Here is a 123,726-nt window from a genome sequence, read left to right on the forward strand (position 1 = left end):
ATCGTCATCGTTGATGTAGACTCATTTTACAGTATGTGATTCATAAAAAATAAATGTAAGCTTATAGTTTGTTATTTTGAACGAAAATTAAGATAGTAGTAGAATATAGAAATGTGTTAGCGCTCGTCGGATGATATAGTGCGTCTTTTGACTAGGTGTTTGGCTGCCCTCCTAAAATTAAGAGGTATTAATTTTATATATAATCAACTTAATATTAATGTCAGAGATATCTGAAGCATGGGGTATAACAGTACTATGCCCCAACAGTACTTTAATAACGTAATGGTGAAGTCGCCCAACCAGTTTAGCTTCGCGTTGTTTTTAATTAATAAGTCATGAGACATTTTAGAAGTTATAGCAAAATATTAAACAGTACACGCTACACAAAATATACTGTGAGTTCAATAAAATTATTCACATTCTCGTTGTCAAAATTGTGGATAAAAAAGGCTCAGAAATTTTGTATGTACTTATATATTTGTAAAGTAATTAACTGTTTTGGTGCCCCTCTTTCATACAAAATATATGCCTCCGTATCTAATGAACCTTTGTAATTTCAAAACTGAGCTCACAATTATGGCAGTTTATCATTCTAGTAAGACATTGTTTATTTATTTGTGTCAAATGGCAGGTACATAAAATTTCATCTTTGACCCTTTTTTGCCAAGTTTGTAGACCATTTTGCCGTCAGAGACGTTGCCCAGGGTGCACCACAAGGAGGTAGGTCTACTATGCACCCATGATGTTCGAAAATTCTCACTTCTCCTAATTTTCAACAATAATCAGCAGCTTTCTTTTTATTGATCGAAGTAACAGAAATTAAAGTCACCGTTTTCGTGTCACATATTAACATTTGTACCTATAAAGAAGTTTTAATTTTGTTATATTTTGGAAGAATTCAAGATTATTATTTAATATTTAGCCTACATTTCGTTTTAAACATATGACGAGAAGGTTTAGGTCAAAAATGTCTGTCTTCTGCCATGATCTTCCTAAAGGTGAAGGCGGTAAACATATCAGAATTGTCGACCTGTTTCGATTAAACTGCGCAACATCCCAGAAGACAGTCATAGTCGCCGCCGAAAGAATCTAAAATCTCACCACGCACCCTGCATCTAGGCAAATAAACACATTTAAATTACCTTCATGCAGAATATTTGATTAGTTCGTCGCCATTAATACCACAGCTCACTATATAATACGATCATGAATCAGTTTCGTCTAGCATACTCACAACCGACTTTCCTATTTATTTATTAATATTTGTGAGAAGTGGTCGTGATCTAATTTAAGTTAAGCCTATCTCGTTTAAAACATAAAACGTTGTATATTTGGTTGTTTGGTTTTGAACTTTGGATTCCTTCAATGGGCCTTCTAGCGAACTGTATGACTAACATAACTAAAATGCGATCTCAAATATAGCACTAAAGTAGGAACTGTGTTGGTAATAAAATCTTATCCTTTTCATAACAATAATGTGTAGTCAGAAACTGAGTATCTCAGTGTTGAAAAATTCCGTTGTAATATTACTCAAACGTACAACGCAAGTTATGTAGGTTAATTCTTCGAATGTTGGTAATCCCTTTTGTGTTTCATACTATTGTCGTGCACAAGTCAGTCCAGTACAGGATTTCGATTTGTGAGGTTCAGTTCTATTGTCTAAGCATTATAATTCATCGTATACTTCGCATTATTTTATAGTTAAGCCACATGTCTAATATAGGCTTATTATCAATCACCAAGGAAGAACTTGCAGTTTTGCTTGATGAAATGTGTAGCCGTCAGTATCTGGTAAGATAATACTGTGTTTAAATATAGACTACTCAAGAAATTCTTCAAGCTTTGTTTATTTTAATGTACTTAGCTAATAATGCTTTTTCCAATGCATATTGAGTCAAATGAGAATGAAAAATAAGCACGAAGCGGATGTGACTATATCGAATTCACCTGAAGAAACAAGGAAGACTACGAAAATTCTAGTCATCGTAGTCGGTGATTCGACCAGATTAAAACTGGGTGCTTCCGCATTCAAATCCAGGATGCTGTCTTTACTGGAATCTGCTCGGTATTTATAAATACGTAAAGTAAAAGAAGGAGACTTCACAGCAATGGAGACGAAGGGGGTGGGCGACAGCCCAGGGTCTCGCGTCTCTGACACCTTTACTGTTAAGTAACGAAATTGCATTTTCTCGTTATATTGCCATAGTTTGCCATGTGTACGTACTTCTATCTGAGACCGACAGCAATGGAGAAGGAATTGAGAAAGTTTTCAATAAAAACGTGTGGAGAGTAAACCACAATTTGTAAATGTCTTCCATAAAATGCCATTGTTGACGGTAGATTGATCACATACTGTGTGTTCACATTACCACTCTTTATCTTAATGGTCCTGAGCATTGTTGGCAACATACTTCTCAGTGTGTAACCGATGACGATAAAGATCTACCTCCAAACAACAATGACACAGGAGCTACTGACAGGATTGGTCATTCTATCAATAAAGATTGATCTAGCTTCAGTGCTGAATTATTAAAAAATATTGGTTTCATTCAATTACAGAAACGTATAGAAATATATTTTTAGAGTAAATAACTATCAATATATTATTTCTCAAAAATAGGTCGTTATAAACGAAACTAGTGCATAAAATACTACACTTCTGCCCGAATTAGTCTACAATTTTATAAAAAAAATACCAGTATGTTTTAATTCACATTTAAATTAAATGAAGGTCATAAATATTTATGTGATCTCTGCCCAGATATGCTCGTGCTATTTTCAGGCGTGTTCAGAGACAATAAAGTACAGAAGATGTGGTGTAGCCTGTGTTATGTCACGCGTCACCTCTCGTTGTTAGGCCTACAAGGAATTCGTGCCATTGTCAGGAGGTTGAGATATCGTTTGTAGTATCTGGGCTGTGACAATTCGTCGTCATCAGGTTTAATGACTACTGATTCGATAGAATTTCCCTACTAACATACCACTGAACCTTTCTTGTAGGAGGCAATGCACCAATCGTGGTTGATTTGTATTAGGCGATTTGTTATTTTTATTAAGTATTTGTTCCAGATTAAATATTTAATTCAGGCGGTTACCAGTTGTCATCATGCAGGATGTTAATGTATATTTATGACACGCGTGCCGCGAAAATACATAGGCTGACCGCATGTCGCCCACGAATTGAAAACCCCTAAGCGGCGTGATTAGCGTCTAACAAGCACGGTTGCCTACGTGTAAGGAATAGCCCTCACCTATTATGTCTATCAGCTAGTTTATTTGCATTCGCCTGGAAGTATTTTGGAAAACCAAAAAGAAATATCATGTCTGCTTTAAAGCACCATTTTGATGTCATTCTCAAACCGCGCTTTTACTTCCAGATGTGCAGAACAGGTTTGTTTAGTTAGGTGTTCGACAGTGTGATATCGTTTGCAAACGCCTGTCTTCAGATGGACGTGATAGGATTGTCGGGTGATGATCACCAGTCAAGTCTCCAAGAAATCGCGGCAGACGCCGTAGGAGATGCCAGCAACGAGTCCCCACCTTCCGCTGATAGCAGCGTCTTTGTAATGCGTCGAGAGGCTTCTACCCGTCTCCAAGCGGCCATCGAGTTCTCTGCGTCCTGCAGCGACGCAAGAAATGGTTATGAGTTTCAGCCTCTGCAAGCAGTCAGAGGCCGAAACGACGGAGCCGAACGAATCATAGTTCCGCAAGAAGTGAGGGCGGTGACGACGGAACGCAACGCATCTCTGGAGAGCCATCTGGTCACCATTCAGACGTTACCCAATACCGCGTGGAGAATGGCTTCTACTCAACTTGAACGAGGTTGTGTTCTTCTCAAATTGGTTTTAACTGGTGGCAAAATGGGATATTTTTCAAAATTGATGGCCAAATCCCTAAGGGGGAGGGGGGGAAATCCGTGATGCACAAGTCACAACATGTCACACAAGTGCAACAAATGCAACGCAGTTAATATCAAAAGTCAGCACACATGCAACTGTTAACATCCCAAGACTGGCTAACGTGAAAGCTTGGAATGTTATGCAGTCCCTCCTTCCCTCAAGTCTAGTGTAGGGCGTCTCTTCCTGCGCAAACATTCGACGAGTTGAAGCCTCAACTACCTGACAAACAATACATTTCATCTTATCGGTTTTGCTGTATTCAAGTGTGTGAAGTATCACGAAAGCAAGACATTATTTTTCGTTTTTCAAAGTGTTTGCTCGATTAACAGGCAGGATTTGAGGTTTTCACAACGGCGAGTACGAAGATGACTGTCTTCTGGTTTGTAGCGTCTGGTAGAAGACCAACAAGGTTAACATGAATATTTCGTCCCCGGCTTTAACGTGATTTACGTTTTGGCGAAGAACTTGATTAACCATGATAATGATAAGCAATTTAGGCGTTCTTTACTTGAAGTAACCAACAAGTTGGTGTAGAGAAACGTTCTGGAAGGTAACCGACTACGATTAAACTATCGGCCGGTTTTTCGGTTACCTGCGTGTTTTTCTTCTTGTATGTCAGTGTTTCTTTCGGCGAATGAGGATTAATAGGTAGATCTACAATAAGGGTGGCTGGTTCCTTCCAAATCCTTAACTCAAGTTATTATAAACTCGTGTAAGATTTGAGGTTTTCACAGCGGTGAGTATGAAGATTCCTGTCTTCTGGGTTGTTGCGTCGTGTAGTCTGGTCGATGTTAACCAACGTTTCAGAGGCCATAATGCCTCCGTCATCAGGGCGATGAGCATGAAGATTTCTGTCTTCTGGGTTGTTGCGCTGTGTAGTCTGGTCGATGTTAACCAACGTTTCAGAGGTCATAATGCCTCCGTCATCAGGGCAGTATGACCTCTGAAACGTTGGCAAACATCGACCAGACTACACAGCGCAACAACCCAGAAGACAGGAATCTTCTTATGATAAACTCGTGTTTATGTCTTCGTATCAAGACTGGTTGCTGGCCCATCCACTTAGCTTCCTATTCTATAGATACCGGGTGCCTCTCCATGGGGGTAAAGGGGCGAGGGAGTGAAGCTAACCAGTCGCCTCTGTCTAGTGACGAGGTCAAAGAAGAGAGGAGTTACACCTCCTATATCCTCTTGGTCTACGTCTTCATTACATAGTGCTTAATATGAATCAGGGGCGACATAATCGACTCATATTGGAAAATCTGTAGAGCTTAAAGTTGAGTTTATATAACCTGGGAGTTAACCAGATTTACGTGTCGCGACATAATGCGTTAGTTAGACATTCTGTGTGCATTTTGAATAAGTAAAATTAATTGCGGGTGCACAATAGGCCTATTTATTTGTTTCGCTTGTTTTGATCCTTGGACCGTTTAGCACATACTGCTCATTTTATGTACCTATAGGAAATACGAAGCAGGAATAGTAAATATGCCACAAATACTTTTGATCATTTTAATATTGTTCTCACATGCCCTAGGTTTTTCCAGTGATTGTATTCCACGAGATTCCAAAGTTTTGTATGTTACGCATTTATTGCATTCCAGTCCTAGTTAATAAGCATTGTAGTTTTATGGCATTTCATTGCAACAAGATTTGATTAATAATTTTCAGGACTTTCGTTATAAAATAAAATATCATAATCATGTTTAGACGTGTGTTGGTATCCGCAGACTACAAGAAATCGGCGTGCGATCGCGAGCGAACGAGAATGCGAGACATGAATCGAGCATTCGACCAACTGAGAGAGAAATTGCCATTATGCAAGCCTCCGGGGAAGAAACTGTCAAAGATCGAATCCCTTAGGTGAGGAAATATTAAATCCAGAAAAGTGGGTGATTGCAAGAACAGCGCAAGTTCACATGAGCAATTCATAATATATTTTACATGCCAACACAACGATTACAATGTTTGTGTTAGAGGGTAACTAGAACTGTGATTAATTATAATCTATTTGAAATAAATGTTATGCATCATCAAGACTTTCAATTTTATTTTAATGACATCTAATCCAGAGGTGTCACTGTCTTATTGCAGGGGGCAAATCTCAATTTTAAACCATCCGTTAATTCGTTGCATTTAAAGTATTTCTGATTTCATCTAAGTATGTTTACGCCTACGATAAATCATAAAACTGCACTAAGCAAGACCACCGCTCCATTGTGGAATTCAATTTTGTTTATCTGCAGACTGGCTATCCGGTACATCCGTCATTTACAGACCCTGCTGGAGATAGGTCCCGACCTGACTGTAGATACATGCAGTACCCGATTCTCCGCCCAACAGCACAGTGTAATCACATGGCCAGATATGACTCGGGACCCGTATTACTACCCTCATCACATCGAGCCTCTACCCTCAACGTACCAGCTGCAGGGCAGTGTCGTGTACCCAGGATCCAGTGATTACAGTATCATGCCCACAACATCTCCGCATCCACAGTACGGCTTGACGGTAGTTGATAATCAACAGGAAGACCTGACAGCTTCAGGGTTCAAGGAAGAACTACCAGCAATGTACTGGCATGCAGACTCTTCGGAAGCAATATATTCTCCTTGCATGACACCAGAGTATTATTTTATTTAGTGTTCTGTCTGACGACAGAGTACCAGCTGCAATATTAATTAACATTGCAGATTTTCGTCGTACGTTAGAATAATTCACAGATGTATTTTCAAATTTAATCTTGTACCAAAGATAACGTGATCACAGTTTGCTTGGTATTGTAAGTGTCCATTGGCATAATTCTGGTAGCTGTCTACCTAACAGGACATTAAAGGCCTAAGCCTCTCCAATCGACGTTAATGTAACGTCATATTGGTATAGTAGTTACATCTTTAATGCCTGTGTAATTATCTTTGAATCACGTTGCAGTAGAGAGATGTTTCGGGCTCCTTTTATCAATAAAGATGACTCAGGAACGTTCTTTCAAACTTAATTGAAATATTTTTTGCATTTAAGCAAGTCCTTTGAAAACCTGCGATGTTAAATATATGGTGATAATGTACGTTCAAAGACCAACAATATAATTGACGGCATGCACATAGTTTAGACTACGTCGTTAAACATTAGATAGATTGCAGAAATGTTTTATCCAAAAGTAGTAGATTTACTCTGTTACTTTATTTGAATAACTCAGATGAATAGTTAGAATAAACATGAAATTTGCCTAAAATGTAAAAAAAAAAGTTTAATAAACCTGCAATCAGTTAAAAACTGCTGCTGTAGTTTTTATTCATGTTTGATATGGACAACGTAAATTATATTAATAGGCCTAATATTAGATTTCATAGATGTGGTCCATTTATAGATCATTAATTTAGCAGAAGTTTACTTTGTGATTAACAATGGATTGCCGTCTCAGTGGCCGCGCGGTCACTGGGACCGTGGGTTTGAATCCCACTCAAGCCATGGATGTTTGTCCGCGTGTCCTGTGTACAGGTAGAGGCCTTGCGACTGGCCGATCCCCCGTCCAAGGAGTCCTACCGAATGTCTATAGATCAAGCCAACGAAAAGTTGGGACCCGCAGTGCTTAGGCACTTGAAGAACGGGTCGTCAAAGTAAGTAAGTAACAATGGATTATGAAAGTAATTTTGCGAAAGATTTAGGGAAGTTTTTCGCCAGTCATTCTTTCTGTTCATGTCAATATAAATGACAGATTTGCATTAAATTAAGCCTGAAACAAAAATTCTTTAGTCAAAAATAGGCGTAAGGTCTATTTTGATTCAGATAACGGCCACTGCGGACCCCTTGTACTGTACCAGTTTCCAGTTATTAATACTGAATTTTTACTCGTCATATCCGGTTAAAGCCTAGCAGCTTGATTCAAGTTACGTCACAAAGCAGCAAGAATAAAATTGAACACCAAATTTCATACCCATGAAAAGTAAATACACTTATAGCGTTGTGCATTGTAATCTTTACTTTTATAGTAAGAGATGGGAAGTACTTGCCATAAACTATTTTCTCTCATTAACTGAAGAATCAAATAGCAGATTTTTGTCAAGTTGCTGTTTCCTTTGCTTAAAATCAGGTAAAATGTTGAATAGATATCTTAATCGCTCCCGGTTAACTATTTGGCACAATAGGCGGTCTACTAGGGCTGCACAATTGGAGATCGGCAAAAACTAAATGAAAAAAAGAAAGAAATGACGTAAATAGAATATAATTAGTGTCTCAAAACATAATTACGTGTGTGTTTGCGTTCACAGCTTTGGAATATGCCTCCAACAGTACTTCGTGTCGTATACAAAAGATTGATGTGTGTGTGCGTATAGTGACGTCTACAATGTGGCCATTCGTGGTGGGGCTGTAGGGAGGTTCGGCAAGACTGGAGATCCCCTTGCGTCCCGATTGTGTGTCTTCTTCAGGGTTGCGCAACCTGTGTGCTACGAGTATGTTCACACGTTATAGACAGGCAAAAGGCTATATCGTATCTTTGGAAACTGGAGTTCGTAATACACCACACACACACACACACTGGTTCATCATAAATACTTTAATTCAGCATGTGATGTTTTTTCATGACTGCACTTTTACAGGCAAGGATTCATATGTTGATGCATATTCAGGACATGTACTTTCATACCCTATCATCATGACGAGAAATTTTGTGCTGTGCCGTCATGTGCCTTTGACAAATTAGGATGCCGCAGATGAGAAAAGGTTGCGGAACGCTGGTAAACTTGAAACAGAGTTTCCTGTTCAGTAGGTTATACAGATTATACCAAGGTTATCTGTGATACCAACATTGGCACGCCATACATGAGATTTTAAGTTATTTGACTAGTGTGAATCAGGCTTTAGGGGTCTTTCGGGTATCGTTCCCACATCAAAAGAGCGCGTTATACAAACCACTTTGGAATATGCTAGTTTTATAATATCCTTCTAGATGGGACTAAAACCACAACACCTTGGTGCTAGTTTCCTTTTGCTTCGTTAAGCATCTTGTTAGGTACAAGAAACAGAATCGTTGTATACCCGATTACCTGCCAGGTAATTTGGTATGATTGGTAACACTGTTATTGTACACACACACACACACACACACACACACAGAGTCAGTCACAGTATTGTACCATTGATAGGAGAATATTACTACGTGACTTGCAAGGCATTTGAGTTTGTTTCCTTCAGTCGTATTTTAGACGGTGTACGAAGTTGACATGTTTGACAAAGTAATGAAAATATTATCATATTGGTATCTCCAATATGAACTAATAACCTGCTTATATATATTTGAACCTTGGGAGAAAAAATTACTTAGTATCCTTTAAAGCACATACAGTTTTGTAACTCATACGTCATACGTACCAAGGGACAAGAGAATTTGAGTGTTTGCGAAGAAGTTTGCCAGTTTTTTGTATATGTTGGAGGTTATGTTACAGATACTGGATCTTTTGCGTATTTACAGAAGTACAGTGACAGCAGTTTTTTTGCCAACTGGTGTAAGGTAACATTAATTTCAGTAATTTGTGATGCAGATAGTTACAGATCTTAACAAATAGAAACCAAGAAACGAATAAGTAGAATATATATGTTAACACTGGGTCAAGTTTTACCAACTGAGGTTTGTTTTCATAACCTTATCATTTATTTAGTTTTATATGAGCAAAATCATGACATATTGGGGGTGAGGGTGATTTGGTTGAAAACTTATTGAGCCTTGGATTATACCAGTGAGTCTGTAGGTTTGAAATCAAGTTTAACAACACAGGTGTGTTATGGGAAGAATTATAAAACCTGGTTGATGTAATATATTTTTAATTGACGTAGGCTTGCAAATATGTGAGAAATGAACACTTAAATATTTTGTTTGGACACTGAATTTTATCACTAAGAAACAAAGTATTCTGCATATAATAAATCATCATAACATGCAAGTATATTGTTCTGTATTATCACACTTTTAAGGAACTGATTGATAATGAATATTAATGGCCCACTCTCTATAACACTAATTAATGTCTATCTCCTTCACTCTGTCTCACCTAAACAATATATTCCAAAAAATAATATAATGGACAAAAATATTTATTTTTAAAGCAAGTAATTTTCAGAAAAATATAAGTATATTGTTGAATTTCGAGTATTAGCTATATTATAATATTTCTTTGACCTTTGTTGAATGGTACAAGACTATCATGAACAGGATACAGATATCATATAAAAATTATTTGAAATATTATTAGCGAAACATAGAGCTTTATAAGAATTGGTTACAACATATATGCAGAGTTAAGACTTGATACCAGAGCAAGCAGGCTGGTCACAGTGGCCGCACGGTCTGAGGTGTGGGCCCTGTGCGCCTGGACACTGGGACCGTTTGTTTGAACTCACTCAAGGCATGTATTTCTGTGTTGTGATGTCCTGTGTACAGGTAGAGGTCTTGTGACAGGCTGATCACTTGTCAGAAGAGTCCTACCAAGTATCTAAATAGATTCAGTAACCTCCAAAAAATGCTGCCAAAATTCATACTGGTTTGTAGAACCACAGACGATGATGATGACCAGTGCAAGCACTGGAATGTAAACCTTTAGAATGAAGGTATTTGAGATGTTCAGAGGACAGACCAGTTATACCTAGAGAGTTAAACAGGTAATTAAGTTGAATCTTACATAGTTCATGGTGATGATATATTTTGAGAGAGATCTATCATATAATTATGTATTATACTGAATTCACTAGCTTTATTTCGTTGCCAGGGACAGGTGAATTTGAAAGCCAACCCATCTGATTTGGTTCAAATCAATTTTTCTAAATATTAGGAACAGATTTTTGCCATCTTCACTAAATATGATACAAAGAAGGTGTGAGAGATTGTATGTTCCTTAACTATTGAACAGATAGTATCATTGTGTTGATTGTTGGTCTTGTTGCATACTCATCATATGTTTACCTGCCTCACTACACTATGTCTCTGTTGACTTATATGAACGTCTTGGATACAGACAGTGTGGTTGTTGATTGTCATTATGCGGACAGTAGAATTTGAACACATTGTGAAACTCCAATTTTTGTTTGTTTGTTTTCTGTTGCACCTTCTACCTTTATTTTTTGTGTCTTGTTGCCTCTTGTAATATTTTATCTGTATCATGAGGTAATAGAGAAAGTGATGTATATATTTATAATCTGTTTGACTAAGTTTAACATAATATGTATTTTGATACTTCTATAGGCATGATAAAAGTCATTATACTTCTGTATGTTGTAGCTTGATAAAAGAAGCATTGTATTCAATAAAACCCTTGGGATGTAATGTTAATTACTTCTGAAACATTATTTCCTTTGACATTAGCATCCCTTTGTTATAAAATACATCACTGTGTAGTACATATTTATGTTAATTCAGATTTCATAGGAAATTTTTCAGTGAATGAAATTTTATTCCAATATGATCTGTGTTGTACTTCTACAATGTTAAGTCTCTGAATTACTGTGGTGACTGAATATGTGTGTAAAAGTAGAATATTTGTGTGTACATATTAAAATGTTACAAAAAATATATATAAATATAAATATATATATATATATATATATATTATAGGTCTTTAAAATAAATCAGGATGTGGATGCTCTCATACTGTATCAGGAGTACTCTGCGTGGTTGTAGTTTACGTCAGTGACACATTGCATTTATAAGTCTCTGTAACAGCCCTCCCAGCCTGTCATGTGACAAAATATTCTACTTCCTGTGTTTCTTAGTGTCCTCATTCAGACCTTTTTGTTCTGTTGGAGTCTTATCTGCTATTCTAGTTTGAATCAAGAATAAATACTTTAGACAGTATCCCTTTCCACTTCAGAATTTGTTGAAACTGGCTACTCCGGATTTCAACAATGACTACTAAAGAATCTAGAGGATGGAGTTCAAACCTGCATTGACTGATGACACCAAAATACAGAAGGCTTTTATGGTGACAGGTGAACTTGTACTGTGCATTTAAAATGCCAATGTGGAGGTATTCAGAGACACAAAGTAAAATAAAGATACATTTTTTTTTCCTTTAAATGATTCTGTTGCTATGAATGTAGGTACTTTCATCTCATAGATTGTTTCAGTGGTGTCATAAAAGACACGTTTCGTGTAATAACTTATCGTTTCAGGAGAATCTTGGAACTTTACTCTCCTCACCTCACCTCCACCCAGAATTGTGTTGATGACTGTAAGTGCATTGCTTCTGGTGTTGAATAATATTTATCCAACTTTAATTTCATTATGCAGTTGTCTGAACTGCAATTTTTTTAGAAAGTCTTACAAGTTATTTATTAATGAAATATTTTAAAATTTCTTGCTGTAGTTGACATTGTTTGAATGTAGTGCATATAATTGTGATTCATTTAATTTCAGATTTAATTACATATATGGTATGGATGTTAATCTGCTTTATCCCCATTGCTAATCATTATGTTAATTTGGTATTTACCTGAGTTGTGAGGGGTTTGCTATGTATTTACTTTCCTTGCCAGTAAAGATATCCATCTGAAGAAATCTAGAAAATGCTTTATAGGATTGTGAGCCACGTTAGAGGGGGAGAAACTGAGAAAGATATGTATTTGTAAGTACACTGCATTTATCATCATTTATGTTAATTGATAGAAGGTATTAGATATAATAAAAAAGTGGACAGAAACATTAACAAAATAAGTAAATGGAACACAGTCATTATTGAGAAGCAAAGTCATTCAGCTACATACAGAAAAATTTAATAATGCAAATGCAGGGAGTATTTATATGATAAATAATTCTCACATACTCCCTAACAAGACAATAACATTAATTTTTATGACATTGGCTATATGGAAAACATATCCCACCTTAAGTTTTGGAGTTGTTGACAAACTTTGGTAATAATAAGGTTGATCCATTCAAACTTGGAAGATACCTCTGGACTGAAGTGTATTCATATGTTTTTTATATATATCAAATAGCATATTTGGCAGTGTGCTGCCAAAAATACACTAGTGTGACTATCAAAGATTAGGGCTCGAAGTGTCAAATTGTAAAGTCTGTTTGTGTAACGTATGGGCACAAAAGTATAAGTATGACCTTAAAGCATAAACCTATATGTTGTGTGTGTTTTCTTTAAATGGCCAATAGCATATTATGTTTTTATCTTTCAAGTAATGTACTTATCTGTTTGAGAAGAATTTTAATCAGAGCCCAGCACCCTTAAAACAAGTATACAGATTTCTATGTGAATTTTTTTGGTCTGTTTGTACTAAACATATTCAAGACTGGTTTGCAAATTTGTATTAGTGAATTGTCTACAGATCATACCCATGAAGTTTAAAGAAATTGGTGTAATGTTGCTGTGGAAAGCATGTAGATGTATGTCATTGTTGGTCTTAGGTTGTTATGCTGTGTTTACTTCTAGGCAGACACCAGTGTTTTGGAGAAACATCTTGTCTCTGAATCTATGAAATGTTTGTATGTACCTACAAGTCTACATGGCATTACAGCCCAGAAGACCAGTGTTAACATTGTCACTGTGGGAATTTCAAATCTCACACATAGAATAATGTCTGCAAATACTGTATCATTATCGGTAAATATTTCCTGTCACTATAGATGTTGGCATGATATAGTTTCCACATCAAGTTTTAGATGTCTTCTTTATCGAACATAGTTGGGTATTTAGAAATAGAGGTGTACAATTCTGGTGAGCTAATGTTGTAGTACTTATGTTTTGGAAATTAATTTTTTGTATCCATTTTGTAACATTGTTTAAAAATAAAAGTTGTGACAAAATGTTTATTTAAAGTATGAAGTCACAAAAAGGTCCTATTTTTGACAAGTGTCAAATGTGATATTGAAAACATTACATACTTATTTAACAAAGAATGTAGACATACATGTGGTATGTTCTTTTATCCCTAGTAATTAAGGTTCAATGTCCATACACTTGTTGGCATCCACATGTGCAAGAAGTTGTTAGGAATATTGTTAGTTATTGGCTATATTTCATACCTGAAGTTTTATGTCTTACATGTCTGATCTGAAATGTGAGTCAAAATTATGAAAGCAGAGTGCTATAGATAAAAGATTATTCATGTTCATGAAAAGCTGATATTCTGAATAAAATTAATAAGTGCATTAAAAACAACAAAGTGTAGTATCAGTGAAATAGTTCTATCCATCTACCATATGGATTAAATGATTCTGCCCAAAGTTCATGGACTTACTGAAATTAATATTTGTGTCCCTCATATAAACACACTGAATTTTAAAGAACATATTTTAAAGTATATGTAATTATGTGCTACAGTTTGTTAATAAAGGCTATGGGCAATAGTAGGCAGTTTATACCTAATAGTTTTATAAAGTTTTACATCTTTAAAAATGGTAGAAGGATAATGGAAAAGAAAGGGGAACAGGAATTGACTTGGGAAAGGAATATAAGACAAAGGAGTGAAGGAGATAGATGAAAGGAAGGAAGTAGGTAAGGGATGAAGATAAATCATTCACTTTTGAATTTCAACATCCTCACCCATCCAGATGGAGCACTGAAGTAAGTGACTAACATTAATTGTTCATTTACTATGTAAGACTTGAGGTTCTCACAGCAGTGAGTATGAAGAATGTTCATTTACTGTTTAAAAGGATTTCAGATGAAAGTATAAATTTTTCAAGGTAAGGAAATTTTGGGAATTACATAAACTTGGCATTAATGGCATCTGCACATTGTAAGATTGTGCTTTCCATCTGTTATAATTTTAATGAGAGTTTGAATAAAGGATGGCAGCAAGTATTTGAATTTCAGCAAAACCACTGTCTTTGCAGTTGTGTTTAAACACTAAACTTCTAGCATAGCAGTCGCCTTTTTACTAAGTTCTGTCAACCACCATAATGTCTATGCTTGTGCTGTACATAATTCTCTTCAGTTTTGTTTAATTTTATCCTGAATCAGTGATATATATTGATGTTTCTTACAGACATTGCTTTTGAACATAATTTACAAAGTTTGAAGGGGGAATGTGCCATGCATCTAATATTTTAAGGGGTGGGCTCATGCATCACTCCATGCCCTTGGGCTCCACCACAATACAGTGAAACAGTCCCTGAGAAGCCAATAGTCACTTGGCTAGTCAAGACATTTCTTTCCATGAAGGTTTACTATGTTGTCAAGAGCCTGTCATAATTGTTCCTGTCTCCAGCTATATAATTCTGATGTACACCCTTGTGCCCTTTTTTTTTTTTGAAGACCTATCTATATGTGTAAATCTTCCAAGTTGGCATTTCTCATTTTCCACATATGCCACTTGATTTGTTAATCGTTATAATATTTGGTGAAGAATGCAAATTATGGATGTTATTTTGCAATTTTCTTAATTAATTTTGGTCAAAATATTCCTCACAGTACCCTTTATAAAAATACTCTGTCTGTGCTTGTCCCATTATGTAAAATGCCAAGATTCACACCCACACAAACAACAGGTAATATTAGTATTGCATATTTTAATTTCAGAGTTTCTAGGTAACTGACCGGAAGAAAAACTACATAGTATCAAGAATTCTCGGAATATAATCTGCCCTTAATATCTTCGTTGGTACAATTTTGATTAAGTATTGGGGTTTTTGACAATAACTATTTCTAAATCTGTTTGTTTGGTTTCTTTTTGTATATTACAGTTACCAAATTCCTGCATCTGAAACCACTCTTGTATTAAGTAGCATAAGGATGCGTGAATAATAACCAAAATCCTTTATGATCTCTTAGCATAGTGCTTATTAGTTCGTGCTTGATTACACAAAGGGATTTTGAACTTATGGGGATAATATGTATAACTGTGAAGATTTATGTCTTCAGGGTTGTTGCGCTGTGTAATCTGGTCGATGTTTACCAACGTTTCAGAGGTCATACTGCCTCCGTCATCAGGGCGCGATGAATTCATCGCCCTGATGACGGAGGCAGTATGACCTCTGAAAATCTACCAGACTACACAGCGCAACAACCCAGAAGACAGAAATCTTCATACTCTCCGCTGTGAAAACCTCAAATCTTACATGTATAACTGTGTATTTACTACTTCAGATTTTCTAGTCATTCTTGACGGGCAATTTAGTAGCTTAATACAATTTTAATGAAACGAATGAGAGCGCCAGCACTATCACAGACAAAAATATCTGTAAGTCTCTGGTATTCGTTCCTTCCCCCAGGCATGGATGCTTTCTGTGATAACTGGCTAGCTTATCCGTGGTCTACAGAGGAGCAGTTACAAAATGGCGGTAAAAGTTATGGGAGTGTGATAGTGTATGTTATTGTTTGGTCTGGTTACGTATTATGGGGACGCAGAAGCCGGTTGAGTGGGTCTCGTGGTTAATTACACGATTCGAAGAGCAGGTACTGTGATGCTTTTGAAAACATGACGTGTGCGTTATTGAGAATAGTTCAGTTTCTGTTACTATAAGGGCTGTAATAAAAAATCAATAATTTGCAGCTTGTTTATGAATGGGCTGGGCCAACCGGTTGTGGAGGGGGAAGAACATGAATGAATGAGATTTGGAACTTGGAATGCCAGGTGTTCTTATAGGTCACACTTTTTGGAAGTATTGTTAAGAGAATTTGCAAAATGTAAGTTAGATTTGTTAGGACTCCAGTGAGTTGGATGGGACAAGGTAATGCTGTACTGGGAGAGAATTATATGTTCTTCTATGGAGATAGGATTATTGATCATCTCTTAGGTACAGGTTTCTTTGTACACAAGGGGATCATATAAGTTGTTGAGAGGGTAGATGCAGAGTTAAAGAGGCCGTTGGTGTGATATTGTTCTGATTGTGTATACACCAACTGAAGATAAATGTAATGTTACATAGCACAGATTTTATGAGGCACAAGAGCATATATTATATCTTTCCTCAAGTATCACATGAACATTTTATTAGATGTCAGTGCAATAGTTAGAAGGGAAGCTATTTTCAAATTGACATTTGGAATGAGAATTGCATGAAACTAGTAAACATGGAGAGAACTAAGTACGTACATACATGTTCTTTGTCTCATCAAGACTACAGGACATAATCAGTGTATAAAGGTAGCTAATAAATCCTTTGAAAATATGGCAGAGTTCACATATTTGAGATTGATGTTAAAAAATAAGAATTGCATTCATGAGAGTATACTAAATTTGAGGAATGCTTGCTACCATGCAGTTCAGAATCTTTTGCTCTCCTGTTTCCTGTGTAAAAATGATTATGGAATATGCAGAATAGAATAGAATTTATTTACATTTCATAGATCCTGCATATGCCTAAGCCAAGGATGTAGAACAGGTCATGGCACAAATACAATACTTGTAACATTTGAGGTTTTCACGTCGGTGAGTATGAAGATTTCTGTCTTCTGGGTTGTTGCGCTGTGTAGTCTGTTCGATGTTAACCAACGTTATATATTCATATTCATCGCCCTGATGATGGAGGCAGTATGACCTCTGAAACGTTGGTTAACATCGACCAGACTACACAGCGCAACAACCCAGAAGACAGAAATCTTCAAATACAATACTTGTTTCTAGTAGCAGAATTGTAATTATATATATTTTTTTTATGAGTGTGAAACCTGGTCTCTCATGTTAAATGGAGACTGACTTTGTTGCAGTTTAAAGCAATTTCACTCATAATCCCTTTATTTTTCTTAAAATTAGGACTGTATGATTAATGTTAAAGGTTTTCAAGATCAGGATGCTTGGGAGAAAAATGAAGAGCTTCATAATTTGTAGTTGTTTATGTTAAGGAAGATGATATTAGTGCATATGAAGATATGAGAAATGCATGCATAATTTTGGTTAGAAAGCGTAAAAGGAAGAGACAACTCAGGAGACATAGATGTGGGTGGGAGGATAGTATTAAGATGTATAGAAGGGAAATCAGGTTTTGCGGGTGTGGCTAGATTCATTTGACTCAGGATAAGGACTGAATGGCAGGCTTTTAGAATGCACTGATGAAACTTAAGGTTCCTTAAAGTGCAGGGAATTTCTTGACTAGCTGACCATAATAAATGCATCAGATTAATGACTCACCTTCTTAAAAAAATCTCTTAGACAAATCAAACCTCAAAGTTTACACCCATACAGTTATGTAACATACAATTAAAATATATACATTGTATTGTGTTTTGATTTCAGCTGCCCTGTCGTGCAGGACCACAGACGACCCATTCTCGTGTAAATGAAGAGCAAAATAAGAAGTGTCTAATTCAAATCAGCCGATATCGTTTTTCACTTGTCATTTCTGGTCTTACAAAAATATTACAGCGTGTCAATGAAATGGTAAGGAATTTAATAAATTTTCTTACCTGAAAGTGAATTTTTGTTAATATTTACACATGAATATGTAGTTCTTTTTTTCTCCTCCCTCCTCCCATTCTTGTTTTTGAAAACTGCAATTAAATCAGAATGGCTGGCTATAATGATTGAGTATGAAGTAGTTTTAAGCTCTAAGACACATGCAAATTTAAAGTCATTTTGATATAAATATGCAATTCTCCTTTCTTTCCATACTTCATGATGTAAATTGTAATCAGATCAACATGTCTGATTTTTAAGAGTGGTCATAAAGTATCTTTGTGACTTTTCAAGACACAGACTTAATATAATATGTGATTAGGTACATTTGACTTTAATATAGATACAAGTACATTAATTTCAGTGGCTACAAGAGCATTTAAATTATTCTGTCATCTGTGATTTTGTAGACATTCTGTCAGTGTTAATTCTTTTCCCATATTTGATGTAAACATATCACAAGTAGTCGGACTATGTGTCTGGGCCAAAATTTTAGTTAGGCAGTAGCAAAGAAATTGTAAGTAGTGACTTTTTTCATATATATAAGCTGAGCACTAAAATAGGTACTGTAAAAATTAGCTAGTGATTACTTATTTGATGTTTCTTAAGATGTCAGTGGAACATAAACATTTTTAACTGATATATTTTCATTTTAATATAAATAAAATCAGCAGAATAATGTTTTATTTAAATTAGTAAATGTTTAAAATTTAAATTATCTCTTGTAATGTCATGATTGTCCAGTTACATACCAGGGATTCATTGTTAGTATAAACTACTGTTCAAACAAACAGTAAGATGTCTTTTTGGTCATGAAAAAAATGAAATGATCGTTGAAGTAAGGAAACAAATTGATTGTTGTTAATTATCTTGCATTGAAACTATGAATGTGTTCCAAAGTGACATTGTCTTTTGTTTCAGTTTCTCTTCGTAGTGTCAGGATCACGACCTCTCGGACCTGATATGGAATACAACTGCTATGAGTCATTGCTCATAGTTTTGGACACTTTAGAGAAATGTCTCAGCAACCAACCCAAAGACACTGCACGATTTGAAGAAGCGATGAATGTTAAACTCTTGTTGCGGGAGATTTGTCAGTTCATTGGTTGGTTATGTTTTATGTGAATGAGAACAAAGGGAATGCAAACTGCGATAGAAGTGTGTGTACACAGTAATGTTCAAGCTGTGTGTTTTGAGTCAAAGCTTTCATTATTAGAACAAGAAAGTGTGTAAAGTTCACGTTGCATTAAATGGAAATTTTGAACATCATAAGAAAGAAAGAATTATGCAGTTCAAGATGGCTGTCTGCTGGGTTGTTGCGCCATGTAGTCTTCACTCTCATTGTTGTGAAAACCTGAAATCTCATAATATAGTTCAATATTGCTCTTTGTTTGAAAGGTGGGTTAGCTCATTCAGTATTGTAAATAGGTATGAATTTTTCTCTTTGCCACCAGATTATTTCCACTCAGTCTTCTCTTACATGTGAGCCGTGGCTTTCCATGAGTGTAAAGCTGTTGGAGCATGAAGACAATTACTTAACAGATGTCTTGAATGTGCAGAGCTTGGCATGATGCTCATGCACAGGGATAAATTTATCTGTAACAGATACAGCTTATTTAAAATGAGCAGGATATCCATAACCCTTTAAAGCCTGGTGGTAACTGTATGTTCCATCTGCTTTAACCATCATCAACTCTTCTGCATTTTTGTGTGATCTAAAGCTTTCATGGCAACTAAGTACAGGGTGCGGCAGAGGAAACGCATGTTTTTCAAATAACAATAACTCAGTTGATTTTCAATTAAAAAAAATTTAATTACACAAAAAGAAAGTTTTTACAATGCAGTTTTTTGTTGAACATTTTTGAATTATTTCCAAAAAATAACGTTTGTCAAGTGATGCTCTTTCTCCTGTACGCACTGATGCAGCTTCTCAAAATTCTGCATTGCTCTTCCCAACATTTCTTCCCCCACAGTAGCGATTTCCTGGTGAATGAAATCTTTCAGTTCCTGGATGTTGCGTGTTTTGTTTCTGTAGAACTTTGATTTGAGGTAACCCCACAAAAAATAGTCACATACGGACAGGTCAGGGGAGTGAGGCGGCCAAGAGATATCACCAAAACGGGAGATGAACGGCAATTATGGATTCACCACTTTTGATATAATTTTCAACGACAAATATCGGGTCCACGGTGCCATGGCTACAGAAACTGCATCATCTAAGCTGTCTACTAGCAAGGGGCGGAAATCCCCCACCCTCCTCCTTGCCGAGTACTAGCCATTCGAAAAACATGCGTTTCCTCTGCCGCACCCAGTATAATGAATTATTCTCGGGCTACCAGCCATGTAAGGTGGTTTAATGAAGAAAACACTGTTTGGAGAACCATATTCATCCTCTTCATTAAACCACCTTATATGGCTGGTAGCCCAAGCAGAATTTATTATATCTTCTGCATTTTGCCCACAGTGTGTATTTATGGGTTTTGTATGATAATCAGAATAAACAGTGATTATTTCATTAAAGTGCATTAATCAGTTGGTCTTTGTGATGAAGATATGATGTATTTTCCTTGAGGCAGCAAGGACCTCTGAAACATTGGTAAACTTTTACCACACTGTGTGGTGCTACAATCTAGAAGACAGCCATCTTCTTACTCACCACCGTGGGAACCTCAGAACCTACAACTGAATTTTTCAAATATTATTTAGACAAGCTTTGACTTCAAAGGGTTAAGTGTGCCTAAGTTTAGGAAATTCCAAGTCATTCAGTTACAGCATTCAACGGAATATGCTGTCCAGAAAGTTGATAGAAAACACATATACAAACTTTATTTTCTGTAAACAGTAATGCTGTGAAATACACTGAATATTTACCGTCACTTTTACACACACCGTTACATTATTTTTCAAGTGTTTGTTTTTTGTTTAATAAGATGGCTGGTGATAATTAGTGGTATGGTTAAGTGTGTAACAGAATAAGTAATGTACACATCCTAATTAGAGACTAGATTTGTAAAATCTTTGCATGGTTCATAGCTCCAGACTGTAGTAACAAACCAAGTGGAATGACTTGGTTATCAGTTTCTAACCCAAAGTGCTGGAGATAAGGTACAAGTTATGCAGAAAATGTACACATGCCTACAGAAATTTGGCGGTGCCAGGGTAAAGGGAAGTAAGTCCTAGAAATTCAGGAAACATAATTGTTTGATCATTCTCAGCAGTCAAGTGTATTGATCTTTTAGAAAATGTATACATATATGATTATTCAGTTAAGACACAGACTTGAGGATGAAGTGGTGATTTTGCTTTTTTTCAGGTAAAGTGATACATGATTCTTAAAACAGCAGTCATATTTGAACTGTAATTTTTGGAAATTTATTTGACCTGGCACCATTCCTTTCCCCAAAAGTGTATATACAGTGTGTCCCACAATGATGTCTACACATATACACTTTTGATGACTACTTGTCAGTCAATTGCTGACTGCTGTCAGCTGTGTGTATGGCCATTTTGAACACCTACACTAGATTTGCTAATTCACTAATTGTCAGTTCTGACATATGCAGTGGTTTAATTTATTAAAAATTCTTTTTCATGTATTGAATTTGTGTGTATATCATTTTGTGCATTCTTTACATATGCATTAATTCAGACGTTGTTTCATGTTAGTTTTTGTTATTTCAATTTGAATTAATTTTCATTTGTCTACACACTATTCATAACACACTCAAAATTTTTGTTTTCCATGTTGCTAAAATGAAACTACTGTATTTAATTTAATTTTACTTTGAGTCCTGTAATGTGCCACTATATCAGCTTGTGTTAATGAATACAACTGTATCTGTTTATTCAGTCAAGTATAATATATATATCTACTCTAAGCCAGCAAAATTGTAGGTGAAGTTAGTGATATCAAGCTTACAAATTCTATCGCTTACTGGTACATTACACAAAAACAGTGATCAGTAGACTGAGCACTAAAGTGAACGTCAGGAAGTGGGCTTCAAAAACATTGGCATACAGCCCTGAAGGTGGAGGTGTTTTGTTCCTCTAAGTCTAAAACCTACAATTTACAACCCATAAGACCAACCCACTCACTTCTTTAAGAAACCTGATTTCCTGTATAATTTATCTAAGTGTTTTGTATGTGGGCTTCAGATGTGAACAAAAAAGTACTGTTCTGATCATTTGCCAAGCTACTATAAATTTATTAATGAAATTAAGTCAAACCCATTGCATCAAAAGTAGATAACACTATTATTTTCAATTAAAATGTGTAATATCCAGTGAAACGTGGTTCTTGCTTATTTTTTATAAATCTGGATTTCTTGTATCATTTACTTCATGCTACTTGCTGAAATTAACTGCCATTATCAGGAAGTTTGGTATAATGTAATATGAAGGTGTTCACTGGTAGAACATCTGCTCATGTTTTCATAGTTTGCATTAATTTAATTTCTAGCTAGATTTGTAGCCAAGGACTTTCAGTGTGATCTATGTTACTGTTCCTTTGCAGATGTTCAAAATGATAATCCAACAGTACTGCAATTAAAAAACTTGGCATGTAAAGTTTTGTTTGCATTAAGCTTGAATTTCTTCAATGCAGTCTTTAATAGAATATCAGCAAGGTGAGTGTCATGTGGTTTGAAAATAAATAGGCAGTAACAATATATTTAATATTTTTTACTAATAAAAGTATTCTGTTCCTCTAGGTTACAAGAGCTGAGCACATGCAATGAAGAAAATCCAGACTACAGTGATATTGAATTGATTCAGTATATTAATGTGGATGTAAACAGACTGACTCGATTACTAAATGGTTAGCACCTCTGCACAAATATTTTTTATCGTATTTTTAAAATATATCTTAATAACTAACTTACTAACTTAATGCAGCGTAATCCTTAAGAAGCTTATAGTTGCTTAGCTAGCCAAGAAATTTCCCACTTCTTATGGAACCTATCCTGAGCCAAATTAATTCAGTTCCCAACCTCCCCTACTTATTTATTTAAGTTACATTTTGATATTGTTACCCATCTATACCTAGGTCTTCCATGTCTTCTCTTTAGGTTTTCTGGCTGAAGCTATATGCATTTCTTATACCTCTCATGTGTGCTACATTCCTCTTTACATCTCATGTCTCAATTTGATTATCCCATTAATATTTTATGAAGAGTACACATTATGAAGTTTGTTATGCAGTTTTCTCCATCTTCTTTTAGTTCCTTTCTCTTAGGTCCTCCCTCTTAATCAGAGAGTATGTTCTTTTTGAGAGGCCATGTTTCTCATTTGTACCAAATAAGTTGTCTGCCAGTCATTGTCTTTTAATGTCATGTCAAAATCTTGGAAAAAGGAATTGATAATTTTGAGGATTATTTTGCATATACCTACTTTTTGTTACTTCCGTTTCATATGTAATTGTACTTTTTGTCTAAAACTGCATAGGAAATTGATTTTTATTTTATTTTCTGTTTTAGAATCTATTCAGAAATTTAGATTATTGAAGAAATCTGCACATTTGGTGCTTATGACTTCATTGGAGAAGGCTGTCTGGAACTGGATGGATACATATCCTCATGAATTTGCAGATCTACAGGTATTTAATAATGGATAGGTATTTCTTGCACAATGTGCACAGTATTCTTAGCATGAAGGTTTATCAAAACGTTAACTGTAGTTCCTAAATTGTAGGTTTATAATGAATACTCAATTTTCTGACAATAGTATTATCTAAAGAATATGATGTGTTTCTGTATGTGGTTTTATTTAATCTATTCTCACTGTTTAATTACAATAGTTTTATTATTTTTTAAAAACCCTTTAGAGGAAGGTGTTCTTTATGGTTGAAGTTGGCAAATTTCCAAGTGAAATCATTACCTCTGTAATAAGTTTATTCAGTGTGCAGAGTTTAGGTCTAGTGGTGCTGTTTTGATATTCTGCAATGTAGAATTTTACTTAAAATTATTTGTGATCTAGTCTTTTTCCATTGTCTTTGTTTAAAAGGAAAACCACAATGTTTTGGAAACTGGCTCTGTTTCTGTCTCTAAGCGAGAGGGAAGGTACCTAAGTATAATCCACTATCATCAGAACCTTTTAGAATTGAATTAGAATTTTATCTGTTGGCCAGTTGACCATCTCATCTCTCTCCGACACTACTGCTTAGTTCAAATACTGTGGAGTTAATTAGAAGTTAAAATGCCTTCATGCAGTATGTTAATTGCATTCTGTCTAACAAACAGTGCTGCTGTTTGAACTAGTTTTATTTGCGAGTGAAGTTCGTTTTTCAGTGTAATTTATAAAGATAAATTAATTTCTCCAGATATGTTTGGGAAGCTAAAAAATGATTTTGTGTTTCATCTTTATTAAAGAAAAAGCATAACGAGGAGTTAGCCAAGTGCTGTGAGGGTCTGTTTGACATCTTGGACAGCTTCGCTGATAACAAGAAGGGCAGAGCTGCAGTGTGGTCACTTCAGATAATGCTGCTTGTTCTCTCACCTGTAAGCATTATCCTTTTTATCTAATTTTATTTTTATCTGTTGACTGGATTTTGGGAAGTTAATTATCAGTGTACATAAACTTATTTGGATATGCAAAAAGAAAATCCTTATGAGAGGAAGTGTGTGAAACAGGTTAGAATAGAGTGCTTGTCAGTGCAGACAAAGGAATAATGTATTTATTTGGAAAACTTCCTTGCTGAGAAAATAGTAACATACATTACTTTGCAGCCATCATTTTCATAAATTAATTTTGCTGTATGGGTAAATTCTTGTACATTTTGTGTTATCTATGCTTGTATAAATGTGTTGTCACCGGTTTTTCCATATTCAATTGCTGGCTAAAACAATTGGAATTTGTGTTAATGGAAGCTGTCTATAGATATATCTAAATTCCATAATTATTAATTTATTGGCCCTTCTATCTTCACCTTATAGACTGAAACATTTGAAGGAATGAGGGTTTTCTAAGTTCTTTCCAGTTGTTTTATGTAATATCTGGAAACCAGTCCACCTAGCTAGATTTCATATACTGCATTTTGAAGGTCTTGATAAATCTGTCTGGGAAGGACAAATTGTGGACCTGTATATGGAAGGATTTCATATAAGAGTGGGTGAAAATAAAAAGAAATGGTGTTTTGAAAATTAAATGATACCTTTTGTATTACATGATTTGTAATGCATTTCCCCTTATGAATCAGAAGCCAGTAATGATGCTCAAAAAGGGAATTTGTTACTGTTTATAATTAATTTATTTCCTAAACTTCATTGACAGATTTTGTTAATATACTATTTTAAACATGGCAGATTAACCATATGTTGTGTATTTATGTTATTCATATAGTGATCTTAAAAAGTACACAATCAGTGTAATCGAAGTTGAGAACAGTACATGAAGTGAAAGGAAAAATTAAGTCCCATAGTTTTCTAATTTTTTCATGAGAAAACGTGTTAATGGTGTTTACTACTTACTGTACGTTACCTTTTGTTCTTTATGGAACATTTTATATTTTATAGCAGTTTCCATTATGTCCTATTCTGTCATACCTTAATTCCCAATTGTAGTTCATTGCAGCACATCTTGCATGATAGAATTCTGTTGCTACCAAAAGAATCTGGGGTAGTTATTTACAAGTTTCCAGAAATACTAGGTAAATTGATTAATCATGCGACAGAATGTAATTCATTGGTATAATCTGAGGCTAATGGTGTACACATTGTCTCTGTAACCTCACCTGTGGTGAGTGGGTGAGCTTATTTCTAGAGTCCTAGTTAGTTATATCGTACTATACATGGTTTAATTTGTTTATATGGTTTTGTGGTTTGTATTTGGTATAGAATGTTTTAGGATGATGGTTGGATATTTATTAATTGTGAATTGATTGAAGGGAATTAGTTGTGGTCTATTTAAGTGACTACTTTCACTTTTGTTAGAAAAAGAGAACATGAAAATTGTCCATTTAATGGTTGTAGGATCTGGTTCTCAGACTTTGAGAATATGAAATGGACACACAATTGTGCCAATATTCCATAATAAATTACTGTATGTTTGATGACTGAGGAGTGACCCAATTGGATATTTTTATTCTTGGTTTATTTGACGGTACTTTTGATTCTGAAGATTAAATAGAGTCAGTGATAATATAACTAGATAATTAATTGAAAAGGATGTAGAAGGAATTGGTTGTGACCTAATTCAAGACACTATCATGCCATTTGTCTGAAGGGACTGATAAAACTACAAAATGTTTCAATCATGATTGGTCTCCAGACCAAGATTAGAATCTTGGATTTTTGAAATGTGAAGCAGAGTTGTTAATGCTTTACCATAACATTCAGTCCAAATTGAATACAAGGGTGAGTCAAATGAAAACCGTAAAACAGATAAAAATTTGAAATATCGCGCCATTGTCCTATAAGTTGGCAGACATGTTACCAATGCTATAAAGAGTATCCTATAGGTGGTAGTATAATGCAGACAAACATATCGCCATCACAGTGCCAATTTGAAAATGGCTGCTCCACTAGTTACGTGCACGAAAGAAGAACAACGTTCTGTAATTCGTTTTTTGATCAGTGAAGAATCTTGAAGAATCATCTTCGACCTGCAGTCAGATCAAAGCGACGTGGACTTTTGACTAGAGGTGTCCTTGACATGACAATGCTCGGCCCCATACTGCCCGTGCAACAGTTGCAACAATCCAAGACTTGCACTTTGAGTGTCTTCCACATCTGCCATACTCACTAGACCTAGCCCCAAGTGATTACCACATGTTTGGGCCACTCAAAGAGGCGATGGGAGGAAAGAAGTTCCGTTCTGACGAAGAGATACAGCAGGCGGTGCATGAGTGGTTGCGCAGACACCCACAAGAATTTTTTTCTAGAGGAATCCATACACTTCGTAAACGCTGGAGGGCCTGTATTGAATGAAATGTAGACTATGTAGAAAAATGATATAGTTGTGTACCGCTTTCACTCAATAAATTAAATTTTAAAAAAAATTTACGGTTTTCATTTGTCTCACCCTCGTATATGGGAGCTGTTTGACATGAGACCATATTATATGCTTTTATTCTTTAAAGTTCTATCTACTCTGGGATTGTATTTTTTATAGGAATTGCATTTTTATTAAATAATTGCAGAAAATTGTATTGGGTTGGTTAACACACAGACACTGAGAAATTCCATGGTCATCTCACCATCTAGTAATGGAGCTTTAGAGTCTTAGTAGCTTTTCTGAGTGGTGAAAACAACAAAAATTGTTCTGGCTAATGGCTATCCTGGACAGTTTATATTATAAGATTTGAATTCCCAGATTCCCTGCTATTATATGTGATGAAGTTTCCTTCTCTCTACCTCTTTAATTTCTGTTAAAAGTAAAGGGCAGCACACAGCTCTATGTTATCTGAAATAGTTAATTTTTAATAAACTAAGTATTTTATTCTTTTGAGAGTAATACAAACATGTCAGATTGCCACCTTTCACTTAAACGTTCGGACGTCCGTAACCAAAGATTTTTTTAAAAAATTAAATTGATACATACAGGTAAATTAATGGCATGTGTCTTGTAGGGAGGTAGTACAGTACTTTTCAAAGTTTGTGTACCAGATTTGGAGCCGAACCTTTGTCGTGTTCTCACACTATCCAACTACTGACGTGTTTCTGGCCGGCTTGATGGTGGCTGTAGAAAGTTCTGGAGGAGATAGTGAATGCAGATTCTGGGGCACCTTGTTCGCCACGTCACTCTAAGAAGAAGCAGTTCATTGACTCCGTAAAACGAGCCATAGGTCAGCATGGAAATAGTAAACAACTGACGGAAGCAGCTGCTGTTACCTGTGTCAAACTGTGTAAAGCTTCTACCTACATCAACATCCTGGATTCCAACAATGTAGCTTTCACCTTGGTACAGAACATTATTAATGAACTGAAGGTAGGTAACTGTTTATTTGCAGCATAAAACTTTGAAACTATGCCAAATCCAGAAAAACAATCAATTGCAATTCTGTTCATGTTAATGATAGTAAAATTCAGTTTTGATTATTTCAGTGGGCATTTTGTTAAATACCATGTATCCTTTATACTGCAGAAATATAAATATTATATAATGTTCAAGAAACAGGACTTTCTAATATAAATCATATTTATGAATGACCATCAAACCACTCTTCTTCCTCATCTATAATTGCTAAGAAATATTTGTATATATTCATTCCAGCATGCATCAGACTTTTAAATTTTACATCTGAAAACTTGGTGAAAGAAAAAATGTAAACTAGGGTATGAAAGTATAAGCCACGTGGTAAGCAAAATTTGTTTTAGTTTGGAAATTTGGGCGTATACATATTACATGTGGCTTAAACATACACTATGAAGTGTAATCGATTTTGTGTGCAATATAACTTGTGAAACTACTAATATGAAAGGAGTCTGTACTATGATTTCTTTGATTCACAGAATCTGCTCTTTAGTCCAAGTAAACCATTTTCCCGTGGACAAAATTACGTTGTACATGACATTGATTTAATGATTGACTGCTTTGTGTCATGTTTCCGCATCAAACCTCATAACAACGAAGCACTCAAAGTGTGTCTCAACCCCAACTCTGCATTTCTATACCATTATGTCCTCATCAGTTCTTTGTACAGGTATGATATTTTTGCTATCTTGTCATACACTTACATAGTTACTTGGAATTATTAGTGTGAGAGCTGCACTACTGTGCACACAGTTATAGATTGGTATTTATTTATAGTAACATTTGTCATATAAATCTGTCAACCTTACCCTGATTTCTGCACAGAGCTGTGTATTTTACAAGCAGATAACCTAACATAGTGAGGACCAAACTGTGCCATTAAGCAAGAATTATCAGGCATTCTGTGGATTCTATTACAATCACCAGCCCACATTTGTTCATAAAGCTATTAGCATGCTATTGCAAACTCATTCATATGTTACTCAGTAATTTTCTTTAAAAGACTCTGGAATATTTGACACTGGTTTTATTTGAGAAGCTTTCAATATTAGGTTTAATGCTTACAGCCATATTCAGGTATTTTAAATCAGGTGTTGCAAGTCTTGTTTGGGAGATAGCTGGAAGAATATTTTTGTTTAAAATGGGCACTGTATGTTTTAACCATCTCCAAAACTGCAAGTTCAAAAGCACTACATTTTACAGATAAGTGTCCATTAATATATTACATAATTATTTATATTTTTGTATTTATTTTTTTAAAGTTTTATCCCAAATATAAGAAACTGTAAGGCATAAGCATTGATTGAATTCATGCACCTTCAGCTGCTTATGTAAAAGTTATTCCTAGTGCTTGAGAGCACTTCCATAGGCATATGGTTGTAAGTTTCAATTTTAAACTGTAAGTGCATAAATACAATTGTAGTTTAAATATCATCTCTATAAGGTTAATTGGTGTTGTGGTTGGCATTCATTCATCTAAGTTTCCATTAGTAAGACATCCTTTTTCATGATTTTATATTCTTTGTTTAGCTGAACAGTTATTCACAGTGACAGGTAGTGATGGCATTAGCAAAGCATATTTTCTCATATCAGGTAACTATTTTTTATCAGAGGAAATTGATTGGATAATTCAGGGTTATTTATATTGTAATGAGATCAATGATTATACTATGGGTTCTTCAGAATGAGAGATAGGTTTATTCTACACACGTATTACAATTTATTATTTCCTTGATTAATTTCTGTCAGTTTATAAATCTCAGTCTTGTTTATAGATGTGCACTTGTACTCAGTCTAACCACTGGTGTATTCAAGTTTACTCTGCACTGCTTCAAACTTTGTCTCTATCCACCAGCTGACAGTAAGCACAAGACTCACCTACTTGCTCAGAACTTGACACTGAACTGAGCCTGTGTTCAACTGTCTTGGTGTTATATATACAGGTAGGCCCCACTTTATGATGCTTCATTTTACGCTGTTTCACATTAACGCCCTTTTAAAATAATAATGAAAAAAAACAAAACAAGAAAAATTTGAAAATGCAACCATAAATGCAGCACAGGAAGTGGGTACCCAGCCGTCGCTAGTGTCGGCGTAGTTGCTTTCTTCTCGTCCGCCAGTACAATACATTATAATTCTTCCTTGATTTACGCTGCTTCAGCTAACAACCCTGAGGAGGTGGAATGTAACCCCAGCGTAAATCGGGGCCTACCTGTATACAGAGACAGTCAGAGAAAGTTGTGCAAGATTCCACTGATTTTCAGACATTTCTCACATGTAAGGTATTCAGGGCTCCTAGTGTGAGAGAACATCTCATCTCATGCATGTGCATTTCATTCAGCAGAAGGGGGAGAGGGCACTGGCTGGGCATGCGTTTTCACAACAAAGATCTGCAACAATATTTTTATACCTTACATCCATCTCATATGTATCTTCAGTATTTTTGTTAGGGAAATTCTAAAATAACACCTTATTTTTGATTTGAACTTGTTACCACATAGCAGTTCTGAAGTAAATGTTATAAATATTCTGTTTGTTATTCCATTTACAGAATTATAACACAACCTCGATTACCATGGTGGCCTCAGATTGATTTGGTTTACAACAAATCCAGTGATCTCAGGTCGATGTTCACTGATACATTAAACAAGGTATCCCAAGGCTGCATTACTCATACTGCACTGCGTATGATTCCGGTAATTGAATTCTTAGTGAATTGCCTGATCCAATATTTATGTTTTATTGCTTATTTTTTTGAAAATTAAATTTAACATGTGCAGTAAGGGAAGAAAATTACCGGTAATATGTAATTTTTTGTATGTATGCTATTTCAGAGCATCAGAGTGATGTTAAAAGGCTCAACTTAGTTAATATCAATTACTGATGCATATTTTAGAAGAAGTAATGTAGTCTGATTTAAAAATGAAACATGTTTCTTTGCTTTCAGTTTTTATATTTACACTGCGTATCCTTTATATGTCTAATAAAGTGTTAAATATTTGCAGTCATTTACATTGAAAGGTAAAGAGTCTGCTTCAAAGCTCAAAGAGAAAGGTGATGAAGTCCCAGTTATTAAAAACCTGTTACTTTTGATGGTTCGTCTCATCCATGCAGACCCAATGTTAATGCTTAATGTAAGTATATGTGATACTCATGTACAATATCAAAATGGAAGTGTCTTTCAAGTCTGTTTGGGTAGAGGAGGGATGTGAAACAGTTCTATGAAGTGACACTTTCTTATTGTGTATGCTTTTGTGGGTTACTCCACATCAGTTTGACATGATTTGGGAGCAAATTTTTGTGACCATCTCTGATTGTAATGAAATTTGACAAGCTTGTTGGTTATGGTAAGTAAGAGATAAATGCCAAACTTGACTTTGGCAATAATCAGGATAGGAAGTCCATTATTTTACTGATGTATGGTCATTTTTTATGTCAATAAAGTAAGTTTGGTGTTAGTATCACATATGAATAATCATGAATTAAATTACTTAAGAATCAAAGGACAAGAAAGTATGAATTAAAAGATTGTTTTTTTTAGATATACCTACTCTAAGTATTGATTTTGTTTTAAGAACCAAGGCAAGGCTGGCCATGAGATTCAGAGCTCCACACTGGAATTGATTAATGGGTTGGTAAGTTTAGTTCATCAACCCACAATGCCTGATGTTGCACAGGAAGCCATGGAAGCTCTTTTAGTGCTTCACAACCCGGAGAAGATTGAAGTTTGGAACCCTGAAGCACCCATCAATACTTTTTGGGATGTTAAGTGAAGTATCTGTTTTAATATTTTATTGAAAGTAATATTATGCTATTTTGTCGGTCACAGTGGCTGTATGGTCTGAGGCGTGGGCCTTGTGTGCTCAGACACTGGGACCGTGGGTTCGAATCCCACTCAAGGCATGTATGTTTGTCTTTTTGTGTAGTGCTGTCCTGTGTACAGATAGAGGCCTTGTTTGTGACAGGCTGATGACTAGAGACAACATACATATGTAATTACAGAGAGATGAATTCTTCAAAAATATTGTTATACTTTCAGTACATCTACTCGGATCTGTTAAAACACATTCTTTGTAACTGCTTGTAGCTTGGGAGTGTTTGCTGTCATAAGATAAGTGGATGATTGATGACACTGAAGTTTAGAGGGTCGGTTGTGTTAATGCCTAGACTTCTTACTGACCTCTCTCAGACATATAATATTAACATCTTCCCTAAAGTACTGTTTTATATATTTAATGTTAAGGAAAAGCATGTACTTCTGTTGTAATGCTTTGTTTATGTGTGTTACAGTTCACAAGTGTTATTCTCCATTTCCCAGAAACTTATTCAACACCAAATAATGAATTATACAGACATCCTGAAGTGGCTTCGTGATATTCTTATGTGCAGAAATGCTTTCCTCCTGCGTCACAAAGACTATGCAAATGTAGGGAGTCAGATTCCTATTTGCAAGCAAGCACATATAAAGCTAGAGGCAAGTAGCTGTTTTTACTTCTGAATGCCTGTTTTTTAAGAAATTAAAGTTTAAATTAATGTATTTGCCATTAATAATGTCTAGGTAATTTCTCACTATGATTTGTAAATTTTCAAAATGTTATTTCTGATATTAATGACACTTAATTTTCATTCTGCATTCACCACCTTTATGTCAGGTTAAAATCATAATATAAAGATAACTATTAAATCATTTGACATTTGGCAAAGTTTGAATATGTGGGTATAATCATTACTAGTCAGAATTGCATTCACGGAGACGTTAGGAACACGAGCAGATTAAAATCATGAAATGGTTCTTACCATGCAGTTAAAAATATTATAATATTAAATTAAGTTAAATTTTTTGCCACCCCTCCCCCAATATGTGTGAAAGTTTAATCCCTGATATTAAGAGAACACAGATTGACGGTGTTTGAGAACAGGAAGCCAAGGAAATTGAATCAAAGAGGGTTTAAGTAACGGGGCTGGAGAAAACTGCATAGTAAGGAGCTTCATAACTTGTACTCTTCACCAAGTACTCTTAAGATGGTTCAATAAGGGAGGACAGAAGTAAACTTCTTGAGTGTAATTTGACAAAGTGCAGTAAGATAAATTTGGGTTTTATGTTATGTATTTAGAAAATTAGATTGTTTTGTTAAAATGTTTTTTGTTTCAGTAGGTTGTCTTCTTCATGTACCTTTGGAGCATAGACATTGAGGCAGTATTGGTAGCCATGTCATGTTTTAGTCTGCTATGTGAGGAAGCAGACATCCGTTGTGGCTCTGATGAAGTAACTGTAACATATTTACTTCCAAACTATCATCTGTACCAAGAACTAGCCCAGGCTTCAACAATTCTTACTACAGGTTAGCAAATTCCTCTTTGAGACAGCATATAATATAGCACAATATATGAGTTATTTAAAATGATATTTGTATTATATTAAAATGATATTATTTTGCCAAACAGCCAGCGAGGAGTCAAGAATTTGTTACCGTGAATATAATCATGGTAAGATATTGGAAAGTTTATTTGTCTTAAATAACTAATTTTCTGTACTAGTTACATGTTGGGAAACTAACCTACCAGATGTCTAAATCACTCAGAAATGAAAATGTGAGTTTCAAGAAACCATTACAAAATTCTATGATGTTGAATAAGCATAAAGGAAGTTCAGAATATTGTTTTAATGCAGTAATTAGCAAAAAATTACATTGGTAATATGAAAAGAAAGGTAGTGATATTCCATAACACATTATCAGTTTTGTGGAAATGTAAGCAAGCCTGGAAAGATTGTTCCATAATAGATTATGCAAAATATCCAACATCATTATTTTTTATATAGTAAACTCTTGGAATAACAAATGACAGATAAACAGAAATATTCCTCATTCTCTACCAAAGTATCATATGCTCTCATGGAAATAATGTTTCACAGGATGAATATTGGTATAATGAAATTTCATTATAACACAGTTAAAACCTGTCTGTTTGAAAACAGTTTGTTCAGTATGATGAAATTTCTTGTGAAGTGTGATTTAGAACATCTTACCCTTCACAGGCAATATCCAATGTACAGTAGGGCCCCGCTTTTCGGCGCTCCGCTTTATGGCGATCCGCTAATACGGCGCTCAACAGCTGAGTCAGAGAAGTGTGTCCGGCGCCATTTTCTCGTCACTGATTTAGTCTGTTTACAGCTTTTGTGCGCTCCTTGTCTCTCTGTATTTCTGGCAATTTTTCAGTTATTACAAACTGTATATTTATATAATATTTTTGTGTTACTACAGTGTAATTACAATGGCGTCTAAGGGTAGTAGCGATAAAAAGAGGAGTCGTAAGCCTCTTATTTTAAATGCCAAGTTAGAGATGATTAAACTTCGTGAACAAGGCATGTCTATGGCTTCCGAACCATCACCAAAACGAATAAGATTCGTTGAAGAGTCAGATGATGAAGATGCGCCATCTCCTTCATCTTTCCTACTATAAGCATATCAATTTTTAAATTTATATTCACCAATCACTATAAACTGAGAACAATGTGTGTATTACTGATATTCATTTTAATTTCATATCGTTTTCTTAGGCCTAGCGCTATTGTGCACTTACTATATGATAGTGTAACATCTTATTAGGCTTTGATATGCATTTGCAAGTGAAATAAGGCAAAGATCCGCTTTTCGGCGATTTTCGCTTTACGGCGGGGGTCTGGTCCCTAACCCGCCGTATAAGCGGTGCCCTACTGTATACACAATCTGGTTCTGTCACTGTTTCGGAATTAAAAAATTACCACTTTTTTTTTCAAATAGTTTGTTGACTGTGCACTAGATGTCACAAGCATATAAATATCTGCATGTACTGTAGTCTAGACATCAGTTTAATGAACTGTAAGATGAAAATACTTTATGGCAATCTGTGCTAGAAACAAAACATCTTAAAAGCCTTTCACCTTTTGCAGTTCCCCTAATGTGCAGTATGGTGTAGAATAAAGCAATTAATGATGACAGTATTGGATTGTGTTGATTGATAGTCATGGTAACATGTGCCATAATGAAGAATCTGGTTGCAAAAATTACATATCAGGCAAGGAACAGTGTGACAGGCAAGTGGCTCCACTATTTAGTTGGTTGTTTGATGTGAACTTGCTATGAAAATTTGACTTTTGGTCATCCTTCACTGGCACGATGTCCATACCAAATTCTTTGAAATACCTTGTGCTTGTGCACTTTTGCAAAGTATATATGATCATTTACATCGTGTAATTGTTAGATAGAGCATTCAGATTGAAATTGTAATAGTGGGATATTATGAACAATTGTTTCATGCTAATTTTACAACAGACAGGTGCTTTCTCACTTATTCTGCGAAAATGCATTGACCTTTATAAACACAGTCTCAAAATTATTAATTTATTTTTAATGCCTTTCATTATAGTGAATATTTATTGAAATTAATATAATTTGTCATTCTACAGATGTTTGTTAATGTTACATGGCTAATAAAGGTTGAGTATGTTGCCTTTGTTCCAGCAGAATTTGATCTTATCTTACTATAAACACATTCACTGTTGTGAATGCCATTTGCCTGTCGAGAGTGTGCTTTCCCAGCTCCAAAAATGGTTTATGACTTCTTAGGTAGTCCGATAATGTACTAAATTATTTCTGCAACATGTCTTCTGCTTCCACTAAACCTTCACAAATATTAGCATAATGATTGAAATACATATTGATTTTTGGCAGATTCTAATGAAAATGCTTGCAGTAATCTGTAACTTGACTACTTGGCCTACAAGTTCATTAGTGGTAATATTATTATGTTCACTTCTGAAACTTAGATTTAAAGAATATGGCCTACAGTAGATAATTTGTCAGGCTTATTTTAAAGTCCTACTTTGGCAGGAAAATGTAATATTTGAGGGAATTGGAATAGCTCAGTCAGTACAGTGTGTAGGTTATGGGCTGGGCATCTGATTCCTTACAGAACAAGATTTTTTTTTCTGCTACAGTGTCTAGATTGGCTCTGGGCCTAACCTAGCCACCTGTTCAGTGGGAACTAAGTGGTCAGGGCATGAAGCTGACCACTCACTTCCATCTAGTGCTGAAGTTATGATTACATAGTGTAATTCATCCACTCTCCCATATATCTTCATGGAGTGGAGCTTAATTAATAATCAGGGAAAGCTTTACTAAACTGTATTTGGGATTTTGAGTATGTAATATGTTGTAAATGAAAACTTTCAAAGTCCATGTTTGAAGTACTATAGTACGAGGCTCGTCCACAAAGTAAGTTTCCCTGGGGCTGTTTACAGAAACAAAACACAATTTCATGGAAATATTTATTGCAACAGATACAGCAAGTGTCCAGCTATTTTTCAACATATTCGCCACCGGAATTGAGACATTTGTCATACCGTGGGACCAACTTTTGAATACCTGTGTCGTAGAAGTCTGCCGCCTGGGATTGGAACCACTGTGTGACAACCATCTCCGCCTCTCTGTCATTCTCAAAACGCTGACGCTGACCGGACAGGAATTTCTTGAGGTGTAGGAAAAGATGGAAATCACTGGGAGCGAGGTCCGGGCTGTAGGGTGAATGATTAAACACCTCCCAGCTGAACTCCTGCAGGAGACTTGCTGTCCGTCGAGCCGTGTGCGGCCTAGCGTTATCACTGACCGCACTTCACAGTCGGCGGGAGCTGGAATAAGAACCTCCATCTTCAACAGCTGCAACGATGCTACTGTGAGAACGCGGGAATTACCGTTAGTGCATGCGCCTTGCTACGTCATTGCTCTATCACGTACGCACAGTCGCTTCGCGCAATATAAGGTTTGCTAGCTGTGGGACGAGTGGGAAACTTACTTTGTGGACGCGCCTCGTATTAGCTATTCTGTTGTAAATTATACTATAGACTTCATTATTATTTCATTGTTAAGAAATACCAACACTCTTTTAAATCATTTTATGGTTGTAACAAGTACTGTTTTGATTTATAAGAGAGTTTGAAGCAGGGTATGTTGGTGATCATTTCTTCCAGGCCGTGCAGCTTTGCAGAAGCGAATAATGGCTTTGTTACGCAAGATTGAGCACTGTGTAAATGGAATTCAGCCAGTGAGTAATGATTTAGTTCTTAAGAAATAGATTACCTGTACGATAAAAAAAGGGTTTTAAAGCAGAAATGTTAGAAGGGGCTATGTAAAATATCTGCACTTGCACTAACAATAATTCAATTCAGTTCAGTAACAGAAGTGGTGGTGGCGGCGATTATGTTATAACAACAACAACATGCTATATAATAATGAATTTGTTTTGAATTCAGTGGAAATCTGGGACTGTAGATTTAAGAACTGTTGTCAGTAATTGTACCTTTAATGAAATGCAGCAGTGCAGTAGAGTCAAAACTTCTGTACTCAAAAGTCTTGTGTATTTTACAGTATTCATTAAGACAAACTTACTTTGGGATACCTATGTGCAATGGCCCAAATGAGGTCAGTGGAAACTGTTATTCCAGCTTTTATTTTGTGCATTATGTTGACTTCTATTGGAAACTAATTCCTACTTAAAATCTTCCTGTTCATTGTATAACGTTTGCAGTAATAAGTGTCAGTAAGTACATAAGAAACAAACAATTTCACAATAAAATAATACTATGAACACTGTTTTTAACTGGCCACATTTACTTTTGTTAACAGTAAATACTAAATTTTATCTGAAAATGTGTAAAGTGCATAAACAACTAAGTGTGTATATGTAACAAATTAATAGTATTAATTGTAATAATATTTGCTGAACAAACACTACATTTTCCTAATTGCAATACTACCAGCATTAATGCAAGTGGATCTAAAACATTTTCTCCTAAAGAAAGTCAGGTAAATGAGTATAAGTTAAAAGTTTCCATCTAAATTAACTGAATAGTGAAACCTTTACAAGTAAATGAATGACTGTGCTGAGAATGATTTGTGGTAACCATAAAATAAACACATGAACATCACAGCAAAATGGTTAAACAGAATACAAGGTGCGATCGGAAAGTTTAAAGACTGTGTCAATAGAGGGCGAACTGGATGTAGTACGAGCTTCTGCCGCTAGGGGATGCGGCCTACATTCATAGTGAATCAGTGTGCCAGCTGGCATCATTGAATTAGCATTTGTTTCTTAGTTACGGGCGTTTTGGTAGTGCATTACACCGACCCTCCTGCGATTTCGGAATGGCGGATTTTCATGAACAAAGAGTGTGCATCAAATTTTGCCAAAGACTCGCCAAAACGGCTACAGAAACCTATGAAATGCTAAAGCAAGCATTTGGGGAGTCCGCAATGGGTCGTGCACAAACGTTTGTGTGGCATTCACGTTTTAAAAATGGCCGAACCTCTGTCGATGATGACGAGCGTTCTGGACGACCATCTTCGAGCACAACGCCCGAAAATGTTACGAAGATTCGGCAGGCCATTCACGAAGATCGACGTCGTACCATCAACGACTTGTGCGACATTGTTGGGATAGGCTATGGGACCTGTCAGCTGATTCTAAAGGAAGAACTCCACATGCAATGCATCGCAGCCAAGTTTGTGCCAAGGCTCCTGTCTGAGGACCAGAAGCAGAATCGACTTCTCGTTTGTCAGGAGCTCAAAGATCTTGCCGGATCGCCGGATTTAGCTCCATGTGACTTCTTCCTCTTCCCAAAGATGAAAATTCAGCTAAAGGGAAGGAGATTTGAGACGATAGAAGAGATTCAGGCAGAATCGCAGATGGTGCTTGACAGGCTGACAAAGAAAGATTTCCAAGGATGCTTCCAGGCTTGGCAGCGGCGCTGGGATCGTTGTGTTCACTCCCAGGGGAACTACTTTGAGGGTGATGGATGAATTTAATACCTGAGATAAGTGTACGGGTTTTTATAGGCGCAGTCTTGAAACTTTCCGATCGCACCTCGTATAGAAAAAAAGTATGTGAGATGAACATTAAAAACTAATTTTATCACTGAGTATGCGTTGCTCAGGACAATATTTTAACCTAGGAGGTAGGAAGTAACAGTAGGGTGAGGAAAATTATGATTTTTATAAATTTTACTCATCAAATACTATTAGGATGAACAAATCAAGGATGATGAGTTGAGTGAGATGCTTGGGAGAAGTAACGTATTAAATTATTGTTGAAAAGCCAGGAGGAAAAGCATAGGTGGTAGGATAACATTAAAATGGATATTAAAGGAACAGCATGTGGACTTAATCATTATGACTCAGGACAGGGTCCAGTGGTGGTCTCTTACACATGGGCTCTGTAAAAGGCTTGGAATTTCTTGATTAGTCATGTGACTATCAGCCTCTCAATTACTTGGCTCATGGAGTGAGAAATTTGACTGAAACGCTAGATACTTTCAAAAAAGTTTTAAGAGGATGACCCATTACTTATTTGGAGGATAATGTGCTTACATACCTTGGGTGACTTCAGTTTTTATCGGTTTATTGGTGTAAATTTTTTTTATAGGCTTGGGAAGAAACATTTCGCAACTGGGAGGCATCTACAAAAATGCTGACATCATATCCCAAAACTAAAATAGAAGATGGTCAAGTGGAATCATTCCATCGTTCTGTAGGCAAACGGCGGGCTTCCCATCAGAACTCAGAACATGAACTTGAGGTGAGCATTGATTAAGCACTGATAATATGCTGAGAGAGGTTGAAATAAAAGAAGTACAGCAGGCAGTGATGCTAGCATAGGAGTATAAATTAAAGCTTCTATTTTAGTGGGACATTTCATTATAAAATTGAATCAGAATGTGCTTTCTGAGAGTGTCATAAATAGTAAATTGTAGATGGGCAGACATTCTCTCACTGTAAGGTATATTGTGCTGTATTATAGGTATGCTCTGTGCAACAAAGTTCAAGCACTTAATGTTTTAAAAGTTCAAAACCAGAAGTGGAATCATTGTATAACTGGTGTCATAATTCCAATCATTCATAATTTTGTACTTGTTTTGTGGTTTTTCTCAGCCATCCATTAATTACATTTATTTATGCTGCTATATGTCTGTTAAGCAAAGACACAAATATGTACGAGGTGCGATCGGAAAGTTTCAAGACTGTGCCTATAAAAACCCGTACACTTATCTCAGGTATTAAATTCATCCATCACCCTCAAAGTAGTTCCCCTGGGAGTGAACACAACGATCCCAGCGCCGCTGCCAAGCCTGGAAGCATCCTTGGAAATCTTTCTTTGTCAGCCTGTCAAGCACCATCTGCGATTCTGCCTGAATCTCTTCTATCGTCTCAAATCTCCTTCCCTTTAGCTGAATTTTCATCTTTGGGAAGAGGAAGAAGTCACATGGAGCTAAATCCGGCGATCCGGCAAGATCTTTGAGCTCCTGACAAACGAGAAGTCGATTCTGCTTCTGGTCCTCAGACAGGAGCCTTGGCACAAACTTGGCTGCGATGCGTTGCATGTGGAGTTCTTCCTTTAGAATCAGCCTATCCCAACAATGTCGCACAAGTCGTTGATGGTACGACGTCGATCTTCGTGAATGGCCTGCCGAATCTTCGTAACATTTTCGGGCGTTGTGCTCGAAGATGGTCGTCCAGAATGCTCGTCATCATCGACAGAGGTTCGGCCATTTTTAAAACGTGAATGCCACACAAAAGTTTGTGCACGACCCATTGCGGACTCCCCAAATGCTTGCTTTAGCATTTCATAGGTTTCTGTAGCCGTTTTGGCGAGTCTTTGGCAAAATTTGATGCACACGCTTTGTTCATGAAAATCCGCCATTCCGAAATCGCAGGAGGGTCGGTGTAATACACTACCAAAACGCCCGTAACTAAGAAACAAATGCTAATTCAATGATGCCAGCTGGCACACTGATTCACTATGAATGTAGGCCGCACCCCCTAGCGGCAGAAGCTCGTACTACATCCGGTTCGCCCTCTATTGACACAGTCTTGAAACTTTCCGATCGCACCTCGTATGATTATTTTGAGGAAAAATATTAATTAATCTTAAATGACTCATCTGAGATGTGACTAATCCCCTCAGCAAAATGGAGGTGAAGACTGTATTTCTCTTTCCATGGTAGAGAAGTCAGTTGGGTATGGGACTAATGTAGTGACCTCCATATATTTGAATAATACAGAGCTGCACAGTTTAATTGAGTATTTGTGCAAATACAATCTCTACATTAAAAAGGAATCATGTATCAGTATCAGGACTCACACTTGCAAATGTGGTCTCTTTTTATCAATGCTATCCCCCTACTGACCAACTTGTCTGTGAGGGAATACAGATGGCCGAGTGAAGTATAATCTTCGTCTCTGTTTAGCTGTGGGGTTTAGTCACACCTCAGAAAAGTTTTCTGTTAATGTATATTTTCCTCCAAATTAGATATATTGCTTATCTGCTTAATAGACATCTAGCATGAATAAATTCCAATTGATGGAAGATAGAGAAAAGTCACATATAGACTAATACAAATACATTATGAATAAATGGAATTATGACACCAACTGATTGTATCATTCCTGGTCTTGGACCTAGAAAATTTTAAGCACTTGATTTTTGTTGCATCGAATGTGCAAGGTGCCTAAATCATTTTGTCCACACAGCAAGTCCATTGCTTGAATGTTGTGCTTAAGTAATGGCTTTTATTGTGTAATGAACATTTTCTTCTTTGTGAGAATTTCTTTGGGCACATATTTTGACAAATACTCTTTATCTTGTTATTATCATTTATTTTTATTATAAATATTCATGCTAAATATGTAAATGTAGTTTCAGATTATTGCATTTTGCCTGAGCGTAAAATTTATTTTTCCTAACATTTACTTTACCATATTACATGTTGAACAAATGTACATATTACAGGATCAGATCAATGAATGGGCCAATATGACTGGTTTTCTGTGTGCACTTGGAGGCGTATGTTTGCAGCGTAAATCTCCATCAAGACCATCTGCAGGTTTGGGCTTACTTCCTGTGCCAAGTCTGGAATCTCGAAAATTGGCCAACTCTAGTCAGGATGTACAGTATTGCCCTGTTACGCAGTAAGTTTATTCATTTGATAAGAGAGTGTCCATTCACTTACAGAAGTAGGTCTTAGAATGCATCAGACTTCTCCATAATTCATGTTGTGTAATGGTATGGTGTATAATTTTAAATTATCTTGGTCCAAAGACATGTTAATGTTTTCACAGTACTATAAATGTTTTATTAACCCGTCGACATGGTGGTTTAAATACCCCGCATATACCGCTGTCGTGCTGTTCCGGCGGTAGTATTTTTTAAATGCCCGTTTAAATTTTGCTGTAAAATACTCTTTTTTTCATAACTTTTGAACTATATGAGATATAATTATGAATTTTTCACTGAAATCCTCTTAAAAGATGGTTTTATAATCTTACCTTATAAGATGAGATGTGTGAGCAGTGGAAGCAAGTCGATTAGAAGTTTAGTTTCAGAAAAAAACGGAGTGTACAGTAGCCGGTTCTTTGAATAGTAAGATCTACGTGTAGGCTTTTGCACAATGCCCATCAACATAAATAGAGCCAATACCACGTAAATTTCGTCCACTGTAACATCTTGCCACTTCCTAATCCTAGAGCGAAATGTGAGAGGATTGGCACTTTTTGATATTTCTTGCTGAGCATATCTGTTGGTTTGATCAGCAATGTGCTGCACAAGTGCTATATCGAAAATATTTTCGAATGAACTCACGACATCTAGTTCAGCAGTGTCGAACTGGGGACCACATACATTACAAAATGCTTCTCGTGAAGCAGGAAATGAGTCTATATTTTCCCACAAAAACTTGTTGGAAACCACACCTGCCTGTACGATGTTGTCCTGTCGACCACCACTACCATTATCACAATCACTATCGCTAAACACGACAGTTCCCGGTGTCACAAACTGTGTATAATCAATGTCAAATACACTATCATCGTCCGAACTATATTCACTTATACTATCATCTTCTAAAACTTCATTTAAAACTTGTATTTCTTCAAGCTCCGTCACAGGACGACTTGTTGAAGGGAGAGCCCTTGTAAACTACCAGGTCAGGCGTTTATTTTTAGACTGTCCCTTGCAGGTCATTGGAATGTACCACTGTTGCCACATGTATACACATAGAGCTTTATTTCCACAACAGGCGAGAACAAACCTCATCGCGCTGGCGTTATTTATTCCATACTTATGGGTGTTTTAAATTAGGCTTTGAGGCTCGCGTGTTTGTACGTAAAACCACAAGAACTTTAATTTAAATGCCCGCTTGTGTACACGTAAAACCACGTCGACGGGTTAAACTGATATGCATACGATTTCAAGATACTGTGAATATTTATTAAAACGGGGGACTGAATTTGAAAGTTTGTTCTTGAATTGAGATTCTAACACTGCTGAGTTGGTTAGCATGTGTGGCTTCTGTATTTAGTGTATTGAAGGTGAATGTGAATTATTACTCTCTTGTGTAGGTTTGTGGGGCATTTACTACGATTACTTGTATGCAACAATGAAAAATTTGGTGCTCAGATCCAGAAACATGTAAAGGAATTAGTGGGCCATGAGATGTCCCCTGCTCTCTATCCGATTCTTTTTGACCAGATAAAAGCCATTGTTGAGAAATTCTTTGATCAACAAGGACAGGTATGTTTATTGCAAATTATGTACCACAATCAAAAACATTTGTTGCAGTATAATAAAATAATAACACAGTTGACATAGAAGGCAACAGACAAGGACTTAATTCCTGTTCAATATGACAAAATTTTTCACTTAAATCATGATCCACATAGTAAGATCTCTGATAAGTTATAATGTTTATGGAAATCACTCCATATTTTGGTGTGCTGTAGATGTTTGGAGTTTCAGTGAACCATAGATAAACGTTCTCCAGAAGGACAATTTGGTGTCATCTCACTGCAGGATATCATGCTTGTTATGCAGTTAAAATTACAAACTAATTTAAAAACAATTGAAATTATGTTGGAATTATTTACATTATAATAGAAATTTTAGATATGCTTTTGAAATGCCTCTATAATATTAATGCATCACAACTTTTCCCTTAGAGTAAGATGTGGAATTGAGTATTTCAATGCCTTTCTTGGTTTCTGCAAATTTCAGACTGCAGGTGTCGGTATTGTTGTCTTTCCCTAAATTTTATCTTAATGACCCATTTTATAGCCTCTAGAATACATTATTTTGTTGGGGGGAGCAAATAGATTTTGTTGAAGTGAGTAAAAATATTTAAACTTGTTGATGTGTGTATTTGATATTTAAAGTCTCACTGCCATATAACAGATGTAACTCCATAAATTTTATAAAAGCAAAATTTCTTTTTGAAATTGTTTCCTGGTGAAGGAATTAGATTCTGTAAGCATCTGGATTTGAACCCTTGAGGGAATGTAAAAACAACCGTCCAGTCTGTCTGAAGGTTTGGAAGTGATCAATCTAAGAGTTGTCTTTCTATAATAATTTTTTAAGATATCGCACTGGAAAGCTTAAGGTGACACATATGTGCACATGTAAGGTACCACTGTTACTAATATGTGTGCACATATATACATGTTATTTGTAGGTGATTGTGTCTGACATCAACACACAGTTTATTGAGCACATTATATTCATCATGAAGAATGTGCTGGACAGTAAAACAGACCAGCCATCAGAACATCTTGGTGTTACCAGTATAGAAGGGATGATGTTGGCTATTGTCAGGTATGTTCATAATTCACACAGTGTTCATTAAGCAGATACTTTGAGTGAACACAACGAAGAACCTTTGGTTTTGTGAAGGGCGGACAATTTCTGAACTAACTGAGCATTAGCTTATCATGAAATGACTGTGCTCTATAACATTAGTAGTTGAAGTTAAAGATTTCCCTGTGTCTAAGCACCACACTACCAAGGCAGATATGTTCTTACACATTTTATCAAATGCAGGGTCTCTAGTTTAGCAAGAGCCACTTTTATGAACTTGGTCACCAGAATGTGATATATCTAAGTCATGCAGACTTCTGAGTCACATGTTGCCTTCAGCAGGCTGAACAAACAAAAGAATAATGTTTTAGTGAATCATTGAAAAAAATCTCTATTCAAATCAGGCAGTTTTGTAATAGTTTTGTTGGTGCCTTACATTTTTCAGTGAAATTGTATCTACTAGTGATCGTCAATTTAAGCGACAGATTTTTAAAGTTGCATTGTTCTTAAGGGATTGAAGGTAAGTTATAAATTTGAAGCCACATTCAGGTGGCAGAGTTTGGAAATGAATTTCAAGATTTAGGTTTTCACATATTTCTAAATTCATATTGTCTTTTATTATGGTATAAATAATTTTTTTAAGTCTGTGGTCCAGTGACATTGAATGTTACAGGTTGTTGACTCATGTTCAGTATTGAACTGAAATGGGTTGTAGTAAGATGTGGCAATTGCTGAGCTGTTATCACTCTGTAAATATTATGCCATCATTGCTTTTAACCCTTCAGCGTGGAGTGCCGAACATCGCTCGTCATGACGTAATCATCCCATGGCGTGGAGTGTGCCGAGCACTGCTCGCATAATGCGCGATAAGATTTCTCCTTCTACGTAGCGACTGACCTTGTGATTTATGTATTCTGGCTCCAGTAGCCGTGTAGAGAAAAAAGCTGGCTGTCGATTGATATATAACATGACTCTGACAGATCGATTTTACCAGTGTTTTTTGACTTTGAAATATAGATCGATTATTGAACTCAACTGCATTCAGTCTCTGCTCTGTGGCTCCCTCTATCGAAGACGAATGAAGTAATATAGTTACGGCTACGACAGCTGTGTAGAACACATTGCAAGCTTTGCAACGGTATATGATGTCAGCAAGCTTGGTATGAACGGACTTCTGTAGCACATATCTGCTGTCAGTCAGCCGTGATTATGGCTTCGAGTACCAGACGTTTTTTGTCTCCTCAAGACATTGATAGAACTGTAGACGACCGAAGCATAGTGTGTTGTGAACATTTTGTTCAAAGTTTCACTTAAATTCATAAATTATTAGGGAAGTTGTGCCCATATAAGTAAAATGATGCACTTTCAAGCTCAAAATTAAATACCCAAGCAGAAAATCCTCCCACAGCACAGTATAGACTTCGGATTTAAATGCTCCCACGCTGAAGGGTTAAGATGGAGCAAAAGATAGGTCTTAAACAGAAACTTGTTCATGAGCCCAGTTTTTTTATGCCAAATCACAAATTCTTGTTGAAACAACAGGACTTGAATGTTACAAATTTATGTTGTTTAAAGGTATGTCCGTTATCTTGATATGACTGTACATGCTATCCATATCAAGACGAAGCTTTGTCAGTTAGTGGAAGCCATGATGAAACGGCGGGATGATCTTGCTTTCCGTCAAGAGATGAAGTTCCGCAACAAGTTGGTGGAGTATTTGACAGACTGGGTGATGGGAACATCACATCAGATAGCACCTCCAGGGTGCGGAGATGTTACTGTCATTACCAGGTATGGTTGATATCTCACAAAGATTGTTGGATAATTTTGCGAATACATTCAGTCATGTTTAATCAACAAGTTATGTGCACATGCCAACAAATTTTAGGGCTCTGAAGGACTAGAATTCTTTTGGTAGTCTGAAAATAGTTGTTCAATTAGTACATTACATAGATTGAAAGATGGCGAAGTAGTTTGACTCAACTGTGCACCACTACTACACATGGTAAAAGAACTATGATCATTGGTATAGTATCTGTTTTGTACAACTCAAGGGAAAGCTGATGATACACACAAACATTAATAGAATGGTCAACGCAATGTGCATCTCCACCACAGCTGCATCACCAACTCCCAGTCTGTGGACAGTAACTATTCCTTCTTTTAACTGTTATTAAACAGTGTGTATCTGTCCATCTGTGAATCCATGTCTTATTTTATCAGTTGGTAGACATTAATTGGCAACTTTTCATGAAAATTTGTACTAACATAGTTAAGTTGAAGACTGGTACTTTGTAACTTCCTATGTGAAAATATGAGTTGGTAACATAACTAGAACCATTTATTATCAGGTTTTGAAGACAAATCATTGAAAGATGTAACAATATCAGCATTGTGACCACAAAAAATACTAGTACTTTGGATTGATGATAACTGAAAAATTATTCTAGCCTGATAAGTGAAATTTGTATAGTGACTTGTTATGACATCTGAAACAAAATTATTTGGAAACCTAAATTCATCAGGTCAGTGGCAGATGGTTTTTAATACTTGTTCTCTTTTTAGTTTTCCCTACCTTGCTTTACGTGGTTCTGATTTTCAGTCAATTTTGTGTGATATCCGGTTAGAAGAATGGAAAGCATTAGCATGAGGCATTTATGTTTTATTATTTGCTTAGTAATGGAACATTCACCTTTGCTAGCACAGGGAGAAGGGGAGTGATATATCTGCAATATTTTCATATGCCCAAGGCCGTGTTACAAAATGTAGTAGTTCTCTCTTGACTATCTTGGTATTTTTGTCTGCCACCATTATAAAGCTTATACTGAAGCACTTCCACTATATTTTATGCTCAGTCACTTTATTTTTGAAATCTTATAAAATTATTCCTGTTCTTATGAAAACTTTATTGTCTTTGTTTTGTGGGGTAGGGTCCACACTGAAGCAACTAGAAACAAGCACCATTTTAAGCAATAGTCAATAGATAACGATATTGCTTGGCTTATTGCATCATCCAGTGAACCATCTTGCGTGCATTGCGCCACAGTAAATAATAATAAGGCCACTGCAGAACATAATAGTAAATTTGTGCAAATTATAGAACATGTATGTATTGATCACATCATTCATTGACATTTTTACAAACTAGCAATTTGATTGCTTTGGTGTTAATATAGGGCTGATGCGATATTGCATATCACAATATCACTTGTTACCTGTTGCTTGTTGCTAGTTGTTTCAGTGTGAATCCTGCGTGTGTGTGGTCCTCTAATTAATGGAATAATTGAAATATTTCAGAGATTTGGACCAGGCATGCATGGAAGCAGTTGCTGCTTTGCTCAGAGGATTACCATTACAGCCCGAAGAGTCTGATCGTGGTGACCTTATGGAAGCAAAGAGCCAACTTTTTCTGAAGTAAGATAAATATTCCCATGCTAAATAAGAGACTTGTAGTTTTAAAACATAGTTAACTATTGCACAAATTTACATTATATAAATATAGAGCACATATAGGGTGCCACGGTGGTCTAGCGGTTAGAACGCTGGCCTTGTAACCCAGGTGTCTCCGGTTCGATTCCCGGCAGTGCCCGAATTTATAACTTGTGTTGGGCAAGGCCGTGGTCTAGGCAACACGGAGTTTTCCTCCGGGGGCTTCCCCGGTTTCTCCGTGGCATCCCAACAATTACTCCATTCACACACAGAAGAAGGCAATGGCAAACCACTTCTGGATGATCTGCCAAGAACGTATATGAACAGGTCCCAGTCCGAGAAAAGGATGGAAGGATCCTGTTCATATGGACCTGTCGTCAGACAGAACACTAATAATAAAAAAAAAGAGCACATATGCACAGAGAAACAAGTTTTAGGAATACTTGTGGAGAGACTGATGGATCAGCTATAAAGCATGGAACCAGAACAGTTCAAAGGACCTGTATCTTCATGTTGATAAAATTGTGTACCCTAAGAGTTAACTTGTGTTGGGCAAACACATTTTGTGGTTGTGTTTTTAAAAGTCACAAGGTTGTGTAAGTTCTTAACATTTTATCTGAAACCTTTTTGTGGTATGATTGGTAATGATGAGATATTCTTGAAAGTAATTTTTGCCTCAAGAATTATGACAGTATTTCACTTAATCTGTATAGAACATGACATTCTTATGATTTTAAACCTGTGAAATGTAGTCTGAATTATTTAATATATATCAGTGTTTAATTAGGTTGGTAGAAGTTTGGTAACACCATCATTATTGATTTTAATGATTCTCTGTGCAGTCAGAATGGAGTTATTTTATGTGTGGTGTGGTGTGGTGGTCCTGAGAAATGAGCTGTTTTGTGTATTTTAATATTCAGTCCATAAAGGATTCTAAGATCACTCTTTGCATATGTCTAGTCTAGCAGTTATTGAGAAATGGGTGAATGATTTTCTGCATACGCTGACTTGTTTGTGACAGAGAATTCAGTGATATATTTTGTTTCTAGGTATTTTACATTGTTCATGAATCTACTAAATGACTGCAGTGATGCACAGGATGTAGAAAAGGAGGTGAGCCGACAGCGTGTGGCTGTAGGAAAATTGAATACTCTTCGCAATGCAACAATACAGGCCATGTCAAATTTGCTATCAGCCAACATTGACAGTGGTCTTATGCATTCTATAGGTAAGGAGTAACATAGACAAGTTGAATATATACACATTCAGTTAAGCTTTGTGTGACTTCTCTGTTAGTTTGAAGGTATGTACAGGAAAATCCTATAGATTTATCAAATATTAATCAGTACCTTTAGTTTTTAGTTCTTAGGGTTGCTTCATCATGAAGTTTCACCTAAAGAGTTGTTTGGTTCATGATTGACTGAATTTAAAGTAAACTATTTAAACATTATAAAAAATAACAAAATAATTGTGTATGAGACTTGAGATTTTATGGTGAAGCATGTTAATTTGGTAATGTTGACGTGGGGAAATGAGTAATGAATACAGTGTCTTTACTAGTTGCTTTATTAATTGAATTGGGGATTCCATGTATTTACTGCTGGAAAAATACATTTGGAGAAGGGCTTATAAACTGTAGTGTCACTGTATTTGTGTTCAATATCTTGCTGCAGATTTGGGCTACAACCGTGATCTGCAGACTCGTGCAGCATTCATGGAGGTGTTGACAAAAATTCTTCAACAAGGAACAGAGTTTGACACACTGGCTGAGACTGTTTTAGCAGATAGGTTCGAACAGCTGGTGCAGTTGGCAACTATGATCAGTGACAAAGGTGAACTACCAATTGCAATGGCCCTTGCCAATGTTGTCACTACATCACAAATGGTAAGTTTAAATAATAAATAGAATCTTTAACATTATTTAATTTTATAACGGTAGTCAGAATGTAAATGTTTAAAATTTTGCACATTTTTTTGCACGTGTATTGACTTATGTAAATTTTATTGTCTTCTCTCCACTCACTTCATAACTCTTTGGTTGCTGTTTAAAATGTTACTTCAACACTAGACTGACTGGTTTGAGGAGTTTATGTATGTGGTTTTAGAGTTTTAGTAATTGTTCAACAGAATACTCCACCATTTTAGAACACATCACAAGCAATCACTAGATGCTTCCATAACTTACTCCATACCTCCGCCATCAGCTGTTGCTTTGCATCGCTGTGTGGGTTGGGGGGGGGGGGGAAGCTTGCTGACAATTCAGACATTGCTAGAAGCTTTCAGCATTATGGGTGACATTACAAGGTTGGTTATACTGCTATAGCAGGGGAGGGGGTTGCAACAAAGTTTACAAAGTGTTGTTTACCTCTACACAATATTTTGCTTTCAGGATGAGTTGGCCAGAGTATTTGTAACGCTGTTTGATGCCAAGCATTTATTGTCTCCACTTCTGTGGAACATGTTCTACAGAGAAGTTGAAGTCTCTGATTGTATGCAGACTCTGTTTCGAGGAAATTCATTAGGCAGCAAAATTATGGCATTTTGTTTCAAGATCTATGGTGCTAGTTACCTACAAAGTTTATTGGAACCCTTGATCAGACCGTTACTTGAAGAGGCCAGTCAGAGCTTTGAAGTTGATCCTGCGAGGTGAGTTAGTTGTTTGTCCTTGGTTTTTCATTACTTTATATATTTATTTCAGTACGTGTGTCGGGTGTCCATTTGTTTTTCAACTCTAAGGTGGTGAGTGTGATACATTTTCCAGATTGAAACTTTACATAATTATCCCATCTGTTCTACTTCCAGTGGCGGCCCGTCCATAAGAGCTGTAGCACCCCCTGTAATTTTTCAAAAACTGATTTTTTTTTTGTGTTTATGTAATTTGTAACACTTTATTTCCCCTGTATCATTATTTTAATATTGCCCCTTACATTGTCATTATCCACTAATCAGCTGAACTGACAATAAGACCACGGGCGAGGAGTGCGAAGCAGAACGGCTGCAAGGATTTCAGCGCGGCTAGCCGGTCAAAAGTAATGAGTGCAGAGGGCGGTGGAGTGCAGGGCAGTTCACTGGTACAGCGTGTATCAGGGCTGCAGTCCCCACAGCCAGCTTATAGTAAACACGCTTGCCCGGTACCACGTGTTTTAGACTGGATTCTATATCACAAATTCTTTCGTGGTTATTGTTAATGAGTGTTCAATAATTCTGTGTGCTGACTATTTGTTGTTCTGATAATGACAATGAGCAAAGGAAGTGTCATATTTACAGCAAATTACTTTTTCTAAATTGTCTTTGAGTGAAAAAAGAAATGATGGTCGCCCTCTTCCGGACTTGCAAATAGTTTAAACATCATCGAACACGTGTGGGTTTTCTCCTGATATAAATTTACTTTTCATTTATTTATATTGTTATGTGTTGAAAAACTATTCTGTTTCCCCCCCTTGCGCAGCACTACTACTGGTCAAACTCATGAGCCGCCACTGTCTTCTACTTTTTATTTATAAGAGGTGTTTCAGCTGTGTTTGAGTTTATTTAGTATTCGGTGATTTAAAGCACCTTCTGTTATTGTCCATTTACATGAAACAAATTAAGAAATGTATCCGTAGCATACTTTGGTATAGTTATCATAATTTGACCTTTGACAGTGGCTGGGAATTTTTTTATTGCATTTTTAAATTGCTATTATTTTCTGGATCCCTCTAGTGGTGATAATATGAAATGCACCTAACTTGAGCTATGTGGCAAGATGGTATTTTTATAGTTTTTGTATAATATATTGGACCTTTTGATGATATTACATCTCTTTGTGTAAATATTCAGTTTTGTTACTTACATATAATTGTGACAGGTTGGATCCGAGTGAAGACATAGAAGAAAACAGAAGGAACTTGGTAGCACTTACGCAGAAGGTGTTCGATGCCATTATATCATCTGCAGATAAGTATGATTCCCTTTTATTTCTCCCCCCCCTCTTATATTCAGTAGTTTAAACAAAGAATTTGCAAATTGTTTCCATTGAGAATAATAAGTACCATATTGATGAATAAGTTTCAAACACTGTTTAACCATTTTAACCACGAAGCCTATTTTCAAAATCCAGTTGAAAACACCCAGGCCAATTTTCACGTATTTACAGCTTAAATAAATATAAAAATTCACCAAGATAAGAATTTTACACACCTACATATGAAAAAAATCAAGCACTAAATACTGTAGATTAGGAAAGAAATTTCATAAATTTTAATGTTATTTTTTGCTTACAAAAAATTTTGAATTATTGAAAAATAATATTTACAAAAAGAATTTCATTTTCAGGAAGTGAAATCATAAATTTTGTTTTGTCTTCCTTCTTCATCACACATCCAGCAAGAAAGAACATTTCTTTCTGCATAATTTGATATGAGTCTGGTGTCTGTACTGTTATCTGTTCCTGAATTACAATGTCATCATCACTTTCAGTACAATCAGACACACTTTCTGGAATAATGTCACTATCACTATCTATAGTATCCAAATAATCCAAAATATCGGTGTCATCCATTCTTGAACTTGGACCAGCCATTGCCGAAGTGAGAAATCTAAAAGAAAAACTAAATCTATATACAATAAACTAAGGAAAATAACAAAAATATATCATAAGCACTATATAAACCTCAACCAAAAACACAATTACAAGGCTAAACACTTATCTTCATAGAAAATACAGCGAAATCCACAAGCAATAATTGTAAGCTCGCCACGAGGTCCACTTCTGAGCTTAACGAATTTCATTTGTTCAAAAAAAATATTTTTTGTTGGCCTAAAAGATCCATCTGTTGAGGAAACATGAACTAAAGTATAAACTATCTGGTGCAGCCTTGTGTTGCCATCTGGGAGCCTTATATGTAATTGAAACATCAGATTTAGTAGGTAACGACGTATCGGCCGAATTCGTTTCTTTGCTACTGCTTCGGCTGACGGATCGGCCGGCTGGTACACAAAGGGTTAACCATTGCCTGAACTTTATCTGTCAGATCTCTGTTCAAATCCAGTGGAAGGATTTGGATGCCAAAGGTTATTGGACCCTAGATAATTGCGAGTGTTCTTTCAGATTCCCCCCACAGTTACGGAGTATGTGCCACTGTCTGTACCAGGTGCTCAGTAAAAGATTTCCACAGTTCCCTCAAAATAATATAGGAGCAGTTGGGACTGTCATCTTTCTCCGATTTATCAATCCAGCAATAGGCAAGTTGAATGGCATTATTTACCTGATCTTCAGTTTGTTTTAAAGCAATTACTGTAGTTTAAAGCCAGCTATAGGTTGATTTGATCATTGCTATTGTTTATTTGTTGAGAAATTTATTATTTTCACAGTTGGTTTGTTTCCTGTTACCCCCTTATCAGTTGCTGCACCTTTTCACAGATTGTTAGTAATGATTTACTCTCTCCTATGGCCATTGTATTTATATAACTTTGTTGCCTTGTCTATAATATAAATATTATTGTTTGTAGTGTCGCCACAGGAGATGGGAATTGTAAGTAAGCAGGTACCTCCTCCTGTAAAACGAGGCCTGATGCTCATGTCCAAGATCTTGCAAAACATTGCAAACCATGTTGAATTCAGCAAAGAACAACATATGCTGCCATTCAATGATTTTCTGCGTGCACATTTTGAGACTGGTAGAAGGTGAGATTTAATTGATAAATTTTATTCTGAGGCACAAATAAAGAGTAACTTGAATTATTGTGCCATATTTGTTGTTGTTGTAATGTGATAATTATGTAAGCAAAGTAGCTTGCGTTCAGTATATTATGTTTTTTTTTTTCAAAATTAACTGATTAATTACATACAAGTCAGTATTTATTTTTTTGGTAAATTGTACTGACTTACTAGTTTTTGTTTATTTTTGTGGCCTTTGAAATTAACAAACACTTGTAGATATGTGTGTAAAATGACTCATTTTTTATTTCTGTGATTTTAATGTGTTCTGCAACCTTCAAATTAAATGTACAGGTATATAATGATCTTTTAAATACATTTTTATGTACAGTACATTTCCCATTTAGTATTTATTTGGTTAAGAACTCCTTTTATTGAACCTTCAGTAATTGTAGTCCCATTTTCTGTATCTGATGCTGAATTGCCTCCATGTAAGATTTTACTCTACTTTGTGTTTAACTCCATTGTTGATGGGAAAACAAACTTCAGGTAGGAAATTTCTTCTGTGTGACCCTTCCTTGGTTTTCATTCTGCACTTTGTTTGCTTCTGTATCATTGTTACAGGTTCTTTATCCAGATAGCTTCTGATTGTGAAACTGTTGATCAGGCTTCACACTCAATGTCATTTATCAGTGACGCTAACATCTTAGCATTGCATCGTTTGCTCTGGAATCACCAAGAGAGAATTGGTGATTACTTATCCAGTAGTCGTGATCATAAAGCTGTAGGACGGCGACCTTTCGATAAGATGGCAACATTGTTGGCATATTTGGGTCCTCCTGAGCACAAACCTGTAGATTCTCAGTAAGTATCAATTCATATTTGCCAATAAGAGAATTATCATGTTGATAGTGGTTATCATCACAGCCACAATCACTACTATCACCAGTCAATATTGTCGTCCTTGTGTAACTTGCGACAGTATTGTTATAGTGTTTCTGCTTTAACTGTGTAGGTATAAATTACCATTTCATGTCAAATTAGTGTAAAGTATGCTTTGCCATACACAGTATTTTACTTTGAAATACTTTTGGAATAGGCCTGTAAAAATGTTGCAAGAAAATGTAATTTTACTTAGAGTAGTGAAATTCCTTTTTGATATATATCTGTAGGACATTTGATATGAACATCAGATACCCAGGCACCATAGAACAAATATTTGAGGCTATAAAAATTGAACAGTTAATGAGAAAAACCTTGAAGCGAGGAATATTTCAGATTCATAATTTTTATTGTATGGAGATAGTGTACTTTATTCACCCAAATAAAGAAGTGTTAAATCTGGAGTCTTTTATGTTTGCAATCATAATAATTATATAAATTTTCTTGTCTAGTACCTTGTGTGTTTTGTGTACTTTCTTCTCATTTTAATCTATTGACTTTATTTCAATTGTTATTACAAATTTATTGATATATTCAGTAGCAAGTTGCCTTCCTGTATAAACGTCCTCTACACTCATGTAATATTTTCATAATCTCTTTGTTATCTTTCTGTATTATTGTATTCATTTTATTTTCCTTTATTTTCCTGTATCTGTAATTGGCCTTCTGGCTGTTGATGCAGCACACTGATAATAAAGAACTGAATTTAATTTGTTCAGTGTACTTATACTGTATTTCCTTGATTTTAATACACTTTTTTCACATTTTAAAATCTTTTAAATTGGAGTGTGTCTTTTATTTGATGGCATCTAAGAACTGATATAGAATCTTTTCCCCTGAATACCTCTTACAATCGGTGACATCTCAAAATCGAGGAAATACAGTATTTTTGTAGCTGTGTAACGAGGCTGAGCCTTTTTGCTTGACCTCCTAGTAATGGTATGCAGTCTGCTGTTTTCATCCTATGCCAGGTGGAGTTCCATAGACATGTCAAGTACCAACTTCGAAGAAATCATGGTAAAACACAACATGCATGAGAAGGAGGAATTTAAGTCAATCAAATCCCTAAACATTTTCTATCAAGCTGGAACCAGCAAGGCTGGGCATCCTGTCTTCTACTACATAGCTCGTCGATATAAGTGAGTTCTTGCATTATGAAATATGTAGAGAGTTTCTCACTAACAATAACTTAGTTTCTGCATTCAGTATTGACTTTTGAATCTTGTCTGTTAGTGATGCAGAACAGGAGTTCTTAACCCTTTCCAGTTCTGAGGCCACATTCACCCTTGCTTAATAACTTACAAGCTGCATGATTATGAATGAGGTCGATCCCATGCATTTCAATATTACATTTTAAAAATAATCCTCGTTTCAAGGGTTCTTAACCTTTTCCAGAACTAGGGCCACATTCACCCCTGCTTATCAACTATCAGTTTATTGAACATGCTACGAACTTAAAGCACTGCTACTAAGAGGTTAACATGTCATTAATTTTATGTAACAAATTCAGTTATTAGTGTGATATTTTATACTGATTTTACTTGAGTAATTTTTCAAAATCAGGTTTAATTTTTGGTTTTTGTGATTTGCATACATCCATCCAAGTGTTTATCAATAATGCATGTCCTAGTTTGACATTTGTCACCAAGCTGAATAGTTTTTATTACAGGAAAAGGTAATGCCAAATACTGATGACAAACAAAACATATTTTCTGATATGAAGGTAACTATTTTTATAATACATACGAAAGTGTGTGATGTACAGCATACATAGAGTGCCACTTGTAGGTCATGGGTTGAGAACCCCTGGTGTAGAATGAGGCAAAATTAATGCCCCGTACTATGCTTAATATACTGAAACATAGTTTTTACCATTTCTGTTAAATGGATTGATAGATTTTGGATATTAGGAATTAAATGATGTAGTAAGGAGTAATTTATTAAATTAATTGGTTTCATAATACAAAGGTGAGCATTCTAAATACTATGTTAAAATGTTTGTTAAAAATGGAACCAGAACTGACCTTTTGTTTACTCAGTTGTGTATAGAGATACACTTTATTCAGGATGGTTGAAGCCAGGTCAGTGATAGCAGTATAAAAAAGTAATCTCTTCTTGCCCTTCATACCAAAAATCTTCTAATATTGGGTTGGAGTTTTTTTATTGCAAGTGTAACACAACATTCACTTCATGGCAGTAAATACTACAGGCTTCTCTGTTAATTTCTGCAGTGGATGTGCAGTGTATCTTTTATACAGATGATTATTTATTTTTGAAAGTTAGAATATTGTTACAAGCAAATTGAGCACACTTAATCTTTAATTGATGGGAGGATGTAACACTATCTCATCTGCATCAGTTGCCTTCACATATTTGTTTTAATTTAATTCCAGTTGTACAACTGTATTATAAAAGATTTGGATTTTGACTTCTGTTCACCTATCATTCAATCATTCATTATGTGAACATGAGTGTGTCTGTGCCTCTTTACTTCTATAGTAAGGAATTTTAGTTTTTCCTGTGACAGAATTGGTGAAACCAATGGAGATCTGTTGATTTACCACGTGATTTTAACTCTCAAGCCATTCTGCCATTCACCATTTGAACTTGTTGTGGACTTTACGCATGCATGTTCGGACAATCGATTCAGGTAAGTCAGAAGAAATTGTTTAGTGTGTTTGTTTCTTGGCTTGTTATAAATAGAATTTAGATGCCATATGTTGAAGTCTAATTAAAAAACTGCGTTTGTCTCTTGTTTGTATGTGTTGTTATTACAGATTCCTTTTTGTGGTAATTGACCTCATGAATAAAAACTTGATCCAAGATTTTGTAAGTATGTTCCAACAGTTTGTCATGATTTCCTTAACCTGTTGAAGCTGCAGTTCATCTAAATAATATTTAAAGATTCAGTTCTTACTGCAGGGGAAACAACATTTCACCATTACAGAGATTAATTGGTTACTGCTGTTTAAGGAAATAATTTGTGGTTATTCTGAGAATTATGAGACATAAATACATTCTGTGGGCAGAATGCAGAGTTATAGTTAGATAAAGCATAGTTACCATTGGGCTTTAAATGGTTAATTCATTATTGCCATTTCTGAAGAATAAATGTCAGATATGCCCATGTGTTTATTCAAATTGGGACAAGTGTCATACAAGTGAATAGCATTTTGTTTGATTTTCTAATATACTGAATTGTGGGTGAAGTAAAATGTTGATAATTTACTATATAGGTGGTGCTATCCAGTGTAATAATTCAGAATGAAATTGAATATAAATGTGCTGCTGTCTTTGAAATAAAATTAGACCTATGATTTAAGGAGTAACTGCTGCTTTCAAACATTACACACTTGTGCATTTAGTAACCAACGTAACTGTGGTTTAACTACTTTGTTTACATGTGCACAGATATTCTGCCCGAATTCAAAGTGAGTTGAAAAAAATATTTCAATACCGTGCTAAGTTAATTTATTTTACACATTGCTTTCCACATGTAAAAAGTGTATGAATGTTAAGAATACATATGGATTTATTTGTTTGTCCTCTTATGTCAGTTGAAATGTATTTAATTTTATATCTGGCTGCAGAGGAAACAATTATTGCCAGTGTAATTTCTACAGGTAATTGTGGACTGTTGTTTCTTTAGATTGTGGATGTGAATTGTGCCACATTATTTTACACCACATTTCATCGTCACCATTTATTAATTCCACAGTAAAGATGTAAGAAAGTTGAGGACTAATGTAGAATATCAAACTAAAGCAACATTTAGGTTTGTTTTGAATCGGACTAGTTAGTTTCAGAACATAATTCAGAATGCTATCTTTACAGTGCTAAGAATTGTTTTGGTTAAATGATTTATTAATAAGTTCTTGTATGAGGTAACGTTTGTTTCAGATGAAATCATATTAAGTTCTGGCATTGTTGTTGATGAATGTAAATTTTTTCTTTTCTCCATTGATCAGGACAGAGTTCTTACAGAAGTGGTTCTATGTCTTGCCTGAAGTAGCATATGAAAACATCCATGCAGCTTACTTATACAACTGTAACAATTGGGTTCGGGAATATACCAAGTTCCATGATCGTTTACTGGCACCAATTAAGGTACTAACTAACTAGATGGCTTACTGAACCTGAAGTTTCAACACCGAATTAACCAAAGCCCTGCACCGGACCCTGTCCTGGGCCAACAAAATCCAGTCTCCATCAACTCCTATCTCCCATAGATCCTGACTGAGATTATCCTCCCATCTATGTCTAGATCTCCCTAGTGGTCTCTTCCCCTCAGGCTTCCTGACCAATACCTCACACCTCTTGCCCCATCCATGCGTACCACATGCCCTGCCCATCTCATTCTTCTTGACTAAATCACCCTGACAATGCTAGGAGAAGAGTACAAATTTTTAAGCTCATCATTATTCAGTTTTCTCCATACCCATCCTCTTCTCTCCTAGCCCCAAATATCCTCCTAAACACCTTATTTTCAAACACCTGCAATCTATCTGTGTTCCTCCCTCAGAGTGAGAGACCATGTTTTGCACCCATACAAAATGACAGACAAAATATTTTGAACTGAGAAGTAGCAAGCATTTCCAGAATTTAGTCTCCTCCTAACTTCCTCATGAATATAATTTTGATTTGTTATTGTTGTTCCCAAATATTTGAATTTTGTAACACTTTCAAAGGATTTATTAGCCACCCTAAGACAATTCTGTCCACCTGTCTTCTGAGTAGATACTAATATGTACTTAGTTTTTTCTAGTGTCTAGCAAAACTTCTGTGTTTATTGTATTTATATTGTTACCCAATAAATTAACATCATTAGCATATGCCAACAGCAGATGTGTCCCATTCAATTGCAAACCCTCCAGCCTATCTTGGACTTTCCTAATAGTGTATTCTATTTATCAACTTAATATTGCTCCTTTACCTCTCTTTCATTTAATTTTTTCAAATCAAATCTTTCTGTGTTGAAATTTTGCTTAGTTTGTCTACTTACTGAAAGCCTCTTCCTCAATTTTGCCACTACCAGTAAATGGTCAGTTGTCACAATCTGCTTTTCTGATTGACCTCACATCATTTATACTTGTCTGCCTTCTATTATCTGCTAAAACAATTAAGGTACAGGATTTATTAATCATACTAGTGTAGCATAAGTACCTTTCATTTTAATAATAAAGAGAACATCTGAAATTTTAATAGAATATTGGACACTAATCTACTATGTTATATTACAGTATGCTTTTGCTTTGATTAGTAAAATAATATAAGGAACATGTTTTTGTTATAGGGAAATCGTAAACTTGTCTTCATTGAAGCTCCAGCACGCCTGAATGATTTCATTGATCTGGATCAGCAGAAGTTACCTGGAGCAACACTGTCTCTTGATGAAGATCTTAAAGTTTTCAATAATGCACTTAAATTATCTCACAAGGACACTAAAGGATCCATTAAGGTAACTCATGAAACTAGGAAGAAAGCTGTAGGAATTGGGTACATTTTGTGAAAAGTATAATTTTAAACTTATGATTGAAAAGCATTGGTTTAGGAATATTATTGACATAAAAGAAAGACATAACTAACTAGATGGCTTACCGAACCTGAAGGTTCATCACCGAACCAACCAAAGCCCTCCACCGGACCCTGTCCTGGGCCAACAAAATCCAGTTTCCTTCAACTCCTATCTCCCATAGATCCCGCCTGAGATTATCCTCCCATCTATGTCTAGGTCTCCCCAGCGGTCTCTTCCCTTCAGGTTTCCCAACCAGTACCCGGTGCACACCTCTTGTCCCATCCATGAGCGCTACATGCCCAGCCCATCTCATTCTTCTCGACTTAATCACCCTGACAATACTGGGGGAGGAGTACAGATTTTTAAGCTCATCATTATGCAGTTTTCTCCACGCCCCATCGTCTTCTCTCTTAGGCCCAAATATCCTCCTCAACCCCCTATTCTCAAACACCTGCAATGTCTGTTCCTCCCTCTGAGTGAGAGACCAGGTTTCCCACCCATACAAAACAACAGGCAAGACTATTGTTTTGTATACTTTAATTTTCAGGTTCTTAGAAATCAGACGGGAAACCAAAATATTTTGCACTGAGAAGTAGCAATCATTTCCAGAATTTAATCTCCTCCTAACTTCCTCATGTGTGTCATTTTGATTTGTTATTGTTGTTCCCAGATATTTGAACTTTGTAACCCTTTCAAAGGACTTATTAGCTACCCTAAGATAATTTTGCTCGCCTGTCTTCTGATTACGAGATACTAACATGTACTTAGTTTTTTCTGAATTTACTTCTAGCCCCACCCATCTACTAGCCTCTAGTAAAACTTCTGCGTTCCTCTTTATTGTATTTATATTGTCCGCCAATAAATTAACATCATCAGCATATGCCAATAGCTGATGTGTCCCATTCAATTGCAAACCCTCCTGCCTATCTTGGACTTTCCTGATGGCATATTCTAGCGCAAAGTTAAAGAGCAGGGGAGACAAACCATCTCCTTGTTTTAGACAGTTCTTGATGAAGAATGTCTCAGATACATATTTACCTACTCGAATTTTGCTACAGATTTCATTTAAGCACATATTTATTACACTCACTAGCTTCTTTGGTATACCAAATTCAATAAGAATATTATATAACACTTCTCTCTTCACAGAGTCATAGGCTTTTTTGAAGTCTATAAATAATTTTTGTACGGTCCCACTGAACTCCCATTTTTTCTCTAGTATCTGACTAATGCAAAAGATCTGATCAATCGTTGATCTGTTTCGTCTGAACCCACACTGATGATCCCCAATAATTTCATTCGCATATGGGGTTAATCTTGCCAAAAGAATGTTTGATAGAATTTTGTATGATAGCAGCGAAATTCCTCTGTAATTACCTCACTGAGTCTTGTCCCCCTTCTTATGAATAGGAATAATTATGGATTCCTTCCATTGTTGTGGCATCTCTTCCTTATCCCAAATTAACTGAATAAGCTTATGGATCCTCATATGCAACCCTTTGCAACCTGCTTTAATTAATTCTGCTGGAATCTGATCAATTCCTGGAGATTTATAACTTTTCAACTTCCCAATGGCTAGTTCTACTTCATCTAAACTAGGTTCTGGCACCAACAGTTCACCTGTATGTATTTTAATCCTTCTAATATCACCAGTCTCATGAACATTTAAGAGCTCGCTAAAAAAATTTTTCCACCTATTCACAATTTTTATTGGATCTGCAAGCAAATTGCCACTATCATCCTTTACCAAATTGGTCTGGGCTTGATATCCTTTCTTAAAGTTATTAATGCCTCTGTACAGGTCTCTGATATTTTTTTCCTTATTATTTGTCTCAAGTTCAGCAATTTTGCCCTTCAGGTATTCCCTTTACTTATTCCTAAAGGTTCTACTAGCCTCACGTTACACAGATTATCTGCATTTGTTTTATTTGGATACTGCAACCATTGAAATTTTGTTTGCTTCCTTCAATCTATTAATTTGGAACATTCTTCATCAAACCACAGTTTATTTTGCTTTCTCCAAAAGAAAGACATAAGAAGAAATAAAATAAAATTATGTTCACAGTGAATTAAGCAAAGTAAATAGAAGAAGAGAACTGTTCTTGTCTTGGCTGCCTTATAAAATACTAGTGATTAAAACTCGCATAAATTGTTTTGTTCATTGTTTTGCAGGACTATGATCTTCTGAGGGCAAAATTCATATTACTTGTATTTGTAAATGGTATAAGGAAAGTGTTTGGACATAATAGAAATTATATTAATTGATAGAAAGAAAAAATTGCATTCATAGAAGCTTATGATTTATATCCTAATATTGTGAAGGTTGTTAAATGAAAGGTATGATAGTCATGTAAGAAGGAAACTAGCATATATATAACATAAAGTGAAAACTAGTGAAAATAGCCACATAGAAGACTGGCTTTACCAATACATTGTTATCATCTCCTCAGAGATGATAACAATAATGGATCTTGTGCATTAGGTTGTTCTGTTTGGAGTTGACTTCAATGTCAGATTATAATACCACTGAATTTGTGTGTTTGTTGTGCTCATATTTTAAGCCTGTTTACTTAATACATCTGGGCAAATGCGAAATTTTTTATAGGTTGGTCCAACTGCCATTCAGATAACTTCATCTGAGAAGACTAAAGTGTTGTCTCATTCAGTTCTTCTGAATGATGTTTATTATGCATCAGAGATTGAGGAAGTTTGCTTGGTAGATGACAACCAGTTTACATTAACAATAGCTAATGAAGCGGGACCATTATCATTTATTCACAATGATTGTGATAACATTGTGCAAGCCATCATACACATCCGGAATCGATGGGAACTTTCACAGCCAGTAAGTTTATTTTTTTAAATGAAAAAGTGACTTGAAACCAATGTTAAATAATTAATAAACATAATCTCCAACAAAATAGAAAATATGTTAAGTATTTGAGCAAGATGAATTATTATTAACATTATTTGGGCCTGTCTGTTCTGTGGAAAAGAGCTTCTTAACTTTTCTTGAACTGCAGATCTTCACTGAAACATTTTTATATACATCTCATATTCAAGTTGCTCACTATGCAGCTACTTTGTATGTTCCTGTTGTATTGACATATACTAGGAATAATATTTGAAAATATGTTCTTTATAATTGTCCTCACTTGCTCCAGGCTGATGAATATATAACATTAAATTAGGCCAAGACCATTTTCTTCCACATTCTTTTTTTGTTCAATTTTTACTACTCAACCTATTTGACTCTATAATTTGAGCTATTGACATTGTCATTAAATAAACTGTAAATGAATAAATACTCTTGGAATTTTGGTTTGTAGCCTCGCTCTGCATGCTGTATGCTGTACACATAACTTCCTAGTTTTTTGTATGAGTAAAACCAAGAACAAATATAATTGTCACACCTAATTGTTTCCTCTGCTGGATTAATTGTGTGACACTTGTATCTATTCTCCAACTTGTGTTCTAGGACTCGGTGACAGTTCACCAGAAGATTCGACCCAAGGATGTCCCAGGAACATTACTCAATATGGCACTATTGAATTTGGGATCTCCAGACCCAAATCTTAGAACAGCAGCCTACAACCAACTCTGTGCTCTTACTGCAACATTTGATTTAAAAATTGAGGGCCAATTACTTGAGACATCAGGTAGGCCTTTGTTAAATGTTTGTATTGGTCACATTATAAGAAATGAACAAGATGTTAAAAGTTAGACATTTCTGTATGCAGTGGAAGGATTTATATTTCATATTCATAGACTTCCTAGTGACATGGATAATTTTTAGTATATTGAACACCCAAAGCTGGCATTTATTTTAAACACTTACCATATTATAATAATTTTTAAACTAGTAAATTAAAAACTTTGCCACTATACTTGTGATTGTACTTGAAAATTCTGTGATTTTACAGTTCAGTCAGTCAGACCAGTGCCATAGGTAGGTGAATAACAGGAAGACCATGCCATTCTGTGCCAGTGGATTAACAGCATAACTTTTTCTTGAAACAGATTGAGTTTTTTTGACATTTGCCTAGTAATTTAGGTGCATTCATAACCCTGCAGAGTGCCTACTAAAATCACAATGTCTGTCCATATGCATGAAACAACTCAAGAATGGAGATAAACAAATTTTGATTAAATTTGACAATGGGGAATTTTGTAAAAATTGTCATACCATTTCAGTTTTAATTTTGGTCTTATATTTTTTCATTGCAAATTTGGTAAGCTTGAATCTCTGAATTATGAAGGAGTGGGGGAATATTCCAATCTCTTTGCATCAGAGAGTCTTTTTCATTGCTTTAAGCTGTATGATTTCTTTGTTTAGTATGACCACTGAACTATCTTGTATGCTTATTATTGTCTTTCAAAGATTTTCATGACATGCAAACATACTCTATATCTATTGGTGCCCTCGCCATAGAAGCAGAATGTTAATTTATACATGTTGAAACTGTTGAACTGCTTCTCTGGAATACTTTGGCTTTGGCAGAAATTCTGGGGATGCTAAAGGAATTTTAGCGTGTTGAACTTATTTCTTTATATTTTAGGTATATGTATTCCATCAAACAACACACTGTTCATCAAATCTGTAAGTGAAAAGCTTGCAACAAATGAACCCCATCTCACTCTTGAGTTTTTAGAAGAGTGCATCCAGGGGTTCAGAGTTTCCAATATTGAGCTCAAACACTTGTGCCTTGAATATATGACACCATGGTTAGCAAACCTAGTCAGGTTGGTATTTTACCACGTGTTTGTGTTTTGTCTAGTGTATCATGTGGATTAGGATTGTTATTGTATATAATTTCATGCTGGCATGTTTTATTGATTGTGTATAGGTTCTGTAAACCTTCAGATGAAAGTAAACGCCAACAGAAAGTGGCACAAATTTTGGAGAAACTTATAATTTTGACCATTGAAGAGGTGGAGATGTATCCATCTATACAGGCTAAGATATGGGGATCCATTGGTCAGGTATGTTATATATTTTGATTGTACATTCTTAATGGGTAATTCTCTTATTTGGCTTTATGTAGCAATGGGTTTCCTTCTTCAACTTTAACATATAAAAACAATAGTAATCTGAAGTCTCTGTAGCTGAAAAACACTCTTCAAGGATGAACACTTTTATCTTTTGAGCTATGAAATAATCTATAGTTTATACTGTGAGTGAATGAGTTGTGCCTGTGGTCTAAAAGAAGTATTTAAATATCTTCTCAGGTTAAGAAATATTTTTCTTTCTTGGGTATTTACGTAAGGTCAAGTAGAATGAAGCTATCCCGCAGGATGTGGTGGTGATGCTGGGGGTTTAGCTCCTCATTCTTGACCATAGCACTAGTTGGGGTTAGTGGTCAGCATCATGCCCCTGCTGTGCTTTACCCATTGGATAAGAGGCTGCATGGGCCCCAGAGCTGGTCTGGATACAGAGACTAGAAAAAATCTTTTATTCCTGCCGTGGATTGAATTCTGATTGTCTGGTCCTTGCTTAGACACTATGTTGACTGAGCTTCCCTGCCTCTGTCTTGGTTAATAGACAGACATAATATATGGACAAGTTATATGGGTGGGTGGGTACATAGATTGATAGATATATAGACAGACAGACAGACATACAGGTGATTAGTGGGTTATGGTTTTATGCATTCCATGAATCCTGTTTAATTAGGATGTGGAACAGTACATAGAAAAAGCACAAGACACATGATACATGTAATTCTTACATAAATGAGAAGTTCCATGTAATTATTCCACTGTGAGTTTTACAATTTCATATGTAATTACTAAATTACTGTTAATTATGCAAGGTTTATAAATTCATCAACAGGGTTAAAGGTGTATAACAAAGAAATTATTTTGATGCTAATTGAAATTGTCTTTGGTTAGTGAATTAACTTTCAGTTGTTACCAGGAACTTGTTATACGGTTTCATTCCTGCATAATGTACCTTTCTGGTGCATTCTAAAATTAAGTTGGTCTGTGAGATCATCTGTTTCTAGTGTGAAGATTATAAATCTTTGAATTTAATTGCATTGTAAACTTTTTAATGCATTTAAAATAAATATTAAAAATTTTAGTAATATCCTTAAATGTCATGGAATGGAAGTGTGTGTCATATTGTATATGCATCAAACTTCCAGATTGTTATTTAATTAAAAATTAATATTATTGTATAGCTTTTGTTAAAGTCATTAATCCTATGGTAAGTAACTTAATGAAGATTATTGACAGGTTTGATTCTCATGAAATGACAAATTGTTACACAGGTACCTGAACTTATTGATATGGTATTGGACAGTTTTATACATCGTTCAGTGACAAGTGGGCTTGGCTCACCCATGGTGGAAATCATGGCAGATACTGCTGTTGCTTTGGCTTCAGCCAATGTTCATCTTGTAGCTAAGAAAGTGATTGGAAGACTGTGTCGGGTAAGATGACGCCATTTATGTTACAGTATCACTTTTATGGATTGACAATTAATTTGTATTTTGCAGCTGTAGTCATACTGAGGTTGTTTATTCATGTTCAGGATATGTATTTAAAGGCTGCATAAACATATAATTTTCTGTTTGAGTACTTTAATTATAGATTTATTGTAGTTGAATCCTTGTTTAATATTTCTTCAAGGTTTCATTTCAGTGATATAACACAGATCCAACATCAGAATTAAATATCAATGATACAGTAATGACAGTATTTATTTTATACTTCTGTGATTTAACTCTAAAGCCCTGCTTTGACATTCAGTAACTGTTAAGTTTGCTCAAAGGGTGTATTTATGGATGCCATATGATTCTCAGAATTAATAGTGATTAATTCAGTATACAACATTAACCAGTTGATCTTTTTTTGCTGTAGGACTGATGGTTTAAATATCACAGTATTTGGATGAGCCACAACTCCAGAGGGTTCATGTGTTAACTGTAAAGTTTTGCTGTTGCAAATGTTAATGAGGAAATGTCTGAGATCCCTTATTTAAGTATGTGTCATTGATCTATGTTTATAATTTTTCAGGTATTTGACAAAACTTGTACCTCTCCTACACCATTGCTAGAACAACATATGATGTGGGATGACATAGCAATACTTGCACGCTACCTCCTAATGTTATCTTTCAACAATTGCTTAGATGTGGCACGCCATCTGCCATATTTATTCCATGCTGTTACCATCCTTGTGTGTTCAGGGTCTTTGAGTATGAGAGCTGCAACTCATGGCCTGGTTATAAACATAATTCACTCTCTGTGTACCTGCACCAAGCCTTCTTTTAGCGGTAATTTAATTTGCTTCAGTTCTATTAAAATCTAATTTCATTGTCTGTGTAAGTTGCAGTTTTGAAGATAACATTATAATAAACTGACCATATATTTGTTTTTCAACAGAGGAAACTCAGAGAGTTTTACGACTTAGTTTAGATGAATTTTCCCTGCCCAAGTTTTATCTGCTTTTTGGAATCAGCAAGGTAAAGTCAGCTGCAGTCACAGCATTTAGATCAAGCTACCGACATCCAAATGAACGCTGGTAAGTTGTACACAATAATTTCTTTGTGCTTATCTTTGCTTTGGAGAGAGAAATATATTAACAGATACAAATGATTAGTTGCCATTACTTGTTCTTTACTTTTTAATAATTTTATATATATTGTTTTCGAGAAGTAAACATAATGGACCTGAGTGATTTACTTTATATTCTTTGATATTGTATAGATCACCGGTAAAGAGTGATATATGGGTAACAAATTGATTAATTGTATAAAATATATTTTAACATTGACCAATCTACACAGCGCAACAACTCAGAAGACTCACCGCTGTGAAAACCTCCAATCTTACAACATTTTAATTGTCAATAACTTCAAGTGTTAGGCCCAAGTATGTTATTTCTCCAAAGCACTATTATAATATTTTAAATTTTCTTTAAAATAAGTTGATTACTTCAGGAAAATTATTATCTTGGCCATTTACTTGTCTTGTTTATGAATAGGTACACATCTTCTAAAAAGGAAGACCAGGACTACATTTTGTCTGGCTTCTACCCTTTGAGTTGGAACTTAACAGTCCCATCTGCATAACTTCCACAGTTATTATAGTACACAAGTGTCTTAACCACAATTAATTTATTTGTCAGCCCTCATTATTTTACTATGAAAGTCATAATAAACAGATAGACTGGTCATACTCAGGCATACTATTCTACAGGGAGTCCCACATAATTCTGAACCCACCTACTAGCATGCAATGGCATGCTGTCATGGTGAATTACACATTAAGTGGGACACCTTGTGCAATGTAAATATATATACCCCCAGCATATGTAGGGATTTTTCTCAGAATGATGTATTAATCTAGAGACCTTTTCTGTATATCCAGTCTGAGGTTGATGAAGTGTGCAGGTTATGTAGTAATAAAGTAGTGTTAAGTACTAGAGTATCATATTTAATATGAACACACCTCTCATATTTGGTTTTTAGAATCACCAAAGTGTGTTTCTGTTGTTTTTTAAATCTAATTTAATTTTTTTATTTATTTTATGTTCAGATGTTACCACATCATCGGATTGTTAAATTAACTTGTGTCAGAAACACTTTGACTTTTAACACGGACCATGGTTGACTGAAGTAATCAAACTATCTTGAAACACACCTGGACATGCAGTAACATGTGAGGACATGTTCATCGTAGCCAGTGCAGTTTATCTAAGTATGAATTAAGTTACTGTACATTATTTAGATCATGTCTTCTATATTTTAGACATATTTAAACTTGATGCAGGTATGGACAAGAACGAAGTTCATCGGGAACAAACAACTCTGAACGCGAGCAGCTGTCGCTCACATCTCTAGAAGTCATCACTGATGCACTGCTAGAAATTATGGAGGTTAGTGACAAACTTGACTGTTTATATTCTTGAAGCTGAATATTACTGCATTGTGTTAGCAAATGTGATATCTACATTGGGATTGCAAATATTTTCTTACAATAAAATTGTTCAGAAACTGGCATGGTTTTGTAGTACTCTAAAAGTGTTATTATTTTGGCTTCTTGGAAGGAAAAAAGTACTGAGAATGTTATTCTGAAAGTTCATAATAGTGAAGTATGAATTGGAATAATTTCAACATTTACACTTTGTTTATGATCATATGACAAATGTGAATAAAGTAATGTTTTTGAAGATGAAGGCAGTAAGGTACTCTATTTCATCCTCTGAAGTTACAGATGTTGCAATATCTTGTGTAGAGGCTTGATTTTGTTACTCCCTTTTTTATTATTTTCATTTTAGTCTACTCGCTTGTCTATAAAATGCCTTGAGTTTCTTGTTTTGTTGTGCTGTATGTTGCATGATGGTTTTTAATCTACTGTACTGTTTTCTAAGCAAATGAGGTGACTGAGCCTTTCTTTCAGGCATGTATGCGAGACATTCCTAATTGTGAGTGGTTACAGACCTGGACAGCTTTGGCAAAGAGTTTTGCATTTTGCTACAATCCTGCACTCCAACCACGGGCTCTTATTGTATTTGGCTGCATCAGTAAGTAATGTAGCAGTACGTTCATTTACCTCATCCCATGAGTTAGGGTAAATAATCATCCCTACTCATTCACCAATATGAGCTGCTGTACACACATTGTGGTAATTTTGTACTATTAATAAAAACATTGGTTTCCTTTTTGAGTATTAATTTCCTTAATCACAGAAGGGTCTGGTTCAGCCTTTTTTATTTATTTATTTCTTTTTATTAACACATGCTTATGTACAAGAAATGGACAAAGGATACATATAAAAATGTTTTCTGTTGTTTTCGTTACATAAAAAAATTGTCTTGTTGTTTTCCCATGGAACAGCAAGCATACATGGAAATCGGTTGGAAAATTCATCACAAGCTGTCATTTGGAGTCACATCCTAGTCAAACTGATGGTAGCTGCAATTTTGGTTTATGAAAACAGTGTGAGGTGTTTCAACAGACAGATTGCTTCATTATGATAAATAGATATTTTAAAATATTTACTTACACATGTGCAAAGTATAAATAAAACATTGCATTTATTAACATTAAATATTATTAATGTGCTTTCTTTTTTGTTACTCTTACAAATAAAGGTTATGTTGAAAAGCAGTTGTACAGTACATTTGCGTAGTTTTTATTTTAAAGTTACATGCTGCTGCTGTTATATCCATTATACGAGGCTCGTCCACAAAGTAAGTTTCCCTGGGGCCGTTTACAGAAACAAAACACAATTTCATGGAAATATTTATTGCAACAGATACAGCAAGTGTCCAGCGATTTTTCAACATATTTGCCACCAGAATTGAGACATTTGTCATACCGTGGGACCAACTTTTGAATACCTGTGTCGTAGAAGTCTGCCGCCTGGGATTGGAACCACTGTGTGTGTTTTGTGTTCTGGTGTCAGTTGCTTCGGCACCCACCTGGCGCACAATTTCCTGAACAACAGGTGCTCCGTGACAATTTTGTGCAACAAGGAGCGGGAAATCTGCGGGAAATGACTGCTGAGTTCCGTAATTGTGAAGCGACGATTATCCATAATGCGTTCCCGCACAAGCTCCACAAGGTCGTCTGTAATGATGGATGGCCTCCCACTGCGCTTCTCATCATGCACACTTTGTCGACCTGCTGAAAATTGTCTGCACCAGCGACGCACCATCTGCTTGCTCATGACGTTAGGCCCATAGACCCGGCACAGCTGACGATGAATTTCGATCGGCGCTATGCTCTGTGCATTCAGAAACTTTATCACTGACCGCACTTCACAGTCGGCGGGAGCTGGAATAAGAACCTCCATCTTCAACAGCTGCAACGATGCTATTGTGAGAACGCGGGAAGTACCGTTAGTGCATGCGCCATGCTACGTCATTGCTCTATCACGTACGCACAGTCGCTTCGCGCAATATAAGGTTTGCTAGCTGTGGGACGAGTGGGAAACTTACTTTGTGGACGCGCCTCGTATCATCCTTCAGGCTAATTAACTTATTTCCCAGATGTTGTGAAATGAAGAGTAAGTGTCATTTGTGTGGCTATTGGGTATCTTAGTTTGTAAAAAAATGATATATGAAACATTAAATTACTTCTCTCCTTTTCTGCCAGGTAAGAGTGTCACAGATCAGGATATAAAGCAAATCCTCAGGATACTTGTTAAAGCATTGGAGAGCTTCAATGACATCATTCTGTTAGAGGCATTGGTTGTGTGCCTCACACGATTGCAGCCTTTGCTGAGACCAGTAAGTCCATATAACACATACCAGACTTATTTATCAATATAGACACTGTTTTTCTTTTGTCTCTTTCACCCTGGTGTCCATGTCCCAGTACTGTAATTTAATACTGATTCAACAAATTTTTGTTTGATTTCAAGTATGACTCCTGGAAATTATTTTACCAGAGTTTCTGTAAACTTATCCATTTATATATATAAATATTTGCCTTTTATTTTTTGTCTCTTGCTGTATGAGTTTATTAGATATCCTATATGTTTAAATGAACTGTTCATTTTGTGAGATTTCATGGCAATGAACATGTAGATTTTGTTGTTGTGTGTTGTGACACCATGTGGACTCATAGGTAGATTCCAACATTTCAGAGGAACATAATTGTTTTCATCTTCAGCACTGAAGATGGAGACACAATGTTTTTACAAAATATTGGTATCTGCCTACAAGTCTACACAATATAACATCCCAGAAAAACATTGTCAACTGTTCTATTTGTTTATTATTTGCCATAGTGTTACTGATTCTTTCTGTTTAGTTATTAGTAAATATAGGTCCAGGCTGTATAAAACTAGATACTCAAAAATAAGTGCTTAAAATGCAGTTAGAAATTACAGATAGTGAAGCATAAGGAACGTGATGTTTGACTGTGGTGAATAGTTGTTAGTGAGCCGTATTGTACAGCTCTGCATATTTGAAGTGTGTGTATGTATGTTATGTGACATGCTCTGAAGTCATTTCCGTAAACCTTTATCAGTCATCTGAGGAAGACTAATAGCTGTACATTCAAACCTGCTAGGCATGTTACTATAACAGAAAGAATTGTAAGGAATAAGGAGGAAGCATGTTATTTCTGAAGGGCAAAGTAACAGGGTGATAGCAGATGATACCTCTTGTTTTTTGAGGAAGACACTATCATATTTGCTTGGAGATGGAGTTATATCCTTTTGAAATTTGTTGTTACTGAAATTCATTTTCCTTACGGCTTGCTTTAGGAATCACCAATACATCATGCTCTGTTTTGGGTTGGGGTCTCAGTTCTCCAGCTTGATGAAATATCACTTTATGCTTCTGGGTTGGCGCTGTTGGAACAAAATCTACATACACTTGATTCTCAAGGGACCTTTGAGGAAAAGGTGAGTTTGGCTTCTGAATAGAATACTGTAATGGAAACTGCAATTAAACTGTTGTGGGCTATTCAAATTGAAAGATGAATTTATTCCACATAATCATTTCTTTGATAATGCTATCAGTTTACAAATCACAATCTTGCTTATGGATGCCCAGACTTCAATGTGGGTATAAGTAGTTTTATTCTTTTGTTTTCCTCCCTTCTCACAGTCAGTAACTGCACACTCCACAATATAACGTACTTCTCACAATACTCACAATTTGCTCACTTTCATACAACTCTCTTAAATTTGACTCTGAACTGAGTCTGTACCCAACTCTCTTGCTGTGTATAAATACACAGAGATTATCAGAGAAGGCACTACAGTATTCCACCAATTTCCAGATAGCTCATCACAGAAATGGGCAATAAATGCTTTGAATAAGAATCAACAAGAAATTTTTGTTTGAACTTGGGAAAAAATCAAACCAAAATCATCACTGGTGTTGAAAATGGTTTTTTTAGTATGACCCTGAAACAAAGCAGCAGAGCACACAGTGGAAATCTTGTCCTGCCCCAAGAAGGCATGGACATCAAAATCAAAAGTCATGACAGTTTTGATTATTTCTTTGACTGCAGGGGGATAGTGCTCTGATAGTTTGTCCCACCTGGCCGGACTTTCAACCACAACTTTTATCCCCAAGTTTTGGAATGTCTAAGACAGTGGTTTATTGTGAGAAGCCAGAATTGTTCGCAGTCAACTGGATTCTTCATGACAATGCACGCGCATACACAGTGATTTCTGCCAAGGAGGTTCTGACAAAAAATTAATTTTGGTCCTGGAACACCCCACTTACTCACCAGATCTCACTCCATGTGACTTTTTACACTTTTCTATCATGAATCATCTCAAGGGATCACATTTTGAAAGTGTGGAAAAATTGCCATTGTAAACAACTTGGTTTGGTTGTTGAGCAAAAAATCCATATAAATTATATGTGAGCACATTCTGTGAAAGATAATCTGTTAACTTTTTGACGTAAATATGTCTACGGAAGGGTCATTCGGCAAAAACAGCATTACGAACAATTGTTATGTCATCTGTTTATTCGGCATTGTTGTGTTTCATTACTGCCGTCAGCAATCCGCTTTTCTTATTGCGGAAAGAGCTGAACTATGAATCGCTTGTAGAAGAAGTGCGTCGTAGAGTAGATAATATTGTGCTGTTAAAAACGTTTTAGAATGTCACAAGTACTTATCTTATATAAGAATTATTAAGAAATCTGTGATACTGCCCTCCACTCTCTCCATTTTAGTTTTGATTAAATTGATCATTGCCGGTGGACATCGTGGTCTCTTACAATTAAACAAAGTTTGAGGTAAGGGATAAAGGCGCATCACACTTCACGCTACTGCTGCTTTGTGTGTTGCATCATACTATGTAGAGATAACAAGAGGGATGACATTGAAGCTAAAAGAGTCTGTAATGCAGAATATATGAGACAGTACAGAAAATGTAAAAAAAATAGAAGTATTAAATAATGAACCTGAAGTTCCCAAAAAAGTTCCAAAAACTAATGCTGAACTTATGAGGGAATATAGATACCGTAAGCTGCAAAGTAATGCACTGTGTATGAGGGATTATATGGCCACAGAAGGTCATAATACAATGCCCATAATATTGGCAGGAGATTTTAACATTGATTTAAAGAAGGAGGATAATCAAAGCTTTGTCACATTTATGGAGGAAACATTTGGCTTAATGTTCATGTCAAATCCTTAGTAAAGTACTACTAGATCAAAATCTTGTATAGATATGGTGTTTGTACGAAATGTTGTTACTCTAAAGTGCACAAATTCTATAACATATTTCAGCTACCACAGACCCAAATTAAGTGCAACTAATTCAGGTTAAATAAACAATGTCTTAATCAAAGTATTTACTCAATTGTAAAGCTTGTATAAAGGGAATATTCAGAATAAAGCTAATATATAAACCTTTCATTGTATTTATTGCCTAAATATAATTTAAATATAAAGACGTATTTACGTCAGATTCTCCGGAACCATGGTTCCACTGTCAATTTTTTTGTTTCAAAATGTGTTATGTTACATTGTCAGACCCTGGGACAAGTGATGATGGCAACTAGAGAACCTTTGGAGTGGCATTTCAAACAACTTGACCATTCTGTAGGACTGAGCTTCAAATGTGAGTAAAGAAATTTCCTTCAGAATTGATAAAATAATATTAATGATAATTATTATTGTTTTTGTTGATATGCAAATGTTATAAAAACTGGAAACTTGTATGTATGTTTCTTGGAGCAATGTGTAGTGGCATGGTGTAACACCTTTTTTGTAGAACACAAATTAGACAGTAGTTAAAAATCTGTTGCAGAGATAATAACAAAGATTAAAATATAGATGACCTTTTTGCTTTAACATAACACATTCACTCAGTATCAGCTTTTAACATTATCGAACAGGCTATAATATTGCGTATGCTGAAAATCCCCAATTTAAGAGGGAAACAGATATTTTTGTAGCCTGTTTAAGAGTTCTGCATCCTGGAGGTACAGAACCATATGACTTCACAGTTTCAAAATCTGCTAAAATTATTGAAATGTTCAAAATACAATTTATTTTTTCATTTGGGTAAAACACCACGAATGGGTTTAAACTTTGGCATTTCTTTACAGTCTGTTTTTAAATGCCAGGCAGTGTTTGTGTCACAAGGGCTGCACCTCGACCCATCTCTCTCTTTCCTTTCTCTCCCTCTATCTCACACATGCCCACGCGCTCCTATTGGTCCCCACCCACACCTCATTTGACACCTGCTCCCATTGGCTAGGGGCAGGCTACTCCGTTCACGGTCCTAGCCCCATCCATCCAATTGTCGCATTCATTGCCCTGATGATGGCAGTATGACCTCTGAAACGTTGGTAAAAATCTACCGTACTACACAGTGCAACCACCCAGAAGACAGAAATCTGAATACAACCCTTGTAATTGCATTGCCTGTTGATTGAATATCCTGTAACTTTTTCCTTTGCAGCAAATTTCCATTTTGCGTTGGTTGGACATTTATTGAAAGGTTTCCGCCATCCAACTCCAACCACTGTTTCCCGTACAACAAGGATTTTAACAATGCTGCTTGGCATCATAGCTAAACCACACAAACGAGATAAATTTGAAGTGACACCAGAGAGTGTGGCATACTTAGCAGGTATGCACACAAAATGGGTATTATTTTTGTATGTAGTGATGTAAATGAATTCAGGCTGTGCTAATGTGTCTTTTATTAATTTAATTTTATTGCTGTTGTTAATTTGTTTTTTCCTTCAATAATTTGTCATTTTTTAAATTCTTGTAATTGACTTGCTGTTGTCAAGTATTTTAATAAGTAAATACAATTTTTAATATGAATTATTATTATAATCATTATTGTCATTGTAATTATATTTGTACATCTTTCAGTAATGTTGAAGCACAAGAAAATTCATCTCTCATAGCTTATTCACTTTTCATTGACATAGATATTTTAAATTTGTATCAGACATTCTTGTTTTAACTGTGCGCTTGCTCTTTTGCTGTTTATTGTTGCACAATAGCAGAATTGGTCTAGATCAGTGCTTATGAACTGAAGTGTCAACTTGTAAACTATAAATTTTTCCATTGTTAGTATGGTTTATCCTTTATTTTACAGTGTGTTGTTTTTGGACCACAGTATTGATGAGAAGTGTGTGAAAGAGCACATAAATGTGATACTATAAAATGTAATTTTTAACATTTGAAGTTTGGTTTCCAGAGTTGTAACATACTATGATTACCTGTTATTTTATATGGGTGTGAAACTTGGTCTCACATAGATTGAGGATGTTTGATCAAAGTCATGGGAAAGTAATCAGAGAATTAACAAAATTACAGAAAAGAAGCTTCAAAATTTATACTCTTCACCAAATGTTACTAAAGTAATTAAATCGATGCAGATGATGAAGGCAGGGCAGCTAACATGCACAAATGAGAAATTCCTCCAGAACTTTAGTTGTAAGACATTGATATGAAGACACCACTTGTAAAACAGAAAGACATGTAAGAATAATATTAAAATTTATGTTAAAGAAATAGGATGTGAAGCTATGGATTGAAAATAACTGCCTCAGGATAGTGTCCAGTGACAGGTTCTTGTGAACTCATTAATGAATCTTTAAGTTCCAAAAAAGGCAGGTAATTTCTTGATCATCTAAGTGACTATCAGCTTCTCATGAAGTGTTATTAACTCTTTTGGGTTAATAACATACTTGCTTGTTTCAGCATTGGTGTCTGTATCAGAGGAAGTGAGAAGTCGTTGTCATGTGAAACATTCATTAGCAAGAATGATACCAGAGTCAAGTTCTGGTGAGAACTTTGCTGTTGACAATCACCTTAGTCTTATGCCACATGTGAGTACTCTTCATAGGATCATTTTACACTAAACAGTTCTTACAAATATTAGCAAATTAAAACAAATAAATATACAGGGTGATTCAAAATGTTAGGGCCAAACTAAAGGAGCGTATAGAGGGACTCGGAGAGAACAACTTTTGAATAGGAATTCATGTCCAAAGTTATCCCGAGTCAGTCGTGGCCATTGAAGGTAGGGAAGTCTGATAACATACCGCTGAAATAATCGTCCTTTGCTATTCTCCTACTAGCTTCATTTTGTTTTTTATTAATGTACAGTAAAACCCCTCTAGTTGGACACCCCTTTATATTGGACACTTTTAATTGGAACTGGCGAATATCCTATAATTTTACATATTCACAATACCCTATATCTTGGACACCCCTTTATCCTGGAACTTGGTCACCCCTTTTTATTGTAAGTTGGACAGGTTCATGCACTTAACTTCGATGCTTTTATGGGAAACAATTACATTTAGTATTTTGTTGTTTTGAATTTCTGACTGATGAATGCCTTCTACCTGAGGATTTGCTTATGGTTGAGGGTGTGAGACATTGAGCACATCACTGGAATGCAGTGAAAGTGTATAGTTTTTCTTTTGTTAAACACCTCACTGGAGTTTAAATTTTGTCAGTACTGTGCTTGCAACTGAGTTAAACAGTGTTAACAGAAATTGGAACGGTATGCTTTCGCTCTTAATCAACCAGGAATGGTTGAAACTTTATTTGGATTGCGGTGAAAATTAGAAAGAGGACGGGCAAATTCCAAGATGAAAGCAAAAAAGCAGTGTCTTGTGATGGGCTTTTTGCAAGAAATAAGTGACATCATATGTTGAGCTAATGCCTTAAGTACAATTAAAAAACATACATTCTGAACATTTAAAATTTCATTGAGGCTGGGGTGTAATGTGCAACCATGAGAGTGGGTTTTAAAAGATTATTATTATTGTCATTAATTCTTAATTCGAGCAAGCCTACAGTAGTTAGATTATGTAAAATAGAAGACATTGTCGGTAAACGTAAAGTATTGGCGCCCTTCCCTTTGAGCTTATCCATGCAAGTTTAATTTATTGAAAACAAAATTTGTAAAAATTTAATTTACCCTTTTGATTTTTCTTATCAGTAATTTCCTTTTTGTGAAGGGCTTCATAATACTTTACAATTACCACATTGTTATTACACGACAATTTGAAAGGATGATTTTCCCCTTTCCCTCTATCTTGGACACCTCTGTAAGTTGGACGCATTATCGTGGAACTGCAAGTGTCCAAGTTAGAGAGGTTTTACTGTACAAGGATTACATTACAAACCAAACTTACAACAGGTGTTCAAAGTGGCGTCCTCCACATTCAATGCAGGCATTGCATCGGCCCTTTCAAATACCCCAGGAGTCTCACGGACCATGTCAGATGCAGCAAGTATTCTGGCCAAAAGTTGTTCTGGGTCATCCCCAGTGTCTCGTAAACGAGGCTCTTGACATGCCCCCAAAAGTAGTAATCGTCCTGACGGAGGCAGTATAACCTCTGAAATGTTGGTAAACATCTACCAGACTACACAGCGCAACAACCCAGAAGACAGAAATCTTCATACTCACCGCTGTGAAAACCTCAAATCTTACATGAAAAAAAGAATGCTACATACATGATCTATGTAAGAACTTAACAGTGAATCCTTTATTCTAAATATGTATTTGTACTTTATATTTGGCATTTGTTTGTTGCAGCCCCCTGCTGCTAGTGTTTCACCTGCTATGCATGCAGTGTCAACATCAAGTCCTTCCCAACGAAGTGAAATTAATAATGGACAGTGTAATCACCAGCTGCAGCAGCACGGAAGTGGTGCAGGTACCCCAACCAATAGGAGACAGAAGTCATGGGATCTTTTGGACCAAACGGCGATAGCACAGGCAAGACAACAAAAGCAGCATGCTCAGCAGCAAACTCAGCATCAGGTGAGCAAAATAGAATGTATGTCCTAAAAATATTGAGAATCATGTAAAGAAAATAGTAATATCACACTGTTTGAACTAAAACCTGATAAAGTACAACATATGAATTGAATAAAATTAGAGCAAATGCCTTCAGAGCATAGGGCAACACACATACAACAAAATGTCTACATAATGACTTGTAGTGAGATATAGTACAATTAAATTATATTGTATAATAGTAACTGTCATATAAGAGCATTTTGGTTCTCTAAATATTTCTCTGCAGGTTTGAACACAGTTTGTTAACACTGTAAGCTTTGAAAAGAAGTATCAGAATCTTCATTTGAAAATGTCATGTTGTGGTTGGAATATGTGGTGTTACTTCATATTGCTGTCTCTCAAGTCTTTCCTCTGGCAAATGCTCCTCCATTACTCAGTTAATTTATAAATATTACATAATTTATATTTAAATGAAAAGAATTGTGGTATTTAGAAACCAAAAATTGGAAAATTGTCAGCCAGGAATCTTCAAGTGATGTAACTCACCTGCCTAGTTTCAGCAGTCCTGCAGATTAAATCCAGATGCCAGCAATCCTGAGCAAAATTATTTTGCAAATTGTCTTAGTCTGTCTCTAGCTGCAATAATTATTTAAATTGTCCTTGAACATTTCCTTATTCACATCCTGTTTAATCTTATCCTAGCACCATGTCATTGTTTAATGTAATTTGATTCTGTTATCTTTTATAAAAGAGAAATGCTTGTTGAGGTAGGTAAATATGATGTGGAAATCAAAAGAAAGAACACATACCAATGTGTATGATATCAAAATAGAAAATAACATTAAATATTGCATGATTATTCCTCACTCACTTGTATATAATATTTATATTTGTTTTTGTGTGTTAGTGTGGCTTGTCACTGTAGTGTAAATAAATCCACAATAATGCACAATCATTGCCGGGAAAGTGATACTTCGTTTGCAGAAGTGTTAGTCTGACGAGCATTAGATGATAGATTTGTTCCTAGGATCTTACTGGCTACTTCTGTGATTTCTTATTGCTGTCTCAGACTTCTCTCTCTGAACCTTTTGTCTGTCCATGACCCTAGTAGAGAGAGGTTCTGAGAATAGCATACCTCCAATTATTAATAAATTATTTGGTAGTGGTTAATCTAAAGCAATCATATTAAGCCTTAATTTTGTCAAAAGAAACAATTTTTATCTGTTCTTGTCAGGTAGCTTAAGTGATAACTAATGTAGTAAAGAAATGTAATTATATGCCTGTTATTTGTTAATATGTATTTATTTCCATATCATCTTGCCGCCTGAAATTATGCAGTTTTAGTCTTTTCATAATTGTTTATTCACCATTCATGAAACATGAATCGAAATTCATCATTCTGAAATGAAAATTAATTCAAGTCAAAGTCATGTCATGTGAATACCATTCACTTAGATGTTTTCAAGGAATGCCTCATATTGAAAATAAAAGTCTCACCTCCTGTGAGACATTTACTGTGCCAGAGTTCTTCATAATTGATCTGTTAGAAATAGTACCTCTTTAAGTTCTTTATTTCTTAGTCAATAACAATAATTATAGTTGCAGAGGCTTATTGTCAGATGAGTATGGTTGAATGATTGTTTGTGAACAGCAAGTTAAATGGAAGAAAGCCTATTGAAAGTGCGATCTTGTATTCAATTGAAGGGACTGGAGGAAATCACAGAAACTCCAATCAGGACATCTCGACTCCCTTCATGGGATTCTAATCTATGTACCTCCAAAATGCAAAGCATGTGCTCTGCTAATGAGACAGCTGTTTCCATTTGAAAGTAGGAAGTGAAGGCTGTTGAACTACAATTAATCCTTTGTAATCTGATAAGTGTTTAATCTAAAGTATTTATCAGTACATAGATATCTATGTTTTACCTAAAGAGAACCGTTTTCCTTCCACTTTTCTAGTCTCCAGGCTAAGATTTTAAATTGGGACCTTCCAAATACAATGCAGAAGTGTTAATCATTCATCCTCAACATTTGGTAATATATTGTGTATTTTACCACATGTTCATATATTGTATAGCCTTATAAACAAGATGTCATTAAGTATTATTAAGGGTTTAAGTTTTAATATGGGTCACATTACAAGACATACATGATATGGCTATTGTTAGGATTAGCTGGCTAAAGACAATATTATCCAAATCATGATGATAAAGTTCAAAATAAAATGGTTTGCAAACACATTTAGGACATATGTCAGCTAACCATAATGCACTCTTTTAATATTGGTTGCTTAACACTGTCCACACCACCTAGGTAATGTCAACAATAACCTGTTAATGCTGACGGCTGAATTTCAGTCTTTAGCCATATACAGTGGACCCTCGAACTTTAAACGGTTTGATGTTCGAACAACTTGAAACTTGAACAAAAATTTGAGGAAAATCCGGTTTTGAAACTCGAACAAAAACTTGAAAGTCGTCACGTGGTCACCTTCTCTCTCTGCTAGGTTGCACGCGCAGTTGCTCGGTCAGTTCTCCCGTGACTGGTTCAGTGAGCATTTCACAAATTCCGTCTGTTTTTTAAGCATTTTATTTATTTCTTTGGGTAATTTTTATATTATCTTTAATAATACCCATTCATAATGGCACCAAAGAAAGTTACTAGAGGTGAAAAGCCTAAGAGAAAAATCGTAATTTCTACGATAGAAAAGAAAAAGGAACTTATCACAAAGTGGGAAAGTGGTACACGTTTATCGGACCTGGCTGCTCAATATGGCATGGCTAAGTCGACCGTATCGACCATACAGAAGAACAAGGAAGCCATTAAAGTGGCTAATGTGGCAAAAGGGGTAAAAACCCTTACCAGTAAAAGATTGCCAGCAGTGGAAGAAGTGGAAAAACTTTTAATGGTTTGGATCAATGAAAAACAGTTGACTGGTGATAGTGTGTCTGAAGCCATTATGTGAGAAGGCTAGACATCTGTATAGTGACATTACAAAGGATACCCCTGGTGCTGAAGAATTTAAGGCTAGTAAGGGGTGGTTTGACAATTTTAAAAAAAGAACAGGCATTCATAGTGTGGTTAGGCATGAGGAGGCTGCCGAAAAATTTGTGAGGGAGTTTAAAGACTTTTTGGATAAGGAGGGTTTTATTCCCGAACAAGTATTCAACTGTGACGAGACAGGCCTCTTCTGGAAGAAAATGCCGAAGGGGACCTACATCACAAAGGAAGAGAAAGCCTTACCAGGACACAAGCCTATGAAAGATAGGTTAACCCTCCTTCTATGCGGTAATGCTAGTGGGGACTTCAAGATAAAACTGCTGCTAGTGTACCACTCAGAAAACCCCAGGGCTTTTAAGAAAAACAATGTGCACAAAAACAGGCTTAGTGTAATGTGGAGGTCAAATCCTAAATCCTGGGTAACTAGGCAGTTCTTCACTGAGTGTTTTGAAGTTTTTGCCCCTAGTTTGAAGAAATATCTGGAGGAGAAAAATTTACCTCTCAAGGCCCTTCTGGTGTTGGGCAATGCACCTGCACGCCCTCCAGGATCGGAAGAAGATATTAGTGCTGAATATGGCTTCATCCGGGTGAAATTCTTGCCCCCCAACACCACTCCTCTCATCCAGCCTATTGTCCAACAAGTCTTCTCTAATTTCAAGAAGCTCTACACAAATGCACTTTTCCAAAGGTGCTTTGAGGTGACTTTGGAGACACAGCTAACCCTCAGGGACTTTTGGAAAGATCATTTCAATATACTCCACTGCCTGAGGATTATAGACAAAGCCTGGGACCAAGTTTCTTACAGGACGATGCAATCTTCCTGGACGAATCTCTGGCCAGCCTCTGTATCAGCCAGAGACTTGGAGGAGCCTGAACAGAATGCTGCAGTGATGGAGGAAATTGTGTCCCTGGGGATGTCCATGGGCCTGGAGGTGGACAGTGAGGATGTTGAGGAGTTAGTGGAAGACCACAATGCTGAGCTGACCACTGAGCAGCAGCAAGAAGTGGCTGAGGAACTGTCTTCAGAGGAGAAAGTAGATAGTAAGGGAAGCATCCCCACTGCAGACATTAAGGAAGTTCGGGTATTGGTCTAAAACACAGAGCCTTGTAGAGAAGTGGCACCCCAATATCACAGTTGTGAACAGGAGTATCAGCCTGTTTAATGACAATGTAATGCAACTTTTCAACAACAACAAAATGACAAAAGCAAATGACATTAGACAGATTTCTCTCCAAAGAAAAATCAAGTGGTTGTAATGTTAATGAACCAAAACTCTCTACTAGTGGATTCCAGATGAAAGAAGGGTAATTCACCTTCCAGTGAACAGTAATATCCCTCCTACTATTATTATTGGTTGATTATTATGCAATATTTTTTATATATGTACTATTATAAATAAAAACATTCAGTTATTGAAATTAAATATACGTGTTTTATCATTATTTACCAATATGATCTTTTGAAATAGGCACTTATAATGTTTTATATTGGGTAAATTTTGGGGGTCTGGAACGGATTACTTCAATTTACATTATTTCTTATGGGGAAATTTAACTCGAAAGTCGAACCGTCTCCTGGAACAGATTGTGTTCAAAGTTCGAGGTTCCACTGTACGCACATGGTTATATGTTATAGTCTGGAGATCACTATTAAATTCTCATACTTGTTATGACAAAGTGATTAGACAATGGATGTGGCAGTGAACATGGTAATGAATTGTTTGGTTTATAAAGGCAGGGAATTTCTTGACTAGCTGAGGGACCTTCAGCTTCTCAAGAGATTTTTGCTCCATGGTGTTCATTAATCTGAGATATTTTGTCTTATTTGGTATATGTGTCTAATGTGTGGAAATACATAATTTGTTCTTAAGATGACCTACTGTAATGAGTCAGTTGGTTAACATTTAGAATTTCTTTATTTCTTTCATGTCACTAGTTAGGGATCCTTGTTCTAGAATTTTATGCTTTTTTACTAGCATGTTTGGTTTCTTATCCTTTTTATTTTCTTGTTCTTTTATTTTTCCTTGTCACATGAAAAACTAATTTTATTTTGCCATACAAAATACTGATTGTTTTCAACCATTGTGTGGTTGTGTTGCCTGCTTTTCAAGTGTCTGTTTGATTGTCACTTGGCTAACATTAATTAAATTGACACATGTTAGTAGTCTCATGGTAATGTGTTCCTGGTTTTCCACACCAGATTGTCTACATAATTTATTTGTAGTATTTCAGAAATTGTGTTCACCATTTTCTGTGATCCATGCTTGTACTTTTCAGGTCTAGACAATGCATTTTCTATCCTTTCATATTTTTTATCATTATTCTAATACAGTGATATTTCTGGCAGAAGTCATCAGGCCTACTTTTCTGTTGCACAGGTTTCTGTCCTTATAAATCTTGTTTTGTTATTCTTAGGTAATGTATGTAAGTTTATAATCCAATGATAAAATGCAGTTTACCTCGTGGATTGGCATGCTTGGTTCATGTGTAGATGATCATAGGGTTGAATCCTTCTGGAGTAAGAATTTTTTATTGCTTTCAGTTGTAAGTGGTTACAAAATGATGGTGGTGGTGGTGGTAGTAGTAGTAGTAGTAGTAGTAGTAGTAGTAGTAGTAGTAGTAGTAGTAGTAGTAGTAGTAGTAGTAGTTGTTGTTGTTGTGGTTGTGGAAGTGGTAGTACTTTGTTTATGGGAATACCTCGTTACTTAAACACACATTCTATCTGCAATAAATTTGTTGGTTATAACATCAAAGATTTCACTTTTGTTATGTTGAAATTTTTGACGTATAAATAATTTTCCATATAAAATTTGTAGGAATGTTTATAATCTCTCATACAAAATGTTTGTGCAGCTGCCATGTTGTTTTAAATCCTAAAAAATGTTAGTTGTTTTAAAGCCTGTTACTGTACTTCAGTTCATGATTCTGTAAGTGATGCTAATTGTCTTTTCCACCTTGCAAGTTTATATAAATTAAATATGAGGGTAAGTGGGAAATTAAAGAAAATCACACAGTAGTTAGACATGTCTTATTTTTCTGTGTAATTGCCCTGCTTTTCATTGCATTTGTTCTAACAGTCCAGAAGTTTCCTGATTCCATCAGAATAAAATGTTTTTGATTGGGATGTGGGCTAATTTAAATAGAATCAAAGAAAGAGGGCTTCATATTTTTCTTTCATTTTGTCTGTAAGTACTGAATACTGCATCTTTCATGTAATTTTCATGTTTGTGACTGTGAGTCCCATTCAGTGATATACACTGCCTGATAAAAGTATCCGGACACCCCTCTGTAAACGTAAACTTGAGCCTAGATATCACTATGACCGTCGCTGCTGTTATAAAAGGAGGCAGAGGGCTCGATGTTGTTCAGTGCTACGCGATACCGACAGAATGGGTGGAGCAAGGTAGCTCAGTGACTTCGAACGTGGTATGGTTATTGGTTGCCACATCAGTAAGCAATCCGTCAGGGCCATTTCCGCCCTTCTCAAGTTGCCAAAGTCGACCGTCGGGGTCGTGATTGTGAAGTGGAAACGGGAAGACACAACCAGAACAAAACCACATCCGGGTAGACCACATGTGTTGACTGACAGGGACCGTCGAGCATTGAAGAAGGTGGTACGGGAAAATCGCATGTCATCATGTGATACCATCACCCGTGAATTCCGCAGTGCCACTAATTGTGCACCTAGCACCATGACTGTGCGCCGGGAGTTACGAGGACGGGTTCAAAGGCCAGGCACCTGCCCATAAACCGCACATTTCGCCTGTGAACGCTAAGTGCTGCTTTCAGTGGTGTAAAGAGCGCCGCCACTGGGCTATGGACGACTGGAGACGCGTGATTTGGAGTGATGAATCACGCCATACCATGTGACAGTCCGATGGGAGGGTTTGGGTGTGGTGAATGCTAGGTGAACGCTACATGCCGGAAATTCGGCGGAGGTGGGGTGACAGTGTGGGGGTGTTTTTCATAGAAGGGACTTGGTCCTCTCGTAATACTACAGAGCACGTTAAAGGCGGAAGGATATAAGGACATTTTGACCAGCTGCGTGTTGTCTACGGTAGAAGACCTGTTCGGAGATGATAACTGTGTGTTTCAACATGACAATGCTCCCTGCCATAAAGCAGGGTCTGTTCGTGAGTGGTTTTTGGACAATAAGGTTCCGGAAATGGACTGGCCAGCCCAGAGCCCCGATCTCAATCCTATTGAACACCTCTGGGATGATCTAGAAAGGCGACTGCGCGCCAGACCCCAACGACCCACATCACTAACTACGCTTGCTACAGCGTTGCAGGAAGAATGGTCGGCCATACCCCCGGTGACGTTCCAACACCTGATAGACAGTCTCCCCCGCAGAGTTAGAACTGTAATAAATGCCAAGGGTGGGCCCACCCCGTATGAATGTCAACTACTGGGCAGTAAATCCGAGGGACACTTAGAGGACAGTTTCGCATAGGTGTCCGGGTACTTTTGATCAGGCAGTGTATATGTATATATTTCCATTTCATTACTCTCATATTTTGCTTCAGATATGTGGTTTTAGGTTGCATGGTAGTTCAAAAGTTAATGTGATGAATATCTGTTTTTCAAAATTGTATATCTTCTGTTTTGTAATATGGTTTTGTTCCCAGAATGTTAACTAGTCTAAAACTCCTACCTCAACCAGGAAATTTATCTTTTTGTGTTCTTCTTATCTGGTTCCATTTTAACCTGCATAGATTCATACATGTTCCCAAGCAACATTAATTAATTGTTGGTACCACTTATTATTTCAAATATTTGGTTTATTTGTGCTTCTTATGAAGGTTTCACTTCTTATTGCTTGTAATTAAATTTAAAATTTTTGTTTGGCCAGTAGTCACACAGTAGTTTTATTCATTTGTTTCTTTTTTACCACAGTGAAGGTAGTGGCTGTTTTGTGTTAATTTATTGTAAATATGTTAAATACTCTTAATTTTAATCTCTTCATAAAGAATCGAGAGGAAAGATATATGAGACATGATCAAAAATGTTGAGACCGAGTTCGTTTCTCAGATGCACGTGGAGGCAGTTCCAGTGAACGTGTCCTGACATCTTATCACATCTCCAGCTGTGTTTGTAGCCCAGTTCATGCTTCAGTCATTCATAGTATTTAAAATCAGTTTGTTTTTGTCACATGTTGCTTTAATATATGAGAGCACAGAACAGTGCATGTGCATACAATTAGCACAGTTGGAAAGATGGCACTTGAAATATATCAGTTTTTGCACTTAACATCTGGAGATGTAACAATGAACTGATCATGAGATTTTAAGTGGTTCCACTATTTTAAAGAGGGGTGGTTGTATGTCAAAAGTGACAAGCTTCCTGAACATTCTTTGACCAGTAGAAATTATTAATTGGTAGCTCAAGTGCATGATTTACTACAAAGTGACAAGATTTACTGTTAGTGAAATGCTGTGGAGGTATAATTTTTTTTTGTCAGATAATTTTGGCTGAAGAGTAGGGGAATTTTAGCTAAACACAGTGTTTCACATGTGAGATAACCTGTCTGCTCACCAGACATGTGACCTTTTTATGTTTTAAAAAATTGATAATGTGAAAGTAACAGAGAACCTGTTCTTCATCCCAACAATTGAGTTTAATAGAAGAAATGGTGGAGCAAGTATGTATATGCTTACTTTGATGGGGATTAACTTCCCATTCGTGTATGTACAATATTTTAGTTTTTACAGATTCAGTCTTGATACTTCTTGATTAGGCCTTGTGCAAATTTAGTTTAAATAAGTTAGTGGTGATTCTGTTTAAGTGTAAATAGTGCATTCTGTGTATGATAAAAAAAAACATTTCGTATGAGTGAGGAATGTAGTGATTGCATTTCAGAAGTTATGTATGAAGTGCATGGAAGTTTAATGGTCTGAAAAATTCTCTGGTGAAAAAGTTCTTTCTCAACAAAGGGAAATGAACAAATTTTGAAAATTAATGGACATAGGTATGACTTGATCAAAATTTTCCTGTATACGACAGTACTCTTGTGGCCATGTGTGGAATCTTGTGAGATTTGGTTTGGCATAAGAAATTTCAGAAATTATTTGTAGGGGGTACACCTCCAAGTTAATTGGTAGCAAATATGTATTGATTCCCTGGCCATGTAAGTATGTTTTATAAACTGACCATGTGTATGTAGGTTCAGTCGGCTGCATGTGGGGGGGAGGCTAGTAAGAGTAAGGGATGGCGCAGCCTGGACCTGGGCCCCCAAGCCCCACCCTCAGCTCCCCCAGGGGGACCTTCAGGTGCAAGACCCTTGTTCCGAACTCAACGATCTTCATCCGTTCCAGCCCCCAAGTCTGGTGTGGAGGCTGGTGCTGCCCCTGTAGGAAAAGTAAGAACTGATCTATCCCATGGTGTATGCTGACCCAAGATTTCTTCACTTGCATTGGAATGACATGATTGCGACTGATGTCTCTCTCTTTTCCAAGGATTGCTGTGCACACGATATCGACTCTAGTTCTTGGAGCCAGCCCCAGTGTTTGGTTATCAAAATTGATACAAAATACTGCTTGTTATTTTACCTCCAAGTTCTTTCATGTATAATGATTTCTGTAACATTTTAAAAACATTTTATTCCACATATATCTCAGTTCTTATTATGCCTGCTTGTTATATTCCTATATTTTTATTAAAATGCTGTCTCCAATATACAAGCATTGTGTCATTAACACAGTTATTGTCACAGTTAAGAATTTCTAAAGATGGGCTAAAAATATGCATTCATTGCCAGTACATATTCTTTGTCAAATTATAACAAGACTTGTAAAGACAAATATTGGTTTCAGCATACTCAAATGAAGTTTGGCTTTTTATTACACTGAAATCTCATTTATTTTTCACCAATTTTGTGACATGCCAAATAGCTTAGACTATTTTTTTTAAAGTATACTGTAAGAAGAATGGCAGTTTGATTGGTATGTTGATTCTTCCATAATATGAAGATGAAGATCAATGTGTGAAGTATCTGCTCATGTTTTTCATTTAAATGTTTTTATGTGGTTATAGTGATTACTTATTATTTGACCATGGCCTGTACTTCATCTGAGTGAAGCAAGAGACCTGCACTTCAGCATTTCCTTAAATAATTTAGTGCAGAATCACTTTTGATTTCCAAACACTAGTGGAATGTATACTTGAAAAGTGAATTAATCTAGTTGTACTGCTGGAGGTAGCAATTATTTTCAAGTACTTCACAAAGTCTGATTTTCAGGTGAAATTGTAGTGGTGATGTTCATGTTTCAGTGGTTTACCACCTAAGAGTCGCAGTACTTACTAATGCAACTTCCAAAATGGTAACAGTGACGACACTGCCGATATCGCCACAGCTTTCTCTGTTTTTCTTGGTCTGTTGGTTGTGTTTTTGCCTGACTTCCGATAATTTTTTACTATCTTTCTCTCTCTTCATCTGTTTCTACCCCTGCTTGTTGCATTTGTGTTGGGTGGAATCCATCCAACTGACTGATCATTCAACCAATCAACGTTGGTACATCTTAGTCGAGTGCACGAGTTCTCTTCCGAACGCAGCGTTCATTCTCCGTTCCAACAACCAAAGAGCCCAAGTCGGGTGATGAGTCAGATGTGAAGGTAGGCAGTAGTGTATGCTGTGATTGTAGAGGAGGCATTGTTCTTATTTGCTGGGTAGGCACTTCTTACTTTGGAAATATTTAATCAGAAAATTACTGTCAGGGAAATTCTATCTACTTTATTGCCTTTTGTAACACAATCATTGACTGTATTTATTTTGTGCCACTAATGTGATTTGCCTGATTCAGTGGTGTTGCATATAAAGTCCATATGTAATATTAAAATTCATTTATACTCTTAGTTCAAGAAGATTTTTTCTCCCCATACGTTATCAAAATAACTGAAAGTTTTTTAAAAAAATTATTATAGGTTATTTGTACAGTGAGGTTTTTTCTAAGCGCTCCAGCATATTGTGGAACAAGTACTGTAAAGCGAGCTTATGCTTTACAGCTTGGTGGAATCCTATGTAAAACCCATGTTTCAGGTTGCATTAATTTTTGTTATTGTACTTGAGCTGTGCAGTAGCATTCACTCTTAGCACTTAGGCGACTCGTTCTTCAGCTTGTGCGCTGACCCCAGTATCTCCTCCATTCCTCTCTGTTGCGTGCTCGGGTTGTCCAATGTATGGTAGTATGGCCACGTATATATCCCTGATGTTGTATTCGACGGCGAGAGAGTCTGCCCAATGAGCAGGGGGCCGACCCAGCAGACGCTTCCTGTCTCGTGGGTACCAAGTCTCAGTGGCGGTGCTCCATCTGCTGTCGTTTCGCCTCACGACGTGACCTGCCCAGCAGTGCTTCTGCTTCGCCACATGCCGTAACGGATCCTTAACGCCTGACATCCGTCTGATGTCAGCAGAGTGGAGATGACAGTCTCTCTGCATCAAAATATCAGTGTGAGATACAACTCAGAATGTGTGCTTATTTATGATACGTATGTGAAAAATGGTTCTACAAGAAAAGTAAGAAGTTTCTAACTCTGATATAAATTCTCCATGTTATATTCAACATCAAAGAACTGTTCATATAAGTGTAAATGAATTAAGACAGGAACATTACTGAACAAAATACTACTAATTGAAAATGCCAAGTTCCTACTGAAGAGACACTGGCCACAGTGGTAGGTACATATGTACTCCTCAGAAATACCTCAGATGCCATACCATGCTACCTCGGTCTAAATCAGTGTGACTTTCCTTGTGTGAAATGTAAGGCAGAAAGTTTACAGATTAAACCATTGCATAATTAAAGAAGTGAAGGGAAGTTGTCTGTATTTCCAAAAAGAACTTTAATGTGTGAAGGTAAACTTTTTATGTAGCCACTAGGAATGCATGAAAAACAGGACTAATGGATGGTCGGATAATTGATGTTGTCGGATGATACAGAAGACTAACAAAAAAGATGAGGGTAAATATCAACTCAGTATATAACTCAGTTTATGATGTTAAAGTATAAAGGAAATACAATGCAGTGTAAAATGAAAAAATCTTACATAATGTAAATTTGTGAATTAGAGAGTTTATTTGTTAAAGGAATTTGTAATGGGTATTTGCTTCTGCGCCTTTTTCCTTCTCTTTGAGGCAAAGTCTTGCCAGTGGTTGAACAGTAGTACGTCTGTAGCAGCTGAGTACGTAAACTTTAGAAGATTTATGGTGAGGGAGTGTGATTCAATTTGCTACATGCTGAGCTGGCTGTTGATAAAATGGAGTGTTCTGACATAGCACATTGGATTAAACAGAATGTCTGATGACCAAAGGATGCATAATCAGGAGATTTCTGCATTTTTAATGTGTTGAGGCTGTAAGGTTTTGGTTTGATTAGCATACTAGCAGCCCAAATCTGTGTGGACCCGTGTTGTGGGAGGAGCATGTAACTGTTCTGCTTGAGAGATTCAGAGATTAGCAGGACGCTAAAAAATAATCTCACTGTATATGTTTAAAAATTAATAATGATGTGTTTAATATGAAAAAAGAAAGACATGGGAGATCAAGTACATATTCAAGGGCCCATAAGACATTTATGGAGAGGACTATACAGCCTGTAAATTAATTCATGTGCTGTTAAGATGTCTCATATCAGGATAACATTGTGTAGTGATCTTGGCCTTTTTTATTTCAATGCTTTTTATGAGGTAGGCATATTTAATTTTATTACATCTCAAAACATTAAGATATTGCTGAATATTTCCAAATGGGGCAGTACTCCCAGATTTTTGTGAATGAATGTAGTCATGTGGTTTGATATCTGCAAGCATATTGTATCTGCATGTATGTAGTGTTGATGAACTTGCTGCATGGTAGCTGTTATGTCAGTTGATTCACAGTTTTTGTATCTAATCACTATATGAACTCATGCATAATCACAAATTATATCCTAGTATAGGGTTATATAAAATTCAGTAAACTAATAGGTGCTTAGTGATTTGTTTTATGGAATAAAACTTTTAAATTGTGATACAGTGTAAATCTTATGATTTTATTAAGGTTCATAGCTTACATTAATGGTGCTTTTTTCTTTGTAAACAATGTTCTGTAATGGCTGTTTGTCATTTACAAGGTAAGTGAATATAATAGAGAAGTAACATTCTCTAATTTTATAATGTAGCATTTCATATGAGGTATCACAATTTATTAAGGTTAGGTTATGTTATAGGAACTCAGTTTTCACTTAGGCAGTTTTTCAAAACAAGTTTATCAGGGACTTAATATTCTATGTCTTAAATGCATTAGAGTAATAAAAGAACATGAGTAATATGAATTAACTCTTTTATTTTCAATTGCTAGTCTTAATTCAAACTCTTTTGAACCTTTCTTAATCCTCCAAAGTGACTGACACAAACAATAGCAGGTAGTGCAGACATACATGCACACACGCACATACACACAGACAAATGGTGTCTGCTTCATGATAGAAGTAACTTAATACTTTATACACATTGCATTAGACATGCAAAAGCATCCAAAACTTGGTTGCCATCATTCATGTCAGTAATTTTACTAGGCACTGTCTTCAGGTTTTATTTACTTTTCCTTGACTAGGTACAAACCATTTATATCTGCTTATCCTTCCAACTCATCAATTCAATACAATTCACCTCTTCACTACGTACTATAATGGAAGCCTCCAAAGTATCTTCACTTGCAGTTTTCTAATAACAATTTTTATGCTTTTTTCCCCTCATCCTGACTGAGCCTTAACTTTTTATGGTTTTCCTGAGTCCCTTCAGGGGAATTCTGATTCCTCCAGAATTACCATTCATATTCATCTTACACTACCTTATTTAATGCTATAACCTACAAATCGAGACAGAGCCATAAAATATCTGAATGAACAAATATAATATTTATTGCTTAGAAAGAAGAGGTCATGTTTGTAAAGAGATATATAAAAATTAATAATCTTTTTATATATTCTGGCTTTTGTCACATAGGATTTGTGGTTTTTGTGGTGGCGAGTCTAAAGATGGCTGTCTCCTGGGTTGTAGTACTATGTAGTCTGGTAGAAGTTTACCAGTGATCCAGAGGTCCTTGCTGCCTCCATTATCAGTGCAATGCACCCTAATATAAGCTAACTTATACGTACCAGATTACATGTTGCTTAATACAGCAGACAGCCATCTTGTTTTGTCACATACTTTTATATGTATGTATGTTAATGGTAAATTATGTGAATGTTCTGTTGTTAATATTTGTGATTGTTACACAGTTATAAAGGCCATTAGGAATGCACAGTAGAAACTGACTAGTCATTCTTTATAAAATCTAATAATTTTAAGCTAACTTCTTAGGCTTCAAACTTCATTATAATTTGAAAAATATTCTTGAGGTACCAAAATAGTTTACACTGCTAGAAATATAGTGACCTGAGATAATACATACACATATAAATAATAGTAAAGGTGGGTAAATATACATATTTGTATGTATTTGTTGATTAAAATGAACAGTACTAATTAATGCAGACATAGAGAATTGAAAATAAAATTAAAAGCAGGTTGAAGTGGCACTTTTTGATGGTGTGTAGTGCTGGAGAAGTATGCATGATTGTGTTTTTGTTTCAATGTGCTTACAGGGGGGCATAAGAGTTTAATCAGACAAACTGGTGTGTCTTGTGAGTCCAACATATTGGCACACTGAAATATAAAAGTGGTATACCACACACTGGCTTTTTGGCCTTTATGAAATTCTCTTGGCTCAGTAGTTTAAACATGCTTTACACACATTGACATTTTTTCCCTCTCTGTCACATAGAGGTGTATTCTGTGCCCATTGCAGTGTCTGCTTCATGGAATTACACTTTCTGAAACATAGACAATCGCCCATAAAATCACATGGTGTCACAACCCACAGCAGTGCTTTGAGAACCTTAGTTCTTTGTCTGAAAACAGTACAGTGTTCTGCATCACAAGATTATGCAAAATGTGTATCAGTAGCTCAGGTCAAACTTACATTGGTCCCAAACAAAACACGACTTAGCAAAATCAAAATCATACAGTTAGGCTAACATCACAGCATGGTCTGTGGTACAGTATTAAATTCTTTTCTTGTTTTTGTGAATCAGGCAATTTAATGCCTGCATGTGCTTAAAAATCCTTTTTCCACCATTTTCCCCCAAAAAAGGTGTTTGGTTGCCTGTTTTTTTTCTTTAAACTTGTAGGTAGATACTGAGTTTGGAGATTTATAGTTAAATTGTTTAGCCTTTAATTTTGAATGTTATGCATTCTGTGTAACTGGTGTAGCTTCTACGTTTCATTGGTCTAACAAGGCTTAGACCTAACCATAGCTACACTTTTTTCCATCAGCATAGCTGTCAGTCTTACTGCTGATGCAGTTCCATTGACCACTCAAAGTTGGTATCCCTTGAGTTGGATATTTGATGCAGGCATCGTGATGGAATCATGTTAGCTGTAGACATTATTAAGCTGCTTATCTGTAAAGTATGACGTTAAATGTTAATAGCATCTGTCTGGATGGAAGCATAAAATTGTAAACATTCTTATTACTTAGTGAGATGGAACAAGTAATGTCAAGGATACAGTTACATTCATGTTACTGAAGGAATGTCCGGTGTTTTGAAAGTCTGCAAGGTTCAGTGAAATGAAAGATTATTCAGAATTGCAGTATGAGGCTGGTACATTTATTTACAAATACTATTTAATAATTAATTATGTAAATCTTATTGCATCATTATGGTGTAGATACTGTGTTTATAATAACATTTAAATATTTTCATGGCCACATCCTTCACCTCAAGATTTAAAAAGTTCTGTTTTATCGCAAATGTTTCAGTCTGTGTGGCAAGGCTAGAAAGAACTGTAAATTAGTATTTGTATAGTAAACATTTAATTAGCCATTTTTGTGTATAATGTTCACTGGTATAGATTCTTAAGTATGGTTATGTTAAATTTGCCTGGTGTGATATTAAAGTTAAAAAATATCTCATGTAATGAGTAGGCAAGTGCATGACATACCTGGCTTCAGTGGGTCATTAAATATAACCATCAAACTGAAAATATTTTTATGGCTGCCATAATGTTATTTTACTTTATACAAAAATAATTACATCAACAAACAGTTGCATATTCTTTTAAAGATTTGTTACCAGAAAGTGTCGAGTCCCACGCCATATCCGCACGGTCTGAGGCATGCTTCGGACCGGCGATACAGAATGCGCGCTGTTTCGAGTCTCGGGGGAGAAGAAATTTTCTCATGAGCTTTTGACCAGTGTATGGGACTGGTGCCAACTCAGCATCGTGAGGAAATTGGGGAGCTACAATGGGTAGCGTAATCCGGCCAGGAAAGCTAGCAATGGCTGGGGGGGTTCGTTGTGCTGACCACACGGATGATAGTTCACCTCTGCTTAGGCATGTGAACGTGAGGCCAGCAGTCAAGCTAGTTGGCTTTGGCTTTCTGGAGCTGTTATGCCACGGATTTAATTTTTTACCAGAAAGTGTCAGAATAATCCTACTCTGGTAGTGGTGATAGTGTTGCTAGACCTCATAATCTTGTCCAGACATTGTGTTGGTAGAAAATCAGAAGCACAAATGTGGGTTGATTTCTACTGGCATGATGATTGTATCACACTTCTTAAAAATCTGGTTTTGTCTAAACGTTATTAGAAGTAGAGGAGAGCAACAGATAGATGTGGTACTAGAAGCCTGTCTTTCCATATAAAATTGGGTGTCTCTGAGCAGACATACAGGTGAGAGGATTGGGGCGACCCATTTTCATTTAACTGGTCATTCTATTTAAATGCATGGTTTAAACATATATCATCTTCTGAAGACTGTTTTATGTTTTTCAGTTATAGTTCTAAAAACTTAAAAATTAACATGAAGTCGCAGTATATACAACTTTTGTTCGTTACATATTTATTTAAGATTAACATTTTCTTTTGTATTGTGAAAGGTAACCATTTGAAATAGTGAATTCGTCTGTTGTTTGTACTTTAGTAAAGTAAGGTATAGTCATTAAAGCCATTTTGATTTTCTGTGTGCAGGATCGTAGTACCCGAGTGTCAGTGTCTAATGAAAATAATGTTCTCCTGGATCCTGATGTGCTGACTGATTTCTCAACACAAGCATTAGTACTTACTGTGCTTGCCACATTGGTAAAATACTCGACTGATGAAAGTGAGACACGTATCCTGTATCAGTATCTGGCAGAAGCGTCTGTTGTGTTCCCTAAGGTGTTTCCTGTGATGTAAGTTTGTGATTTCTAGATTTTATGCACATGTACCATTGGCTATGTCATAGAAGTTGGATGCTGAAAAACTTGCTAAATTTCTGGATGATATGTGGTGTGATGGATATGTGGTGATTAAAAGTGGCACTCAGGCAGGTTTTCTTCTTTCATGAAGACACTTTTACCCTGACCAGCCAGCATATTATCAAAACGTTTGTTCATAAGTTAGGGTTTATGTTTTCCAAGTACAGGTGCGCTGGGGATGTGTTCCTGGACGAACAGGCGTAATCAGAATCGGCATAAATTGGAATGATTTTATAATGTAAATCAATGGGAAGTGAATGACATGCATTCCTAGCACCCGAACATTGACGAGTAATATAATGGCAATACATTTAAAGCACTGAAATAACGTAAATAAAAGAAAGGGAATTTAAAAAATATATTTTATGCACTTACAGTCGGCGATGGCGTGATTAGTTCTCTGACGATGTCCCTGGTTGAGGATCATCATGTTCTTTTAAAGAAGGCATGTAGTGTGGACTGTCGTGATTTCTTCTTTCTTTCAAAATTTCAGGATAAGGCCTCATGGATGCCATAACGCTCCTCTTCGCTGTAGCACAAGAGCAAACTCGCATATGCAAAAGTTTGCATTTCACAAACATCTTTTATCGATTCATCGATCTCATTGGAGCAAATTCGCATTAACGAAACATACATAATTGCAGAGATGACTGTATTTATATTTTTTATTCAAAATCAGCAATGTAAGATTTACAATTTAGTACAAGAAGCAGTACGAGAAACATTGTAAAATGTTATAAATAATAGTAAAATATATTTTTTTCAATTTTTGACTTTCTTGTTTCAAAATCGGTCTTTATTCTGAATTGGCGCAAACTGAGGGCTACCTGTACTATGCTTAGTTTTGCCTTGTTGAGGTGGTATTGTTAGAATAACTTGTAGAACCTGTAAATTAAATGGTGCTAATATCCGAAGCCCTACATTGGGTGGAATACGTCTCTTAAAGTCTCTCCTGCTTTAATGCTACCTCAATTTTGGATGATGCTCACAGAGTCATGACGGTATAAACATATGTAGATGTGGAGATTTGTTTAATTTGTTGACATTTTTGAATAACCAGATTTGTTTGTGGCAGATAAAATGAATTTTACTTGGTGAGTTCAGATCACATTTGAACACTGTGTCTTATACATACTGGAAGTCCCCAAGTTATGATATGATTCTTTGTAACTTAGAACTAAATTTGCCATAGTCTTAATATTATAAATGGCTCTTAGGTTCTCAAGCCAGCCCACAGTAGTCTATTTAAGTCATAACTGAGGTACAGTACATTTGGAATGAGCAAGTGAGTAAGAATAAAAAGTGTTAAAGTTATATTTTGCTCTGTTAAGAATTATCATGTCACAATGTATTTTTCAGTCATAATCTCCTGGATGCCAAGATAAACAGTGTGGTCTCAGGATGCCATGACCCTGTAATCTTGAACGCTGTCCAGGGCATAATACAGAACATGATTGCTAGTGAAGACACAAGCCAGCAACAGCTTCATTACTTGCAGAGCTGTGGATTTGGAGGTCTCTGGAGGTTTGCAGGTCCTTTCACTAAGGTAATTGTTTATACTTCAAAATTTGAACATAACAGCAAAGCAAAATCAGTATTTCAATTTACACTTGTATTAAATCAGTTCTAAAGGATTCTGATGACGGTATATTACAGTTGCTATTACTGGATTTCTGTACCTTCTCCAATGTCTGGTAATCTGAAAAGAACACAGCATTTCAGAAACTGGATTTGTTTCTGTTCCCATTTGAAAAGATGGGGAATGCATACTGTGTTGCGTCAGTTTGGGTCTTTACACTCGGTCACTCTTTTGAAGGGAGCTATTTGAGTAGGTATTTCCAACATTTTCAAACCAGGATCAAAACAGACCTTGTTTCCAAAATGTGTTCTTTTCAGGATACAAGAGTTCAGATTTAGTTTAGTGATGATGAATATTTTTGTATGTGATTGCTATTTCAGGGTTAAAGGTCAATGGTGCATTAAAATACATTTGCATTGCTGCAAAAGGACATTCCTGCCAATCAGCTCGACTATGTGTACCATAATGTGTGGCCAATAAAGGAAGGATAAATACACAACATGCTCATATATAAGAGTAATTGATGTAACATTTGTGTGCTTCAGAGTAACTGCACAGCGGAAAGTGCAGAGCTTTTTGTCAACTGCTTGGAAGCCATGGTGGAAACGTGCTTACCTGTTGAGGATGGGGAACTGGAACTCGCCCCATATCCTTCTATGTTGAGTGTTTTGTCAAGCCACATGAACCTTTGCTCATCAATGTCCAGCCTTACTTTAGGATCTCCTACTGAAAAAGGTCAGTGGATCATTTGCATGCATGCCAGCCATAATCTTAGTAGCCACACTCGTGAAGTCAAAAGCAATCCCATAATTAATAATTTTGAGTAAGTGTGTCCATCATATAAAGTGACCCAACATATCACTACCGGATGCTGTGATTTGTGCAATGAAATAAGTAGATTTTTTTGTACAGATGTATGTATGTATGCATGTGTGTGTATGTATGTAATCCACTTATTAAAGGCTAATATAAATCTGAAAAAATATTTCAAAAGGTACATTTACCACAATTGCTTGTTGTATATATATGTTACTTGCTGCATGTATTTTGGCTTCATGAAGTCATCATCATTGGCTATGTTTTAAACCAAGTACTTACTGATGATGGCTTCAGGAAACCAAAATGTGTTTCACAAGTAAAGTAAATTTTGGTAAAACTCATTGGTTTGTTTAAGTTCTGTACTATACTACAATTTAGTATGAAGGGTTTTAAAAATGAAAATTTTTGTTTGTCACTTGACCACCTTGTGTTGCAGAGCCAGCGCTTGATGTAGGTAGCTGCTCAGATGCCTCAGCATCTTCGTTAGGAAGATCTCCATTCACTAAGCAACGAAGTTTCAAATGTATGGGTAAGACCAGCAGCAAGTCTTCAGGCAGTGGAGCAAAAGGGACAAAGTGAGATGAGGTGAGGTATTTGTAAATTTAGTTGTATTCAATAAGTGTAAAAGTGTATGTTCACTAACTTCCTGATGGTAGAACTGAAAGGTTCAGTGCTACTAATTTGAGAGCTTTGTATCAGACATGACCCTGTGCATTCTTTTTCTTGCCATCTGAAGTACCAGTCCAGTCCAGTCTTATAGCGTTTACTAATATAGTGAAACCTCGATGCATCGTTTTTGGCGGGGGTGGGAAATAAAAACGATGCATACGGGAAAACGATAGTTGCGGGAAAGCATTAAAAAAAACTGAATGTTTCTCTTTCAAAGTTACTTCTTTTTACCAAAAAAGTGTTTAATGGACACCTGGTTTGTCGAAACTTTACGTTTTAGGCCAAACAGAGCCCTTTCCATGTTCAAAATGTTTTCATCGTCACGTTCACTAATATTATGCGCATAAAAGAACGACTTCACTTTTGCCAATGCAGCATGTGCTTCGGCGAAACTCGGCACAGCTTTGGGCTCGCATTCGTCGTCTTCCTCTTCCTCTTCCTCACCGCTCCCACCCCCTTCGCGATCTTCACACAACTCATCAATGGTGTCGACTCCGCATGTGGCAAGCTCGCTGTCTACTGCTGCGTAATCACCAAATTTAATCACGTCTTTCACAGCGCCAAATCGATTCCAGTCTTCGTGAAAGCCATCATGCTCATCCTCCTCTTCATCCACACTGACCTTAGAGTCTGCTTCTGCGCGAAGTTCACACTTCTCCACTTCTTCTATGATTTTTAATCTTTCTTGAAGAGTTCTGACTTGCTTTACTGGGCGAGACATGGTACAGGAATAATAACAAAATAATTAACAGGAATAACAAAATATTTATGGGAACAACAACAAGAATATAGACTGGAACAATAACAGGAAGAATGGAAATACTATTAACTGCCGAACACGAGGAAACGTAGCTGTAGAAGACACTGAACCACTGGAAAAGAGATGAACCAGAAGAATGAAAATTGTCGCCCGCCTTTCCTTTGTACTTATAATAAAAGCATTTGTGAAGAAATTCATACTGCACATGCCATCTGGCATCGCTGGAACGAAATATGAGTGCACGCTAATTAAACTCATAAAATTTCTGACAATGAGCACCACCATTTATTCCAACTATCTGCACCACTGACCCCTCATTCCAAAAGACTCTGTGCTGGTTGGGCGACATAACACGTTACCGCTACTGTGTATTCAAAAAACATTGTGCGTCTTTCGGTATTAATTTATCTCAAAACCCAGCATTTTAAATTCTAAAAACATCTCGTAAATTTCGTTTAAATTTCTCAGAAACGATCATTGCGGAAAAATTGTGGGCCAGGACTAAGATTTTTGAACGATTGATGCGATAAAACGATAGTTCGAGGAACGATAGAAGCCGGAAAATGTAACATTATTTTATACGGGATGTATCAGGGAGCGAACAAAACCGACTATGCATCCGGGAAAACGATAGTTCGGGGAACGATGGATAGAGGTTTCACTGTAGTCCTAGGTGATCTTGTATTAATCAGTGTTTCATTATATGTTATTCTAAGTTGTTGATGTACTCCATTCTGAATTGTTCGCTTCATTCTTCTCAGGTTCATATATTTTTCTAAGCCCTTTGTTTTTATACACGTATGTGTCCATGCTGCCTCCATCATCAGGGCGCCCCGATCATGGAGGCAGCATGGACCTCGGAAACGTTGGTGGACATATACCAGGCTACACAGTGCAACAACCCAGAATACAGCGATCTTCAGACTCACCACTGTGAAAACCTCAAATCCTACATGTTATTATCTCTTAACGTAAGATATCTAATTTTACAACCATACCAAACAACTGTCAAAATTGTTTAGTATATGTTCATCAGATGAAGTGTCACTGCTTGAATGGTACGTTAATATGGCACAGCCATGATCCTACCATGTGCTATATGTGTTGAGACATGATGAACTTTATTACATTATCATGACTCATAAAATACCTCCACAGCTTCATGTTTTATATGCAGCATACTGGAAGTCGTTGCAATCTGTAGTATGTAGTTGGTCATGACTGCTTATGATCAATACGTTAATAGATAATAGAATTTGTCAAGGCCTATACATTAACTGTTCCCAATAACACTTCTGCCGCAAGTTGTTCTTCAAGATCCTCAGAATGTTCCACTTTTGTAACAAAGCTGTACAAAGCATTTGTGTCTGCAGATATACCACTTTTTAAAATAAATAATCCTTAAATATACTTAGACATATTCTCCAGACAAGTCTAAGTGCTATTTAGAAACATTGAACAAAAGTGTAGTATTATGTGGGAAAGAAAATATTTGGGTGTCCAAGTAATACAAGTGGAAAGAAGATTGCGAATGTTGTTATGGAGGTTTTGAAAAACAGTGAAATGCTACCAGAGAAATAGTTTCTTGTGTCATGCTAGGAAATTTCTGCAGGAAATCACGCAAATGTAGCACTGTTTTCTATTAAGTTTTGCAGACTCTGTGGCCAGATGGTGTGAAATTTTACATGTTTTTGCTAGTTGCAGATGCTACACCATACATGAAATGAACAGCAGAAAAACTTAGTGAACTACCCTAAACTGATACATGGTAGGTGTCTAACTGTGTAACACATGCATTGCACAGATTCTAAAATAATTTGTGTGCTTTATCCAAATGTATACAAGTTAGTGGCTAATTTAAAGAAAATCGTTGTGAAATTGCTAGCTATAATAGAGCTCTGCAAAGAGAAAGATCCAGCCACACCACTCCCTCGTATTCGGGCAATTATATGTTGGGGAGTCTGGTTGGATTCTGTTGTGTATTATTCAAAAAACTTTGAAACTCGTATAACAAAGTTGGAAAACTCTACAAACTTATTGTCGGAAACAGTGGAATAAATCAATGACATTCAAGATAAACTGAACAAAATCAATTGCTTGAAAGCTGATGCATTAAAACTAATTCTTTAAGGGTTTAAAGTCATGTTCAGGATTTTAAATCCATTAGAGGGTGGACCTAGTTGATTCTGAAGACCTAGAAATATTTGAGTGTTAGTGACATTGCCTGTTACAAGTTGCAAGACTGGTTGTTGACACATGAGCATACTTCACATATGATGTGGAACATTAATTTTTTTATACATATCACTCTTCTGTGATTACCAATGCAGATTTACGATGCACAAGATGACTTTCATGGTTCACTACAACAGTGCTAAACTTTTAGTTTGAGATAGTGGTGATTTTTCATGTTTACTTCGTGTTAAAAATAAATCAAATAAATAATTTCCTAAATTAATCCTAGACTATATTTTGGAAACGTTTTCTGCTTTTTATTTTGTTATACTTTTAAGGCACGTGAAAAGTAATATTTTTTAAATTTTTAATACCTAAACATCTGTTCCCTATTCATTAACCATGCAGCAAAAGAGGGCTGTTAAACTGAAGCCTGAAATCTTATTTTTTTATAGTTGTCGTGTTTCTGCATGTGGTGATATTTCTGGTTTGTCGCTTATTTCAGGATGCCTTGGATGAGGAAATTTGGCATCAAGAAACACTGCATCAATGGCGACGTAGTAGCAGTGACAGCAAGACTCAGAGGAGGAGGAGTTCATCAGTAATGGGCATACCAACCCATCACTTCCAATGCCTGCACTACTGCTGTCTGGAACCACACTAAATGGATGTGCCTCCCCTCCTGCGTTACACACACTCACACACTGCTCACTATGCTGGTGACTTATACAAGTTACAGTGAAACCTCGATGCATCGTTTTCGGCGGGGGTGGGAAATAAAAACGATGAATGCGGGAAAACGATAGATGCGGGAAAGCATTAAAAATTTTAAAAAAACAATGTTTCTCTTTCAAAGTTACTTCTTTTTACCAAAAAAGTCTTTAGTGGACAACTGGTTTGTCGAAACTTTACGTTTTAGACCAAACAGAGCACTTTCCACGTTCAAAGTGTTTTCCTCGTCACGTTCACTAATATTAAGCGCATAAAAGAACGACTTCACTTTCGCCAATGCAGCGTGTGCTTCGGCAAAACTCGGCAAAGCTTCGGGCTCGCATTCGTCGTCTCCCTCTTCCTTACCACTCCAACCCCCTTTGCGGACAATAACAGGAAGAATGGAAATACTATTACTGCCGAACTCAACGAAACGTAGCTGTAGAAGACCCTGAACCGCTGGAAACGAGATGAACCAGAAGAATGAAAAGTGCCGCCAGCCTTTCCTTTGTACTTGTAATAAAAGCATTTGTGAAGAAATTCACAGTGCACATGCCATCTGGCATCGCTGGAACGAAATATGAGTGCACCCTAATTAAAATCGTAAAATTTCTGACAATGAGCACCGCCATTCACTCCAATATCACCCCTGCACCGCTGACCCTCATTCCAAAAGAATGTGCTGGTTGGGCGACATAACAGGTTACCGCTACTGCGTATTCCAAAAACATTGTGCGTCTTTCGGTATTAATTTATCTCAAAACCCAGCATTTTAATTTCTCAGAAACGATCATTGCGGGAAAATTGTGGGCCGGGACTAAGATTTTTGAACGATCGATGCGATAAAACGATAGTTCGAGGAACGATAGAAGCGGGAAAATGTAACATTATTTTATATGGGATGTATTCGGGACCGAACAAAACGGACGATGCATCCGGGAAAACGATAGTTCCGGGAACGATGGATAGAGGTTTCACTGTATTCATGTCCCATATTTTGTGTTATCAAAATTCTGATATGTCTAGAATAATAGTTCTCAACATTTTTACTATGGTGACTCACCTACAGAGGAAAGATCAGAGAATATCAGGAGAAGACCTATCCTTTATTTATTCTGTAGTTTGTAATACTATTTCATCTTGTAATTCTCTGTCCCACATTTTTGCAAGAAAGAAACTTGTATCCCCATATATTTCATGCATTCCATTCTTACATTTGAAAGACAATATTAGTACAAAAGATTTTGTATCCCAAGTCTGAAATGGACAACAGGAGGTATAAAATCTGAATCCAGCACTGGGTGAAACTGGTGGTAGACATAGTATCCAGCTTTGTCACTGTTGTTGCTGCATGTTACATGATCTGCAGTATGCCCTTATAGCAGGCATGTTAAAATTCAGAACTGGACAAGTGCCACAATTTTGTTTCATCTAACTAATATTACTAACATTTGTCGATAGAATAAGAATAATAATTGATGAAGAGCCTATGTTTAAATTCTGTAATAATTATAGCTTTTGAAATTAGATTTGTAACATTTTTGGTGTTTCAACTTATCAAATATGCAAAATAGAAAGCTAACATTTTTAATTCTGTTACTTCAGCATGTTTAAAAAAAACTTGACCTTTTTTACTTGCACTCATCTTACAGATGATGGGTTTCTGTTCATGGGCTAATGATAGTTTCAATCATTGATGACAAATGCAAGTCTGTTAATGTTGAACCTAAGGAACTTGTCTGTTTTCATGACTGACTTTTCATGTTAAGTTCACAGGTAAATAATAAAACTTGTCATGCTAACCTCAGAATTTTAAGTTATTCACACTCCATTTAAATTATTTTAATTTGTAGACCTTCATCAGCTGTTTTAGCATCTTAATTAAACAGTTCAATGAATGTGGCAAATTTTTACTCCATACAGTTTGAAACCTAACTTCAAATATTCATCTTATCTGTTCAGCATTTGCAACTTCCAGAATGCACCAAAATATCATATTTTCTTTCAATCCACAGTTTGTGTACTGTCTGAAACCCTTCCGTGTAAGATAGGCAGTATCATTTTTGTCTTGAACTGTCGTCACCTCATCTTCCATAGAACATATGTTCTTGAAGCTTTTATTCTTTTCCTTGGATGAGTTGCAGTCCACCAAGTTCACAAAATGACATAGTTTCACATCCTTTACAGATTGCAGTATGAACAACCTGTAGCAGTCATTTAGACTTTATGTAAAAGTATGCTTACGGGTTAAATGAGAAAATGCATAATTTTCATTGCTGTTGGTTCACCTGTTTTATTAACTATGTGAAAATGCTGTTGCTGTTTTAATGTAAATTTTATTTTCCGCAGTTTACCTTACCCCATTTTTCTAGAAACATGTTTCCTTGTGAAATTCATAATGGTGCCTTATGTTATACAATTTAAAAATGCCAAATGTTTGTTTTCAGTTGTAATATTGTCTCTAGCTTTGGACAAAAAATATTGCATCTCCCACTTGTTTTGAAACACATGAAACTCTCTTCTCTTTATATTTGTAACCTGGCTTTGATAGATATTTTTAGAAGCTCAGTTGAACCCTTTGAAAGTCAGTGGTAATTCTGTATACCACCTGCTTTAATATTAAATATCTCTACATTTTGTCCACAGAAAGTGTTATGTTTTATACGATCCTCAGAATAAACAGTAATTATTTCCTTAAACAGCATTAACCAGTTAAAATTTGGGGCAAGCTGTGCTTTTTTAAGATGGTAACTGAATTTTTAATATAATTTACATGAACTTCAGTTGATTAGAACAAACCACAAAACACATCATAATACACTTAATGATGCTGTTTTTGATCAGCAAGGAAACAAACTGGTTCATGAATATAAGCCATTTTAACATTCTCTTTTCAGTCCCTGCGCTAATAATTGTAACCGCCCTTCCGCACACGACTCGTCTTCTTATTTTGGTCACCACAGGATCAAACCCAGTAGCGTGCCCGGTTTGCGTGCGGTTACAACTTGAGATATTAATTTGGTTATGCGGAAGGACATAAAGAGATATTTGGTGCAGGTTTTGTTGGTGAGCAAGAGTCTCTGAATCTCGGGGAATATACGGTGACTGTGATGGTTGGAGTGGCATTTGCGCGAAGGAAGTGAAATCTCTGGGGTTGAGGAACTGAAGACCACACCAAAGTTATCTTGGAGATGTCCACCTTTATTGCGTCTTGAGACACACTGTTGTACAACCAATTACTCTGATCGGAAGGCAGCGCGATGATTCGGCTGTTGTCTTTGTACTTGAAATTTAAAGGTACAAGCAGAACCTGTCTGCTCGACTTGAAGAACCAAAACTTTTGAGAGCCCTCACCAAAGCAATCCTGCTATAAATACCCCCGCAACTTGTAACTCTTCTTAAATTTTGAATTTAATACGGCGATCCGATTCTTCCCCCAAAAGTCACCACATGACGGAAACGCGCTGAAAAGCTACATTCGAATTTCACTGGTTCCAGTCGCAGTGAGGCGACGGTTGTAGGGCAACGGTCATTCCACATCTGGAAGGGTTAAGTTTTCGCCTCGTAAACAACTTTTATGAGTGCGAAAACTTTGTTAAAGTCACGTTCACGCTAGGCGGAATGTTGGGAGGAGAGACGTTCAAGCGACTGAGTGTTGCCACTCTCTTCCAATTTAATACAATTAACAATGCCAAAATTAATAAAATCACTCAAATTTGGATGAAGTAAGGCGTACCAAATATCGTCTAATCATGCCTCCTTTGTTTATATAAACCAGATTAATATGCCAAAGCCTGGTTTTCCCCTCATCTCAAGGATCATCCCGTCTGGGAATCGAACCACGAACCTGGACTGGCACATTATGTCTCAGGCTAAACAGCAGGTGGGGGGTGGGTCAAGATCACATGGCCTTTTGGTATGACTAGCTGATCAGGTTCTGCCAATTTAACACACCTTTCTTACAGTCATGCAGTAGGCGAGATGCTTTGCCACATAATCAAACTGTGTGATTGAAGTAAGAAATACATGAAAGTTTAAATGTACCAGTTAATAATCTCTCTTATATCCTACCCAGCTTTTCAGAGAAAATATTTTGCTTTTACAGACAGGTCAAGTAAACCGATATTTTTATTATTAGACAATTATCATAGATCTTAATGTAACTTGTTCACTGAGAGTTTGATCACAGAGTTTAGGGGAAGAAATTACTAATTATGGGATGAAATATGAAAAGTCCATAGTTTATGATATTTGTATTTTGTGACATTGTGGATACAGCATCAGTCATGAAAGATGGACAGCAGATATTCTTTGATCTGAAAATGCAGACTTACTAATAATGTTAGAGCATGAACATGATATAGTTATTAATATTTTAACTGTGTATATAAGTGGACTTTGAAGTGAACGGAAGAAGGATGTAGGGTCATTTGTATACAGTTCTGTAAAAGAATGGGATTGTTTTCTGGCTTCAGAATGCATGTCCTTAAAACAGTATCTTATGGGGAGGATGTGTGTGTTCACTTAAAAATCACTTGGTCCTTTTTGACGACGTTTTGTACAGGAACTCACACGTTATTCCAGTCATTATTATAACCTTTATTTGCCACTTAAATTTACCTTAAATTTAATTCCTATGGAGTGCATCTAATATTTAATAGTTTTCCTCTGATATAATATTGATTATACTTCCCCATTTTCAAATGCCCATAAGAATTTGATACTGTCAGAGCTATCTCCTTTGACATAAACCACATGAATAAATGCTACATCATATACCATATTGCAGATTTCCAACTTCGGGCTTTTGGTTGAGGTGAAGTTTTTTCAGAAGTTTACAACCATGAGTCTGGGCCAGGAAATAGATATTTAGCTATGACCTACGTGGATCGGTTCAGTAAAAAAAAAGGCCACATAGAACACAAAGCTAAAGTGAGTATATATTATCGTATAAGAACACAAATGCAAAGAACGAAATACACAAAATATACACTGGTGAGACGTCCACTGGATGACCAAGCAATATTATAAGCAAAACACCAAACTTACCGCAGAGGACGTCTCAACCGGTGGACCATCCGCACAGGGCTCAACCACAATCAAAAACAAAATTTAGAAAAAAAGTTGAGATGCAATTTATAAGTGTGTCTGGTGAAATCCTGTACAGAAGTGGTCTTCCAGTTACCAGGTAACACAGTCCCAAGGAGTGGATGGAAAAGGTAAAGGGGTGGGGGAAAGGACAACTGCGCATAGTCAACCAGGCAAGTTCATTCAGATCGTAGTACATCAGCCATAACCTCTTGGTTACGGCTGTCCCTGGCACAAATCTGAACGTATTATTTGATAACCAAGATTTGATGATTATAAGGCTCTGTGTTTAGTATATATAAGTATATTGATTGCTCATTATGACAAGTCTGCATTTACCATTTTCCTATTTATAAGCACATGATTTTATGGTTTTTGGTCCCCATAGGAATAGTGTTGATATATTTCTATTCTGCTGTGGTCTCTTGAAGAACATTACAACATTGATTGAAGATAATGATGTGTTTATTAAATGTTGGTTGTCATATATTTTGTAAAATATACACTAATAAATAAACGCATCATCCATATGTAGAGATCCTGATTACAAGTTGCACAACTTAATGGGACTTGACATGCAACTTATAACATTCTTTCATAGTAGCACGTATATATAAAGCATACAGATTGAATGATACAATTGTTGATATTCTGATGATGTACCTGTAATATCTAGTGCACAGAATAATGTTTTATTTTATAAGTGAAGATCTGATTAGTTCAAACAGTAAAACTAATTTTTTGTTTCCAACCCATCTCATGTGTATAGTAATGCAGTTTATGCTGAAGTAATTGTATGTATATGTATCATATTGAATTACATAATTAGTTTTGCTGAAATGCTTGATTGACTGTTGCTTTGTCTCTTTATGTCTGTTGCACTGTACATGCAAGGACATAAAAAATTACCTTTCTTAATGTACTGGAGGAAAATGTATGTTGAAATCAAATGTGGATTAATTTCTTTCATATTATCATCCTTCCATGTTTCCCTTCTCTATTACCATTTTCTACATTTATCTTCTTTAGGCACACTTCTGTAAGCTGCCTAATAATGGCAGCAGTGTAAAATAGAACATTCCTCCATCTAGTATCATTACTGACAACTTGGTCAGTCATAAATTACACACAATCATAATAACATAATCCTAATATATAGAGTGTTTAAAAAAGGGTATATTTGAAATACAAAAGTCCTTTACATTTTTGATAAAAAAACATTTATTGTGGAGATATGTGGTTGCATGACTGGTCAGGAACCTTTCAGACTTTCTTCAATACATCTCTCCACCCATGCGCCCATCCAATCGGCTAGTTGCCAGCCTTTCAGCCAGTCACCAGCCATCCACCTGACCACAACCACACAGTAAGCCATGAACCCAGACAGCTGCACAGCCATCCAGACATACAGCAACCCGTCCAGTTGGCCATCTATCAGCCCAACGAACTACCATTCCATCCAAAGGATACATCAGAGACCGGTTATGGCAGGAATTGGGTGGGGAGAATATGGAAACAAATTTTAAAAAATTGAAAAATCCTGGAAATTTTCCAAAAAGCACACAAAACTAAAACATTTGAAAAACTTCAACTCAAAAAACTTTCACATATTTCGAAACTTTCTGGTTTTGTACGATTTTTAGACAATTTTCAGCATTTTTATTTTTCGAAAATTTTGAAATATTTGAAAATTGTTTTAAAAATTTTCCCTAGCAGAACCGGTTTCTGCCGGACTCGGCCTGTACCCGACTAGGTCTCTGCCTCACCTGGTCTTTGCAGAGACGGTACCGCAGAGGCCGGTTATGGCAGGGAAGGGGTGGGGAGAATATTGAAAGAAATTTTAAAAAAATTAAAATATGCTGGAAATTGTCAAAAAAGCGCACAAAACTAAAACATTTGAAAAATTTCAACTTAAAAAACATTTTCAAATATTTCGAAACTTTCTGGTTTTGTGCGCGTTTTAGACAAATTTCAGCATTATTTTTTTTAAAATTTTGAAATATTTTCAAATTTGTCCCTAACCGATCCCTACCAAAACGAGTTTCTGTCACACTCGGTCGCAGCCTTAACCCGTTGATGCCTTACTCGGTATTCTCACTGCCTCATTCGGCAGAAACTTTAAAAAAAAAATCGAAAACTTTTGCGCGCTTTTTACACAATTTGCCGCACTTTTTGATTTTTTTAAAATTTTTAAAAAATTCAATTTTTTTCAAAATGTTTCCTACCAGAACTAGTCTCATCCACACTCGGTCTGTGCCTCACCGGGTCTCTGTCTCGTTCAGAGACCAGGTGAGGCACAGACCGAAACTGGCCAACGCCGAGTCTGGCAGAGACCGAATATGACAGACTGGTTCTGTTAGAGATGTAAAAAAATTGGAACAAATTTAAATTTTTCGAAAAATCAAAAAATGCTGGAAATTGCCTAAAAAGAGCACAGAACCACGGTCTATGCAAAACGAACGTCAGTGACCGAGGCATACAAACACGATCGTGCAGAGACCGTGATCTTCAGAGACAACCTAGGGCTGAGACCGGGTGCATCAGAGATTGGTTCTTGCAGGTGTCGGATCAGGAGAATTTTTGAAAAATGTAAAATTTTTGAAAATTTTCAAAAAACCAAAAAATGCTGGAAATTGTACAAAAAGTTCATCCTCAAAATTTTTTCAAAAATTCAGAAAATATTTGGTTTTGTGCCCTTTTTAGACAATTTGCAACATTGTTTGATATCTCAAAATATTTTAAAAATTTAGAAATTTTCAAAAATATTCGACACACCATCCCTACCATATCCAGTCTCTATCGCATTCAACCGTTCCCTGCGGGTCTCGGTCAAGACATCAAACGGACTTTATCACATTCGGTATCTGCCAGGCATGGTCTCCGCCACACTCGATCTTTGCCTCACCCAATTTCTTGCAAGACACGGTTTGCGCCTCCCGTTTTCTACCGGACACACTCTCTGCCTCACAGTATCCCACTTTCTCTGCCGGAAGACGTCTGTGCCCAACCGGTGTCTGCTAGAGTCTGTCTCTGTCAACCGTTCCCTGCCGGTCTCGGTCAAGACATCAAACGGACTCTGCTCGTGTCGGTCTGTGTCTCACCCGGCATGTGTCGGACACGGTCTCTGCCACATCCCTCCTCTCTCGGATTATGCTATGATAAACGTCAGTGACCAAGGCATAAAAAGACACAAACGTGCACAGATAGCGTACTTAACAGACAACCTAAGGCAGAGTCCGGGTCCACCAGAGATTGATTCTGGCAGGTATGGGATCGGGAGAATTTTCAGAAAAATATCAAATTTTTGAAAATGTTCAAAAAATCAGGAAATGATGGAAATTGTACAAAAAGCGCACAAAACAAAACAAAATTGAAAATTTCATCATAAAAATTTTCTTCAAAAATTTCCAAAATGTTTGGTTTTGTGCGCATTTTAAGCAATTTGCAGCATTTTTGATTGTTCGAAATTTTTTAAAAATTTCAATTTTTTTCAAAATGTTTCAAACCAATCCCTACCAGAAGCAGTCTCTTTCACATTCGGTCTCTGCCAGGCACGGTCTCCGCCAGGCTCGGATGGTGCATACCCTGTCTTCGCAAGACACGGTCTTTGTCTTTCGTTCTCTATGAAACGCGCTCAGCCTCAACCTGTCCCTGCCTTACATTTTCTCTGCCGGAAGACGTCTGTGCCCCAATCAGGGTCTCCTAGAGTCTGTCTCTGTCAACCGTTCCCTGCCGGTCTCGGTCAAGACCTCAAACGAACTCTGCTGACGTCGGTCTGTGCCTCACCCGGCGTGTGTCGGACACGGTCTCTGCCTCACCCGTCCACTATCGGACTATGCAATGACGAACGTCAGTGACCGAGGCATAGACACGAACGTGCACAGACAGCGTACTTAACAGATAAACTAAGGCAGAGTCCGGGTCCACCAGATATTGATTCTGGCAGGTATGGGATCGGGAGAATTTTCAGAAAAATATCAAATTTTTGAAAATGTTCAAAAAATCAGGAAATGATGGAAATTGTACAAAAAGCGCACAGAACAAGAGAATTTGAAAAATTTCATCATAATTTTTTCAAAAAAATGTAGTTTTGTGCGCATTTTAGACAATTTGAAGCATTTTTTGATTTTTCGAAGAATTTTAAAAATTTCAAATTTTTCCAAAATGTTTCAAACCAATCCCTACCAGAAGCAATCTTTTGACATTCGGTCTCTGCCAGGCACGGTCTCCGCCAGACTCGGTTGGTGCCTACCCTGTCTCCGCAAGAAACGGTCTCTGTCTCTCGTTCTCTACCGTACACATGCTCTGCCTCAACCTGTCTCAGCCTCACACTTTCTCTGCCGGACGACGTCTGTGCCCCAACCGGTGTCTCCTAGAGAATGTGTCTGTCAACCGTTCCCTACCGGTCTCGATCATGGCCTCGAACGGACTCTGCTCATGTCGGTCTGTGCTACACCCGGCGTGTGTCGGACACGGTCTCTGCCTTACCCGTCCTCTCTCTGACTCGGTCTCTGCCTAACCTCTTCTATGCGATGACGATCGTCATTGAGCGAGGCATACAAATACACGATCGTGTAGAGACCGTGTTCTTAAGAGACAACCTAAGCCTGAGCCCGGTTCCCACTAGAGATTGGTTGTGGCAGGTGTCGGATCGGGAAGATTTTGAAATAAGTCAAGTTTATGAAAATTTTCAAAAAATAAAAAATAAAAGAAATTGTACAAAAAGCGAACAGAACAAAAAAATTTCAAAATTTTAATCTTCAAAATTTTTTCATAAATATCGAAAATCTTAGGTTTTGTGCTCATTTTAGAAAATTTGCAGCATATTTTAATTTTTCTAAAATTTTGAAAAATTTGAATATTTTATTTAAACTCTCAACAAAGAGATGCCTGCCAAAATCGGTGAATTTCTCACTCTATCTCTGCCGGACTCGGCCTCTATCTCCCCTGGTTTCTGCCTGCCTCGGTGTCTGCACCAACCGGCCTCTGCCGGTGAGGATCTCTGCCTTACGTGTTGTCTGCCGCACCTGGGCACGACAGAGACATGTCCTACAGAGACCGGCCCGTTGAGAGCCCGATATCAGGCACAGACCGCATTCGTCAGAGGCACAGTACAAAAGAAACAGTCCGAGAGAGACCTGTTCTGCAAGGCATCAGGTGGTGGAATTTAAAAATAAATTAAAAATTTTGAAAAAATAAAAAATACTGGAAATAGTCCCGAAAGCGCACAAAACCAAAAAAAATTGAAAAATTTCACCTTCAAATGCTTTTTTAAATTTTCAAAAAAGTTGGTTTTGTGCGCTTTTTAGACAATTTCCAGCATTCTTTGATTTTCGAAAATATTGAAAATTTTCAAATTGTTTCCAAAGGTCTCAAGAGATGCATGCCATTCTCCGTGAATACCACATCCTATCTCTACAGGACGAGGCCTCTATCTCTAAAAGTTGCTACCTGACACGGTGTCTGCATCAACCGACCTCTGGTCACTGCAGATCCGTGTCTGCCTCACGTGTTGTCTGCCGCGCCTGCGTTTCTCAGAGACGCACATCAGATACAGAAACCGGTCTGTGCAGAGCCCGAGACAGACACAGACGGCATTCGTCAGAGACAAAGTACATCAGAAACAGTCGGAGAGGGAACGGTTCTGCAAGGCATCAGGTGGTGGAATTATGAAAACTTTTAAAATCTTCAAAAAATAAAAAAATGCTGAAAATTGTTCAAAAAGCGCACAAAACCAAATAATTTTAAAAAATTCCACCTTCAAAATTTTCCAAGTTATTTTGGTTTTGTGCGCTTTCCAGACATTTTCCAGCATTTTTTGATTTTTCGGAAATTTTTGAAATTTTCAAATTTTTTTCAAAGGTCTCAAGAGATGCATGTCATTTTCCGTGAATGCCACATCCTGTCTCTACCGGACTCGGCCTCTATCTCACCCAGTTGCTGCCTGACTCGATGCCTGCACCAACCGGCCTCTGCAGGACTCTGGTCACTGCAGGTCAGTGTCTGCCTACCATGTTGACTGCCGCACCTGGGCTTCTCAGAGACACAGATCACAGCCTTGTCATACAGAGACCGGTCTGTGCAGAGCTCGAGTCAAGCACAGACGGCATTCGTCAGAGACCAAGTACATCAGGAACAGTCCGAGAGGGACCGCTTCTGCAAGGCATCAGGTGATAAAATTTTGAAAATTTTCAAAAAATAAAAAAATGCTGGAAATAGTCCAAAAAGCACACAAAACCAAAAAAAATTGAATACTTTCACAAACAATTTTTTTCCAAAATATTCAAACATTTTTGGTTTTGTGCGCTTTTCAGACAATTTCCAGCATTTTTTTATTTTTCGAAATTTTTTAAAATCTTCAAATTTTTTACAAAGATCACAAGAGATGCATGCCAATCTTGGTGAATACCACATCATGTCTCTGTCGGACGAGGCCTCTATCTCACGCAGTTCCTGCCAGACTCGCTGATTGCACCTACCGGCCTCTGGTCACTGCAGGTCCGTGTCTGCCTCACGTGTTTTTTGCCGCACCTGAACTTCTCATAGATGATACGTCAGAGCCCTGTCATAAAGAGACCGGTCTGTGCAGAGCAAGAGACAGGCAAAGACAGCATTCGTCAGAGACACAGTACTTCAGAAACAGTCCGAGAGGGATCGGTTCTGCAAGGCATCAGGCGGTGGAATTTTGAAAAATGTATTCAATTTTTGGTTTTGTGGGCCTTTTGGACAATTTCCAGGACTTTTTTATTTTTTGAAAATTTTCAAATTTTTCAAAATTCCACCACTTGATGCCTTGCGGAAGCGGTCCCCATCGGACTGTTTCTGATGTACTGTGTTTCTGACGAATGCGGTCTGTGCCTGACTCCGCCTCTGCACGGACCGGTTTCTGTAAGACATGGCTCTGACGTGCCGACTCTGAAGAGCACAGGTGCGGAAGATAACACGTAGGAAGACATGAGTCTGTCGAGATCAGAGTGCTGCAGAGGTCGGTTGGTGCATACAACGAGGAAGGCAGCAAATGGGTGAGATGAAGGCCGAATCCGACAGAGACAGGGTGTGGCATTCACCGGGACATGCATGCATCTCTTGATGAGATGTTTGAAAAAAAATGAATTTTTAAAAATTTTCGAAAAATCAAAAAATGCTGGAAATTGTCTGAAAATCGCACAAAACCAAGAATTTTAGAAAATTTTGAAAAAATTTTGAATGTGAAGATTTTCAAATTTTTTTGATTTCGTGCGCCTTTTGGACAATTTCCAGCATTTCTTTTTATTTTTTTAAAATTTTGAAGTTTTTCAACATCCACCACTTGAAGCCTTTCGGAAGCAGTCCCTCTCGGACTGTTTCTGATGTACTGTGTCTCTGACAAATGGGGTCTTTACGTGACTCGGTCTCTGCACGGGCCTGTCTCTGCAAGACACGGCTCTATCTTGCCGTCTCTGAGAAGCCAAGGTGCGAAAGTCAACACGTGAGGCAGACTGGGACCAGCATAGACCAGAGTAACGCTGAGGCTGGTTGGTGCATACAACGAGGAAGGCAGCAACTGAGTGAGATGGTGGCCGAGTCCGGCAGGGACAGGATGTGGCAATCACCGAGACTGGCATGCATCTCTTGAAGGGATCTTTGAATAAAATGTGAAAATTTTCAAAATTTTCGAAAAATCAAACATTGCTGGAAATTGTCTGAAAATCGCAAAAAAACATTTTTTTTTTGAAAATTTTGAAAAAATTTTGAATGTGAAATTTTTCCATTTTTTTGGTTTCGTGCGCTTTTTGGACATTTTCCAGCATTTTTTGATTTTTTGAAAATTTTGCAATTTTTCAAAATTCCACCACCTGACGCCTTGCGGAAGCGGTCCCCATCGGACTGTTTCTGATGTACTGTGTCTCTGACGAATGCGGTCTCTACGTGACTCGGTCTCTGCACGGGCCTGCCTCTGTAAGACACGGCTCTGACTTGCTGTCTCTCAGAAGCCCAGGTGCGGAAATCAACAGGTGAGGCAGACGTGGACCACCATAGACAAGAGTGATGCTGAGGCTGGTTGGTGCATACAACGAGGAAGGCAGCAACTGAGTGAGATGAAGGCCGAGTCCGGCAGAGACAGGATGTGGCAATCAATGAGACTGGCATGCATCTCTTAAAGGGATTATAGAATAAAATGTGAAAATTTTCAAAATTTTCGAAAAATCAAGAAATGCTGGAAATTGTATGAAAAGCGCACAAACCCAAATTTTTTTGAAAAAATTGAAAAATTTTCAATGTGAAATTTTTCAAATATTTTTGGTTTTGTGCGCTTTTTGGACATTTTCCAGCATTTTTTGATTTTTTGAAAATTTTGAAAATTCTCAAAATTCCACCGCCTGATGCCTAGCGGAAGCGGTCCCCATCGGATTCTTTCTGATGTACTGTGTCTTTGACGAATGCGGTCTGTACGTGACTCGGTCTGCACGGGCCTGTTTCTGTAAGACACGGCTCTGACTTGCCGTCTCTGAGAAGCCCAGGTGCGGAAGTCAACACGTGAGGCAGACGTGGACCACCATAGACCAGAGTGATGCTGAAGTGGGTTGGTGCAGACAACGAGGAACGCAGCAACTGAGTGAGATGAAGGACGAGTCCGGCAGAGACAGGATGTGGCAATCACCGAGACTGGCATGCATCTCTTAAAGGGATCTTTGAATAAAATGTGAAAATTTTCAAAATTCTCCAAAAATCAAAAAATGCTGGAAATTGTATGAAAAGCGCACAAAACCAAATTTTTTTTGAAAATTTTAAAAAAAATTTGAATGTGAAATTTTTCAAAAAATTTTGGTTTTGTGCGCTTCTTGGACATTTTTAAGCAATTTTTGATTTTTTGAAAATTTTGAAATTTTTCAAAATTCCACCACCTGATGCCTTGCGGAAGCGGTCCCGATCGGATTCTTTCTGATGTACTGTGTCTTTGACGAATGCGGTCTGTACGTGACTCGGTCTGCACGGGCCTGTTTCTGTAAGACACGGCTCTGACTTGCCGTCTCTGAGAAGCCCAGGTGCGGAAGTCAACACGTGAGGCAGACGTGGACCACCATAGACCAGAGTGATGCTGAGGCTGGTTGGTGCAGACAACGAGGAACGCAGCAACTGAGTGAGATGAAGGCCGAGTCCGGCAGAAACAGGATGTGGCAAACACCGAGACTGGCATGCATCTCTTAAAGGGATCTTTGAATAAAATGTGAAAATTTTCAAAATTCTCCAAAAATCAACAAATGCTGGAAATTGTATGAAAAGCGCACAAAACCATTTTTTTTTTGAAAATTTTGAAAAAAATTTGAATGTGAAATTTTTCAAAAAATTTTGGTTTTGTGCGCTTTTTGGACATTTTTAAGCATTTTTTGATTTTTTGAAAATTTTGAAATTTTTCAAAATTCCACCACCTGATGCCTTGCGGAAGCGGTCCCCATCGGATTGTTTCTGATGTACTGTGTCTTTGACGAATGCGGTCTGTACGTGACTCGGTCTGTGCACGGGCCTCCCTCTGTAAGAGGCCTTGTTTCTGTAAGACACGGCTCTGACTTGCCGTCTCTGAGAAGCCCAGGTGCGGAAGTCAACACGTGAGGCAGACGTGGACCACCATAGACCAGAGTGATGCTGAGGCTGGTTGGTGCAGACGAGGAACGCAGCAACTGAGTGAGATGAAGGCCGTGCTCGGCAGAGACAGGAAGTGGCAATCACAGAGACTGGCATGCACATCTTAAAGGGAACTTTGAATAAATTGTGAAAATTTTCGAAAAATCAAAAAATGCTGGAAATTGCCTGAAAAGCGCACAAACCAAATTTTTTTTGAAAATTTTGGAAAAATTTTGAATGTGAAATTTTTCAAATTTTTTTGGTTTTGTGCGCTTTTCATACATTTTCCAGCATTTTTTGATTTTTTGAAAATTTCGAAATTTTTCAAAATTCCACCACCTGATGCCTTGCGGAAGCGGTCCCCATCGGATTGTTTCTGATGTACTGTGTCTTTGACGAATGCGGTCTGTACGTGACTCGGTCTCTGCACGGGCCTCCCTCTGTAAGACACGGCTCTGACTTGCCGTCTCTGAGAAGCCCAGGTGCGGAAGTCAACACGTGAGGCAGACGTGGACCACCATAGACCAGAGTGATGCTGAGGCTGGTTGGTTCAGACGAGGAACGCAGCAACTGATTGAATGAAGGCCGAGTCCGGCAGAGACAGGATGTGGCAATCATCGAGACTGGCATGCATCTCTTAAAGGGATTATAGAATAAAATGTGAAAATTTTCAAAATTTTCGAAAAATCAAAAAATGCTGGAAATTGTATGAAAAGCGCACAAAACTAAATTTTTTTGGAAAATTTTGAAAAAATTTTGAATGTGAAATTTTTCAAAAAATTTTGGTTTTGTGCGCTTTTTGGACATTTTCCAGCATTTTTTGATTTTTTGAAAATTTCGAAATTTTTCAAAATTCCACCACCTGATGCCTTGCGGAAGCGGTCCCCATCGGACTGTTTCTGATGTAGTGTGTCTTTGACGAATGCGGTCTGTACGTGACTCGGTCTGTGCACGGGCCTCCCTCTGTAAGACACGGCTCTGACTTGCTATCTCTGAGAAGCCCAGGTGCGGAAGTCAACACGTGAAGCAGACGTGGACCACCATAGACCAGAGTGATGCTGAGGCTGGTTGGTGCAGACGAGGAACGCAGCAACTGAGTGAGATGAAGGCCGTGTTCGGCAGAGACAGGAAGTGGCAATCACAGAGACTGGCATGAACATCTTAAAGGGATCTTTGAATAAATTGTGAAAATTTTCGAAAAATCAAAAAATGCTGGAAATTGCCTGAAAAGCGCACAAACCAAATTTTTTTTTGAAAATTTTTGAAAAATTTTGAATGCGAAATTTTTCAAATTTTTTTGGACTTGTGCGCTTTTTGGACATTTTCCAGCATTTTTTGATTTTTTGAAAATTTCGAAATTTTTCAAAATTCCACCACCTGATGCCTTGCGGAAGCGGTCCCCATCGGATTGTTTCTGATGTACTGTGTCTTTTACGAATGCGGTCTGTACGTGACTCGGTCTCTGCACGGGCCTCCCTCTGTAAGATACGGCTCTGACTTGCTTTCTCTGAGAAGCCCAGGTGCGGAAGTCAACACGTGAGGCAGACGTGGACCACCATAGACCAGAGTGATGCTGAGGCTGGTTGGTGCAGACAACGAGGAACGCAGCAACTGAGTGAGATGAAGGCCGTGTTCGGCAGAGACAGGAAGTGGCAATCACAGAGACTGGCATGCACATCTTAAAGGGATCTTTGAATAAATTGTGAAAATTTTCGAAAAATCAAAAAATGCTGGAAATTGTATGAAAAGCGCACAAAACCAATTTTTTTCTTTGAAAATTTTGAAAAAAATTTGAATGTGAAATTTTTCAAAAATTTTTGGTTTTGTGCGCTTTTTGGACATTTTCCAGCATTTTTTGATTTTTTGAAAATTTTGAAATTTTTCAAAATTCCACCACCTGATGCCTTGCGGAAGCGGTCCCCATCGGACTCTTTTTGATGTAGTGTGTCTTTGACGAATGCGGTCTGTACGTGACTCGATCTGCACGGGCCTGTCTCTGTAAGACACGGCTCTGACTTGCCGTCTCTGAGAAGCCCAGGTGCGGAAGTCAACACGTGAGGCAGACGTGGACCACCATAGACCAGAGTGATGCTGAGGCTGGTTGGTTCAGACGAGGAACGCAGCAACTGATTGAATGAAGGCCGAGTCCGGCAGAGACAGGATGTGGCAATCACCGAGACTGGCATGCATCTCTTAAAGAGATTATAGAATAAAATGTGAAAATTTTCAAAATTTTCGAAAAATCAAAAAATGCTGGAAATTGTATGAAGAGCGCACAAAACTAAATTTTTTTTGAAAATTTTGAAAAAATTTTGAATGTGAAATTTTTCAAAAAATTTCGGTTTTGTGCGCTTTTTGGACATTTTCCAGCATTTTTTGATTTTTTGAAAATTTTGAAATTTTTCAAAATTCCACCACCTGATGCCTTGCGGAAGCGGTCCCCATCGGACTGTTTCTGATGTAGTGTGTCTTTGACGAATGCGGTCTGTACGTGACTCGGTCTCTGCACGGGCCTGTCTCTGTAAGACAGGGCTCTGACTTGCCGTCTCTGAGAAGCCCAGGTGCGGAAGTCAACACGTGAGGCAGACGTGGACCACCATAGACCAGAGTGATGCTGAGGCTGGTTGGTGCAGACAACGAGGAACGCAGCAACTGAGTGAGATGAAGGCCGAGTCCGGCAGAAACAGGATGTGGCAATCACCGAGACTGGCATGCATCTCTTAAAGGGATCTTTGAATAAAATGTGGAAATTTTCAAAATTCTCCAAAAATCAAAATATGCTGGAAATTGTATGAAAAGCGCACAAAACCAAATTTTTTTTGAAAATTTTGAAAAAAATTTGAATGTGAAATTTTTCAAAACTTTTTGGTTTTGTGCGCTTTTTGGACATTTTTAAGCAATTTTTGATTTTTTGAAAATTTTGAAATTTTTCAAAATTCCACCACCTGATGCCTTGCGGAAGCGGTCCCCATCGGATTCTTTGTGATGTACTGTGTGTTTGACGAATGCGGTCTGTACGTGACTCGGTCTGCACGGGCCTGTTTCTGTAAAGACACGGCTCTGACTTGCCGTCTCTGAGAAGCCCAGGTGCGGAAGTCAACACGTGAGGCAGACGTGGACCACCATGGACCAGAGTGATGCTGAGGCTGGTTGGTGCAGACAACGAGGAACGCAGTAACTGAGTGAGATGAAGGCCGTGTTCGGCAGAGACAGTAAGTGGCAATCACAGAGACTGGCATGCACATCTTAAAGGGATCTTTGAATAAAATGTGAAAATTTTCAAAATTCTCCAAAAATCAAAAAATGCTGGAAATTGTATGAAAAGCGCACAAAACCAAATTTTTTTTGAAAATTTTGAAAAAAATTTGAATGTGAAATTTTTCAAAAAATTTTGGTTTTGTGCGCTTTTTGGACATTTTTAAGCAATTTTTGATTTTTTGAAAATTTTGAAATTTTTCAAAATTCCACCACCTGATGCCTTGCGGAAGCGGTCCCCTTTGAACTATTTCTGATGTACTGTCTCTGACGAATGCGGTCTGTACGTGACTCGGTCTCTGCATGGGCCTGTCTGTGTAAGACAAGGCTCTGACTTGCCGTCTCTGAGAAGCCCAGGTGCGGAAGACAACACGTGAGGAAGACACGAACCTGTCGAGACCAGAGTGCTGCAGAGGTCGGTTGGTGCATACGAGGAAGGCAGCAACTGGGTGAGATGAAGGCCGAATCCGACAGAGACAGGGTGTGGCATTCACCGGGACTTGCATGCATCTCTTGCTGATATGTTTGAAAAAAATTGAATTTTTCAAAATTTTCGAAAAATCAAAAAATGCTGGAAATTTTCTGAAAATTGCACAAAACCAAGAATTCTTGAAAAATTTGAAAAAATTTTGAATGTGAAATTTTTCAAATTTTTTTGTTTTATGCGCCTTTTGTACAATTTCCAGCATTTTTTGAATTTTCAAAAATTTTCAAAATTCCACCAGCTGATGCCTTGCTGAACAGGTCTCTCTCGGTCGGTTTTTGATGTACTGTGTCTGACGAATGCGGTCTGTGCCTGTCTCGGGCTCTGCACAGACCGGTCTCTGTATGACAGGGCTCTGACGTGTCATCTATGAGAAGCCCTGGTGCGGCACACAACACGTGAGGCAGACACGGACCTGAAGTGACCAGAACCCACTTGACGAAGACACCGAGGCAGTCAGCAACCGCGTGAGATAGAGGCCTCGTCCGGCAGAGACAGGATGTGGCATTCACCTAGACTGGCAAGCATGTCTTGAGGAGTCCTTTGAAAAAAATTTGAGAATTTTCAAAAGTATCGAAAAATCAAAAAATGCTGGAAATTGTCTGTAAAGCTCGCAAAACAAAAAGTTTTGAAAAGTTTTAAAAAAAATTTGAAGTTAAAATTTTTCAAAAATTTTCTGTTTCTGAAGAACTGTGCCTCTGATGTATGCGGTCTGTGCCCGACTTCGTGCTCTGAACGGACCTGTCTTTGTATGACATGGCTCTGACTTTCCGTCTCTGCGGCGCCCAGGTGCGATAGACAACATGTAAGACAGAGACCGTCACTGGCAGAGATCGAGTCCTGCAGAGGCCGGTTGGTGCAGACAACGAGGCAGGCAGAAACCTGGTGAGATAGAGGCTGAGTCTGACATAGACAGGGTGAGGTATTCACCGAGTTTGGCAGGCATCTCTTGGGGAGAGTTCAGAAACAAATTATCAAAATTTTCGGAAAATGAAAAAATGCTGTAAATTGTCTGTCTCTGTTAACCTTTCGCTACTGGTCTCGGTCATGGCCTCGAACGGACTCTGCTCATGTCGGTCTGTGCCACACTCTGCGTGTCGGACACGGTCTCTGCCTCATCCGTCCTTTCTCGGACTCGGTCTCTGCCTCAATTCTTCTATGCAATGATGAACGTCATTGAGTAAGGCATACAAAGACATGATCGTGCAGAGACCGTGTTCTTAAGAGACAACCTAAGGCTGAGACCGGTTCCACTAGAGATTGGTTGTGGCAGGTGTCAGACCGGGAAGATTTTGAAAAAGAGTAAAATTTATGAAAATTTTAAAAAAATCAAAAAATGCTGGAAATTGTACAAAGAGCGCACAGAACAAAAAAATGAAAAATTTCATCTTCAATTTTTTCCATAAATATCGAAAATTTTAGGTTTTGCGCGCATTTTAGAGAATTTGCACCATATTTTGATCTTTCGAAAAATTTTGAAAATATCAATTTTTTCCAAAATCTTTCAAATCCATCTCTGCTGGAATCAGTCTCTTTCACATTCGGTCTCTGCTAGCCTCTGACCATGCCTCACCCGGTCTCTGCCAGACAGTCTCCGTCTCCCGTTTTCTACCGGACACGCTCTCTGCCTCAACCGGTCTCAGCCTCACAATTCCTCTGCCGGAAGACATCTGCGACTCAACTGGTGTCTGGTAGAGTCTGTCTCTCTCAACCGTTCCCTGCCGGTCTCGGTCAAGACCTCAAATGGACTCTGCTGACGTCGGTCTGTGCCTCACCCTGCGTGTGTCGGACATGGTCTCTGCCTCACCCGTCCTCTCTTGGACTATGCAATGACGAACGTCAGTGACCGAGGCATAGACATGAACGTGCACAGACAGCGTACTTAACATACAACCAGAGATTGGTTCTGGCAGGTATGGGTTCGGGAGAATTTTCAGAAAAAAATCTGTCGTTCTCTACTGTACACGCACTCTGCCTCAGCCTGTCGCAGCCTCACACTTTCTCTGCCGGACGACGTCTGTGCCCCAACCGGTGTCTCCCAGTCTGTCTCTGTCAACCATTCCCTACCGGTCTCGGTCATGGACTCGAACGGACTCTGCTCATGTCAGTCTGTGCCACACACGGCGTGTGTCAGACACGGTTTCTGCCTCACCCGTCCTCTCTCGGACTCG

At 36.9% G+C, this 123,726-nt stretch overlaps 2 protein-coding genes and 1 long non-coding RNA gene across 20 annotated transcripts in view; all 3 read left to right on the top strand.

The window, feature by feature from the left end:
- Positions 1-7,175, top strand: part of LOC147873893 (uncharacterized) — a 7,586-nt gene extending 411 nt beyond the window's left edge. Inside the window, exons 1-4 of one of the 2 annotated variants that reach the window (XM_087348613.1) lie at positions 1,617-1,791; positions 3,447-3,822; positions 5,630-5,762; positions 6,146-7,175. In XM_087348613.1, coding sequence (XP_087204739.1) covers positions 1,711-1,791; positions 3,447-3,822; positions 5,630-5,762; positions 6,146-6,542 — 987 coding nt within the window. In that variant the 5' untranslated portion in view covers positions 1,617-1,710 and the 3' untranslated portion in view covers positions 6,543-7,175. Of the gene's footprint in view, positions 1-1,616; positions 1,792-3,446; positions 3,823-5,629; positions 5,763-6,145 lie in introns of those variants that run through there. The other variant, XM_087348614.1, reaches the window with a different exon arrangement.
- A 344-nt stretch (positions 7,176-7,519) lies between these two features.
- LOC110830742 (uncharacterized) lies at positions 7,520-13,708 on the top strand. The gene is made up of 2 exons (XR_002543357.2): positions 7,520-9,221; positions 10,802-13,708. It is a non-coding gene; the product is annotated as an uncharacterized LOC110830742 (long non-coding RNA).
- A 2,437-nt stretch (positions 13,709-16,145) lies between these two features.
- Positions 16,146-109,163, top strand: Nf1 (neurofibromin 1). 17 transcript variants are annotated; one of them, XM_087348599.1, is made up of 56 exons: positions 16,148-16,297; positions 18,078-18,221; positions 19,158-19,341; positions 22,750-22,861; positions 22,946-23,052; positions 23,711-23,829; positions 24,602-24,730; positions 27,915-28,157; positions 28,682-28,872; positions 30,754-30,898; positions 31,208-31,336; positions 31,778-31,971; positions 32,493-32,676; positions 33,358-33,544; positions 33,648-33,689; positions 37,210-37,283; positions 39,660-39,812; positions 42,024-42,202; positions 43,631-43,802; positions 44,737-44,876; positions 46,434-46,649; positions 48,156-48,272; positions 49,337-49,515; positions 49,961-50,172; positions 50,677-50,933; positions 52,135-52,227; positions 53,377-53,510; positions 53,778-53,952; positions 54,550-54,789; positions 55,815-56,006; positions 57,380-57,517; positions 58,836-58,974; positions 60,161-60,325; positions 62,988-63,227; positions 63,861-64,041; positions 64,942-65,125; positions 65,230-65,365; positions 66,655-66,816; positions 67,403-67,661; positions 67,771-67,909; positions 69,160-69,265; positions 69,790-69,913; positions 71,490-71,623; positions 72,607-72,747; positions 74,844-74,931; positions 75,778-75,948; positions 77,037-77,164; positions 78,889-79,116; positions 88,259-88,453; positions 89,617-89,706; positions 96,144-96,346; positions 97,772-97,958; positions 98,537-98,726; positions 99,247-99,395; positions 101,938-102,007; positions 102,920-109,163. In XM_087348599.1, exons 1-54 carry the CDS (start codon positions 16,238-16,240, stop codon positions 99,387-99,389), a joined length of 8,574 nt encoding a protein of 2,857 aa, XP_087204725.1. In that variant the 5' UTR covers positions 16,148-16,237; the 3' UTR covers positions 99,390-99,395; positions 101,938-102,007; positions 102,920-109,163. The 17 variants fall into 17 exon arrangements, with proteins under 17 accessions (XP_087204737.1, XP_087204725.1, XP_087204726.1 ...); XM_087348600.1 differs by having other exon boundaries at positions 101,944-102,007; XM_087348602.1 differs by having other exon boundaries at positions 57,395-57,517.
- The last annotated feature ends 14,563 nt before the right edge of the window (positions 109,164-123,726 follow it).

Source organism: Zootermopsis nevadensis, unplaced genomic scaffold (assembly GCF_977971745.1).
Source record: "Zootermopsis nevadensis isolate Lab colony 2312 unplaced genomic scaffold, Znev_1.0 Znev_ptg000013l, whole genome shotgun sequence".
Classification (NCBI taxonomy): domain Eukaryota; kingdom Metazoa; phylum Arthropoda; class Insecta; order Blattodea; family Termopsidae; genus Zootermopsis; species Zootermopsis nevadensis.

What these genes read in the sequence shown, in the direction of transcription:
- Nf1 (XM_087348599.1), top strand. Translation starts at nt 16,238, where the DNA reads ATGGGGACGCAGAAGCCGGTTGAGTGGGTCTCGTGGTTAATTACACGA. An exon ending in AAGCACATATAAAGCTAGAG is followed by an intron (nt 32,677 to 33,357) that starts GCAAGTAGCTGT and finishes TTGTTTCAGTAG; the next exon opens with GTTGTCTTCTTCATGTACCT. An exon ending in GTTTACTGGCACCAATTAAG is followed by an intron (nt 58,975 to 60,160) that starts GTACTAACTAAC and finishes TTTTTGTTATAG; the next exon opens with GGAAATCGTAAACTTGTCTT.